We start from the raw sequence: 144,179 nt of genomic DNA on the forward strand, positions 1-144,179 counted from the left end.
GGCACACAACGGGAGATTCAATGGAACATTCCATCCAAAAAAGGTCAGGGGTAGTGTTACAAAGGAACGAGAAGGCAGCCCACTCCATTGGGTAACACCCACTCCCAACGCTGTGCTCCTCTGCTCCACAATTCCATCCCTCAAAGTTAGGGGTCCCTCAGCTCCTATGTAACAGCTTTAAAAAAAAGTTTTTAAATATTTTGTAAGATCTAGTGTGTGCATGGGGGTCCTGTTTCCCCATTTATAAAATTGAGTAGAGGATTGGCATAAACCATAGTATTATTAGTTTAAATTATAGACAATAGTACAAGTATTTAAATAAGAAAAGATTTATTATATCTAGGTGGTCTTAAACCTGACAAAAGTCATTTAAAGGACCATGGTAAATACAAACTTAGCTTTGTGTGTGTGTGTGTGTGTGTGTGTGTGACTTTGTTTTGACTTAACAGAATTATCAAAAATGAATATAATAAGTTGTTTATAAAAATTTGTGTTTTGAAGTTAGCTCTGGATTAACTTAAATAATTATCTAAATTTGGAGTGAAGTGAGAGATAGAGTTTTTAACTTAGGAATGGTGGCCTTTACTAGGGACATGAGAAATATATAGACATCTATCCCAAATAGAAAGTAGACATGTTAAATAAGCCTAGGGAAAATATTTTGTTCTTTACCATTAACCAAAAATGAAATAGAAAAATGAACAGCCCTTTATTTACTAATCTATGAAAAACTGTTATTATTGTTATCAAACTCAATGTTGACCCAAGTGTAGGGAGTTAGTATCTCAAATATTAATAGGTAAAAATAGGTCAACATCTAATTTGTAATTTTATATGGCATTGGGCTAGTAATGACATTTTGAGGAATTTATGTCAAAATAGTCCTTATGTATAAAGAAACGGGTTGTATGAATATGTTTAGTAATTTTATTTAATGTAGCAAGATTAGCTCCAATAATTATCTATAATTTACGACTTTACTAATTTCAAAAATACCAACTTGTGATGTAGGGGATTGCCTTGATTTTAGTTAAGGTAAAGAGTGAGCTTATTACATTATAAGTTATCTATTGAGATAAACTATTGGCTGTTGAGCTGACTTGTTTATGGCTGTCCACTTAATATTTTAGAGGGAACTATTTTTGGAGTTATTTTCAGTGACAACTATTGACAGGGTTCAAAATAAGGTCCTGTTGAAATGTTAGAGGCTTCCAAAATCTGTTTGTAACTTAGAAGTAAAATTTTTACCCAGGAAGTTTATTTCTCTTGGGGTAAGATTAGCATTTCAGTCTTTCCGTCTCATGTTTCCCTCTCCTCCATTGGGTCTCCATTTAAACCATGTGCAACATCCAAACATAGCTAGGACCATCCCTCGGAATATCTAGGCCTAACTGGATGATAAACTCATCTTTTGAAAATGGGTGGCCCCCTATAAATCCAACTAGTCGGTCATTGCCCACGCCTGTGTCTATCCCAATGGCGGGGGCTTGCCCCCGCACATGTGTCTGTGGCTCCCAGCGGTTCAGCCTGGGCTTTCCGTAAACGGTTGTCACGGTGATGGAACACCGTGGAGCCAGCAGGTGTGGGCCCTTCACAGCCATGGCCACTGTGCATGCTGGGCTGGCCTGGCGTTCCGCTGGTGTTCGCCCCGGAGGCCTCCGATCTGGGGAGAAGTCGCGATGTGGACGCCCCAGCGGCAAGCTGCAGGAAACCACAGTGTCACCGCGTGCCCACCGCCCAAAGTCGGGTCGCAGACCAGCAAATTGGCCTCCATCGCCTGGGCAAGTACCCGTTTCGAAGAGCCGCCGTCAAGGCCATGCCAGCATCGCGTCGCTCCCCGCCATCTCAGCCTGCATCCTGGCATTGGGCCCACCGCTGGTATCTCTCCATTCCAAATCTTGCCGCTGTGCCCGGGCACTCCGCTAGGCGTCGGCACCATGCCAGCTGCAGGGGTAGCAATGGGTTCTCGCCTCTGCAAATTGGGCCAGGTTAGCCTCTCTGAACGGCCCGGAGGGTAGAGCTACGTGATTCTGTCTCCCACAGCTCCCCCTTGTCGCATGTAGGCACTTTAAAAAAAAAAATCTTCAAACCCCCAAGTGGGCTTCAGTGGCAGACGCTGGTGCCAGCGGGCCTTAGGGTAGCGTGCATTTGTTAGGTTAGGCCCTCCAAGGGTTCCATAGCGAACAGAGCCAGAGCCTTGCTTTCACCCAGAGCAGCTGGGTTAAGCTCACTCTACTTGAATATCTGGTAAGGATGCAGTGAGAGGCTCAGCAGGCTTATCAGCCCAATTTAAATTGCCTGAATAGTTCTAGAACGTGATAATCAAAATTTCCCTTTCTTCTCTCACTCTCTACACATGAACCCGCAGTATATAAATCTAAAAATTCTTATCTAAACATTTCAAAATATATTAAAAAATCTGCATTAATTCCATAATAATCCATAAAAAGTGTCCTTATGAGGGAGGGCTACATTTTACCCATACACATTTTATTACCTTAAATTGATTTCTGTGGGACCTTTAATTCTCTAATTTCCTAATCTCTATGACTACTTATGGTCTTTAGAATTGCAATATAAAATTTTTCTTTTTCTAAAGACAAGAAATTCCCCAGATGTTATAACTTTAATGTCACCCACATCCCACATTCTAATTCTCTTACTTCTCACAGCCAATCCACAATACTCTGAAAAATTAAGCATGGTTGGCTACCAGAGGAAAAAGCCAAACCCACCAAATTTCTAAAATTCATGATGGAATGTCCCTGTCCCTGATCAGGCACCATCTGCTGCAACATGTGACTAAATTAGACAGGACCACTCCAGGTGAATTTGGGTTAACATGAATAATTTGGGTTACACAACTCAGAAAGTATCTTTTTCTTAGGGTCCAGTGACAGCTCTTGACCTAAGGGGCCCATTGGAAAGAGAGAGAGCCACTTGAATTCTTTATTCTTATACAGCGGGCACACAAATGGGTTTGATGGAACATCCCATCCAAAAAAGGTAAGGGGTAGTGGTACAAAGCAACAAGAAGGCAGCCTGCTCCCACAGCTGTGCTCCTCTGTTGAACACAGATGGGGTCCACCTGCTTCCTGGTCAGGGAAGCCAGTCTCCACATTTCCATCACTCAGCGCTAGGGGGCGCTCAGTTCCTATGTGGTAGTTCCCGACAATCAGCTACAAAATTATCCTTCAAGAAACTCAGTCTTGGGGCTGGTGCTGGGGCTGTGGCTCAGTGGCAGAGCACTTGCCTAGCACGTGTGAGGCTCTGGGTTCAATCCTTAATGCCACATACAAAAAAAAAAAAAAAGCAAATAAAATAAAAGCCTGCTTGTAGGAGACCAACCTTACACGTGACTGAGTTATACTCCCCAGCTGGGGGTTCTAGGGTCCGTGTCTCTGTGTCTCATGCATGGGTGTGTCTTGCTACAGCCCCATGGGTGAAGCTAGGCTCACTTGTTCCTTTGTAATATAACCCCTTGCCCTGTTTAGGATAGAATCTTCCATAGAAGTGCCCTGTGTGTGTGCCCTTCTCTTACTGTGCCCTTGGGTGTGGCCTACCCAGGTGTCAGTCAACCTGCTGACAGTGGACATCATGAAGATACTCAGCCCCTGAAACCTGACCCCTTGCCTCATTTAAATAACTTCTCAATAAAAGGGGTCAGCGCGTGCTCTCGCTCTCTTTCTGTAGACCCTTAAGATCAGAGGAGCCGACACAGTGACCCCAAAGAAAAAGGTATTTGTGTCTCTTGTGTGGTTATTTCGTGCAGCCCAGTTAGCCCAGTTTGACTGGAGTGACCTCTGAGCCTTTTAGTCATGAGAACAAAAACCTGGCACCTGCTGTCCATCTACAACTAAAGAAATTAATTAAAAAAAAAAAAACTCCATCTCCAGCTAAGGGTATCCCTAGCAATTATATGATATCCAAGTGTTGAAATCTATTTGCTTAATTTGATTTTCTTCCTCCTGGCAACCTGGCACCTGTAGGCTGAAGGACAAGTCACCCTGAATGATTCATTTTCCTTGTGCCCTGCCACTGTCACTGTTGCTATACAGTCAGGAGCCGCTCTCGACAGGAGCTACGTACACACCTTTCAGTCCTGAGTAAAGAGGTACGGAACTGGTATTGCACCCATTGCAATACAATTGGACCTTACCTCCACTTGGATAAGAGAGGTGCAGCTCCAGGAGTGGGTGTCACCCAATGGGGTTAGATTACACCCACTTGTTTGTTGGAACCCTACCCCTTGCCTCACTAAAATGGCTTCTCCCCCAAAATACCTGGGTTTGAGGTGTGCTCTTTTATTTTCTTGCTGGACTTGCCCCCCTGCCCCTTATGGGAGCTGCTGTTGAGAGGCTGCCACACCATGTGATCAGCATTTTTCCTTTCCTGATTGGTGAGGCTCTGTGTCACTTCCAAGTGATCTGGCCACATCAAAGTGGCCATAGAAGGTGGCCCCAATCTTGAAAGTCATAAAAATGTAGCAAAATGTGTCTTCTTGGGTAGGAATGCCTTCCTACAGCCCTATGGGTTGAGTTATGCTCACCTGTTCCTTTGTGATATCACCCCTTAGCCCTATTTGGGATAGAATCTTCCATGGAAACGCCCTTTGTGTGGGGAGCCATTCTGACACGTGATTGGGTGACTCCCGTTAAGGGCCTGAGGCACTCTGGCTGTGTCGGAGTTATCCCGACCCTTTCCTGATGAGAGAGCCCATCCGTGTGGGGGTGTGCGTAACCACTGACCCTGGAGACCCAATCACTGACCCTGACCTTGGAGTACAGCCCCCCCTCAACCTTCATTGGATGGAATTCTCCCCTGAATCTCTTGTTTCCCCCAAATAAAAGGCTGATCCCCGGCGTGTTCGCTCTCTCTCTCTCCTGCTAGCCCAGAGTAATCCTCGCTGCCCTGCTGAGCGGCTGGAGGCAGGGAAACAGGGAGACCGAGCCGTCTCGGACCTAGCATTAAAATAAGGTACTGTCTGTGTGTTTTATTTTGATCTCTTCTAACTAACTGAATGCCAGAACCTCATTAATGAAACCACTGCGCAGGCCGAGTGGTAGAATTGGCGCCCAAGAGGGGGGCATTCTGAATTAGTTAGATTGAGTGGGAGCGCGCGCTAAAAAGATTAAGGGAAAGAAATAAAGAGAAAGGAAGATAAGGAAATAGAAATAAAGAGAAAATAAAGGAAAGTAAGGAATAAAGAATAAAGAAAAGAAAGAGGTGACATTTGGGTCACAAAAGTAATAAAGAGGATAAGGAAAATAAGAAATAAGAGAAAGGAAAAAATGACATTTGAGTCACAAAAGTACCAGGAGATATTGAAGGAAAGAGACGTTAATTTACTTAAAATGGGAAATTCTACTTCTTCGGATAAGGAAATGTATCTAACTATTTTAGACAGTATAATTAATCAGAAAGGAAAACAGATAAAGAAAACTCAGTTATTGCAATTCTTAAAGATTGTAAGTAAATATTGGCCTTGGTTTTGTGACCAAGAGTCTCCAAATTTACTTACTTGGGAGAAATTAAGAAGAAAGTTACAAAGAGTTTGTCTTTCTACTGAAATACCTGGAGGCATAAAGAATATACAAAAAACTTGGACGGCCCTAGACCAGAGTCCGTGGCCGCCAGAAGAGCTTCTGAGAGGTATTCAAAGAGCCATTAGGTCTATTCAAATGGAAAATCAGCCTGAGGCTAAGTTAATTACCTTTCCCTTGAGAACAAAAGCACTAGGGACCAAGGTTAGAAATGTGAACTTAGACTCGCAGCCCCATGCGGAGGATTCAAACGGCGCGGATCAGCCCGCTTTCCCGCCGCCGCCGGCATTTCCTCCTGGCGGAAGCCCAGGAATTCCAGGGACGGTCGCACAGTGTGACGTCACTAGCGGCGCCAACCAAGATAGTCCGCGATTTTTACCGGAGCAGAGACATGGATCACAGACAGTTTTCTTAGGACCTTCAGAGACAGTTAAATTAGATCCTGAAACGGGACCGACACAAATCCCTACTGGGATTTTCGGGCCACTTCCTGAGAATACTGTAGGTTTAATTTTGGGGCGTAATAATTTAAAGGGAGCTATTGAAGTAATACCTGGCGTGATAGATTCAGAATTTAAAGGGCAATTATATGTTACTGTAAGATCCAATTATGCCCTAAGACTCACCCCAAAAAATATTTTTGCTCAATTAATATTATTGCCTTGTGTCTCAGAAAGGCACCTGCCGGCAGATTCAGTTTCTAAACCGCCAGACAGAGTATATTGGTCCCAGTTAGTGCGACAAGAACGCCCTTTATTAAAACTTAGAATTAATAATAAAAATTTCCTAGGAATAATTGACACAGGCGCTAATAGCTCCGTGTTGTCCAGCCGATTTTGGCCCAGGACATGGCCTCTACATACAGCCTCAGCTAATCTAGAAGGAATAGGAAAAATTTCACAGCCTGCTCAAAGTGCCAACTATCTCCGTTGGGAAGATTCTGATGGAAACAGTGGAATATTTAAGCCTTATGTGTTAGAGTCTTTACCAGCTAATCTATGGGGAAGAGATATACTAGCCAAAATGGGACTGCTACTAGTCACCCCAAATTCTATAAGGTCAGTTGAAGAAATTAATCAAAGGTATTTTCCTGGAGATGATAGGGAAAACTTTCAGGAAGAATATCTGTTTACAAGCCAGTCTACACGGCAAGGATTAGTAAATACTTCAGGACAAAATTTTTATTAGGGGCACTGAGTACTTCCCCGATCCTTAAAACAGCTGAAAAAATTACGTGGCTCACAGAAGAGCCTATTTGGATTTCTCAGTGGCCCATCTCAGGGGAAAAACTTAAAATAATTCATAGATTAGTTGAAGAACAACTTCAAGCTGGTCATATTGAACCAACACTTAGCCCTTGGAATACACCTATTTTTGTTATTAAGAAAAAGTCAGGAAATTGGAGATTATTACAGGATTTAAGGGCAATAAACCAGGCAATTCGGCCTATGAGATCATTACAGCCAGGACTTCCCTCCCCCACAGCCATTCCTTTAGATTACAGCTTGATGGTAATAGATTTAAAAGACTGTTTTTTCTCTATAAGGTTACATCCTGAAGATTGTGAAAAATTTGCTTTCACTGTCCCAGCAGTTAATTTTAAGGAATCTGTTAAAAGATACTGCTGGAAAGTCCTTCCTCAGGGAATGCGTAATAGCCCTACACTGTGTCAAAAATATGTTGATCAGGCAATAGATCCCATTAGAAATAGCTTCCCTGATGCATACATTATTCATTTTATGGATGATATATTATTGGCCCATGCTAATTCAGAAGTACTTTCAGAAATTTTTACTCAGAGACCTCACTTACAACTATGGGTTTAAGTATAGCTCCTCAAAAAATTCAAAAGGTATCTCCTTTTCAATATCTAGGTCAGATAATTCAAGGAAGTACAATCCGTCCTCAAAATCTTCAGATAAGAGTTAAGGAGTTACGTACCCTTAATAATTTTCAAAAACTATTAGGAGATATTAACTGGCTAAGACCATCCTTAAAGTTAACTACTTCTGAGTTAAGTCCTTTATTTCAGATATTACAAAGAAATCCTTCTCCAACCTCTCCACGTCAACTAACTTTGGAGGCCAAAGCAGCCTTAAGGAAAGTGGAAATTACAATTAAAAATGCACAGCTTACTAGAATAGATCCTAAAGAAATACTGTATTTATTAATATTTCCAACTGAGCATACCCCAACAGGAGCCATATGGCAAAAATTAGGAGTTATTGAATGGATTTACTTATCTCATTCCCCTCAAAAGACATTAATTCCCTTTCATGATTCTACAGCTCAATTAGTGATTAAGGGTAGAACTAAGATTTTACAATTAATTGGATCTGAGCCTGATATCATAATTATTCCATTTTCTGTTCAACAGACTAATTGGCTTTTTCAAACTTCTAGTTCATGGCAAATAGCTTTTGCAGATTTCCCTGGCCAGATAGATAGCCATTATCCTCGTGATAAGATTGTACAATTTGCATCATTAACATCACTTATTTTTCCAAAGATTGTACTTTCCCATCCAATAGAGGGAGCTTTATCGGTGTTCACAGATGGTTCCAGCTCTGGTAAGGCAGGTTTCTTCAGCCGTGTTCATACAGAGGTAATACAAACTTCTTATACTTCAGCTCAAAGGGCAGAACTTCAAGCCCTGATTTTGGCCTTAGATTATTTTTCAAATGAGCCTATTAATATCTATTCTGACAGCTTATATGCAGTCAGAGTTACCAAAAATATTAAAACCTCAGTTATTGGGTTTACTTCATCACAGGAGTTATTTGAATTATTTCATAATTTACAAAAGACAGTGCTAATGAGGAAGTACCCATATTTTATTGGACATATCCGAGCACATTCTAGCCTCCCTGGACCTTTGGTTGCAGGTAATGATAATATTGATAAATTAGTAGCTTTTTGTCAACAGATGTCTTCATATGACTGTGCCCTAGCTTCCCATTCCTTACATCATCAAAATGCTTCTAGCTTACGTAAAAAATTTAGTATTACCAGAGAACAGGCTCGTCAGATTGTAAGCCAATGCCCTAAGTGTGTTATTTACACTCCATCTCTGCCATCAGGGGTAAATCCCCGTGGTTTAAAACCAAATCAAATATGACAAATGGATGTAACTCATATTCCTCAATTTGGTAAGCAATGTTATGTACATGTCATAGTGGACACTTATTCTAGATTTATTTTTGCCACAGCACGTACTAAGGAAAATACTCAACATGTAATTTCTCATTGCTTAGCAGCTTTTTCTGTTTTAGGGTGTCCTATGCAGATTAAAACAGATAATGCTCCAGCTTATGTAAGCTCTGCTTTTCAACAATTTTGCCAAGAGTTTCAAATTAATCATAAAACAGGAATTCCTTATAACCCCCAAGGTCAAGCCATTGTAGAACGAGCTCATTTATCTATTAAACTTCAATTACAAAAATTAAAAAGGGGGAATAAGATAATGACTCCCCAAAATAGCCTTAATCATGCCTTATTTGTTTTAAATTTTTTAAACTGTGACACAGAAGGTCACACTGCTGCTGAGAGGCAAATGTCTCCCTCGGTGACAGGCCCATTAGGCAGAGTTCTGTGGAAAGATTTACAGACTGGTCAGTGGAAGGGCCCAGATCCGGTAATATCATGGGGCCGAGGGCATGCTTGTATTTTTCCAGAAGGTGCTTTTCGTCCTATCTGGGTGCCTGAACGTGCTATCAGACATGGAGGAGATAGAACCCAGACTCAAGCGACTGAGGATAGACACGGAGGAGCCACAACCCAGAAGGAGGAGATATCGGAAAAAGATGAAGAAAGACCAGATTGAACCAGCCGAGAAGCTGATTTCGTGGAAAGATGTGAAGAAATTGACAACCCAGGCTTCCCAAATACTTCGACGCCTAGGAAAGAACAGGACCCCAGTCTTGATGGTAGCGACAGTAATTGCCCTACTGGGCTGTCAGGTAAAAGGGAATCAAGTAGACACTTATTGGACATATTTCCCAGATCCACCCCTGGTACACCCAGCTGTGTGGACTGGAGAATCTATTCCAGTATTTACTAATGACTCATTCATGATGGGAGGATTTACAGATGCTCATATTACTCCCAGTCATGTGACTAGATTTAATTATTCTGGCTACAGTGCCCAATTACCTTTATGTTGGTCACATGATAAACATGCTGGCTGTCTAAAAGTATCATTTGAAGAAAAGACAGCGATTGGTAAACCTAGACTGACAAATAATTCTATTTATGGAGACTTAAAACCTAATACTAGATCAGTAATTAAGATGGGACTTTCCCATAACAAGCCAGTCATTTCTGCAAAACCTCCACCAGTACCCCACTGTCCAAATAGTTCTATAATTGAAATTGGCACCTTTCCTAAATGGATGGATTGTGTAAATACCTTTCCTGTACTACATAAGGTGTCTAAAGCTAGTGGGTATATTTTAGACTGGTCTCCAAAAATTGATAAGAGACAATTACGAAGAAATTCTGCTATGACACCTGCAGGATTTGTTAGTAATATTTTGACTTATAGTGAAGGAGGCATTCAAAAAGATATTTGGCGTTTAATTGCTGCCTCAGAGTATTTACATTTTACAGATAAACCTTTACCAAAATTTGTTGGCAAGAACTGTAAAGAGGGATCTTGCTATGGCTTAAGAGCCTGTGTCCAATCTCCTTATGTTTTAATTATTGGAAATGTAAAAATTAGATGGATAGGTGATAGATATTTTGTTACTTGTAATAAGTGCAACCTAACCAATTGTATTTCTAGGTATAATGGAGGAAAAGGAGTGCTGATACTTCATCAGCCCTCTTTTGTTTTATTACCTGCTAATATTTCAGAGCCATGGTATGCTGATGCTGGTTTACAAGTCCTGCAGCAAATTCATGCCCAGCTAACAAGACCTAAACGTGCTATTGGAGTCATAATTGTTGGTGTCTTAGCACTGGTCTCATTTATTGCCTCAACCGTCTCTGCATCTCTGACATTGTCTCAGAATATTCAGCATGCAAAATTTCTTAATAATTTAGCTCAAAATACTTCCAAGGCTCTGCGTAATCAAGTAAATATTGATGAAAGGATTGAAACTAAATTAAACGCCTTAGAGGCGACTGTTATTAACATTGGTAATGAACTTTCAGCCTTAAAATTTAAGGAAAGGCTTAAATGCCATGCTAATTATAAGTATGTATGTGTTACAGCTGCCAAGTACAATGCTTCTCTCTGGGATTGGGAGAAGGTTAAAACCCATTTATTAGGTATTTGGCAAAATAGTAATAATAGCTTGGATATTCTGGAACTTCATCACCATATCCAAGACATTCAAAATAATAGAGCTGATTTTTCAGATCCTTCTTCTTTGGCTAACCAAATATTGAAGAAGTTAAATGGATTCAACCCTGGAAATATTCTTAAACACTCCGCTTGGTACATTATTGGATTATTCTCTTTGCTGTTAATTCTCTTTTGTATTGTAACTATAGGATGGCGAGTCCTCCAATCAAGAATCCGGGGACTCCAGAGAGTGAACCGCCGCCTCATTGTTAAGAATAAAAAGGGGGAATATGTGGGGAGCCATTCTGACACGTGATTGGGTGACTCCCGTTAAGGGCCTGAGGCACTCTGGCTGTGTCGGAGTTATCCCGACCCTTTCCTGATGAGAGAGCCCATCCGTGTGGGGGTGTGCGTAACCACTGACCCTGGAGACCCAATCACTGACCCTGACCTTGGACTACAGCCCCCCCTCAACCTTCATTGGATGGAATTCTCCCCTGAATCTCTTGTTTCCCCCAAATAAAAGGCTGATCCCCGGCGTGTTCGCTCTCTCTCTCTCCTGCTAGCCCAGAGTAATCCTCGCTGCCCTGCTGAGCGGCTGGAGGCAGGGAAACAGGGAGACCGAGCCGTCTCGGACCTAGCATTAAAATAAGGTACTGTCTGTGTGTTTTATTTTGATCTCTTCTAACTAACTGAATGCCAGAACCTCATTAATGAAACCACTGCGCAGGCCGAGTGGTAGACCTTTGTGTGTCCCTTTCTCTTGTTCCACCTCCATATGTTTTGTGGGCTCCACATTGGTCCTTCCCACTGTCACTTAACCAGGACTTCTGGCTCTGCCTCCCAGCTACTAGCATATCCTTCTTTTTCACACAGGCTGACAACCGGAATTACAAGGACTGCACCCAACTGTTAGCAAATTCCTTCATAATTTTAATACATTCTCACTAAAAAAGACTCATCCTTTACAGGAAAATCGGGTTTCACAAGCTTCTACTCTGCTGCCCTAATCCTAACATGTTCTCAAAACCAAAAATCTGATTTTTAACCCTCAACAGGGTTTATGGCTATATTACTAAGGAAAATTGCAGAAATAGTGTAACATTTATAAGAGACACATATGCTTGCTTATGTTTTATTTTTAGAGGTTATAAGGATTCATTTTGCTTGTCAAGGAACAAAAGTCAGCAACCTGAGACAATTTTCTCACAATGTTCCCATGATGACCAAAAAAATCTTTATTTTCATTTCTGACTATGTAATTACAATAAATAAATAAATAAATATACTGGGATCTACATTAATGGTGCATCCATAGTTAAAGTATTCCAAATATTTTAAGAAGCACATGGTTTTATAAGGTTTACAAAATTATAGTTATACCTTTATTTTCAATGCATATTTTCCCAGTTATTTAAATAATATATAATCAGAAATTCATAAAATAATTAGCATATATGTCTATTTGTTTAATTAATGTCTATTTGCTTCAAATTCTTTTTCCACAACAGGAAGCACATAATTTATGCATATATATATATATATATATATATATATATGTATTTATTTGATGCTCTGCCATTTATAGTTATAAATATTTAAGATAAATGTAATTTACTACAAAATACAGATATAATTTTATAAACAAAGATCTTCTAATTTAAAAACTGTCTCTAGCTGCATCCCAAATTGAGATAATTATTTAAGTTAATCTAGAACTAATTTCAAAATACAAATTTTTATATACAATTTACTATATTTTCCATTTTTGGTAATTCTATTAAAGTCAAAATCAAGTCAAACAATTAATAAAGACTAAGTTTCTATTTGCCATAGTCCCTTTAAATGACTTTTGTCAAATCTCATTACCAGCTAAAAATGATAGATCCTTTCTTATTATTTAAATACTTGTACTATTGTCTATAACTTAAAACTAATGATATTATAACTTATATCAGTCTTTCATTCAATTTATTAGATAAAGAAAGGGGAAAAACAGGATCCTATATGCCCCTACTGGATCTAACAAATATTTCAAAATTTTTCTTAAACTGTAATATTAAAAGTCTTATTTCTGCTGAACATGATTTAGAAAGTTAAATCAGTCTTCAAAGGATAGAGTTTAAACCTGTCATAGTGAAAATTACTGAAAATCCTGGCACAAGAAGGTAAGTTTTCACTTGCAGAGTTTACAACCCTGCATCTTCACAAGGAGCTTGTCAGGTAAGTAAAACTTATGAGTAGACTTCTGTGGACCCATCTTTCAAGTCCACCCTTTAATGTGCATCACAGTGTAGACTGGAAAGTCCACCCATGAAACTAGACTAATTATAATGACTATAATGGTCATATATATATATATATATATATATATATATATATATATATATATCTGTTGATCCTATGGTAAACAGGCTGTCTGGGAGTATCTTTTGAGAAAAAGACAGCTTATGAGAAACCTAAGCCAGACAATCATGCTGGTCCTTAGAAATTAAGACTATATATCTGGATAACTGTCAAAATAGAGATTGTTGACATAGAATTCTCCTATATAGTCCAATTATTTATAGACCAGTCTTGACAAGGACAATTGTAGAAACTTTAACCCTCAGTGAGATGGCACCCAGAAGGATGTTTTGATGCTTAACTTCTGCCTCCAGAATTTTACATTACTGACAGACATAAGAGACTCCTTAAATGTGAAAATAAAGGGAAAGGATGATGAATATCCTGTAGCCTGAAGGAATACAACCTGTCTCACTGTATCACTAGTTATTGCCAGCTGACATTTCAGAGCTGTGGTATGCTGAAATCAACATCCAGGCCTCAAAACAGGTGCAGGCCAATTAACCAGATTGGGCAAGCTCTTGATCTCATAATCCTTGAAGTGACTACTTTAAATATTATTGTTTCTATAATTACAGCCTTTATGGCTATATTTCAAAACTTACAACACGTGGATTTTCTTAATAATTTGACTTAGGGGCTGAGGCTAGGGCTCAGCGGTAGCACACTTGCCTGGCATTTGTGAGGCACTGTGTTTGATTTTCAGCACCATATAACAATAAATAAATAAAATCAAGGTATTTTGTTCAACTGCTACAACAACAAAATTAAATGAATGTTAAAAAAATACTTTGACTTAAATTACTTCCAAAATCCTTCATAGTCAGATAAGTGCTTATAGAAGGACTGGAACAAAGTTGAACATTCTAGAAGCCACTATAACGAATAATGCAAATGAGCCCTCTGCTCTATGGTTTGAGGGAAGGCTTAAATGCTGTGCCAGTTAATTATGTCTGTGTTACTGTGGCCAAACACAATGCTCCCCAATCAAATTGGTAAAAGATTAAGAATCTTCTGATGAGTGCTTGACAGAGTAATAATAATAACATGGATCTTTTAGAGTTAATTAAATGATTTTAATCCTAAAAGGAATTCTGAAACATTCTATATGATATGTTATTGGAATAATATGTTTTCTATTAATTGCTTTTTTGTCTCAATAGTAGGTCATGATGATCTCAGACCAAGAATCTAGTGACTGGAAGATATAATTCCCCAACTGCCTTTTTATATTAAGAAAGGGGAAATATGTCAGAAGCCGCTCTGGGCAGGAGCTATGTACACAGCTATGTCTGAGTAAAGAGGTAGGGAATTGGTACAATTGGACCTTACCTCCGCTTGGATAAGAAAGGTGCAGCTCCAGGAGTGGGCATCACTCAAAAATCTCTGGTGTAAACAATAAAACCCACTTGTTGGTTGGAACCCTAGCCCTTACCTAATTCAAATGGCTTCTCCCCAATAAAACCTGGGTTCCAGGCATGCTCTTTCTCTTTCTTGCCTGACTTGCCCCCCTTTGGGGAGCTGCAGCTGAGGAGAGGTCACTGAACCCAGAGAAAAGGTACTTTCTGTGTCTCTGTCTTTATTTAGTTACTTGCAGTGACCCTGACTGGTTCAGTCGTGTGTCACTACAATACACGCACCTTAAATCCCAGGCCTCAAAGTTTCCACTTAGCCCTCTGAAGCCTACACATCTGGGTCAGTCAAACACTGGCTCCGAATGCTGCTCATTTAGCACAACACACCGGCACAGGAGGGAGGCACTCCGACATCTGGGCAGGTTTACCTTTGAGTAAGGTCACTTACCATGACAGAAACGTGGTGTCAACTGTGCCAGGAAAACCTAAAAAGAAAAAGCTGGGAACTCGCAGGAGGATACAAGTCCTCGCCTCAATACAAACGCACCACTTGGGGGTAAGTCAGGTCCCGGGCTGCGGAGAGCGCGGGCTCAGGCGCAGGTGAGGCTGGAAAGCGGGCGGGGTGGGCTGGGGGGTCGGTGGGGGCCGGGTTCGGCGGCCTTGGGGGCGGGGAGGGGCCGAGGGCCGCGGGTCACTGGGACGCTCACCCAGCAGCAGCGCGGGAGTGCGGGCGCGACCCCAGGCACAGCGCAGCCGGGAGGCCGCCGGGGCGTGGACCGAGCCGGTGCGACAGCCCCTCGGCCCTCCGCCCCCGGCCCCTCAGGACGAGCCCGCACTGCCTCCGGGCAGACCCTGCCGCCCCCAGCTCGCCGCCCAGCGCCCGAGACCCCGCGTCCTCCCGACATCATTCGCGACCCAGCGAAGGGACGTGGCGTGGCGCGGGGACCGTCGCCCGCGGAGGCAAGATGGCCGCGCCCGCTGCCTCCCACGGGGGCGCCCTGCGCGCCGGGGTTCGGGGAGTCGGTCCCCCGGGCGTTTCCGCCGCCGTGTGCGGCGTGGCCGGAAGGGGGAAAGGGAACGGCCCACTTCCTGGCACCGCAGCCCTCGTGCGGACGACGTCCCCAGGCTGGAGCGGGCCGCACACTGGGCGCGGGGCGAGCCCCTCCGGCTTCTCCGTGGACGCCAGCGCCGAGGAGGCTGGGTGTCCAGGCCGCGCGGGACGCGTCGGAGAAGGGCGGCGGCCGCTGCCGAGGGCGGACTCCTGGACCAACTGCACAGCAGCTCCAACCGGCCTGGGGCCCGGAGTGGGCGGGGCCGGGCGGTCCAGGAGGAGCGGGGAGGGACGCAGACCCTGACCGCGAGATGGAGGAAGGACCTCGTGCACGTGTGACAGCAGGGCAGCACAGAGAGCGGGCAGAGGGACCTGGCAATCCTTTCCAGAGCGGACTACCATTTTCTCTTCCCTCCATCGGTGTGGGATCCGCTTTTTCCCACATCCTAGCAGTTCCTATCACATCTCAAAAGCCTGGCGCGATGGTGCACACCTCTAATCCCAGCGACTCTGGAGGCTGAGGCCAGCCTCAGTAATTAGTGAGACCGCGTTTCAATAATAAAAAGGGCTGGAGATGTAGCTTTGTAATACAACTCCCCTGGGTTCACTCTGCAGCACCACCTCTCCCCCCCCCAAAAAAAAGAGGTATTAAAAAGAAGAAAAATACGTCCTACCTAAATTTTTCATTACTAGCAAAATGAAATTGGCCCCTTATTTTTAAAATGAACATGCCTCCCAGTCATGGTGGCGCCTGTAATTCCAGCAACTCAGGAGGCTGTGGCAGGAGGATCACAAGTTCCAGGTAAGCCTCAGCGATTTAGCAAGGACTTCAGCAACTTAGTGAGGCCCTATCTTAAAAAATAAAAAGCGCTGGGGATGTTGCTCAGTGGTAAAGCACCTCTGGGTTCATTCCCCAGTAGAAAAATAATCTCAAATGTCATGAATAGTTAAATGAATGCAAAGTAAATTTTAAATCCAAACTTAAACCTAAACAACTGAAAGAATTAATAAATGTTTGTTATATTTGAATATTGTTTGGGGAAGGTTTGTAATGCAGTAAAAACCGATACCAATAAAGGCAATTTATTAAATAATTGAGGTCTCTTTATGAGCAGTATGCAGACTTAGAATGTCCATGTAAACGACAAAAATGAGTGTATGATTGACTTAAAAATCAGAACAAGTTGCATAATACTGCAAATAATGTGAACAATTTTTTAAAATGTAGACACATGCAATTCACAATCTTCAGTGGATATAAAATTGAACATATAATTGTGGTTCTCAAGATTAGATTTGGATAATTTTTATAATTCTCAATAGGTTGAATATTACTACTTGACATTAGCTGATTGATTGATTGATTGATTGGGGATTGAACCAAGGGCATCTACTGATGAGTGTCAGCTCCAGACCTTTTTCATTTCATTTTGACAGGGTCTTGCAGAGTTGCCCAGGCTGGCCTTGATCTTGCAATTCCCCTGCCTCACCCTCCCAACTAGTTGGGATTACAGGCATGCACCACCATGCTTGACTAGCCTTGTCAGTTTTTGACTGTCTCCATTTTAGTTGAAAACTCATTTATGGAATTATCCATTGTGAAAGACAGAAGGAAAAAATTGGGACAAAAGGAAGTCTCAGAAGCCTGTAGGACAACAGCAAATTTCACAATATGTGAAATAGGATTCCCAGGGAAAAGGCTAAAAAGAGAGAGGAAAAAATTATTTGAATAATGACTCAAAACGTCCCAAGTATGATAAAATATACTTAGTCTTCAGATCCAAAATTTCAGACCTCTCATAAGATCCACATAGGGATACATCATAGTCAATTTACAAGAGACACCAGAGCCTACTCTTTCTGCCCCATGAGGTAGAAGAACGCATTGTCTACCAGACAGAAGAGGGGGTCCTCACTGGAACCTAACCATGCTGCCAGGTCTTCTGGCCTACAGAACCGTGAAAAAATAAAATGTCTTTGTTTAAATCTATCTAGTATTCTGTTATGGTAGCCCTAGCAAACTAAGGGCTATATTTTCACTCTTTTAAGTGTTGGAAATCACTTGGTGTTTGGTTTGCCACACCTATATTATTTGCTAAAATTTATGTTAATCACAAGTGTTAGTATTAAAAACACAACTTAAGGGGCTGGGGCTCAGTGGTAGAGTGCTCGCCTAGCATGTGCGAGGCCCTGGGTTCGATCCTCAGCACCACATATAAATAAAGCTATCGTGTGCAACTACAACTAAAAATAAATAAATAATAAAATGAAAACACAACTTAAGAACAATTTCAATGAAACTCAAATGTGAATAACGATAAGACTGCATAGTTGATTAATCAGATTAATAATGAAAGAGATCTTTAAAAAATATAATAGCTTTATTGATATAATTCATATGATAAAATTCACCCACTTACACTATACAATTCAGTGGAATTTTAGAACATTTCCATCATCCTGAAAATAAATTGTATACCCATTAGCAGTGTCTCCCCATTTCTTCCCACCAATCTCTCCACTAGCTCTTATGGTGGACATTTCGTATTAATGCAACCAAATAATATGTCGTCTTTGGTGACTGGTTATTCAGCATATTTGCAAGGATCATTCCACCAGGTGACCAGCACACTGGTTTCATTAAAGAGGTTCCTGGCATAGAAGTTAACTAGTGAGATCAAAATAAAACACACAGACTCAATTACCTTTTTCTATGACCAGGTCCCAGATGGCTCTCACCTCTCTGGCTCACACCTCAAACCACCCGGTAGGGCAGCAAGGCTTACTCAGGGCTAGCAGGAGAGAGAGAGAGAGCACGCCAGGGAGTGGCCTTTTATTGAGGAACAAAAAATTCAGGGGAGAATTCCATCCAAAGAAGGTCGAGGGAGGCAGCATTCCAAGGTCAGGGTCAGTGATTGGCCTCAGGGTCAGTGGTCAGGCACACCCCCACACGGACAGGCTCTCGCACCTGGAGAGGGTGGGGAAAGCTCCGACACAGTTTGGCCAGAGCGCCTCACACCCGATCCAGGAGGTGCCCAATCACGTGCGAGAATGGCTTCCCATAGATCATTTGTTTTAGGACATATCAGTTCATAATTCCTTTTTTATTGCCATCCAATGCTTGATTACTTGAATATACTAATCCATTCCTCAGCTAATGAACATTTAAATTGTTTTTGGTTTTTTGTCTTTTTTTTTTTTTTTTTTTTTTTGTACTTTGGGACAACCCAGGGTGCTCTATCACTGACCACCAAGCCCCCCCTTTTTTTTTTTTTTGAGATAAGGCCTCAGTATGTGGCCTCAAATTTAAGGAGTAGCAAGCATTGTTGAGTTCTCATTTCTCTTGAGTATATATCTAGGAGTAGAATTCTGGGCCATGTGACAATTCTGTGCTTAACCTTGGAGAAACTGCCAGATTATTTTCCAGTTGCCACGTCATTTCATGTTCCCACCAGCAAGTTGCTAGGGTCCCAACTTCACAACCCCAACAACTCTCCCACACCAAGTGGGCATCCTATAATCAGTTCTGACACTATTCTAAGTTAGTGCAAACTCCACAAGTGCAAGGGCTCAGTGCTGCAGGACCACCTTCACTTCAGATGCCGGTCACAAGTCTCAGGCTAACTGGACATCTAACCTACTGGCATTAAACTGAGAGGCCCCATGATACTCCTCATATGCAATAATTTACTAGAATGTTTACAAAAATCTGAGAAATTTTACTTAAGTTTAACGGTTTATTATAAAGGATACAAATGAACAGTCAGACAAAAAGATACAAAGAGTGGAAGGGCCCAGAGCTCAGAAGCCTCTGTACCCACAGAGCTGGAGTGTGAGAACCTTTCAGCACACAGGTCTTTTCACCAATTTGGACACTCTACAGTTTCATTATTCAGGAGTTCAATCTTCAGACCCCTCTGCCCAGGATTCTACCCTATAATCATTTGATCTTGATGGTGACCAGTTCCTCCCTCTATCACCTTATTAGGATGTACTAAGGTGTGCTTAGAAGGACCTCATGAATAACAAGACATCCCTGTCATTTATGAAACTCCAAGGCAAGGTTTTTAGCTCTCTGCAAGGAATCAGGGACAAAGACCAAAGATATTTCTTACAATAATAATCAGTGCCATAGAAAGCAGTTTTTCTAAATTATGGAACTGGGGCTGAGAGTATAGCTCAGTGGTACAGCACTTTCCCCTAGCATGCTTGAAGGCCCTGGGTTTGATATCCAGCATCAATGGAAAAAAAAAATATGGACTCATTGGCAAAGCAACTAGACATGGGGTATGAGGTAGCCTGCCTGGAAATGCACACCAGGCGTAATGTCTGACATACAGAGGTTAGACTCAAAAGCACTTAAATGTTGGACTTCACTGTTTTCAGGGTCTCCAATATTTTGCCAAAGGTGGTCTATATTTAACATGTTCAGAGAATTTTTATTTTCTATTTGATTTCCTGACAAATCATAAAGCAGGATGTGTTACTAAATCGTGTTGTATTTATTACCATAAAGATATTCTCCAGTGTAAACACTTGACACTAATTGAGGTCTTATTTCTGGGTAAAGGCTTTGCTATGGTCACTGTTATTTCTGCCAACTAATAAGCCAATAATTCATGAAGAGCCCTGAAAATAAAGTATTTCCAAAGATGACTTTCTTAGTCTCTACATTCACAGAATTTATCTAGTTATAGCCTTCCTAGATTATGAGCTAGAGATTTTGCACAGGGGATCTCCATACTGAGTATATCTGAGTTTATCTGTTTTCATTGATAGAAAATGAGAGGTAAAGGATCACCAAAGGCACTATCATATTTACTGAAACCAGGCATATCTCCTGGGAAGATCCTTCTGAGGGCACCCAGTTGGCTGTGCTGTGATTACATTCCAATCGGCCAGAGACACGGATGTTTAGTGAAGTCTGAGTTGCCACAGAAGACATTTCCACCCTGCACAGTGTTTTGGGGATGCATGAGTTCACTCCTAAGTGATGTGCTGTGACTCTCTATTAAAAGAATTTTCAACTTGAATGAATCGATCCGATTCTCTGGTGTGCATTTTCTTGTGTTTAACAAGGTTCGACAAGTGGGAGAAGGCTTTCTCACAATCACTGCATCCGTAGGGCCTCTCTCCAGTATGAGTTCTTCGGTGTACATTGAGCACCGACTTTGTAGTGAAGGCTTTCCCACATTCACTGCACTGATAGGGCTTCTCTCCTGTGTGAATTCGCTGATGGGTAATGAGGCCATATTTGTGTGAATAGGATTTCCCACACTCAGTACATACAAAGGGAGTCTTTCCTGTGTGACATCTCTCATGTTGTATGAGGCATATCTTCTGGCTGAAGGCTTTACCACATTCATTGCATTCGTAGGGTTTCTCTCCTGTATGAGTTCGCTGGTGTATAACAAGAGTGCGCTTGGTGGTGAAGGCTTTTCCACACTCACTGCATATGTAGGATTTTTCTCCTGTGTGAGTCCGCTGATGTATGATGAGAGTGCGTTTCACAGTGAAGCCTTTTCCACACTCACTGCATATGTAGGATTTTTCCCCTGTATGAGATCTCTGATGCACAATGAGATTGCTCTTCACAGTAAAGCCTTTTCCACATTCATTACAAACATAGGGTTTCTCTCCAGTGTGAGTTCGCTGATGCACAACTAGGTAGCGCCTCATGATGAAGCCTTTTCCACATTCACTGCATATATAGGGTTTCTCTCCTGTGTGAGTTCGCTGGTGGACGATGAGATTGCTCTTCACAGTGAAGCCTTTTCCACATTCACTGCATACAAAAGGTTTCTCTCCACTGTGAGTTCGCTGATGAGCAATTAGATAGCGCTTCATTGTAAAGCCCTTTCCACACTCACTGCACAGATAGGATTTCTCTCCTGTCTGGGACTGCTCGCTGACAGGGAGGCTGCTCTTCACAGCAGGACCCTTCCTGGACTCGCTGAGTACACAGGGAAGGTCTCCTACATGAGTCCTCTGATGCTTAGTGGTTAGGACACTTCTGGATGATTTCTCACCTTGACCACTCCCAGGTTTCTCTCCTGTATGAATGCTCCCATGATAAGGGAGCGGAGACTTTCTGGTGAAGGTTTTCTCACCTTCAGTGTATGCAAGGGGTTTCTCAATTTTTTGAGTCTTCTGATGTTTGAACGCTTGACATTTAATACTTGTGCATTTTGTACTTTCAGCGAGTTTCATTTCAGTAAATGTATGTTCATCTTTATCGTGTAGGTAGATTTTCTCACCTTCATTAAAACCAACAGGGTTATTTATTTCATGTCTTCTCTTCTGGTTAACTAAACCTAATCTTAATTTCAAAGTTGTATCATGATTTTGCAGTAGAATAAAATGTGTTTTGCTGAAATGAGTGATATTTTTAAATGCATTCTGATCACTGCATTGATGCATACTCTTCAGGAATCTTTGGTTTTGAGAGTACTCCTGCAGGTGGCCATCAACTTTCCCGATTTCTATGAAACAAGAGAATAAATTTTTCCATGAGAATGGTACGGAGTAAAAATGCCTGGAAGATGATCTGGTGGATGTTCTAGTTTGGATCTAGAAAGTTTCCCAGAAGCTTGTATGTTGAAAGCATGGTTCCCAATGCAGCAAGGTTCAGAGGTGAGGTTTTAGGCAGTGACTGGATCATGAGGGCTCTGAACTCATCAGTTAATTAATCCATTTGATCAGATGGATTAATTCAGCAATGGCAAAATGGACTACTAAGAAATGGGATCAAGTTGGAGGAAGTAGGCCATTCTCTGGAAGGGATTATTTTTGCTGGCCCCTGCCTCTCTTTCTGCTTCTGACTGTCATGAGATAAGCAGCTTGCCTCTGCCACACCCTTCCACTAGGATGTTTCTGCCTTTGAGTGAACCATGAGCTGCATCCTCTGAAACCATGAGCCAAGATAAGTCTTTCCTCTCCTAAGCTGGTCAAGTATTTTGGTCAGAGCGATGAAAAGCTCACAAACACATAAAGTGGGGTACAGCTCTTTATTGTCAACCGAATGATTCTAGTAGCAAAGAAAAAAATAAAGATACAAGATGAAATAAACAAGAACTATATCCAAAAAGAGACAACGGAGGCACATATTTAAAACTAAACACCTTAAAAATAAAAGTTCCCAAATAGGGAGGTAAATATGAGGAGAAGCTGTTTAGGTATCTTCAGATGCTTCACAGCAGTGACACCTCCCTCAATGAGCAGACCATGACTTTCACAGCCACTCCCCTACTGCTTCTCACTAACTGCTATGGTTTGAATGTGTGTCCCCAAGAACTTCATGTTGGAAACTTAAAAATCTCCAATGCAACAGTATTAAGAGGTGGGATCTTTCAGAGGTAACTAGGCTCCGAGGGCTTTCATGACTGGATTAATGGTGATGACATAAAAGGGCATGAGGCTGCAAGTCTGACCTCTTGCTGTCTCTCCTGCACACTCTTGCCCTTCTGCCTTCTGCCATGTGATGATGCAGCATGAAGGTCCTTGCCATACGCAAACCCCTTGATCTTGGACTTCTCAGCCCGCAGAACTATAAATAATATATCTCTATTCCTTATAAATTACCCGGTCTCAGGTATTTTTATAGCAGCACAAAAGGAACTAAGACACTCACCTGAACAGGGTCCATTCTTCGGGACTTCATCTTCTATCATCCACAGTTCTTCTCCTTGCTCCAAATTGGAGAGTGCATGTGGTTTGATATTTTGAAACCCTGTTTATAAGAAAAAAAATAGATGACTTATACACATTGAATAAGGGTACAGGACGTCAAGTGGGAAAATATTATATCTGAGAGACAAAACTTCTCATATGCAAAGTAAAAGTTTTTTGTTTTTTTGTTTTCCAGAACAGGAGTGGAAATGCCACTTTGGGGAACTAAATAGCACTTTAGAGAACTAAAAATCTAACACTTCAGAATACCACAATGAAGGCAAAGCTTTGAATGGTGACAGAGGACAGCATGTGACTTTCTAAGTGACACAGGGGACCTATCCTTACCTACTGAGACCAGATTATTATAATTTTCCAACATCACATCCTGGTACAGATTCTTCTGAGAAGGATCCAGGAGCTGCCACTCCTCCAAAGTGAAATTCACAACCACATCCTCCAATGTCACCAATTCCTGTAAAAACAGAGTTTTGTTTAAAGGTATGTAAATTCCAATCGTTGATTTAAAGAAATATGAGGGAAGTTTTCTAATTTTCACCATATAGCCTACTTCTTCAGACCTTTCTCAAATAAATTTTGGAAGGAGTAAAATTCGTACATTTTAGTACAATTTCCAAATAGTAAATATATGCAAATAACATCAGGAAAATTTAAACATGCCTCCATTACAACAGACTTCATGGTCAATAGGAGAATAGATCATGAACAGACTCCACCTTCTCAATTCATAAGAGTGCTTTTAAATAAATGTTAAAGAAAAAAATTATACAAGATTTGTCTAAAATATAAGAGATCATTAAAACTGATTAAGAAGATTTGGGTTAAAGAGAGCTTCCATGTCCATAGATCATCTCTGAAACCCCAGCAAGGAAATTTCCTAAGAGACTGCTCTGCTTTTTCCCAGAAATCAATACACATCATTTTGTTTTTCTGGTTGTGATGGCTCTTGGAAATGTTAGATGCGAGGTGATATCTACTGTAACCTGCAGGACCCACAGAGTCATTATTATGTTCGAAACAGTAAGTCATTTAGTGGAACAGTATATTCCTGACCCCAATTTGCCCTAATTTTGAAGTTAGGTTCAAAATTAATTTCTCCCCAGAACCCAATTATTCAATTTATAATTATTTCAGTTGAACAGATTTTTTTTTTTTTCAGGCTTCCAGAAGTCTATCAGAAAACAAAGGAAAAGTACAACAAAAATCAAAAAGTCACCTGAGGCTCAATCATTTTCCTCTATACCCAGGAAATGATGGATAACAGGATTCTAAGTTTTATATCTCTTCTACTACAGCCCTGGAGTCATTATGTTCAGAAACCTTGGCATCCAGTTTAAGGTTCCTTAGAAATGGTAACACTCCAGGAGTTCTTCCTTCTCCCTTCATTCTTGTCCTCCATTCTTCTTGATTCTGCGGAGCAAGGACCTGTGGGCAAAAGAGCAAACTGACTTTAATTGTATATTCTCCCTGGGTCCAGATGTTGTCCCTGTTGCCATGCATTTAGCTTAAGTAAAGGACATAAGTATTTCACACTTTGCCTTTACTTTGCACCTCAAAGGATTCACACCCTGGGGCAATACAACAAGGCTCTACTGTATTGAAAGACAAGCTTCTTTTGCAAATCAGAAGTTGATGACAACTAAGGGGAAGTAAAAAAACACAACAACACAAGGGGCAGAGCACAGTACCTCAGAGGCAGGTGAATTCTCAGGGAGATCAATTTTAGGAAAGAAGATACAAAAGGTTCTAAAGATCTGGACATTCTGTCTTTAAAAAGCAGGTGTGTGCATATACCACTTCACAAGACTTTGTACATTCCATAGGAACACACTCTTAGTTTCAAAGATCATCTGATTTCATATTGTGCAACAAAGGATTAACTTTACATAAGAGAGGCTTGGCCCTTAGTTCCTGTGAGGAAATACCTAAGCCCTTGGAATCCTTGGAATATCCTGCTTGATCAGACCTGATAAGGGTCTTTGCTAACCCAGGCAGCTCAGCCCTTGGGAGGGTGTCCTTGTCAACAAGGTGATTTATGGTAGGGGTCCTGGACCAAGTGCTATCAGCTAGACCTCTGCAAGGCTGGAGACTAAAGGCCAGCCATGCAGGCAGCCAATCAAGTCTATGTCCACAGAGGCCCCAGGAACTCTGAACATGAAGGCTTGGATGACTTTTCCTATTTGGCAATAAAGTTATAAAGATATAGATGAGGAAAACATGATAATCATCAAACCAAACACACCTAACAAGAGAACTCCAGAACACTGGAAGCAAAACCTGACAGAATTGACAAGCAAAACAGACAAACCAAAAATAAGACAGCACCTCACTCTGAATAATAAACAAAGCAAGTAGAAAGTCAGCAGGACACAGGAGACTGGAAAAGTATCAACTTCACTTACATTTCACATTCACTCATCAGCAGCAAGCCGTACATCCAACTTCAAGAATACATGCAGGGGAGGGGACTAGGAAAGGCAGCAGAACCAACTGGTCCTAACTCCCCAGCCTGGGATCTGTAGACCCAGCCAGGGTAACTCCACACCACGCACGACCACAAGACTGGGGACGTACGTAGAATAAGTCACACTCAGTGTGTATATTATGCCAAAATACTTTCTACTGTCACGCATAACTTAAAAAAAAAAAAAGTTCACATAACATTTTCCACAAAAGATCATATGCTAGGGTGTAAAGCAAGTACCAATAAATCCAATATATTTACCAACCATAACAGAATTGAATTAGGAATACTTCAGGAGAAAATTTAAGAAATATCCAAGCATTTAGAAATTAAAGAGTACACTCCTCTGGCCAGATCTCCCCCAAACCCCCAACCCCCAGCCCCCACACCCTACTGGGGACAAAATTCAGAGACGCTCTAACACTGAGCTACATCCCCAGTCCTTTTTTATTTATTTATTTATATTTTATTTTGAAAGAGTCTTGCTAAGTTGTCCAGGCTGGCCTTGAACATTCAATACTCCAGCTTCAACCTCCAGAGCAGCTGGGATTACAGGCACCACCACGTTACCTAACCCAAAGAGATCAGTTTTGAACAATCATGTGTCGTGACACACGACCAGTCAGGGTCACTCCAGGGCTGGGGATGTGGTTCAAGTGGTAGCACGCTCGCCTGGCATGCTTGTGGGCCGGGTTCGATCCTCAGCACCACATACAAACAAAGAAGTTGTGTCCGCCGAAAACCAAAAAAAATAAATAAATATTAAAATTCTCTTCTCTCTCTCTCTCTCTAAAATAAAAAGAAAAAGAAATAATCACGCAGAGACAGAGAAATGCCTTTTCTTTGGTTCTGGGACGGCTCCTCTGACCCAGCTCCCACAAAGGAGGCAAGGCAGGCAAGGAAGGGAGAAAGAAGCCTGGAACCCGGTTTTATTGGGGAGGCCATTCAAATGAGGCAAGGGGTAGGACTACAAGGAAGAGGTGAGTGCAGCCCAACCCCACCAGGTGACGCCTACTCCTGGAGCCACGCCTCGTTACCTGAGCTGAGGCAGAGCCCAAGTTACTGGGCCACAATAATTGTTCAGTTTCTCTTGCTCAGGACTTTAGGGCATGTTTCCAGAGCGGCTCCCAACAACCCTGTGTTAAAAAGAAAATCACATGGGACAATATTTAAACTGACTAGAAACAAATAAGAGCATTACCTAAATACTCCTAAAATAGTAAAGGAAATTCATAGCTTTAAATCAAAAGAAAAAGATCATATCAGCACTCTCAAATCACTACTCTAGAGAAACTATAGAAAGAGAAAGTGAAACCCAAAGCAGCAGACTGAAAAAAACTAATAAAGACAAAGGTGGAAATCAATGAACTAGAAAACAGAAAAGTAATTTAAAAAGTCAGTGAACCCAAATGTATTTACTTGAAAAAAAAATCAACAAAAATGAAAATATTAACTAGAGCAACCAAGAAAAAAGAAAGAAATTACCTAGGTCAGGAAAAAAAAAAAAACAAACCCAAATCTGTGAGAGTGCGGAGTACAGCTTAGTGGCACAGGCTTGCCTGCATACCTTGTGGGAAGCCATTCTCACAGGAGGTTTGAGTTACCTCCCTGGCTGGGTGAGAGGCACCTAGACACAACTGTGACAGAGCCTTCCCCACCCTGCCCCAGGTTCGAGGGCTTGTCCATGTGGAGGTGTGCCTGACCCCTGACCCAAAGACCAAATCACTGACCCTGACCTTGGAATGCTGCCCCCCTCGACCTTCATTGGATGGAATTTTCCCTTGAATTTTTTGTTCCCCAATAAAAGCTCACTCCCTGGCGTGCCCCCCCCCTTGTGTTAACCTCGCCACCACATTAGGTGGCTGGAGGCGGGAGCTAGGAGGAGCCATCTCTGAGCTGGGCAATAAAGGTAACGAGAATTACATCTCTTTAATTTTAAAACTCACTTCAAACCTCTATTATGAAGCTAGCGTGCTGGTCTCGTGGTTGAAGATACCTGGCTTTGGTCCCCACTACAACAAAAGCTAAAAGCAGAAATAAGCGGGTGACTGAGTGTGGTGATGCACTCCTGTGACCCCAACCACTCAGGAGCTAGGCAAGAGGACCCCCAGTTCTGAACCAGCCTCAGCAACTTTGCCAGAGTATGTCTCAAAATTAACATTAAAAAGGTTGGATCCTGGCAGCTGGCAGGGCTGGCGAGATGAGCCGGTTCCCGGGAGCTGGCTGCAGGAATAAACTGAGGAACGGGAAGCCAATGACACACAAACATGAGTTTCTCAGGTGGAGGGTGGGCCTACTCTGGGACCTTAAGGGTCAGCTCCATGCTGGACAGTGCTAGAAAGAGAGAGTGCATCCAGAACCCCTCTATTTATTAGGGAAAAGACATTAGATAGAATATCCCACCAAATAAGGCAGGGGATAGCATTTCAGAATCCCACTGGATAACACTCAAGCCCAGGGCTGAAGACTCCCTTGCGGAGCAAAGGTAAGGCCCACTCCCACTTGCTTTGCACAGCGTTGTGACTGCCGGGTTTCTGTTCTCGCGACTAAAAGGCTCAGGGGTCACTCTAGTCAAACTGGGCTGACTGGGCTGCACGAAATAACCACACAAGAGACACAAATACCTTTTTCTTTGGGGTCACTGTGTCGGCTCCTCTGATCTTAAGGGTCCACAGAAAGAGAGAGAGAGCGCGAGAGCACGAGCTGAGCCCTTTTATTGAGGAGAAGCTATTCAAATGAGGCCAGGGGTCAGGTTTCAGGGGGCTGAGTCTATCTTCATGATGTCCACTGTCAGCAGGTTGCCTGACACCTGGGTAGGCCACACCCAAGGGCACAGTAAGAGAAGGGGACACACACAAGGCACTTCCATGGAAGATTCTATCTTAAACAGGGCAAGAGGTTATATTACAAAGGAACAGGTGAGCATAGCTTCACCCATGGGGCTGTAGCAAGACACACCCAAGAAGGGTGCCACATTTCTGCAACTGAGAACCTCAGCACCCAGCTGGGGAATGTAACTCAGTCACGTGTAAGGTTGGCCTCCCACATGTGACGTGTGATGCCAGTTCAATACCTTCATTACTCAAGGCCGGGGATGGGGGGAGGGGGGTGTTTTACTCCTGCTCAGGATGGGCCCCGACAACTGGGGACATAGCTCAGTGGTAAAGTGCCCCCCAGTTACCCAAAAAAGAAAGATGACATCATCAAGAATTGAAAGGTTTACAAGATAATATCACAAACAATTTTATGCCATAAACAAAAAATAGATACATGAAACTACCCCCACATAAAAAATTATCTTTCTAGGCTGCAGGAAGCCATCTGTGAATTATTTGAGGGTCTTCTCTTGGTATGGAGATTTAGGTTTGGCACCGCGAACTATCATGGCTCTCCTGTGGCAATAGATTGCCCAGTGCACATGACCTTTATGTCCACTCTCCTAGGAAGACCCCTCACAGCAGCTCTGGAGATGGGTGTAACCGTTGGGAACTGACAGCCCTCCTTTAACCTTTTTTGGTGAAGGAAATTCTATGGAGAGTTTTTGATGTCTCCTAATATAAATAAAGCAAGCACAAGCTCCACTTGGCCAGTGGTCTAGAAGCTCAATCCATGTGATAGGCTTGCCAGTCCCGCCCCTGCTTTTGATATTATTTTCTGTGTCCTGTGGTTTTTTTGTTCTTCTACTTTTCCTAGCTTTTCTCAGCCACCCCATTCCACTAAGGGGAACCCCATTTCCACCAACTGTGTGGGATGCAGGCAAGACTAGGTATTGGGAACCACTCTGGACAGAAGTCCTGAGTAAAGGGTACTGAACAGTCATTACACCCACAATACACTGGGCTTCACCTCCATTCGGATAAGGAAGGTGTGGCTCCAAGAGTGGGTGTCACCCAACAGGGCTGAGCTACACTCACCTGTTGCTTTGTAATCCTACTCCTTTGGCCTTTTTGGGATAGAAGGAATATTCCATGGAACCTCCCCCTGTGCGTCCACTGTGTAAGAATAAAGAATTCCAGTGGTTCTGTCTCTTTCTACAGACCCCTATGGTCACAGAGCCATCCCAGATTTTGAAAGTGTACTTCTTCTGTTTCTGTGCTTTCTATGCCATTTTCTTAAGTTATTGGAATAGTCATATTTTGTGAACCCAGCATTAGGTCACCAGCTCTGATAGATGGCGATAACTAGGCATTTGTCTCTTGAATCAGCATTTGCCTAGAGATAAATAACAGGAAAAGAGTTTTAAAAAATTTGAATGGCTATATAGTAACTACAGAAGTTGAACTTGTAACTGAATTAGGAACACTTCAGGAATACTATGTGAAAACTCATCTCACGTAGAAAAGCCGAGGTCCAGTCGGCTTTACAAAGCCATTAAGAATCACTAAGCTTTAATTCGGATAACAAAACCAAAGGCAGTGGAGGAAAAGAACACTGCAGACCAATATCCCTCATGAACACAGGCGACAAACAACAACATACCAGCAAAATTGATTGTTATGGGCTGACTTCAAAACTCCTCATCGACTTAGCCCATTTTGTTTAGATACCCCACCTTATATGAAGTTGGCCCCCCTCCCACCTGGTGCCCACATCTGCCCCCTACGCCTCCTAACCACAAGTTCCTGTCTTGACAGCACCGCTGTATAAAAGACATACCACTTGTTCCTCCCTTCTGAAAATGTAATTTCTGAGGATGTGACTTTCTTTGATATAAAACCTGGTAATTTTCCACTTTTTTGAAATGTATGTTGTGATTACATTTGCGTCTTCTGTCCCCACTTTTTGCAGTTTTTAGTTTTATAAGCCTGTCCTTACTCTCAACTGGAGTTAAGATGTGGCAACAGATTTAGATCTGTGTTGCTGCCAGCAACACAGGTTTCATGTTCTGCTTTTACATTGACCTAATGAATTAGTCAGAATGTGTCAGAACATTATGAGGCACAATCTATCAAGAATTATAAACTACGGCTAAGAGGGACTGTGGGAATCCTGGGTGGTGTATTGCTGCAAGTCATCCATGGGTTGCGTGTGGGCCACCACACATGGAGCCTAGTAAACAGGAACATGTGGGTTTTGGGAAAGGCAGTGGACATGTGCTCTGGTTAACTGCCCTCACACATTATGAATTCCTATCCTGCTCTGCCATGTCCCAAACAGCACCTGAGATAGGTGTGACCTGCCAAGATGTCATTCAACCTATGGACTACAAAGACTCCGCCCTGGAAACCTTATCCCTGCCTTTGATGGACCCCCTTACATAAACCTCCAGAGCCCTTTTCCCTTTGTCTAGTTCCAGAGCCCATGTGGACCGGACCTATCAGGGGCTTGGCTTTCTTGTAAATATATTTCTGAGTATTTGTGCTTTGTTATTTGCTAATTATTTGAGATTTTAAGTTTTAGGGTGAATTGGATTCCCCTGGGCAGGAAGAACCCCCGCAAAGAGACGCTGGCCAGGGTCTTCCTGATACCACCGGCCAAGTACAACCACTCTGGGAAACGCTCCAGAGTTCCTCAAAAAGTCAGACGTACACCAACTGCACACTCCAGTCATCCGACTTCCAGAGATGAGCCGCAGCGAAAGAAAACTATCTGTGAACACAGAGACCCGATCAACAGTATTCACAGGAGTCGGGCTTCGGTAGCCAAAGGTGCTGACCCAGCGGGAATCCACCCACCGGCAGAAAGAGCGCGCAGGAAAAGGAACCGCTCATCCACACCCAAAGGGCGACAGCAAAACGCTGCGTGGAACAAACCAGACCAAGGGCCCTCTGAGTCAAGCAGGAGGCCCACACCTGTAACCGCAGCTGCTCAGCGGCCCAGGCCACCTGCGGGGGCGCAGGTCAGGGGTAGTGCTGGCCCCACCGGCCCCGGCCCTGGCTCCAGCCCCAGCCCCAGCAGCAAAGTCCAGGCTGCGGGCTGGGGAGGCAGGAAGGTCCGCGGTTGTGCCTGGGCTGAGAAGGGACTGCGGCTGGGGGCCCGTCGGTGGGGATGAGGCCAGGTTAAAATCCGACTGTGGCCAGGGCTGCACGACCCTGGACACGCCGTCAAACCCTGGAGTGGTGCGGGTGGTGAGCCCTATAGTACTTCAATTAAACCTCAGGAAAGCCTAAAAAGAAACTTCGACGGCTCAAAGGGAAAGACGAATGAAAAACCATCAACCGGGGGCAGGGGGATAGCTCCGGGGTCCAGCTTGGCGCTACAAATGACTGCAAAAGCCGGGTCGCGGCAGACGGGAGGAGCGTGGGCAGGACCGCCGGGAACCAGCTCCAGGGGCCTGGAACCGCCTGCTGCCTCAGAAGCCCACCACAACCCCCCCCCCCCGTACGAGGGCTAAATCCAGGGGCGCTTAACCACCGAGCCACACCCCGGCCCTTTACTTTTATTTGGGGCTGAGCTGCTGAGGCTGGCCTCCAGCTGGCCCCTGCCTCCTTCGGCCTCGCCTCCCCAGCAGCCGGACCAGGGTGGGGTGGGGTCCTAGACCCTGGTCCGGCGCGGCCCACCCCACACGGGGGTCCCCGCCCGCCTGCCTCCCGCCACTCCGGCGTCGCCGCTCACCTGCCCGACGCCTCCACACCCGGAAGTCCCTGCGCCGGCCGCGACGCCGGGAAGGGGCCGAGGGGATGGAGGCAGCTGCACAGTACCGAGCAGGCCACGCCCGCCGCGGCCTTCTGCCGAGAGGGACCCGGGACCCAAGATGGCAAACCCCTCCCGCCCCTCAAGGCCTGATCCTTCCGCTGGCCCGGGACGGTCTGCGACGCCGTGCTAACCGCGAACGTTCTCGGAGGCCAGTGCCAGTCCGAGGCCGACCGGGCGCCGGCGGCATCTTGCGCGTCCGGCCGGGGAGGAAGAAAGATGGCGGCTCCCTAGTGACGCCAAGGGAGCGGCCATCGTGGAGGACGGCGGGTCCGTACCCAGGGCACGCTAGCGCCCGCGACCCGGAAGAGATGCCGGGTCGGCGCGCGAGTCGCACAGAAGGGCGTGCGCAGCGGGCCAGGAGGGCATCCGGGGTTGTGACGCTGGCGTACGTGGAGCGCGAGGAACCCGGATTGGGTGCCAGGCGAAGCCGGAAATGGGCGGGGGCCTGTGAATCGCGGGCTCCTGCTCCGGGCGGTGCAGCTGCCTCCAGCGGGGAAGAGGCTGAGGGTCAGGAGCTGCAGATTGTCGGTCCTTCCGGAAGCAAGCCGAGGTGGCGGCGGGCTCTGGGCACGGGCAGTCAGGAGGCCGCGGTGCTAACGCCTTGCGTCGGCACCAAGGTTCTGCCTTGGTTTTTAAGCCCACTTAAACCTCCGGCGGGCGCCGGCCCTTCCTGTGATCCTAGCGGATCGCGAGGCGGAGGCTGGAGGAGCACAAGGTCAAATCCAGCCTCAGCAACTTAGGAGACTGGGGATGTGGCTGAGTGGAGGAGCAGTAAGGGATCGATTCCCAGTGCCCAGGGACAGAAATAAGGACACACAAAAAAAGCCTGTATTACAGTTGTCAGTATAAAATTTAACTGTATTTTCAGAATACCAGAAAAAAAAGGGCAACCTGCAGATAGTGTCATCTCGCCGGCAGCAATCAGGTTTGGTTTCTTTCTTTCTTTTTTATTTTTTTAAAATTGCGATTGGTTTAATAGGATGAGGATTTGTACTAGAGGTAGAGAATAATTGTTTACTTAGAAAAAAACTTTCGCGATTCTCAAGTTAACATCATGTGTAATCATTAATTATTTTATCATAAACATTTTGGCTTTAGAAAAATAGTTTTAGATGATTCATACAGAAGTTCACCACACAGTAAATATAAGATTCGTCTCATTTCCCTTCATAAGGTACACTGTCATGCATTTGAACATTTTGGGAGAATATATTGTTATTGATTCCTAGGTACAGTTATGGTGATTTGAGATTTTTTCATTTTGCTCAGATGTATTTTCTAACTTCTGTACAGGAATTTATTTTTTGTAACTGGGCCACTGTAACACTGAGCAACATCTCCAGCCCTTTTAAGTTTTATCCTGAAACAGGGTTTCACTAAGTTGTCAGGGCTGGCCATGAACTTGAAGTCCACCTGCCTCAGCCTCCTGAATTGTTGAGATTATAGGCATATGCCACCACATCTAGCTTGTTTGATTTCTTAGCGTTATTATGTTCCCTCCAGGAAAGTTTCTTTTAGAAATACAGTGTCCTGGGCTGGGGATATAGTTCAGATGGTAGAGTACTTGCCTCACATGCATATGGCCCTGAGTTTGATCCCCACCAACATTAAAAAAAAAAAAAATGCAGTATCCTAGAAAAATCAGAAACAACCCTGTAGAGTTCTAGACTTACAAGTATATCTCCTTTCCATACACTGAAGTCCTGGCTCCAATTCCATCTGCCCAGAAAAGTCTTCCCTGAAAACTTACTAAAATACGCCTTTGAGTACAATCAATGAATGCACCAGACTTTATATTTCTTCCTAGTTTTTATCAACTGAATTGTGGGGGTTTTTGTTTTCTGGTGGTGCTGGGGGATGGAACCCACGGCCTTGTGCACGTGAGGCAGGCACTCTACCAACTGTGCTGTATCCCCAGCCCCCAGATTAATTGCTTTGTGTGGATTCCGTCTCCTCATAATCCATCAAGGCCATCACTTCACCTGCTTGGTTCTTTGATGTGTTCCCAGTGTTGACAACAAGGCCTGCAGCATACAGAAGCCAACCACAATGAAACTCAAAGGAGGATCCACTCAGCGTGGAGTTGGGGACCAAATTCTACATGGCAGAGATGATTAGAGGACTCAGCATTTATAAGCTGGATTAAATAAACTTAATGATATCAAGGGAGATAACTGGAGAGAGAGAACAAGATCCTTGTTCCTAGGAAATCTAGAATTTCTTCAAGCAGACTTATTCAAATTGATGTTCTGGAAAAGAGGAAATAATGGAAGGAAATGTATCACTGGGAATGAATTAAAAGCAACAAAAGAGGCAAATATCAACTATGGTAGGCTATGCCTTTGAATTTTAAAAATTGGGTTGAAACAAAAAAAAATTATAGTCTCATATGGTTTCTAGTAGATGTCAAGGTGTTGACAGACATTTGCATCATGGAAATGTAAGTTAAGGCCATGATTATATTCCACCACACACCCAATAAGGCGAACTCAGTGACAGTTCCAAGTGCTAGAAAGGACATGGGACAATGGAGTGCTCACACTTCATTAGTGGGGATGTACACAGCCACTGTGGAAAGTAGCTTGACAGTTTCTTATAAACACACACTTATGAACCAACGGTTGTGTTCTTCAGTGTTTATCGCAGAGACCTAAAAACTTAATGTTCACACAAAATTAGATACGTAGCTATTCACAGCATCTGAATTCATGACAGCAAAACAGTGGAAACTCAAACGTCTGTCAACAGTGGAGAAACAACATGGTTCAGCCATACAAAATCCTAACACAACACACCCAACAACTTAGATGGATCTTAAAAGGCAATTTACTGAGTGAATGAAGGTTATATATGGTCTGATTCTAATTTAATAGCATTCGGGAAATGACAAAGTTATGGATGGAGGTTAAGTGATCGGTGGTTGCTATGGCTTTGGGTTGGGGGATGTGACATTTCCTAGTGTTGGCACAACAGTTTGGCATCCTAATTGTGGTGAACTTTTACATGTGGATATGTAAACAAAATTTTGTATATGTATACAAAATTCTTCAGAACTCTACATACCAAACCACACCATTTTAGCATATGCAAAAACTAGTAAGGTCCTGCCAGCTTGGTGGCACACGCCTGAAATCCCAGCAGCTCAAGAGGCTGAGGCAGGAAGAATTAGAGTTCAAAGCCAGCCTCAACAAATATGAAGCACTTATAGCAACTCAGTGAGACCCTGTCTCTAAATACAAAATAGGGCTGGGGATGTGGCTCAGTGATCAAGTGACCCTGAGTTCAATCACTGGTACGAAAAACAATAACTAGTAAAGTCCAAATAAGGTCTATAACTTATAGGCCTGGGATGTGGCTCAGTGATAAAATGCATGCTTAGTATGCACAAGGCCCTGAGTTTAATCTCTAGCACCAAAAAAACAAAAGCAATTATACTAATGTCATTTGAATTGGTTTTGTGTATTCTGGTTAAAATAATTGTCACTAAAGAGGCTGCATAAAGGCTACCCAGGAACATATATTTTGTAATTTCTTATGAATCTAAAATTCTTTCAAAACATTTTTTAGTAAAATCATATTTTGTAAATTACTTGATTCTACTTTAACCTTAAATATGAATTTACAGAATTAATATATTCCTTTTAAAATACATCAATAGAGCCTAAAATATGCTTGAGTTAATTATATGATACAAGATGAGCACGTAACACTCCTGAATTGTATATATGCATTAAAATTAGTGATTAAGACACCTCACTTTAAAATTATGGATAGTTGATTGTGGGAAGCCATTCTGACATGTGATTGGGTTGCTCCCATTAGGGGTCTGAGGTGCTCTGGCTGTGTCGAAGCTTTCCCGGCCCTTTCCTGATGAGAGAGCCCATCCGTGTGGGGGTGTGCCTGACCACTGACCCCGGGGACCCAATCACTGACCCTGACCTTGGAGTGCGGCCCCCCCCTCAACCTTCATTGGATGGAATTCTCCCCTGAATCTCTTGTTCCCCAATAAAGGGCTACTCCCAGGCGTGTTCTCTCTCTCTCTCTCTCCTGCTAGCCCTGAGTAATCCTTGCTGCCCTGCTGGGCGATTAGAGGAGGGAACCAGAGAGGGGAGCCGTCTCGGACCTAGCAATAGAAATAAGGTAACTGAGTCTGTGTGTTTTATTTTGATCTCATCTAGCTAACTTTATGCCTAGAACCTCATTAATGAAACCATTGTGCAGGCCGCGTGGTGGAGTTGATATTACTCAGGTTATCCTGTCTCAAAATGGACATCAAGTATGATGACTTTAGACTCGTGATAGCCCTCCAATAGACATCATTTTCATGAGACTTCTTTACTACATTGATTTTCTGAATTTGCTAAAGCATTCTCTATTGCAAGGCATGGTGGCACACGCCTGTAACCCCAGTGACTCCCAAGGCTAAGGCAGGATTACAATGTCAGTCTCAGCAACTTAGTATGACCCTGTCTCAAAAAAATAAAAAGGGCTGGGGATATAGCTAGTGGTAAAGTGCCCCTGGGTTAAATCCCCAGAATCCACTCCGCAAAAAGTCATTCTACATTTAATGTGTTCTTAAGTTTTATTTCTGTGTGCATTAATGACAGATATAAGAAGCAGAACATATTACTGAAATCTGCCCTATTCATTGCCATTTGAAATTCTTTCTTGTCCACAGTAAGATACCTGACAACTATTAAGGTTTTATTTCCAGGTAATGGCTTTTCTATGATCATTATGTTGCTACTATGAAGGAGTTCATTGATGGTCTCTTTTGATCACTAATGAGTTAAAGAGTTTTTATTTTCTCCTGGAAAGCCTTTCTAGTCTCCCTATTTATATTTATCTCATTATACACTTTTTTCAAGACTTTTCTGCCTTAAATGTTATCAGAGTATTTTTCTGTTTATTTTCACATACTATGTGAGGTAATTACTTAAGGCACTAGGACATTCTCTGTATTCAATAAACTTTCACCCCTGTGCAAATTCCACAATCTCCCAATGGTGAAAATCTATGAACAAGTTGCTCTATGCTAAATAATCATGTGTTAGAAGCACAGTAATGTTTAATGAGTTCAAAGTACTAACACAGTTTGCCCCTACATGAGTTTGCTTATATGCAATGAGTTGAGATTCTGTGCAAAGAATTGCTACTGTCATATTTTTGATGAAGCCTGACAGGACAGCAAGGTCCCCTAATAACTGAATGAGTAAAGTCTCTTCTCCCTTGTATGAATTCTTTGATATACACTAGGTGCATCATATAATGTAAAGACTGATTCATGTTGAGGGCATTCCCATACTGAGTTAATATGGTCCATCTCCTGTGTAAATTCCTTCATGGATGAGATGGAAGGTGTATAAAACTTATCCACCCTCATTCTACACAAAGAAGTCTGCCCTATGTGAAATCTTGGAATGTTACACAAAGACTTTTTCTACCTGAAGGCATTACCATGTTCATTATATTATTAGGGTTTGTTTCCATTATGTATTCGCTGATGTACGATGAGATTTCTCTTTGAAGAGAAGCCTTTCCCACATTCACTGCATACAAAGGGTTTCTCTCCAGTATGAGTTCGCTGGTGAACGACTAGGCGACTTTTCACAGTGAAGCCTTTACCACATTCATTACATGCATATGGTTTCTCTCCAGTATGAACTTGCTTGTGTAAACTGAGCTCGGTCTCCATGGAAAAGCCTTTTCCACATTCATTACATATGTAGGATTTCTCAGCTATATGAGTTTGGTGATGTACAACAAGATAGCGTTTCATGGTGAAGCCTTTTCCACATTCAGTGCATGTAAACGGTTTCTCACCAGTATGAGTCCGATGATGTACCACAAGATTGCTCTTGAAGGCAAAACCTTTTCCACATTGACTGCATATGTAGGGTTTCTCTCCAGTATGAGTTCGCTGATGTAACATCAGTCCACTATTCACAATGAACCCTTTCCCACATTCACTGCATTTGTAAGGTTTCTCTCCAGTATGAGTTCGCTGATGTACAATCAGTCGGCTCTTCAAGGGGAAGCCTTTCCCACATTCACTGCAGATGTAGGGTTTCTCTCCTGTATGAGTTCGCTGATGTATGATGAGCATGCTCTTCACAGTGAAGCCTTTTCCACATTCATTACATAGATAGGATTTCTCTACTGTATGGTTTCTCTGATGTACAATGAGATTACTCTTCCTGGGAAATCCTTTTCCGCATTCGTTACATACATAGGGTTTCTCCCCAGTATGAGTTCGCTGATGTTCAATCAGACGACTCTTCATGGTAAAGCCTTTCCCACACTCATTGCATATATATGGTTTCTCTCCTGTATGATTTCGCTGATGTATGATGACATAGTGCTTTGTGGTAAAGCCTTTCCCACATTCACTACAGATATAGGGTTTCTCTCCTGTATGAGTTCGCTGATGTATAATAAGCATGCTCTTCACAGTGAAGCCTTTTCCACACTCACTACACACATAGGACTTCTCTCCAGAATGGTTCCGCTGATGTACAATGAGATTACGCTTGCCCGGGAAGCCTTTTCCACATTCACTGCACACATAGGGTTTCTCTCCAGTATGAGTTCGCTGATGTTCAATCAATCGGCTCTTCATAGTAAAGACTTTTCCACATTCACCGCATATACAGGACTTCTCTCTTTTATGAATTCTCTGATGTTCATTGAGCCTGGACTTTCTGGAGAATACTCTGGCACACATATTGCATCCATAGGGTTTCTCTCCTGTATGTACCCTCTCGTGATCAGTGAGCTGAGACTTCTTGAAGAAGGCTTTCCCACATTCACTGCACACATGGGTTTTCTCTATTTCATGGATTCTCTGATGCTTAATGACTTGGGACTTATCACTAATGGCTTTTCCGCTTACAGGTAACTTAACTGCAGAATGGAATTCCTCATACGTCTCTTTCAGAAATGATTTCACATTTCCCTTAAATTTAGTAGAGTTCTTAACGCCATAGTTTTTATTTTGGTTGACTAAACTTAAATTTGACTTCAAATTCCTTATATATACCTCAGTCCTATAATGATTTTCTTTGAAAGGAAAATGACTTTTGCTTTGAAGTTCATATTTTTTTATAATCTTCAGCATTCTTTGATTTTCTGAGTGACCCTGAAGATGATCAACTTTGTCATTTTCTAGGAAACAAGAGAACAATGAATCCTTCATAACTTCTGTGGAAAACATCTTAGAAGAGTACTTGCCTCGCATGAGAGAAGCCCTAGGTTCAATACCCAGCACTGTAAGTTTAAAAGAAAAAATGCATGGAGGAGATACACTGAGGCAGACATAAATTATGACCTGGTTTGGACTAGAAGTGATACTGAATGCAAAACAGTCCTTTCTAGTTATGAGAGTCAACAGAAGCAGACCTTTAAGGTCTACATGTGTAGAAAGAACTTTATAACATGCAAGATGCCACCAGCATGAACAGGATGGTGAGATGGTGCTTTTTTAAATACCTTTATTTTATTTATTTTTGTGGTGCTGAGGACCAAACCCAGTGCCTCACACATGCTAGGCAAATGCTCCACCACTGAGCTACAAACCGACTCCAGCAAGATGGGTTTTTTGTGGAAGGAAGATGATTCCTTTCCTCAGAAACTGGAAAGCCACAGGCCAGCTGCCATAGAGGAAAGTAAAACAGGTAGGACTAAAGTACATATTAGGCAATATTAAGCAAGATATCAATTGAGAGTCTCATTTAGAGAACAAAGAAAGCTCAATCATGGTACAAAGACCAAATTTAAAGATTAGAAAAACAGCACATAAAACAGAAAAACTATTGAAGAACCCTCAGAATGGGGGAAAAGCAGCTAAGGAATCATCTAAATTCACAAGAAGCTCAAGTTATAGTGAGGACACGATATACATGGTGGGTCTGGATGTTCAGAAGAGGAACTGGTCATTCCCAATGGAACAGGAAAGCAGAAATCAGAAGACAGATGATGATTTCATGGATCTCTCTATGGAACGTGGTCTGGAAGGTGGAATTCCAAAGAACAGGTAGAGACACTGTGACAGGTATAAAAAGGGGTAAGAGAAAAAAGTAATTTAAAACGGCAGGGTGATAGAAGCCAAGGAAGAACAAAATTAGGCAAAACAAACAAAAAGCAAGATGAAATGGGCAAGTATCAGATCTCCAAAGACAACAAAAGGATAGACTTCCCTCTCAAGACCTAAAGAAACATTCTGAGATGGGGAAAGAGATCCATGCAAGCTGTGTTTCTGTATACTCAGATCCCATGTGTCTTTTTCTGACCAATTAGAATAAGATTCTGTGCTGAAACATCTTGCAGTTCTCACCTGGACAGACCCAAGTGTGCATTTCATCTTCTGTCCAAGGTTCTTCCCCTTGTTCCAACTTGGAAAGAGCATCTGGCTTGCTGACTGGATACCCTGTTTGTGGGAAGTGAGAAAAGACTTGCACACAGCTATAGGCTGAGATGTGTCAACATGGGAGAGGTTATGTTCAAGGATTAGACAGCTTTCCCAACTGCAAAGCAGAGGCTTTTCTCTCAGGAGAGAGCACATTAGACCCTCTTGTCTGGATCCAAGAGTCTACCAGGAAAAACCACTACAGAGGCTCTGGCTCATTAAGTAGCTATTAAAGGAAAAACCACAGACTTGAACCCTCTGCGCTACACAGGGCAGCCATCCTCACCCACTGACACCAGATTGCTGTAGTTCTCCAACATCACGTCCCGGTACAGGTCCTTCTGCCCAGGGCCCAGGAGCCGCCACTCCTCCCGAGTGAATGCCACAGCCACATCCTCCAGTGTCAGCAACTCCTGTAATGACAGAACCCTAATTAATCTGAGGGTTGTTATTTACTGATTCACAAAGAGTGAAAAGGAAGTTGTGCTGCTCATAATAATGTATATTGGCTGAATATATAAGCCTACTGTATTTTTAATACATAGTCATAGAATCAATCTCCAGATATTCTACAATACTGTGCAGTGAGCTATTCACCCAACTAAGTATTTCAGCATCTATTGACAATCAAAATATTAAATACTGCTGTGGATGTGGCTCACTGGGTAGAGTGTTTGCCTGACCTGCCCCAAACCCTGGGTTCAACCCCAATACCACAAAAAAGAAAGAAAGAAAAATTAAAGGCTGGTGACATCCAGACATATACTATAGATTTCTGTATGTGAGTCTTCCTGACTAACACCAGAGTAAAACATGGAAGAGATGCCAGAACTTCAGGACACTATATTAAGTGTTTAATTACAGAATGCAACAACAACAAAAAGAAATATACATCAAGTGTAAGAATTGTTATAGACTGATCAAATTTGAAAAAATTATTTTTTGAAAATATATGTATTAAATACATGTATACATAAGAATGCACCCCCACACACACACACACACCCCTATATATCCATATATCTGCTTACAGAAAGGTTAAATTAGACAAACTGAAAAAATAATGAACTGGAATGTGCATTTTAAAAAATAAATAATCAGCTGGTACAGTTGTACTCACCTATAATTCCAGGAACTTGGAGGCTGAGGCAGAAAGATCTCAAATTGAAGGCCAGCCTCAGCAACTTAGCAAGGTCCTAAACAACTTAGCAAGACCCCGTTTCAAAATTAAATTTTTTTTAAAAAAAGGGCTGGGGATGTGGTTCAGTGGTTAAGGGCCCTTGGGTTTTATCCTTGGTATCAAAATAAATAAATAAATAACCAAAAATGAAGCAGAAAGCCAAGCATGGTGGTGTGCACCTGTCATCTCAGCTACTTAGGAAGTCAAGATGGGAGGGCTTTATGAGCCCACAAGTTTAAGGCCAGCAGAGACACAAAAGGCAAATTTAATAAATATGGAGAACAGTGAGACATAAACCTACACATAATTCATACTGAAATAGAAAAAATATACAAAGATCTGAAGAGTAAGCAATTTTCAGAACTGATAAAACATGCCACAACCAGAGTTAGTTATATTAACCACAAAGCCAAGCCAGAAATCTGCATTCAGATAGAAACTACGTAACACTAATGCAAATGTAAAATTATGACAACACTAGAAAAACATTACTACAAAGAAAAGATAACATGTACTGACAGGTGACTTCTCCACAAATAGGGTGCAATCCAGAGAAGTGTACAGTAGCCTCTTCATGTGGCAAAGCAGCCTAGCCCTGACTGCCACTGGAGAAGGAACTGGGACTGCTTGTCCACTGAACTGCATTCTTCTGTCTCAACATGGCTTGCAATCATAGAGCAGTATGGGAAATTGAGATGGGGAAGCCTAGGGGAAAACCGAAGACATTTTATCCCAATGTCATTGCAGAGATTATTACACAGAAAAGAAAGCAGACTTGGTAGAGGCCACAAAAAGTTCTTTTAAAAAGATGAAATCTTGCAATGTTGTCCAAGCTGGCCTCAAATGATACTCTCTCTTACCTCGGCCTCCTAAGCAGCTGGGACTACAAGTCACTGTCCCTGGTTTAAGGCTACAATTTTTTTCCCCCAATACTGGGAATTGAGCCCAAGGCACTCTACCACTGAACTACATCCCAGCCCTTTTTACTTCTTTATTTTTTTTATTTTGAGTTAGGGTCTTCCTAAGTTGCCAATCATCCTACTTCAGCCTCCCAAGTCGCCAGCATTACAGGCGTGTGGCACCACACCCAAGGAGGATGCAAGTTCTTTATTTTTAAGCTGTAGGTGGACACAATACCTTTATTTTATTTATTTAACTTTCCTCTTTTTTTTTTAATGTGGTGCTGAGGCTCAAACCCAGTGTCTCACACATGCCAGGAAAGTGCTCTACCACTGAGCAACAACCCCAGTCTCTGGAAGTTCTTAACGCTGCTGTTCTTATCACATTCTGAATTATTTCACATGAAACAAATCCACTTAGAAAATACACAAGCCAAAAATCATATAAACAACCCCTATTAAGCTAAGAAAAAAAGATTTTTAATGTATAAATAAGAACAGGCATTTCATAAAAGAAAAAAGTCCAACTAACCAACAAATATACAAAAGACTTCAACTCTACATGTAACAAGGAAAATGAAAATGTAAAATAAGTAAAAAGAATATTAGGACACTCAGAAGATTGAAAATTATGTTTTTTCTTTGCTTCTTTCTTTCCTTTCTTTGTGTGTGTGTGTGTGTGTGTGTGTGTGTGTGTTACTAGGGATTGAACTTAGGGTTGCTCTCTACCACTAAACTATCACCAGCCCTTTTTATTTATTTTATTTTGAGATAAGGTCTTATCTAAGTTTCCCAGTCTGGCCTTGAATTTGTGACCTTGTGTGCCACCACACTCTACGAGCTATGAAACTTGGTAACATCATTAAGTATTACTTAAGGCATGAATGACACCACATATCACTTATTGTATAGTAGGCACTCATCTAAATGCTTTATTTACATTAACTCATATTTTGTAGTCTGAGTATAATCAAATATAATTTTATATGGTGAACATTCTTCATTTGATCGCAGCTGTTATTCCTTTACATCTTTAAATTATATCATTGTAGACCAATAGGTTATGTTCTTTTGAGTGTGATCCCATTGGTGCAAAAAATGTATAAATTTAATACATGTGCTTATGTACACAAACGTGTACATAAATATACACATATTTGTAAACATACATACATATGTAGACAAAACATATGTTTGGTGACAGTTAAGTAACTACCAAACATTTGCTAAACCAGTATGAGGAACTTAGGAAATTACAATGCAGTTAGGGAATTTTTTTTTTTTCTTTCAGATGAGGGTGGACTCACTACACCGTCCAGGCTGACATTGAACTCCTGTGCTCAATTGATTATTCCACCTCAGCCTTCTGAGTGACTGGGACTTCACCCCCTTGCCCAGCTGAAAAGAGAATTTACTTTCTGTTAATACATATGTCAGTGTTGAAATTTTGTTCTCTAAAATGTATAAGTTATTTCGTTACAAAAAATAAAAGTAGGTAAGAAATTTGGAAGTAGAGGGTTCTGTATGTTGAGATGACAATCACTGAAGAACCCAACAACTCAGGCATTTATCAAACAATATTTCTTAAAACTCCCAAATGCTAAATCTGTACTTAAACACCAGTTCAGCTACCTGTTCAGGACAGGTGAACCCTTTCCATTTCCAAGGCCCCTCTTTATTCCTGGATAAACTGAGTCCTCTGAGTGGCCCTCATAAATTGTGTCCCCAGTTAGCTTGGTCTATTCCCACAGGAGTCCCTGAGGAACCTTACCATAAACAATAGAAAACATACCCTTGTGTATATATAAAGAATACTGTTCAGTGTCCACCCATCACCTCTAGAAAGACCATCGAATTCTTCCTAATACCTGAATGCCATGAAACAGTGACATCAGGGATGATGCTGGGGCTCAGGGGCAGAGTGCTTGGCTAGACTGCAGGAGGCACTGGGTTTGATCCCCAGCACCACATTAAAAAAAAAAAAAAAAAAAAAAAAGAACATGCTCTGTCCATCCCCGACTAAAAAATAGAAAAAGAAAACCAGTGACACCACCCCCCCAGAACCGGTGTGCTTACTTCTGGCAATCACTGTTTCTTATAACTCAGCGCCATTCCCCTGTGGTGGTGGCTGTCAGTTAACGCCGCCACGACATCCTTTTGATCCACACACGTCATTCCACCAGTCACTCGGTGGGAATCATAAGACCATCAGAGTCCCACGATGCCACGATGTCGGAGTGTCTCCCGAGACACATTCTGATAAAATCTCAGGCATTTACAAATCTACGAGCAAATATAAGGCAGTCTGAATAAAACAAGAAAAGGTCACCTGAACGCTGCTCATTTTCTTCTGTGGGGTAAGAGGCTAACTTCCGCGTGGGCCCCGCTGTCCTGGCGAGCAGTCCCCGTCACAGGAAGGGTGTCGGGTCCGGGATGCCTCCTCCCTCGCGTCCTGCGGCAGGGCCTGCGGGGTGGAGAGCGACGCCTCAGCTCCCGGCCGAGTCCCGTTCTCCGGGGACTCAGCCCGCCTGCGGCTGCGTGGGACAACTCCGCGTTCCCGAGGAGGCGCCCACGGGGACCGGCCGCAGGGGCAGACGGCGGCCCAGTGCTGCACCCCGACCTCAACAGGAAAGCCAGGCGCACGCCGAGGAAGGACGGAGAAAGGCCCAGCCCACGGGGTCACTCACGCCCACAGGAACCTGACGGCGGACACTCGCGACCGCGACCCACAAGACGTCAAAAAACTCCACTCTGCAGCGCCCTGAGCCGCCCTGAGCCTTCCTCCGCTCCTCAGCCCGGCTCCCCGGCGTCCGGAGGTGGCCGCTCGGCGGGGCGCCAGGCTGAGCGCCGGACCCGCGCCCGCCCGCGTCCTCGGCCGCCTGCCCGGGCCAGACCTCCTGCCCGCAGGCGGAGCGCCCGAGCCCTGCCCCGGGCCTCCCGGCAGCCGCCGGCTCCGCCTTCCAATCTCCCACGTGCGGAGCCCGCCCGCCGGCGGCGCAGGGAACTCCCTTCTCACCCTCTCCAGGGCCCCACACCGACTGACCAGGGCCAGAACTTACTTCCCCGAACTTCCTGCGCTTCCGTTCCGCCTGGAAATGACCAGGACCAGCGGCCGCGGCGTTTCCATGGAGAACCGACCGCGGACCGCGAGCTTCCGGCTCTGCCCTGTGACGTCAGGGCCCGCGCCGCAGCCGCCTGGTTGCCCTGGGCCCCGCCATCTTTGGACACCTTCCGTACAGCTTCCGGGACCCTCTGGCGCCGCTGCGACCGTCTCCAGGCAGAGTGCTGAGGCCCTGGCGGGGAATGGAGAGTGTCAGAGGCTCGAGCTCACACAAGGCCAGCACGGCTATGGGCAGCTCTTCTCCACGACGACACGCAGCCCAAACCTGGAAGGTCTGGCCGGCGCTTTCCCGAAGGCGCCGCTTCCGCCCCCCGGGGCCAGGGCGGCCGGCGGGATCTTCAAACGGCTTTAGGGCGCCTCAGTCACCGTTTCTGACGCGAACGCTTCCGAGACCGTGCTGGCCCGGAGCTGGCGGTGCCGTTAGGGAGCGACCTGGGGGTCCCGCCGCAGGGGAGCGGCTCCGGGGAACCCCGTCGTGGGTCTCCGACTTCCCCGGCTCAGATGGGCCTCCTCGGTGGATCCACCCGACTCGCCTGTTCACACTGCCTGCCTGTCTTGACGCTGGCTTCACCGGGACTCCACCTAGGACAGGGCGAGGACTCTAGAAAACAGGGACGCGGGAGGTGGTTTAGAGGACACAGAAACGTATTTTCATTTGATACCAACTGGAATTACGTGTGCAGTCAGCAGCGGCACATGCCTCTAGTCCACCTGTTAGGCTAACCTCAGTGACCCAGTGAGACCTAGTACTGGGGGGCATGTTGCTCAGCTGGTAAAGCAACCTGGGTTCAATCCCCAGTAGTAGGAAACAGGGAGAGAGAGACGCCTGGGGAGTCAGCTCGGTGTAGAGGGCTTGGGGAGCATTCCTGAGGCCCCACGAAGAAAGTGGGGAGAAAGCAAACATGGACCCATTACAGCAAAGAACCAAGATTTCAGTCATGCACATACTCCGACTTCTGGTTTGGAAAAGCCCACCAAGGGTAACCAAATATGGATTACACAGATCAGAAAAATAAGCAGGACACTCGTTTCAGAAATCGCATGGAAGAGGCAAGTCAAGAGTATCAAATCGGCATGTTCATTTGAGCGCATCTGCGATATTTGTGACATCTGTGATATTCTACTTCTAAAATGTACTCGTTTTCTTCCTGCTGTAGTAAGTTAATTTTCCCACAGTTCTGACCTCACGTTTGGGGGACACTTTTTTCAATATCCAACCTCTGTCTGTGGACACATTCTTTTATGTTCCCAAGGGGAAAGATGAACGCAGCATCCTTTGGGAAGTGTGAATGCGGTGGGGACCGCGTGCAGGTCCCTAGGAGTAGCCCTCATCCGAGAGAGGAACTGACCTCCACGATCTACACGCTGAACCTATACAGATGCCCACATCTAAACCAGTCCCATTTCCATGTCCTTAAAACACTGGCCCCTCACCTTACCAGTGACAGCATCCACCCTTGGAGGGGGAAAGCCTTGGTGCTGGGCAGGGGGATCCTTTGGTCTCCTGGGTTGATTCCTTTTCGCTGGCTCCTGGAGGATTGTCAAAAACAAGACGACAAAACAAAAAAGCGCGTGTCTTTGGTAGTTCCACCATGCGGCCAGCGCAATGGTTTCATTAATGAGGTTCTTGGCATAAAAGTTAGCTAGCAGAGATCGAAATAAAACACACAGACTCAGTTACCTGATTTCTATTGCCAGGTCCCAGAGGGCTCCCCTCTCTGGTTCCCACCTCTAGCTGCCCAGCAGGGCAGCGAGGATTACTCTGGGCTAGCAGGAGAGAGAGAGCGAACACGCCTGGGAGTAGCCTTTTATTGGGGAACAAGAGATTCAGGGGAGAATTCCATCCAATGAAGGTTGAGGGGGGACCGCACTCCAAGGTCAGGGTCAGTGATTGGGCCCCCGGGGTCAGTGGTCACGCACACCCACACACGGACGGGTTCTCTCATCAGGAGAGGGCCGGGAAAGCTCCGACACAGCCAGAGCCCTCAGACCCAGACCGGGAGTCACCCAGTCACGTGTGAAAATGGCTCCCCACAGGTAGTTACCTTACCAGGGTGCCATTTGGAACGCTGTAGACGGTAAGAATGCCTCCGCCATCACGAGGGTGGACTCGGACCTTAAGTACCAAACCGAATTTGGAGCACCAGGTAAACGTGGCCTCAGACATAAGATGACCAGCATCCAACGTGGGAGCCTCAACCCACCCTCTCCAGGAGCCCGGGCCTCCGGGGGTCCCGCTGCAGGGGAGCACAGGCACTGCACGGAGACCCTGGGACGCCCCCCCTCCCCGCGTCACCGCCTCCCTCCGTGCCGGAGCCCCGCGTGCAGCGGACCGAGCCTCGACCACCAGCGCCCCCGACCGCGGGTCTCTCGTTCCTTAACCTCCCCGGGACCCCTGTCCAGTGACCACCAGGCCCAGCACCAACCCAGACTCCCATGACGCGCCCTTGCCGCCACGTCCAGGCCGACTGGACCCGTGTCCCTGTCTCTTCAGCGGCCACGCCGGTGTACACAGGTCCCCACAGGGCTGCCTGCACCCAGACGCTATGGGCAGGTGTCACTGAGAAGTGTCAGGACCTGGGGCCACACGCCCGACGCACACTTGGCGGATAGGAGCGGGTGTTGTGCTCCGAGTCGTCCGAGGACTGAAGGTTCTCCATTCAGCAAATAGAGTCTTCTGGGAGAGATTCCCAGCCTTTAGGGAGAGACTCAAGGGTACTCAGGAGGGCCTCCAGCTTGGAAGTGCCCCTGGAGGACCAGCAAGGTTTGCACAAGGCGCAATGGCTGACAGGAGTCACAGAGGCAGCTGTCAGAGTGGACCAAAGCTGCTGGCGTTTTGTGTGTCCGTCAGGGAATGGAGAGAATCATAGGTCAAATCTAGGGCACTCCAGTGCCAGTGAAGACCAGTGCCCAAGCACAACCGAAGAGAGGGATGAGGTTTCAGATGTAATTGGATTATTTCCTCAAAAACACAAAAATTGTAAATGGAGCACACGAAAGTATTAAACAGCTAATGCAGTTTTCCTTTGGGAAACAGCATGCTTAAATATCAGCTATGGCCAGGGTGAAGCTGTAAAGGATTTAAGTTGGCATTGCCTTCTAAAGACACAATCTGAAATTGTCTCATTAAATTCTATTTACCTGGGATGCCAGCCTCTGAAGTGAATTCACAGTCTGGTTCTCAAGGAGGCCTGGGCAGCCCATTTGGGGACTCTGGCTGTCAGTTCAGGTAGTAACACGCTGGACAGGCTGATTCACAGTGGTGAGCAGAGCCGCTCAAGTGTGGGCAGAGCATCCGTTTCTTACTCTTTACTGTTGAGCCCCTGTCCTGAATGCAGTGAATGTGTTTTGCACATTTTGCTCACCAGCTTAACTAGCGTCTACAGTAGTGCCTGATATGTGTGCCTCCCAAACTATTTGTAAAGGATGGACCCAAGAACGCAGTGAAGGATTCCACTGTGAGGCAACTTTATACCAAAAAGGACTCACTGTTTCTAACCTGGATATTGTCTTTATTGGATCAAAATTGAACTGAGCATGGGAGAGATGTCAAGGGCCCCCATTCCCCAGAGACTGGCAAGGAACAAAAATAAATCACCTCTCATTTAGCATGTCACAAAGGAGCCAGCATCTCTGAAATCATGGCAACTCTGAAGGCTGGGGCCTGTGGACCAATGAAAGGGTGCTTCTTCAAGATATCCAAAGAGATCTCTCTCCTTGACCCATCTCACACACCGCTGTCCTGTGTTTTGTGACTTTGTTCCTCTAATCCTTTAACTGGGTGCATTCTGTGACTTGAGTAAAGGTGGTGCTAGGATTGAACTCGGGGCCTTGTGCATGCAAAACGTGCTCTAACACTGAGCTACACTCCCAGCCCCGTTGTGGATTCTATGGTCTGCTCCTTTTACATTATGCCAGATGCAAGTCACTATTAAGATTTTTATTTTTTAAGTTTGTGATGATCCTTAGAATTTCTCCATTAGGCCCTTTCCTTCCACAACATTTTGATTAGTCCATGAAGTCATTCATGCACCCTCATCCATCTCCCAAGTCTACAATTCATTTCTATTTTGTTATGTACTGGGGAACTTACAATTATCTACAAAGTATAAAGGAATCTATGTAGACATAAAGATATGAACATTTTAAAAAAGTGTTCATACCTTGCTTCATGTGAGTACAACTGAATCATCTGTCCTCCACAACTCCGCCCCTTTTCAACCGGTGTTCACAACCGCTGACCACACATACTGGAGGGTAAAACTGCTATGTGCACAGGACCCACCTTAAAAGAAATGCTCATTTAAAACCAGCAAGTGCTGACAGACATGGTGGCACTCGGCTGTAATCCCAATGACCCAAGGCTGAGGCAGGAGGATTACAGATTCAAGGCCAGCTTTGTGAATTTAGCAAAAGCCCCTCTCAAAACAAAAAGGGATAGGGATGTGGCTCAGTAATAGAGCACCCTGGAGTTTGATCCCCAGTACTAACAAAAAATAGCCAGGGGTTTTGTTTCCTTCATCACCGCCATCACCTACTTTCTGCAACAGCACCAACAAAAGCAAATGGTTAGCATTTTTCTGTGTGGTGTGTTTATCAAAAATAACACAAACCACAGGGTAAGGACAATAACTGCATCCTGGGTTCAGAGTGAGGCTGGCTATTGTTTGAACTTCATTCCCCCTAGTGGTATTTAAATACATTGTTTCTTTTATAACCAAAAAAGTGTAAAGGTAATCATAATGATCCTGGGTAGAAAAACAAGACTTGCGCCGTAAAAAGGGAGATAAGTTGCATTATAAGTTTAACACAAATCACCTCCTTTTAATGAAGGAGCCACTGACAGTTTGACTAAGGTACAGTCCTAAAATGCACTGTGTGTTATCTCTTGAAAAATATTAGACTTCTGATGCAAATCTCTATTCTTCATCTCCACAGGTTTATTTGCTTCAAGTAGTCTCTGATACTTTACTGAAGATGTTTCAAGTGTTCACTTTTATTTCTCTGGTTTCCTCTGGTAACATGATACAGAATGTACCATGAGCAACCCTGCCACCTTCACTGCATTCAAAGGTCTTCCAACCATTTTTCTTTGCATGACACCTACAGAGATGTTTCTTTTGGGCAAGGACTTCTCCATGGTCATTATATTTCTACCAACTTTGAGCTCACTAATCTGTGACCATTGATAATAAGGTTTATCTTCCCATAAATGATTTATTCAGAAAGCATTCATACTATTTTTTTCCCAGCATACTGTCAGCTATATAATGAGCTATATTTCTCAAGGGTTTTCTATCTTCAGTGCATCATGATTTACTCCTGTGTGATTTTTGTGACATAAAACGTGATGTAATTGATCACTGAAAGTACTATCACATTCATTGCATTCATAAGATTTCTCTTCTGTGCAAGGTCTAGTCTCTGCTGAGGGTGAATGTCTGACATCTGGCTGTCCCACAATAGCTATGCTCCTATCTGCTTGGAACTCACTGTTGCCCAATGAAGTCTGAGTTGCCACAGAAGGAATCTGCATAGTCCCCATGCTAACAAGACTCTCCTCCTGCATGGGATCATTTGTATGTAATGAGCTGCAACTCTTTGAGAAATTATTTTCTAGCTTGACTGAATCAACCTGTTTCTCTCTTGCATGCAGAATTCCCTTATGATAAACAAGGCATGACAGGTGGGAGAACGCCTTCCCACAGTCAGAGCACCCATAGGGTCTCTCTCCCGTATGAGTCCTCCGGTGTCTATTGAGGCATGACTTATTTCTGAAAGCTTTCCCACAGTCGCCACACCTGTAAGGCTTTTCTCCTGTGTGGATTCTCTGATGATTAATGAGACCAGACTTGTGTGAGCAGGATTTCCCACACTCGGTACATACAAAGGGAGTCTTTCCTGTGTGGAATCTCTGATGTGAGATCAAGCATGTTTTCTGGCTGAAGCCTTTCCCACAGTCACTGCAGACATAGGGTTTCTCTCCAGTGTGAATACGCTGATGTATAAGGAGATTGCCCTTCTGGATGAAGCCTCTTCCACATTCGTTGCAAGTGTAAGGCTTCTCTCCAGTATGAGTTCGCTGGTGGACAGTGAGATTGCCTTTCTGAATGAAGCCTTTTCCACATTCACTGCATATATAGGATTTCTCTCCTGTATGGGTTTTCAGATGTGCATTGAGTTGTGATTTCCAGCGGAAAGCCTTGTCACACTCAGTACATTCGTAGGGCTTCTCTCCTGTGTGAGTTCTCTGATGTTCAATGAGTCTGAACTTTCTGGAGAACGCCTTCTCACACAGGCTACATGCATGAGGTTTTTCTCCTGTATGAACTCGCTGATGATTAATGAGACGAGACTTCTTGATGAATCCTTTTCCACAGTCACTACATACATAGGGTTTCTCTCCTGTGTGAATTTTGTGATGTGCAATAAACTGTAATTTCCAGCGGAATGCTTTGTCACACTCGGTGCATTCATACCGCCTCTCTCCTCTGTGAGTTTTCTGATGTTCAGTGAGCCGGGACTTTCTGGAGAAGGCTTTCCCACACACACTGCACCCATGAGGCTTCTCTCCTGTATGCACTCTCTGGTGGTCTATGAGACGAGACTTCTTGAGGAAGGCCTTCCCACATTCGATGCATACATGGGGCTTCTCTGCCTTTTGGGATCTCTGATGTGAATTTGTATTCACAGAATTTCCATATTCAGGAAATTTAATTTCAGTAGGAAATTGTTCATGCCTGGCATGGAGGAATGATTTTCCAACTCCATTAGCCTTGACAGGATTCTCTACTTCACAGCTTCTGTTATGGTTGACTAAACTTAAATTTGATTTTAATCTTTTCCTGTGAAAGTCAAATATATCATGATTTTGCCTTAAAGGAAAGTTATTTGTTCTATGATGAATGATGTTTCTGGATGCACTGTATTTATGGCACTGTTCCAATTTCTTCTGACATCTTTGATTTCGAAACTGTATCTGTAGATGATCATCAGCTTTCTTGATTTCTAGGGAAGAGGAGAACATGAATTATTATGATATATAATGATTTATTAATCATTCTATGAGCACGGAACAGAATAAAACCACTCCACAAACAGCTTTGTATAGATTGGTTCTTTGTTGACAGCATTATTATGTAAAGTTAAAGAAACTCCAAGTGGATATGTTCATTGTCACTTGGACAGGGATAAAACACAACAGTTTAAACAAAACAAGATAAAAATAGTCAGAGAATAAGCAAGGTTACATCATTCAAAATGAATAAATGTGACAAAAAGGCAAGCTAAAATAAAATTAAGCCACTGTGACACTGGATCACAGAAGTTAGAGGAATATTTGTTTCAAACTAATGAGGGGCAAATTCACATACCCACAAATCCTCATTAAATTATGACTGTGTGTTAAGCATTGTGCTAGTGATGTTGATACAGTAATATATTCCTTATATTCTCTGAGTATATATTCTAGTTAGGGAAAATTAAACAAGGAAGCAGTGAAACATAGAAAGCAGGTACAAATTATAAAAATTGGAGATGGAAGTGGAGAAAATCAAGATACAATCTGCAGAAAGAAAAGACAAGGCTCACTCATGATTTCAACATGGGAGATTAGTAAACTTAAGGAATTAAGGATTATTCCTACTGGAGTAGCACTGTTTTCATGAAAAGGGGAATAACACTGAGTTTTGAATATGGGGGAAATCAAATATGCACTTTAGAGAACACATCATCCTTGAGAAGGTTTTAGATAGTCAAATACAGAAAAAAAATCTGATTGCATATATAAATCAAGAAAGGTCATGGTTGGAAATTAGGTGGGAATCATCATTATGTAAATATTAAGGAAAGAGGACTGGGCGAGATCAGGTTTGGAAAAAACATGTGGATGAAAACAAGATGAAGGCACAGGGCCAAGTTTACAATTGCTGTGATATTTAGAGTTTGGGTTTTGGAAAGCTCACTGAGAGGTTCCAAACACTGACTCTTCTGGAAAATAAGTAGAGGTATACTGGAACTGTTAGACCTAAGTGAGAATGTCATAAACTCAACACTCAACTTCTAGAAAACTGGGAAGACTCTTGGGGAGTCATTTTATTTTTCTAATACTTCATTCATAGACTATCATCAAACCAAATTTCCCAAAGCATCAATTTTACATTTAAAAGCAAACTTCTGCAGTAAACATGTCAGCTTTTTAGATGGCTTTGACACAATCTCTTGTATCAACTGAAAGAGAAAGAACAGTGATGCCCATGGAACTCGGATCACATGGTCAAGTGGCACGCTGCTGAACTAGGCAGGGAATGGTCACCTTTTCTGATCACACTCTGTGCTTGTACTGATGGAATCAAACTGTTCTTACTTCATGTCTCTGATGTAATGATCCCCAAACTCATATTTCTTTCTTGGGGGGTGGGGGGGAGTGGTTACTGGGGATTGAATCCAAGGTTCTCTAAATCCCCAGTCTTTTTAAATTTTGATTTAAAGACAGGGTTTTGCTAAGTTGCTGAGACTCCCTTCAACTTGCAGTCCCCCGCATCAGCCTCTTGAGCTGCCGCCATGGCCAGCCCAAACCCCTTCCTGGCACTCTCAGCACTGCCTTTCAAACTTCTATGTAAATGGCTTAGTGGCCATAATTGAAGGGGTCCTAAAGGATCACAGCTGGGACCCCAGACCAAGGCTTCTGTCAGTTTTGCCTTCTATTTTTTCTAGGAAATACTGGATGTACTTTATTGTTACACTGCTGCCACCCAGTTTAAAAGTAAGACTCCAGGACTAGGGGTGTAGCTCAGTGGTAGAGCACATGCTTAGCATGCATGAGGCCCTAAGTTCAATCCTCAGCACCAAAAAAAGGAAGGCTATAAATCTGAAACTAACTTATACCCAGGTTCACACTCACTTAACTCCCCTACAAACACCTTCTGACCTTCATGGGGCCGGTTCAGGCCAATCTTTTAACAATTCCTCACAAGGCCTTGTACATTTCCAATTTCACACCTTCATTCTTTTAAATTTTAATAGTGTCAGTAAAATACCAGTGACATAGAAAAATTGTATATATACAAGGCACACAATCTGATGTTTGGATGCACGTACATGGTGTAAAATGATCGCCAGGATCCACCTAATTGACATATCTACTGACCTTCACTCCTTGCCCTTCATCATACCCTTTATTCAAACCCTAGATACATCTCCTACATATCATGCTCTCATTCCCCATTCTAGGTGAACACAAGATGTCTTCCATAAATTTCTAAAGCATTCCCTATCTTTTTTTAAAAATAATAAATTTTATTTTATTTTTTACACAAACAGATCACAACTTTTCATTTCTCTGGTTGTACATGGCATTCCCTATCTTTATTGCTTATTTTGAGAGTTAATTTCACACAGCCCTGTACTGCAGAAGAAGATGCCTCCAGTTCAAAAGCTGAACTTCTATGTATTTATTACAACTAGGTCTCTCCTCTATTAAAATCTGATTCCTGGAATGCACTGTTATTTCTCAGTAACTTCCATCTCTTCTAGCACACAGTAGGGCTGTGATTTAACAACTAGGCTCAAGAGAGCCAACTTACAGCACCATATATAGACAAGCCAAGACTATCACCCCAAATCTACCAAATAGACTCAGAACGGGAAGATAAGGCAAGAGCATCACAAGTTTAAGAACAGCCTGGGAAACTTGGCAAGACCCCATCCCATGGGTTGGGGATGTGGCTCAAGCGGTAGCGCGCTCGTCTGGCATGCGTGCGGCCCGGGTTCGATCCTCAGCACCACATACAAACAACGATGTTGTGTCCGCCGAGAACTAAAAAATAAATATTAAAAAATTCTCTCTCTCTCCATCACTCTCTCTTTAAAAAAAAAAAAAAAAAAAAAAGACCCCATCCCAAAATAAAACTAAAAGGGTTGTAGATGTAGCTCAGGGAGTTCAATCTCCAGTACTATGAAAAACAGACAGAAAGAATGAAGATACACACCACAGGAAACCGTTCAGTTAATAAAAACTCACCTTTCTGATTGTGAGTTGTCCAAGTTCTTCATCTGTACTCCCTTTACAGAAGACATTACTCACGCCATATTTCTCTCACCTAATCTCTCGTGACTTGGGACATCCAACCAGAGAGTATTTCATGAATATGAACAAGCACATCTAATTATAAAGTCCAAAGCAGAACTAATTTCTCAAACATACACCTACCCTGGGCCCCTGAACTTGTGACCATGTCTATGTGAAAGGTAATTCTCCTAAATGATCCACTCAAGGGCCCTTCCTATCCGAAAGAGCAGCTCTAGTCCCCCTCACACACTATTCTATTATGGTATTTTACTATTCTTCCCAGCAATTTTCATAACTAGGTATTTTTTTTATTTACTATTTTTAGTTGTAGATGAAAACAATACCTTTCTTTTATATATTTATTTTTATGTGGTGCTGAGGATAGAACCCAGGGCCTTGCACATGCTGGGCAAGCGCTCTGCCACTGCGCCACAATCCCAGCCCACAAGGTATTTTTTATTAACTTTGCCTTCTTTCAGAATCTAATCCCAAGAAAAATTCTTGTTGTTATTGTTGTTTACAGCTATCAAGATCAATATGTAATAAACTATCAAAACTATTAATGTGAAGGCTGGGGTTGTGGCTCAGTGGTAGAGTGCTTGCCTAGCATGTGTGAGGCACTGGGTTTGATACTCAGTACCACATAAAAATAAATACATAAAAGATTAAATAAAAAGAAGAATGCTTAAAAAAACTACTTAAAGTAATCAAAAAGTATTTAAAGCAATGAAATAAAGATTTATATGTATAAAGCACTTTGGGGAAATTATTTTAAAGGTAGATGACCTTGAGTTTAGGAGAAGAAAGAGGAAAAAAGTTTTATAAGCAAGATGATGCCAATCATGGAGATCCATTGAGAACATCATTTGAGAGAAGAGAAATTTCCATCTCATGTGAATGACCAGGATGATTAACTGGGACTTAATTCCATTGGATAAACGGTAAGAAAAGGAAAGCTTTCAGGGAAAAATCCCAAACAATGAGCAGAATGCAGAATTAACAACCGCACAAGGAAGTTAAAGCACAGCAGCCATAAGGCTCAATGATGAGGTTTGGACTCAGGGAAAATAAAAGGGAGCCGAAGAGGTAGGAGAGTTTCAAGGCCCCTCCACAGTGGCCAGCACCGACTCAAGGAGCTGCAGTGGAATGGTAAATACACAGTATCAGCACTTGGCTTAGAAGAACAGAGGGACATACTGACACGACAATCTCCACAGAAAACAGAGGTCAATGGAATGATGGAAACTTTTACAGGGTCAAGAACAGAGCGAAATGTGGGAAACAAAACCTTTGCTGGACCTCAGAATGGGCAAAGAGAAGCTTAAGAGGCAGACAGGTGCAGAGGGCAGAGAACCCCAGATGGGGTGGATAATAGGAAGGGAAAACAACATCCTCCACAGGGGCAAAAGGGCTCTAGGACGACAGCTTTGAAACCAAAGACCTCTCCTTGAGAAAGGCATGGAAGGTAGGATTTCAAAGTAACAGAGATAGAAGAAACAGGTAGTGGTATGCTGGTGGGGAAAGAATGGCAAGAGCTGAGAATCCTAAAAACAAGACTAGGGAGAAACAGTGATCAAATCCAAGAAGAGACAAAGAGGAGCTTTGAAAGACATGGCTCTGTGTGGGGAGCAGGGTTTGTGAAGGCTGTTCACACATCCTCAGGCCCTCTCACATCTGCGACTCCTCTGACAAGTAGACTAGGACTTCCTGGTCCACCCTCCTTGCAAGTTTCACTCACTCACCTGAACAAATCTGACCTTGGATTTCATCTTCCACTGTCCACGGTTCTCCTCGTAACAACTTGGAGAGGGCATCGGGCTTGTTGGCTTGGCACCCTGTTCATGGGAAATGACAGTCTTAGGTTCATCAAACTGGGCTGTGATCTGTCAACAACAATGTTCTATTTTAGGAACTCTGTAGTTTACATCTGCAAAGCAAAGGCTTTGCTCTCTTAAGGGAGCATAATACACCCTCTTATCTGGGGCCTGAGAGGCCACCCTTGAGACACCACAGGACCTCCAAGGCTTTCAGACACTGAGAAAGAAAAGGCCACAGACTGGCACCCTCTGAGCTGCACAGGGCAGCCATCCTCACCCACGGACACCAGGTTCCTGCAGTTCTCCAACATCACGTCCCGGTACAGGTCCTTCTGAGTAGGGCCCAGGAGGTGCCACTCCTCCCAGGTGAACTTCACGGCCACGTCCTCCAGTGTCAGCAACTCCTGGGGGGGGAAAAAATCCTACTTAATATGAAGTCTTTCTTTTCCATAGATACAGAGGAAATGTGAAGGATATTATGCTGCTCATTTTCACCATTTAACCTGTATCTATATACCTAGGTGTTGAGATTTTTTTTTTTAATTTTGTATTTATTTTTTATTTATATAGGACCGTGGAATGCATTACAATTCTTATTACACACATAGAGCACAATTTTTCATATCTCTGGATCTCTGGTTGTATACACAGTATATTTACATCAATTCCTGTCTTCATACCTGTACTTTGGAAAATAATGATCATCACATTCCACCATCATTAATAAGCCCATGCCCCCTCCCTTCCCCTCCAATCCCTCTGCCCTATCTAGAGTTCATCTATTCCTGTAATTTTTTAAAAACAATATATTGTGCAGGGCCAAGTGGTATATGCTTATCCCAGCTACTAAGGAGGCTCAGGTAACATGGGCAATTTAGAGAGAACCCTGTCTCAAAATAAAATAAAAAGGGCTAGCTCAGAGGGAGAATGTTCCTGGGTTCAGTCCCCAGGATATTCCCACCCCCACACACACCTATAGAGGCACACATAAGTACAGGCAGTACACACCAATACCCACTTGTTAAAACTGCACGAGGGGATTAGGAAAGAAGGTGTGAAAAGAAATCCTTTTTTTTTCCCTTTAACTATATGTAATCTAATGATTGGAGAAACTGTTTTTTAATCTTTTGGTATACTCATGCACAATTGTACAATTAACTTTTTAAATAATATAATAAAGGAAGCAGTAGGTAAGGACTGACTTTAAATGAAAAGAAGTATGCACTGTCTGGGCTAGGGGGAAGTTTTAAGACAACAATACCTTCAACTCCCTAATGTCAAAGATGCACTCAAACCCAGTTTAATCACCAGTTCATACAGAAAAAAAGCCAAACAATCTTTCCATTTTCCTAGTTCATTTACATTTTATTCCTAGATTGACCCTAACATCCATTAAGGCTGGGCCCATGGGTCATCTTGCTATGGGCTGCATGAGCAACTGTGTCCTGACTTCTCTTGGCCTCTACCTAAATATACTTTGAAGAACTGTGCTTGACATTTATGAGAAAGCTGCAGTTAACGACATCCTCTATGAGGCAGTGGTGTGGCTCAGTAGTAGAGCATGCACACCGCACCCACAGGCCCCGAGTTTGATTTCCAGCACTATCAGGGGGAAAAAAAAAATTATCACATTATTTCTGGAAGGCCTAAGTGCTATGAAATAGTGACACCTTTCACAAACTAGTCTGCTTTCTCCTCAGTCAGTGCACATGACCATGAGGAGTCTCTCTCTGGTTGTGATGACTGTCGGATATTCAACAGAAGGTAATAGCTCATGTAAGTAACAGAATCCTCCAGTCACAAACTATGCTTTAGTATTAGTCATTCAATATGAATTCTACTGTACTGTTTTTATTCAAAACACTTCTGACACAAAGTATCAGAACTATTGGATATCCAACAATTTAATTCAATTCTGACACCAACTTCTTGAATTAGTGAAGGCCCACCATTTAAGATCGCAAGCATGGAGTCCCCAGTTATCCACAGTTATCCACACTTCTGTCCGACTTGGCTATTAAGCTGGGGGTTCCCACAACCCACACACAGGTTCAATGACAACTCAGAACTGAGGAAAGCAACTTACTTACTACTACCAGTTTATTATAAAGGGTATAACCAAGGAGCAACCAGATGGAAGAGATGCACAGGGTAAGGCATGTGACGTGGGAACTGGGGACGTCTAAGTCTTCCCTGGGTGCACCACAATATGTTCACAACCCAGACTCTAATACTGTCGTTCAGAGGTTTTTATGCAGGTTTAATTATATAGGCATGATTGATTATATCACTGGCCATGGGAGACTGGACTCAATCTCCAGCCCCACTCCTCTCCCTGGAGAATGGGGGTAAGGAAAGCTCAAAGTTCCAAGCTTCTGAACAAGTTTCAGTCTTTCTGGTGACCAGCCTCCATCCTGAAGCTAGGTTCTATTAAAAGTCTCTTTACTAGAACAAAAAAGGGTTCTATCATCCTTATCCCACTCAGAAAGTTCCAAGGCTTTTCAGAGCTGAACACCAGGACCTGGGGACAAAGACCATATATCTTTTTAGAGACCACAGTATGAACCACAAATGATCCTAGGTCTAAAGTCCTCCAGAAATGAATCATGGAATGAAGAGAAAAATAAAGCAAACCCAAAGTCACCTGGGGATTGATCATGTTCTTCTGCTATTGGGAGATGGCCAATAACCTGGGGACTGTCCCTTCAGTTCCTTCTTGAACTGCTCCAAAATTTCTGGTTAGAAATCTTGAGTCTCCAGTCAATGGTGTCTCCACAAACGGTGGTACCAGGTCCAGGAATGTCCTCACTTCCTGTGATGTGTCTTGCTCCAGGAGCTACCTGTGTGCTGAGGAGTGAACACAGTTTGAGCATACATCCCCTCACATATGCACTTCACGCCCACCTCTAGCCTTTATTGGGGTCCCAGAACCTGAGGGCAATAACACTATTTTAAATGTACGGGCAACGTTTCTTTCTCCTATGAAACGGAAGTATGACTGAATGGTGAAGTGGGAAAGGCGAACCAGCAAAATACCAAAAGACTACTCAGGTCTGTTTTTAGAAAGAAGACATATAGAAGGTGAAGATCTGGACATTAATTGCTTTAAAAACATGTGCACTCATGTACCTGTGTAAAAGTCTATAGACACCTTGTGTGTATGCACACTCCGTTTAAAGACAAATGTAGTAAGTAAAACATAGCCATTATCTTAATTATTTATCACTAACCACTTTATTACATTTAATCATTATTGCCAATTCCAGCACTGACCAAAGGGTTGTGGATTGACTGTCTTTCCTAAAAACATACTGTCATGAGCCGTCGGTGGGCTGTGTGTGGACTATGTTGCACACAGTAGCTCCTGAGGGGATCAGTCTGGCACTGGGAACTCCCTGGGGCACTCCCCACAGAGACTGACCACCTGATGCAGGTGAACTTCCCCCTTAAGCTCCACCTAAGATCCCCTAAGAGATAGATGTGACCTGCCAAGATGTCAAATCAACCTGACTGCAAGACATCACAAAACAAGACTCTGCCCTTGAAACCTCACCCCTGCCTTTGATAGACCCCCGCCTTAAATAAACCACTGTGAGCCATTTTGTCTTTGTCTAGTTTAAGAACTCATGTGGACTAGATCTATCAGGGGCTTCTCTTTTGTAACATATTTCTGAGTGTTTGTTTTATTATTTGTTAATTACTAGAGATATTAAGATTTAAAATGGTTTAATTATTTGAGATATTAAGACTTAGGGTGGCTATATAGGGTGGCTTGGATTCCTCTGGGAAGAAGAACCCTCCAGTGAGACCCTGACCATCTTCCCCCCGAAAACATGCCATGTGGCAAAGCTAGAATTCGCACTCAGCTGCCCCACTCTAAGAACATGGCTTTAGTTGCCACTGTATTCCCTTGGCCACATACCCTCCTAAGACTTTTCCCTTTTCTACTACCTGAGGGAGTTTGAACTGCACAAGGTCACATGGTGAGTGGCACACAGCCAGACATATGATTTCAACTTCCAGAATCAGCTCTCTTAAGAGTGACACATGCAACTACCTTCTTCCACAAAAAGGGAAAGTTCATGTCGCACACCTGTCCTGATAGCAGCAGGGAATCAGCAGCCTAGAGGATTTCTAAGGGCCAAATTCTAGAGCTCCAGTGAGAAGCTCACATGACGAAAGCATTAACTTGAGGGAGTCACCTTGAATTCCCCTTCTACCCCACTGGCTAGAAACATGGTGACAAGTTCCCTGTGGCTCTCCTGAATCCTCCAAACCCACAAGGCCTGTGCTTACACATCCTCCAACCCATGACTGTACATTCTCCTCTCCCATATTAGTGCCAAAAGTCCACCTACAAGGCAGCAGAACTTCCAGACTTGCCTTGTTGGAACACCACCAACGGAAATGTGCAGAGCCCAATAATGTAGTCCTGAGTAGGAGGTAGTGGGTACAATACTTCAGAGGCACCAGGTATGCACTTTACATGGTAAGGCTTCCTTTCTCACATCTCCACAGCCTTTATCCAAAGAAGATTCCACCTCATTTTCAATCTTTAAAACCTTTCTGTGGAATATAATCATTTCTGTTACCTCTAGAGGCTGGATCATTTCACTGAACGGGGAGTATTGTTCTTGAAAGTGCATGTGTATGTATACACGTAGAGCCACCCAGAAAACCTCACAAACTCCAGAACATCACTCACAAACAGGCTGTAGTCACCACTATGTGAAAAAAAAAAAAAAACAACACAGGAAAATCAACAGAAAAACTTTATTATATGTAAAACAAAACTATTACTTACAGACACATACACATTTAGTAAAACATGCATGATGTGCAACAAGTCCAAAAGAGCAGTCACCTTTGAGGAGGGAGGAGACACAGACTAGAGGTATCACTGAAGGCGTACTTGCAGAAGATTGTTTAAAAAAAAAAAAAAAAAAAACCACCACCACCACCACAACAAATAATCACATACATCACTAAGCAAAAATGGCAGAGTAGCCTATTCCTCCACAGAAATTTCAGAAACTCAAGTAAAAACAAAATTAAAAACACTTTCTCAAAATAAGATATATCTGGTGAATTTTGCCTCAATAACAACAAAAATTTTCCAACACATCCTACATATACCCAGTGAAACAATATAAGTACTTTCTCTAAAGCCAAGAGCAAGGGAAGGAGGAGCAGTATCACCATTTTTATCTAGAGCTATTTTGGAAATACTATCTAATTAATTATGTAAAGATTCTACTAATAATAATTAATATCTTTAAAAGGAAGCAAATTATAGGACATTGCTCAATATGATAAGCAAGAATCAGAGTTTCACAAATTTAACTGAATATATATCAACACAAGTTTTCAGTCAGATGGAATATTACAGAGTTTGTATCTAAAAAAAAATGATAATATTCCAAAACGCACATTTCTTTGTCAATATTAAAGGATGAAACAATTTGGGGAACAGCTTAACAATCTGTATTGAATACTTTCAAGTCACATGCCTATAATCCCAGCTGCTCAGGAGGCTGAGACAGGAGGACTGCAAGTTCAAGGATAGCCTGAGCAAGCAAGCAAGGCCCTATCTCAAGCATAAAAATATATAAATAAATAAAAAGGGATGGACTCAGTCGAACACCACTGAGTTCAATCCCCAGTACCACACACACAAATTACTTAGGTCTATTAAGAGAGAAGCGGTTGAATGAGTAAAGATATACACCCAATGAAACACTAAGCAACTGTTAAAAATACTAACAACCTCGGGCTGAGGGTGTAGCTCAGTGGAAGAGCACCTGTTTCACATGCATAAGGTTCTGGGTTTGATCCCCAGCTTACAAACAAAACAACTTTAAAAACCCCAGGAGTCTACATGTAGTAAAAAATGTACAGCATAAGCACATGAAAAGTTGCTCAACAGCATGATGTCTTTCAGAGAAAATCATGAGATACCACGTCACACCACCAGAATGACCCTAATTATAACCTGAAAATAACCTGTTGGTGAGTATGAAGGTACAGGAACCCTAATATACTGCTGGTGGGAATAGTAAATGGTGCAGCAGCGATTTTTCCTCAACTGCTTAAACATATTCACTATGTAACCTATCAACTCTATTCCTAGGTTTACATACAAGGGAAATAAACACATATTCACGCACAAGTTTGCCCACAAATGTTTATAAAAGCATCATTCATAAGAGAACAGAGGAGACAAAAAAAACCATCCACCAGTTGGGGAAGAATTAAACAAGATGTATCATATCTATATGAGAGAATATTATTCAGGCATAAAAACAGATGAAGTACAACAGTATGCTACATCATGGATGAATCTTAAAAGCAGTATGTTATATTTAAAAGCCAGTCACAAAAGACCACATAATGTATGATTTCATTCAAATGAAATATCCAGAATAGGTAAATACATAGAGACAAGAAGTAATTAGTAGGTGCTTAAAGGTCGGGTGGGGGTGCAGGAATAGGGGAATAGGAGGTATAGGGAGTTGTAGCAAAAAGTTTTGCGGTTTGTTTTCGAGGTGATAAAAATGTTCTAAAGTTGGGACTGAAATAGTAGTACAGTGGTAGAGTGCTTACCTAGCATGCACAAGGCCCTAGGTAAATTACCAGCACTGCAAAAAAAAAAAAAAAGTTCTAAAATAGACTTGGTGATGATTGCACATAGGAAACACCACTCAATTTCACATTATAAGTGGGTGAATTAAGTATGTGAATAGTAAAGCAGATATAGAAAAAGGCTACCCGTAGAACTTAATCACTGTACACCCACTGAAATATTTATAGAGAAAAATATGAATGTCAGCAACTTACTTTGAAATGTGTCCCCTGCCCCCCAATATTTAAAAAGATGTGTTAATGAGGAGAAAGGCAATATATCGATAGATACATGATAAAGAAAGCAAGAAAACAAAATCTAGATGAAATTTTTATATTTGAAATTTTTCAGGTGTTAGGAGCTGGCAAAGCTTATACTAAGAAGAATTCAGTTAGGTAACCGGAAACAAAAACATATTTTTAAACTAACTGTTTTTCTGTGTAATAGTAAACTAAAAGACATCAAAAAGGTCAAAAAAATATCATTTACAATTGAGAAAAATTAATAAGATCAGAGGGAGCAACACGCTTGGGTTAACACAGAATCAAAACCTGTTTTCGTTTTTTTCCCACGTGATATAAGGGGTCTAAACCCACAACCTCTCACACCCTAGGCAAGTGTTCTACCACTGAGCTACATCCCCAGCCCTTTTTATTTATTTTATTTTATTTTATTTTATTTTAGATAGGATCTCACTAAGTTGCCCAGGCTGGTCTTGAACTTGTCATCCTTTTACCCCAGGCTCTCCAATAGCTGGGAGTAGCTGGGATTACAGGCATGTGCCATGGCATCAGTCTCATTACCACACCTTGAAAGTGGTAACTGAACTTTCAAAATATTAGTATTCTATCTAAGCATATGCATATACTTAGTGAATCCAGTCACAACGGCACAGGTTTGCCTCTTGGTGCATACGATCACAAAATTCTCTTTTATTTTTTGAGACAGTGCTCATCATTTTGCCCAGGTTGTCTCAAACTGGTGGGCAGAAGCAATACTCCCCCTTCAGCCTCCTGAGCACCTGGACGACAGGTGTGTATCACCAAGTCTGGATCTATCACTGAACTTTAGAAAACTACTTTTATACAAAAAAAAAAAAAAAACAATTATAAAAGCTACTTTTAAAGCAAAAACTTATGCTTATTATATGAATGCTCATGAAATGAAATCAATGATAAGAAAAATCATACCATCCGGCACAGTGGTGCACACCTGTGATCCCAGCGGATGGGGAGGCTGAGGCAGGAGAATTGCAAGTTCAAGGCCAGTCTCAACAATCTCGCGAGGCCCTGCAATAATTAATTAATTAATTTAAAAGGGCGGATGTGGCTCCGGGGTTAGGCGGCCCTGGGTTCAATCCCCGTGGAGTGTGCGTATGCAGAAGAAAAAGAGATTCAACCAATACCAACATTGCAGTAGTTTGTCCTGATCGTAAAAATCAAACATAGAAAATGAAGTCTGGATGTGAAATACGTGTCACCAATGCCACCAACGCCACCCTGGGGGCGCGCTCCGGGGTGGGCAACTCCTTCAGCTCGGGTTCGCCCCGATCCCCCCGCCGCTCTCCGGCTCCGGGACCAGCAGAAGCGAGATGCGCGAAGCCGGGGAACTGCAGCCGTGTGCTGGGGCTCGGGCCTGGGAGGGGACGCGGCGTCTACCCCGAGACAGCCCGGGGACCCTGTCCCCTCGGTGAAACCCCGGGTTAGTCCGACAGGGGACCTGCGCCGACACGGGACCCACCCCGACCAACCTCTCGCGGCCCCACTTCTGTCACCGCGCTCCGCGGCGAGCTGCAGACATCCAGCCAGGGCAGACCCACTCGCTGACGGCCGGCTCCCTCAGGACCGACTCAAACGCGTTCGTCGCACGCTTCCAGGCTGCCCTCCCTAACAGCGCCGCCTACACGACACCTAGGGACAATGCGCCCGGGAACCCTGTTCTACAGAAGAACCGGACTCACCAGAGTCTCCCCGGAACCCAGCCGACCTCCAAGAAATTGCACTTCCGCCAATTTTCCCCAAACGGGACCCAGCCAGCCTCCGCGCCCGGCCTACGGCGGCCTACGAGGCAAGGTTTAAGGATGTTTTGCCCAGCGCCGACACCAGGACTTCCGGCTCGTCGGTAGGGGCGGAAATAGGTTGGCGCTCACACCGCCGCGGATGCCGGGGGCGGCCATCTTGCAGTATTGGACATACAGGCGGTATCGCGGCCGTTTTGCCCAATTAGCTGGCACAGTTCGGATCTGTTGAAGGACTCCCATTTCTTGGCACCTTCGACCTCCTCCCGGCCAGATTCCCTTGGCTTTCAAATGCTCGCGTTTACACTAGGCACACACATAGTAAGCTACGGCCACCTCCACAACACCAGACTCTACACAGGGAGATCGCTGGAAACGGAACAGTGGGCGCAGCCATCTTCCTAGTTACGTGTCCGTACAGATGAAAGGCTTCCTCCGCGAGGAAAAAAGAGCAAGCTGACCAGCAGGTGAACACCGCAGAACGATTCTGGCTGCGTGGGAAGGGCAGGAACACAATTTTTAAGGCAGAAGAGGGTCTGAAGAGGCAACGGCGGTACGAAGATCGCGGCCTCGCAAACAAAGGGAAGTGAGAATTACCGCTCAAGAGGAGCACCCTTTCCCTTTGAGGGCGGGGCGCGGTTCCCGTTCCGGAAAGGCGGAGCAGTAGCGAGCCAATGGGGAGAGGGGACGGCACGAGAGGGCGGGGCCTCTCCTCAGGGCGGCGGTTCCGGGTCCAGGAGGAGCCAACGTCACCTGGGGCAGATGCTCTTTTTACCGACGTGTGGAAGGAATGCCTTTCTCCACACATTTGACATTACATAACTCAATGTGATCTCCTGTAGCCGAAGAAGCCAGAGTAAAGCCCATCAGTTCTCAATAGAAGCCCGAGGACCTAGTGTGTATTTTTCTGTGTTTTAGTTCCATCTCCCCTCGTCACCAGTAATATTCCAGGAAGGGATTACTTCCTTCCCCTGGGCCCTGCCCAAGTGAGGAGGACTCCCACACAGCCCACTCCCAAGCACAGGGGTGAAGAATGAGAAGTAAATCTTCAGTTTTGTCCCCAGATTCAAATGCTTATGCAATCTGGAAACCCCTTAAACTGTTTTCCAACTCTTTAGGGCCTTAAAAAACAAACGACTGATACGACCTCCTTGGTATGGTCTGTAGAATCTTGAAGACTTTTCTATTGATATGTAACCCAAAAACATCTCAACAGGATTTTTTTTATAATCCTAGACAGAGCAGTTCTAAAATCTTCAAAGGTGACAAACACTGCCAAGAATATTTTAACAATTCTAACAGAGAAATATGATAAGAATTTTTCTGTACTTGGTAGAAAGCAACATTTACCAGAAAGTTAAAGTGTGATTTTGGTATAGGGATAGATACATATTCTAAAATGTAACAACGCAGGAAATTATCCATGCATGTGAAAATTGGGTATATATATAACTGACATAGCATTCAAGTAGCTGGAATTGCAGGTGTGCACCACTGTACCTGAATAACACCTTTTCCCCATTTATTGTTAACCACTTATAAATAAGTATATTTGCTTTCATACATACAGTTCACTGTACAGATGATGCTCTGTATACATGGGGCAGGAAAATGTATTCAGTTGAAGTTTTCAAATCTATCTCACACAGCTGTCCTATAGACAATAAAATTGCTCAAGTGTGTTCAGCAAAGGAAAGTGTCTTCCTTAATCATGGGGCTAGAGGCCTTGGCTGATTCTAGGGCTGAATAACACCTTTTTAAAGTTTCATATATTTGCCTTTTTTTCCCTACCTGTACTTGAATACCTAGTAATTATATCAAAAGTAATATGCTCAAAAAGGCATGCCTGATTTCCTTCCTTTCTGAACCTCATAATATTTCTCATCCTGTTAGAAGGCATTACCCTCTCACGCATCTGCTCAAGCCACCTGTGTAGGAATACCCTTTGATTCTGTTTTGTACCTCTTCCCACCTCAGGACCTTAGTGAGCCTTGCCATTCATCGCACCTTTCATGGAAGTCCTGATTTCATCCACTTTTCATCATTCCTGTGCTTCTTCAAACCACTGTCACATCTGCAGCTTCATAGCTTTTCCTTTTCTTTATGGTTTATCTTGTTTCCCTTTCTACCCCTAGGACAGGACATCAGTAAAAATGAGGAGCAGGTTTGTGCTTCCAAGCACCACCATCATGCCTAGTCTATGGCAGTAGCCATTTCATGAGGATGTTCTGAATGAATGACTGTGTCCCTTGTCAGTTTGGACCCAGCCTCTGTGGTGAAATGCCACAGGGGCTTCCTTGTGGGTTACTGTTGCCAAGGTCCTATGTAGGCAGCAGCCAAACCTACATTTACTAATTGCAAATTTCTAATCTTGTTTTACACTTGTGGCTGTTCTCTTTGGGGTATTTTTTCCTATGTTACTGGGTATTTGTCCACATCCAAGAGATAAGGAGTTAGTCTTTAATGAGTAGAGTTTTCATTTGGGGAAGGTGAAAAGTTCTGGAGATGGAGGTGGTGACAATTGCAGAATATTGTGAATGTACTAATCGACACAAGTCTGTACACTTAAAAATGGTTGTGGAAAATTTTATCTTATGTGTATTTAACCATAAGAGAATATTTTTTGTAAGTTTAAAAAAAAAGAACATTTGGACTTAGAATTTCTTTCATATAATATAATTTGGTTTCCACTAATGTACAGCAGGGTTTTTTTTATTTTTTTCATTTATTTTAATTAGTTATACATGACAATAGAATGCAAATTTTTGCACTTTGACATATCATACGTATATGGGATATAATTTCTCATTTTTCAGAGTGTACATGTTTCAGAATCATATTGGTCATGCAGTCACATATATACATACAGTAATAATGTCTGTTTCATTCTACTATCTTTCCTATCCCCACATCCCTTACCCTCCTCTTCCATCACTTCCCTCTACCTAATCTAAAATAACTCTATTCTTAAAAATTCGGCTTTTGGTTTTGTGGGATTGGATTATTTCACTTAGCATGATATTCTTCAACTCCATCCATTTGCTGGTGAATGCCATAATTTCACTCCTCTTTAAAGCTTACAAATATTCCCTTGAGTATATATGCCACATTTTCTTTATCCATTCGTTTATTGAGAATCACCTTGGTTGGTTCCGTAGTTTAGGTATTGTGAATTGAGCTGCTATAAACATTGACGTGGCTGCATTGCTGTAGTATGTTGATTTTAAGTCCTTGGTATAAACGGAGGAGTGGGATATGTAAAGAAAATAATAAAGTAGACAGAGACAAGGTGCAGAGTCAGGAAAGGAAGTGGCTGCTTGTCCAAGTGGCCACTTTTATTTATATAAATAGGTTACATTAGGTCATTAGTACCATAACTACATTATTGTTTAGAGTATCAGTAAGGTTCTAATTCTGCAGTCACATTTCAGAATTACACTATGTAATGTCAGGAGCTTTGTGCTGCTCTTAAGAAAGACCATTGTCTCAAGTTACTGCTAAGTCTTGGCAGATCCAGGAGCACTGAAGCTTGGTGACACGTTGTAGTTATCTAGCAAGCAAATTCCTTTATTCCCAGGAGTTATATGACTAAAATCAAGGTTGAAACTCATAAAACTCTTAACACAGAGCTTCCTAGTGAAGAGCATTACTGCAGCAGCCATGCATACTGTGTCTTCATGGAAGTTTCTCAGCAGCCAGGCATTCCAGGTCTTTCCACAGAAACCTTCTAGCAGCCAGGCAGTCTGAGCCTTTGCACAAAAACTTCAGAGCCACCAAGCAGGCCACAATCAGAGTTTATCAGAGACCCCAATCCCAAATACAGAACCCCTACAGGGATAGCTGTGTCAAATGATGCTTCCATTCCCAGTTTTCTGAGGAATCTCCTAACTGCTTTCCATAGTGGTTGCACCAATTTGCAGCCCCATGAGTGTGCCTTTTTCCCCACATCTTCATCAGCATTGATTGTGTCCTGTATTCTTGATGATTGCCATTCTGACAGGAGTGAGAGGAAATATTAGTGTAGTTTTGATTTGCATTTCTCTAATTGCTAGAGATGTTGAACGCTTTTTCATATATTTGTTGATCGATTGTATTTCTTCTCTTGTGAAGTGTCTCTTCAGGTACTTGGCCCATTTGTTGATTGGGTTATTTGTTTTTTTGGTGTTTAACTTTTTGAGTTCTTTATATACCCTAGAGATTAGTGCTCTATCTGATGTGTGAGGGGTAAAGATTTGCTCCCAAGATGTAGGCTCTCTATTCATCTCACAGATTGTTTATTTTGCTGAGAAACTTTTTAGTTTTGAGTCCATCCCATTTATTGATTCTTTATTTTAATTCTTGCACCACAGGAGTCTTATTAAGGAAGTTGGGGCCTAATCCCACATGATGGAGATTAGGGCCTACTTTTTCTTCTATTAGACGCAGGGTATCTGGTTGTATTCCTAAGTCCTTGATCCATTTTGAGTTGAGTTTTGTGCATGGTGAGAGACAGGGGTTTAATTTCATTTTGTTGCATATGGATTTCCATTTTACCCAGCACCATTTGTTGAAGAGGCTATTCTTTCTCCAATGCATGTACTTGGCACCCTTGTCTAATATAAAATAATTGTAATTTTGTGGGCTAGTCTCTGTGTCCTCTATTCTGTACCATTGGCCTACCAATGGTGGGCCATTGGTAGGCCAATGGTACAGTCTCTTTGGTGCCAATACCATGCTGGTTTTGTTACTATTGCTCTGTAGTATAGTTTAAGGTCTGGTATAGTGATGCCCGTGACCATCTTTGAAGGGCTAATTTCCTTCCCCTGCAATTCCCCTCCCCTTAGTTCACTTGAAGGCTGCTCACAATTTGTCGTCAGGGTAACTCTGTCTACTTACTTACCCATTGCTTCCCTACCTCTCCAGTTCTGTTGTTTGTTTGTTTGTTTTGCAGTGCTGGGAACTAAACCCACGGCCTCATCTCTACCAGGCAAGCGCTCTATCACTGAGCCACATTGCCAGCTCTTGTACTTGATTCACATGTTCAAAGATGAATTCATCCTCAAAGCCTAGGCTTGCTGTTCATTTCTGGAGATTCCTGAAGTAGCTTGTTTGCTTTTTAGGTTTAATAAGCATTCTAATCTCCTGTGTGTCACCAAACACCAGAGCAGTTTGTCTGATGATCTCCTTCTTCCTGTATGTGAAACCAAAATTCCCTCTCCTCACAAGTAATACTTCCACCACCATAAAGATCATTCATGTATGTTGAAGATTTAGGGCCTCTGCATTTTAACAGACATTCTCAAGTCAGAGTCTTCTTTCTGTTTAATCTGCCCTCTAATTCTGTATTTTGCCTGCACCCAGGACAGTCATCCTGAACAACTCTTCTTCTTCAGCCTCAGTTTCAGAAACTGGGCCAGCTTTCTTCCTGGACTCTATTTTTACTCCCTGGGTGTAGTGAGCCGTTTCTGCGGACTGCGGTCGCCATTACAAGATGGCGCTGGCTCGACTGTGGTTTGTGACAAACAACTCCTTAATTGGGAGAGTTGGTGCGTGGTTTTTTAACACCCTATGAGAAAGCTCCACGTGGCAGCTTCGCATTGGGGCTTGAGGTGCTTTATTAAGGCCGGGAGAGGCATCCGAGAGAGTAGAAGGAGAGAGAGTAGAAGGAGGGAAGAAAAGATAACAAGGACCTGAATAAACGGCTGGAAGAAGATTCCCGGGGTTGCGTCTTCCTTGCGGGCAAGGGGGTCGCGACAAATGGTGCCGAGACCCGGGAAAATCAGAACTTTCAGTCGTCAGGAGTGGTGCACCGATCGTCCCGTGAGTGGACCCCTCGTCCGTGAGTGGACCCCTCGTCCGTGAGCAGACCCCTCGTCCCTGAGTGGACCCCTCGTCCGTGAGTGGACCCCTCGTCCGTGAGCGGACCCCTCGTCCCTGAGTGGACCCCTCGTCCGTGAGTGGACCCCTCGTCCGTGAGCGGACCCCTCGTCCCTGAGCGGACCCCTCGTCCCTGAGCGGACCCCTCGTCCCTGAGCGGACCCCTCGTCCCTGAGCGGAGCGGACTCCTCGTCCCCGAGAGCGGGACCCCGTAGGCCTCATATTTTATTGCAGCTGCAATGTGTACTTTCACTTTTGTTTTCTGTGTTCTTTTTGTCGTCTGTGTCTTTTGTTTTCTGTGTTTTTCTTGTTGTTGTGTCAGGGGTGCCGCATCTTCAAGTCCGCTTTTCTCGGCCCTAGATGGTCTGTTACGTTCCAGGGGCCTGAAGGTGAAGCATCGTACCTTACAGAAATTTTTGCAGAAGATAGGTATTGCTGCACCGTGGTTTGCAGCTTCGGGCAGCCTTACCATACCTAGTTGGGATGAATTGGGCAGGGATCTTGACTTTGCTTCTGAGCAGGGCATATTGGAGGGCGGGGTGATGCCCCTTTGGAGAATAGTCCGTGGTTGCCTCACAGGTGATGGATATCATGACGCACTTATTGAAGGACAGGAAGTTCTAGAACAATTACATGAGGAGAGATCAGAGACGGCAGGAAATGAGGTATCTCGGGAGGATGGAAGCATGCGGAGCGTGAAACAGGGGAGGAGACGCTTGTATCCAGATCTCGGTGCGCTGCGCGCGCCCCCATGTGAAAGTGGGTCGGAGGAAGAGGAGAATGAGGAGGAGGAGCTTGGAAGGCTGTCTCGCCAGCTAGGGAGTTTAGCTGTAGGAGAAGGGAGCAAAGATAAACAGGGGCTCAAGAAATGTGATCCTCCGGATCCACCGCCGTATGGTGGGGGTGTTTCAGGGAGAGCTTTCCATGCTCAAACATGGAGGGCTGTTAACGCTGAGATGGGTCTTGCTTATCCAGTTTTTCAGGACGATAATAGGGGAAGGTTCCATGAGCCTTTAGATTTCAAAATTGTGAAGACCCTGGCGGAGTCTGTGCGCACTTATGGGGTGGACGCCGCCTTTACACTAACTCAGGTGGAGAGTCTGTCTAGATACTGTATGACTCCCTCTGATTGGGCTAGTCTTGTTCGGGCTTGTGTTTCCCCAGGTAAATATTTGGACTGGAGAGCATTTGTGCTAGAGGGCGCAATAGAACAAGCCGCCCAAAACCATGCAGCAGGACATCCGCATTGGGATAAGGACATGCTTTTGGGGCAAGGCAGATTTGCTAATCAACAGACAGGATTCCCTCCTGAGGTATATGATCAAATTAATAACATCTGCATTCGGGCATGGAAGTCACTCCCAAATAGAGGAGAGGTATCTGGTAATTTGACCAAGATTACACAAGGCCCTACAGAACCTTTTTCAGATTTTGTAGCAAGGATGGTGGATGCTGCTGGAAAGATTTTTGGGGATCCTGATAGAGCCATGCCCCTTATTAAGCAATTGGTCTTTGAGCAATGCACCAAGGAATGTAAAGCAGCAATCGCTCCTTATAAGAACAGGGGCATAGAAGCATGGATGAAGGTGTGCAGAGAGATTGGAGGACCTTTAACTAATGCAGGTCTTGCAGCTGCTGTCCTTCGGATTGCAAAAGAGGGCGGTCCTGCCGCTGGAACATGCTTCCAATGTGGTCAATCCGGTCATGTCAGACGTGAGTGTCCCAAAAATGTCAATTTTACTGGACCTCCTTACGGTGGCCCTTCCACTGGCCTTCGTCCACCGGGATTGTGTCCAAAGTGCAAAAGGGGAAGGCATTGGGCAAGAGAGTGTAGATCAATAAGGGACATCCATGGACAACCTATTTCAGCTGGGCCAAAAAACGGCCGACGGGGCCCTCGACCCCAGGGCCCGCAAATATATGGGGCGATGGAGAATGTCACACCCGAACCCGAGACATGGCCATCTTTACGCCATCCAATGAGACGCGGAGAGCCACTACAGGTGCCGCGGGATTAGACCTCTGTTCCACCTCTAGACTCGTGTTAACACCTAAGATGGGAGTCCAATTGGTGGAAGCTGAGTTCAAAGGGCCTCTACCACCTGGCACTGTAGGTTTGCTAATTGGACGTGCATCCTCTATTTTACAAGGTCTTCATGTTTTCCCTGGAGTCATAGGTCCTGATACTGTAGGGATAGTAAAGGTTATGGTGGAAGCTCCAAAGGGCATTGTGTCCATCTCTCCAGGAGATCGGATTGCTCAAGTACTGGTTTTGCCTAATCTACATGATCACTTCCCTGCAGACTCAAGGTCACGGACAGGGAATGAGATTGGTACCACCGGAGGGAATTGTGCTTATTTGTCGCTGGATATGAGCAATCGCCCTACTTTGGAATTAAGCATAGAGGGTAAATCTATTGTGGGCTTACTCGATACAGGTGCAGACCGTAGCGTCATTGCTCTTAAGGACTGGGCTAAGGGATGGCCAGTGCAGACTTCTGATCAATCTTTGAGAGGACTTGGATATGCCCAAGCTCCTCAGATTAGCTGCAGACATCTATTCTGGAAGGACCCAGAAGGACATAGTGGTAGTTTTCAGCCTTATGTGCTTGATTTACCTATCTCTTTATGGGGCCGTGACCTGATGAAGGACATGGGGTTCACTCTTGGTAATGACTATTCCCCAGTGTCCCAACAAATTATGCAAAATATGGGGTATAGGCCAGGTCTAGGACTAGGAAAACATTTGCAGGGACGCAAACATCCTATACAAGATCATCAAAAGCTTGATAGATTTGGTCTGGGTTTTTCCTAGGGGCCGCTGAGGCTCAAATACCCATAACATGGCTCACCGAGGAGCCTGTTTGGGTGCCTCAGTGGCCTCTTCCCTCGGTTAAACTGGCAGCAGCCCATGCTCTAGTTAAAGAACAACTTGACTTGGGTCACATCCAACCCTCTACTTCTCCATGGAATACTCCCATATTTGTCATTAAGAAAAAATCAGGAAAGTGGCGCCTACTGCATGATCTATGAGCAGTTAATGCTCAAATGCAACTTATGGGGCCCATTCAAAGAGGACTGCCTCTGCTCTCCTCTGTTCCTCAAGGCTGGCACATTGTTGTTATTGACATTAAAGACTGTTTCTTTTCTATTCCCCTGCATCCTAAAGATTCGCAGCGTTTTGCCTTCACCCTTCCCTCGTGTAACCACGAGGAACCAGATCAAAGGTTTGAGTGGATAGTGTTGCCGCAGGGGATGGCTAATAGTCCCACGATGTGTCAGATGTATGTGGGGAAGACACTCGCACCTCTCAGACAAAAGTATTCCTCCATCAAAATCATGCATTATATGGATGATGTATTATTGGCTGCTAAATCAGAGCAGACAGTTCACGAGGCCTATGAAGACCTAGTGAGGTTGTTAGCTCAATATGGACTGCATATTGCACCTGAGAAGGTTCAAACAGGAGATTCTATTAAATATTTGGGAGCAACAATTGGGCGTGACAAACTACGACCACAAAAAATTACCATACGAACTCAAGATCTCCAAACTCTAAATGATTTTCAGAAATTGCTGGGAGATATTAATTGGATACGAGGATATTTACAGATTTCTAATGTTATGCTGCAGCCTTTGTATGCTATTCTTAAGGGTGATCCAGATCTTACTTCCCCTCGTGGCCTCACTAAAGAGGCTAGAGCAGCCCTTATGACAGTAGAAGAGGCTATACAACATGCTACTTTATGCAGGCTCCAGAGTGATAAACCTTTCCAGTTATGTGTGCTTGCCACTAGGCGGCAGCCTACTGGAGTACTATGGCAAGAGGGACCTTTACTATGGATACACCCACATGTGTCCCCAGGAAAGTCCTTAGAATATTATCCTGATGCTGTTGCATCATTAGCACTTAAAGGGATTCAACAAAGCATTCAATTTTTTGGACAGTCACCTTCTTCTCTTATTATACCCTATACTAAAGCTCAACTTAGCGTCTTGTGTGCTACTTTAGATAACTGGGCTATTCTGTGTTGCTCATTTCAAGGGGATATTGATAATCATTACCCTTCTCATCCGTTACTCCATTTTATTAAAGAACATCCTATCATTTTCCCTAAAGTAACTTCATCCAGTCCGATTCCGGGGGCTGTTAACATTTTTACTGATGGTTCCAAGTCTGGAATGGGAGCTTATGTAATTAATGATTCTCCCCCTGTTCAGCATCAATTTGCTCCTGGAAATCCACAATGGGTAGAACTGCAAATTGTTATTGAAGTCTTTAAACAGTGTCCTTTTCCCTTTAATCTCATTTCGGACTCCATCTATGTGGTGCAAGCACTAAAAATCTTGGAGGTTGTGGGAGCTATTAGTGATACCCGTAATGTATCTGCTTACTTTAATCAGCTTCAACAGCTTATCTGTAGCCGCACTGCTCCTTTTTATCCAGTGCATATCCGAGCTCATTCCTCTCTCCCTGGTCCGTTATCGCAGGGTAATGCCTGTGCGGACTCAGCCACTAGAGGTAAGTTGATCTGTTTGGCTTCCTCCTTAGAGGAGGCTAAATTGTTTCACCAAAATTTCCATGTTAACGCTTTAACGCTGCGCAGGCGTTTTTCCATTTCAAGAGCAGATGCTCGGCAGATTATATTACACTGTCCCCATTGTGTCACATTTCTTCATCCCCCTACTTATGGAGTGAACCCACGGGGATTGAAGCCATTGGTTGTCTGGCAGATGGATGTGACACACATACCCGACTTTGGTAACCTCAAGTATGTCCATGTTTCTGTTGATACGTACTCCGGAATTATTCATGCTTCTGCTTTATCAGGAGAAAAGGCACGTAATGTCATTACTCATTGCCTGGAGGCCTGGGCGGCGTGGGGTGCGCCCACATCCCTTAAGACTGATAATGGACCTGCTTATACTGGCAGACAATTCACATCTTTTTGTTCTGCTATGGGAGTGCAGCTTACTCATGGTCTGCCTTACAATCCTCAAGGACAAGGCATTGTTGAACGTGCTCATCGCACCTTAAAGGAAACTTTACAAAAACAAAAGGGGGGAATAGGAGCTGAACATACTCCTAAAGAACGCCTGTCCTTAGCCCTGTTTACCATCAACTTTTTGAATTTGGACATTCATGGTCGCTCTGCGGCCGATAGACATGTGTCCCCTCAGCCTTCTGTGATTGGCTATGTTAAGTGGAAAGATGCTCTTACGGGCCAATGGAACGGCCCTGACCCCGTGCTGACATGGGCACGAGGATCTGTATGTGTTTTTCCCCAGGATCGCATGGAACCATTTTGGGTTCCTGAACGTCTGACAAGAAGAGTCTTGACGCCAGCTACCCAGCAACAAGAAACACCACAGCAATCCCGCGATGAGAATCTTCATCCTGCTGAGTGCTCTGGCACTGGTGCTGGTGCCGATGACACAGACGACACCAATGTAGTGATGGGCAGTGGCACGGGCTTGGCCAGTGCCGATGCCGGTTCATGCTTCAAGGCCCGCAACGCTCACAATAAATAGTAAATCTTTGACATGGTCGTTGCACCCCAAATTTTACGAACATTGCACTGGGAACGACATGTCTTTCCTCGCTATTCTCTTGGTGTTGGAAAGCCCTTGCACTCTGCCGGCTTTACTGCCATTGCACGCAGAAGGGTTTCCACACTAGTGCTTTTCTATCACCTTAAGATTCTCTTAGTGTTGGAAAGCCCTTGCACTCTGCCGGCTTTACTGCCATTGCACGCAGATGGGTTTCCACACTAGTGCTTTTCTTTCGCTTTACGACCCGTGCCTTTCTTTTAGGGTGTTACCAACTTGTTTGTCGTTGTATTTTTATAGCCACAGTTCAGCCTCAGAGACCTAATAATGACTGGCTGAGTAGATACCATTAAACGCCTTGGCAACAACGAGCTGATCTTGTAGTACCCAGAGACGGGCAACTTTCACGCTTGCACTGCGACCTAAGACAGGGGAATGGGGCCTCCCCAAAGACGGGTAAGCAATGTAAGGGCAGTGAACGACCTAAGACAGGGGCTACTTGATTCCCTTTGACGTGCAACAAACAATAGGAATCAACTGCTGGCAGTGGATTCCCCCCGGCCCCCAGGGCTTGGATCCAGCCCTGAAGTTTGTGCACGTCAAGGAGGCCAGCTCACAAGGCCTTGTAAGATCTGTGGTGTCTGTTTTCATGTTCAGCCAATACCGGTCATGTGGGAACGTCCTGACCAGCTTGGGTCTGATAAGGTTCCTGGTTGTAGGCTTGGTATGAATAATAGCACTTCACCTCTACTCTCGCCTGTTTTGTTTTTAGAAAACGAAAGGGGGAACTGTAGTGAGCCGTTTCTGCGGACTGCGGTCGCCATTACAAGATGGCGCTGGCTCGACTGTGGTTTGTGACAAACAACTCCTTAATTGGGAGAGTTGGTGCGTGGTTTTTTAACACCCTATGAGAAAGCTCCACGTGGCAGCTTCGCATTGGGGCTTGAGGTGCTTTATTAAGGCCGGGAGAGGCATCCGAGAGAGTAGAAGGAGAGAGAGTAGAAGGAGGGAAGAAAAGATAACAAGGACCTGAATAAACGGCTGGAAGAAGATTCCCGGGGTTGCGTCTTCCTTGCGGGCAAGGGGGTCGCGACACCTGGGCATTTTATTTGGTTCTGTAATTCTACCCCACACCCTGGTGCCTGGTCACCTTTGGGTTGTCACCCTATTCACTGTGCCCTGTTATTTCTGAATGTTAACTTCTGTTGTTTGAAAAGGTTTCTGAGCATTCCTCTCCAACTTCCCACCTCAAAGTAGACCATGGCCGTTTAGGCTTGCATTGTCCCAGGTGCACTGTAGATTGGTGATACCAGTTTCCTTGAGCTCCCTTTGAAGTTATGGCTGCACTCCTCTGTGTGGGTTACCACCACAGTGGGATTTTATGAGAAAACCTGAGTTGTGAGTGTTGGTGGGAAAAGCCGCATTCCACATGTAAATAGAGATTGAGAAGAAAAGAACCTGGCCAAATAGAATAAGACCTAGAGGGGCCATGATAGGAGGAGCCAGATGTCCCAGAAACAAGTGGTAGACTTTCATAAGGGGGAGAAAAGGGATAAGTTTCACTAAGTGCAGCAGATCGTGTCTGTGCCCTTCACGGTGCTGTAGCTGGCATCCAGGTGCCACTTCTTTTCTCTGTGAGAACTCTGGCTTAGGAGTCAGGACTGCTCCATGCACACGTAGCTCTCTCCTTCCTGACCTCCTCTCCACTTGGTGTCTAGGCCACTTTACGTCAGTGATGGTCAAGGCTTATCATGTGCATTTTGTTTTGCTTGCTGCTATGAGGTCTCTTTTCCACACAGAGAGAAGAGTCTGTCCTAGTCTTCCTTACTTAGTGTAGATCACATGGTACTTCACTGAATCATTTGGATACATTCTCACATCCTTCTTGAATGCAGGTTCTGTTTTGTTTCATTATTTTATGGTTTTATTTTCTATTAATCATTTCTATAGACTATGTGGAAGCATTTTTCAGCCTACAGGTTCTGTTTCTTGAGATTCTGCTTCTGATTGGCTGGTTGGGGGAAGTGACCTGAGTACATGAAGTTGGAAAGACTTGCCGGGGAATTCTGGGTTGACACTGTGCTTGAAGAATTACCACTCTTATCATGCTCTGAGTCAGAGGTCAATGTAATGGAGGCTAGAGGGTTATAATTTTTTTAAAAAAATTTGAGCATTTGACTACAAGGTATTTTTGTTTTATGCAGGACTGTGGAAAGTGAATTGGGGGCTGGGGATGTGGCTCAAGCGGTAGCACGCTCGACTGGCATGCGTGCAGCCCGGGTTCGATCCTCAGCACCACATACCAACAAAGATGTTGTGTCCGCTGAGAACTAAAAAAATAAATATTAAAAATTCTCTCTCTCTCTCTCTCTCTCTCTCTCTCTCTCTCTCTCTCTCTCTCTCTCTTCAAAAAAAAAAAAAGAAAGTGAATTGGTAAATAGACAAGGGATTGTTTTACCAAGTGTTACAGAGCAATTAAAGAATAGTTTTGTAAGCATAATAAAATAACTTCTGCAAGAATATCTGGATTTTGAGCAAATGGTGGAAGGCCTTGTTGTGTGTCAGTAATAACATAAAAAGAAGGCTTTGGGGTAAGACACATGGTGATGTGGGAGATGCGTGTTAGACTGGCCTGTAAGAATCTATGAGAGAGGAAATGTGTGATTAATCTGGATTTCATGCTAATAATCATCTTACAATGGATGCGTTTGGGTTTTTCCATTTTTGCTAGTTCTCAAGAGTATTGTTGATAGCTGGGTAGTAGTACCATTGTCACATTGGGAAGGTATAGCTTGGGATTCTAGGATAAATGGAAGATAAGCAAATGAATATTTTGTTCCTGGATAGGGAATGATTTCTCAGGCCCTCCTTTTTAAATTTTTTTGGGGGTACCAGAGATTGAACTTAGAGGCACTCATTCACTAAGCCACATCCCCAGCCCTATTTTGTATTTTATTTAGAGGCAGGGTCTCACAGAGTTACTTAGTGCGTCATCATTGCTAAGGCTGGCTTTGAACTTATGATCCTCCTGCCTCGGCCTCCCAAGCTGCTAGGATTACAGGTGTGCATCACCATGTCTGGCTCCGTTCCTCTTAATTGATTGGTGATGGAGATAATGCAGGTACAGAGATTAAGGAAGAATGTGGTATTTAGTGAAAGAAGGAAATTTGGGTTGACTTATCAATATTATACTGGCAAATTCAGGACATGTGCTGTCCCCATCCAGTGTAGACAACTGAACCAAAGTCACTCATGTGAATTTGGAACTACACAAAAAGACCATGCAGACAAGGAATACATTTTTCTATGAGCTTCAGGACAGATTCCCCAGCTCCTGGCCTCAGGCTCCCATAAGGAGGGCAAGAGAAAGTCATGAGAAGCTGATGAGTGAGGCGGGGTGCACATTCTGGAGCTGGCTTTTATTGGGGGATGCTGTTTCTTAGAACAGCAATTCTATCCAATAAAGGGCAAGGGGTAGGATTACAAAGAACAGGTGAGTGTACTCAGCCCCACTGGGTCACGATGTCTCCTGGAGCCGCGCCTCATTATCCAAGCAGGGGTAAAGCCCAAGTTATTGCAGGCACAATAATTGTTCAGTGTCGCTTGCTCAGGGCTTAAGAGCGTGTATTTCCAGAGTGGCTCCTGACAGCGTGGTGATCTGTGCCTGTGCTGTCCAACGTGTTGGGCACTAGTCTCAAATGGCAATTTAAATTTAAATTGGGAAAAATTACAAATTCAGTTCTATAGTCACATTGAGGTGCTTAATAGCCTCACACCTTTGGAAAGCACAGGTTTAAAACATTTCATCATGCAGAAGGGTCTGGTGATGTACCATGGACCCAGTTACAATATTAAGCTGATTGGAGAAGTTGGTAATTCCACCAGCCAGTATATTGTAACTCTATTTATTTATTTAATTTTTGGTACTTAAGAGTGAATTCAGGGGCTTTTAACCACTGGGCCACATCCCCAGCCTTTTTGTTTTTTTTGTATTTTATTTAGAAATAGGGTCTCACTTAGGGCTTTGCTAAGTTGCTGAGGCCACATTTGAACTTGTGATCCTCCTGCCTCAGCCTCCCAAGCCACTGGGATTACAGGATGCACCACCATGCTTGGCAGTTGTAACTCCATCCTGGGACAAGGGCAGTTGGCCCATGGACCTATCTTGCAATTCCAGAGATATATATATGTATCTGGACATCATGAATCTTGTGAGATTGTATCATGCCTATAAAGGAAAACAAACTCAGTTTTCCTTTATTTTCAGAACACTTTTCACACCAAACACTAAATATGGGGGGGTTTCCACACAAGCCAGTTCTCCAACTCTTCAGACACCAACAATATATCCTCCAATTTAATTATAATATCAACAACTTGGAAATTAGTGCAGACTCTACATATTAGTGCAGAACCCATAATATTGGTCCCAGTATTTGATATTAACTGCAAGTAACAGGTCCCCACTTCTTACCAACTCAATTGGGGGTTACCACAAACTCCTCCCTGGATTTGATACTTTCCTATGATAGCTTCCAAAACTCAAAGAAATACACCTAAAGATTTACTATAAAGGATACGATAAAGGATACAGATGAACAGCCAGATGAAGTGATAATAGGAAAAGATCTAGAAGGGTTCCAAGATCAGGATCTTCTGTCACCATGAAGTTGGGATGCAGCATCATCCTGACATGTGGCTCCATTCACCAACTTTGGACTCTATCTGACCCAGACTTTTAGGGGTGTGTGGGTGGGTGGGTGGGTGTGGGTGTTTGTGTTGCTAGGGGTTTAACCCAGGGCTTTGTGCATGCCAGGCAAGAACTCTTATCAACTGAGCTATATCTCTATCCCTAGGGGGTTTTATAGAGGCTTCATCACATATGCATGGTTGATTATTAACTCAGTCTGCAGCCTCTTTAACTTCTTGTCAGGGGATGGCCAGTGGGCTGAAATTGCTAGCATTTAGCCCTCATCCTGAAGGAATTCAAGAGATGCCTATAAGATCAAAGTACACTCCTACCACATATGAAAGTACAAGGGGTTTTGGAGCTATGTATTAAGGTACAGGTTAAAAAACAGATAATAAGACAAAAGATGTTCCTAGCATCCTTTTCACGTTAAGAAATTATGAGAGATTTAGGAGCTTTTGCCAGAAACCAGAAAGGAAGAACAAATATTCATTTTTCCTTTTTTGTTACTGGGGATTGAACCTAGGGATGTGTTACCACTAGGCTACTGAAGAAAGACAAGAAGAATCAAGTAGCAAAGCAGTTATTGTATTGTATAGTACCACAATAATCTTTGAGTGAGATGCTGTGAGTCCTGCATTCTGATTCTAAACCTTTGTTAGTAAAACCCACATTATTTGTTGACTTGATCATCATGGATATGGTACAGTGTCTCTAGACGAGCTTGTCATATCCTCTACATATCCCACTTCTTTCTCTGTGCCTTCTTCCTACATGATCCATCTAGTCCCGTGCATTACCAAACATGTAAAGAATACCTATACCTAGTCATGACTGAGAATCATTACCTTAAGTCTAAAACTCTTTGCCCACAGACTTGGGTATAACTAGGTTCTCGCCCACATACTGCGCAGGCGATGGAATTTGGATCTCCTCTGTGTGAAGTGGGCTGGCTGCGAAATTAAGCTAAGAAAAAGAAGCGGTGAAGAAACCACACTACTCGGAAAGTAATTCTGAAAAGCAAGGGCTGGACGGCTCCACTAACATAGAGGTCAGCTTTCACACTAGGGGGGTGGGGGTGCGGGGGAGGGAGGGAGAGAGAGAGAGAGAGAGAAAGCACCCATGCTTGCTTTATTTATACAAGAGAACTTCAAAGGTTTTCTTTTTTTTTTTTTAAAGAGAGAGTGAGAGAGGGAGAGAATTTTTAATATTTTATTTTTTAGTTCTCGGCGGACACAACATCCCCGTTGGTATGTGGTGCTGAGGATCGAACCCGGGCCGCACGCATGCCAGGCGAGCGCGCTACCGCTTGAGCCACATCCCCAGCCCCTTCAAAGGTTTTCTACAGAATGTTCTTCACCAAATAAGGCTGGAGGTGGGCTGTCCAGGCCCAATGGGTCACGCCCAACTCCAGAGCTACAAGAGCAGCCTTCTTAGCCCAGGAAAGACTGAAGTCACATGCATGGTGTAATCCATTAAGTGGGAGGGGGCCACAAAATAGCATGCAATGCCAGACCAAAATCTCCTTGGCTCAAGGACAAAGCTGAAGCTCAGGAGTGGCTTCCCACACTGGGTTGTGGATATCCACTGTTAATATGTATGATTTCTCTCACACCTGGTCTGCCTCAAAGTGGAGCAACTGGTTCCACCAAATGCCACACTGACGGCTCCCATCTTACTAAATGGCACCTACCAGGTCACTAAGCTTGATTCTTTTTCCATTTCCCTCACATTTTCAGCAGTGATTCTTCTCTTGTGCACGTCCACACATTTTGGCTCCTCTAAACTATGACCTTTGTTTTTATATATCTCTGTATCTCTGTGGTAATTAGTCATACTGAAGCAACCTGGATTCCACCATAGCCTCCTATTGACTCTTATGACTTCTTTCCAGTTCATTGTGCATAGAAAACTCATGTGCTTTCTTGGAACTATCAATTCAGAACACATTATTTTCTTGCAGAAAGAAAGAAAGGAAAGAAGGAAGGAAGGAAGGAAGGAAGGAAGAAGTTCAGTGGCTTATTGCCCTTGTCCTAAGCTTAAATCAAATTTCTAACAAAGTCTTCCTCAAAGACGGATCTGGTCGTATTTCCACTTTCCTTGCCAAACCCATCTATGTTTACTCAAGCTAGGGCACTCCAGGTACATTGGCCTCTCCCATGTTTCTTGATCCTGCCTAGTTTTTTCTGCCTCTGGGTTTTCACACAAGCTGCTCCCTCTTGGAATGTATTTTTTTTCAATTCTTTACATAATGTAATCCATTTCTATCCTATGATGTCAGTCTAACTTTTCTTATGGATGAATTTATCTAAATATTGACCCACCAGTACTTGGTCACTTTCTTCATACTAATTTTAACACTCTGATTTTTTATTACTTTGCTTGCCAGTTGATTTTGTCTCTTTTTTTACTAGAAAAGAAAACTTCATGGAGAGAAAGAATTTATTAGTCATTTTAGTGTCTCAGATGCTAGTCATTCAGTATTTGTTGGATAAGCAACAAACTATCTTCTTTTGAACTTTTCCTCTTGCGGTGTGTTCAGCTTGTCCTTCTGCCCTCATTTTGCAAAGTCTTACCTACATATATTAATTATGAACCATCCATTATTGTTTCTAAAGCAACTGTTTTTCTTGTTGCTGTTTTATAACATTGTTCTTTCTCACACAGCACACAAGGTACATTTCTTTTTAATTGGGATATAATAAAATCAAAACAGAATCACAGCATTTTTTACCCCTTCCCCGAAATTATTATGGATATTTTTATTAGTTTTCTAGAAGGAATATGGGATATTGACCATATTCAGTAGAACTCAAAAAGTAAAAACAAACTTTAAAATCAGGAGAGACTTCTGCATGTGATTGAAATTCATTTTGATTTATACAAAAGCCTTGTTCTTTTAATAAGAAGTCAAGATAAGTTTGGGTCCCATTGTAAACTTTTTAAATCTTATTTAAGATTTGTTGTTCAGAATAGAAAATAATGCAAGAACAGATTCTGGTGAGTTCGATGGATATGAGAAAATTCTTCCTGGAATTAAATACCATGGATATGTTAAACCCAGTACCACTAAATCACAGCTGAGTGACCACCCCAAAATGTACAGAGGAAAGAAACCACAAGGATGCAGCATGAGTGAGAAAGCTTTTTCTAAGAAAGCATAGCTCATAATAGATCAGAGAGATAAAAAGAGGAGGGAAATGCCACAGATGCAAAGAATGTGCAAAAACATTCATAAGGAAGATTTGACTTACTGAACACCAGAGAATTCACATAGGAGAGAAATCCCACAAATGTAAGGTATAGAAAAAAGCTTCCTCCAGAAAGTCACAGTTCATGGTACATCAGAGAACTCATACAGGACAGAAACGCTATGGGGAGAGCAAATGTGAAAAGCCTTCAGCCTGAAGGGCCAGCTCAACAGATATCAGTGGTTTCATGCTGGAGAGAATCTCTACAGGTGCAGTGTGTGTGGAAAAATCTCCCAGAAGGTTTTCCTCCTTGCTCACCAGAGACTACACACAGGAGAGGAGTATTGGGAATGCAGTGAGTGTGGAAGAACTTGCTTTTTAAAGTCACCTCTGACCATCCATCAGAGAATCCGTAGAGAAACTTTATGAATGCAGTGAGTGTGAAAAATCCTCTAGAAGCAAGTCAGTGCTCACTTAGCATCAGAGAACTCATACTGGAGAGGGACCCCATGTGGCAGAGGCTTTGTCTGGATATTAGTCCTCATAACACCTTAGAAAACACACAAGAAAGAAAGCCACAAATTCACTGACAGTGGAGAATTCTTCTTTGGTGGGAGGTTCCACTTCTTTGTATGTGAGTGAACTCACACAGAGACAAAGCCCCGTGAACACAGTGCTTGTGGAAATCCATTTTTACCCGCCCAGCCCTCTTTATATACATCACCGAGCTGACAGTGGGTAGAAACAGGGATTGTAAATACTGTTTCCAAGAAATCAGGCATCAATAGATAATCAGGAATTTGCATGAAGACTAAGCCTTCAGTTGTAAATTATGCTTTAAATGTTCCAGATGTTGTGAAGGAAAAAATCCTCTGATACAGAAATGCAGAGCCCTTAGCAGAAATCCTCCAATCACGAAATGTCAGAGATCCCAGATGGGGCAGAATTAATGCAATGCAGTGGTTATGGAGAATGCTTCTGTGAGAAGCTACTTCTTAAGCATCAGTGTGATCATCCTGGGTGGAAATGCAGCTCCTGTGGGAAAGCCCTTGCCTGAGGGTGATATCTTGATTAATATAAAATTATTCTCACAGGAGTCCTTAGGAAATATTGATATCAAAGAATTCTCACAGGATTTCTTAGGAAAAATGTGATGGTGGTTTTATTGATAATTATACCTTATTAAGTATCAGAAACATATCTCTAGATAAGACAGAAATAACGTGGATAAAAACTATTTTTAGTATAACATAAGAGAACTTATACACGGGAAAAACCCACGGAAGCAGGAATTTATGTACATTCACCAGACTAACTCATTTGTCACCTTTTATCCTTGGGAGACTTGGAAAGACTTAAATTACAATAAATAAAATCACAAACACAAAAATTGTATTATGTAATAAAAACCTATGGATATGATGAATGTGGAAGTACAATTGTATTACTGTCTTATGGCTGCTGTAACAAACTTCCCCAGGTAATGTAACAGCTTTGCAGAACAGAATCCAACAACTGAAGGAATACAAACAATCAGTCAACCACTGTAAAAGAGTCTAGCATCTTAATCAAATCTTAACTAGCAGGACAATACAACCCATATCAAGAAAAGTCAATGTGAAGGGACTTAGAAGTGGCACAGGTGGTAGAATTACAGAAAAGATGTTTAAAACAACTATTACAAATATTACTATTCCTCAAGGAATTTACTTGGAATTTATTGTGGTTTCTTCCACCTGAATGATGAGAAGCTGAAACTCAGTTGAGACACTGAATTCTCTCTTCCCAGGCTGTTCAACTGGACAGAGAAGGGGCCAGGGAAAGGAGATTGACAACAATGAGGAGGAGGTACCCGAGGATGATAACAGAGCTTATTCAATTTGGGGAGCATAGTTCATCATATGTCTAGTCCTTTAAACTTTCTGGGAACGGAGTCTCTGGAAGGCTCTGAGGTTTCTGGGAAGTCCACTTGGGATCTGGTTAAAGGCTGTTGCATCTTGACTGTTGAGCCTCTTCAGAGGTTTCTGTAACATACAGTTCATCCGTTGTGGTCCTCTTTCTCCATGAGGATGGATTCTATTTAGGTGTTTGTAGTAGTTTAAGAGGGAACCAGCCATAACCCCACCCAAAATGCCACAGGTTTCTGTAGGCAGGATGTGGGGAATTGTCCTTGGGTGAGTCAACTTATAAAAAGTAAATGTCAGTGTTTTTCTTTTAATCTTTCACTCACACACAAAATTCCTTAACATAAAATTAAACATCAGAAGCATCTGGATTGTTAAATACAATAGATTTTACAGTGACTGGAGTTGAAAAAAAGTGACATGGGATGGACCTGGGGTTGTGGCTCAGAGGTAGAGCACTAGCCTAGCATATGTGAGGCACTGGGTTTGATCCTCAGCACCACATAATTATAAAATAAAGTATAAAAAAAGGGTATGGAAGATATTTAAAGCACCTATAGAAAACTCAGTCTTTATGAGTTGGAGAATGGGGAGAAAGACCTGGATTATAATGTGTTTTAATCTGCTTTTTGTTACAGCAACCAAATTACCTGACAAGAAGAACACAGAGGAGAGAAAGTTTATTTGGGGTTCACAGTTTCAGAGGTCTCAGTCCATAGATGGCCAACTCCATAGCTCTGGGTCCAAGATGATGCAGAGTATCATGGCAGAAGGGCATGGCACAGGGAAGTAGCCCAAGACTTGGAAATCCAGAAGTAGGGAGAACTCTGCTCACCAGGAACAAAATGTAAACCCCAAAGGCACAGCTCCAGTGACCAATCTCTGCCAGCCATGCTCCACCTAGATACAATTACCACCCAGTTAATCTATCAGTGGGTTAATTCATTGATTAAATGAAGGATCTCATAGACCTATTTCATCACTTTTCAAAGTTCTTGAATTGTCTAACACATAAGATTTTGGGTACACCTTATGTCTCAACCATAACACAATCTGAGAAAAATGCTGTGTGACATGGCCTGTCTTTACTAAATTTCTCAAATACATGTAGATCAGTAGCCCAAATATAATATTTGTGTCATGATATTTTAGACATGGTCAATGTGATAACTGATGTGCACACACACAACAGGATACTTTTAAGTTGGAAATCAGGACATGTCATCCTCCCTCCTACTGACCCTGCAAATAGCATCCTATTACTGTTAGCACAGATGCAAATTCTTTTTAGGATCCTCCTATAAATGATCATGATGATTGCATACACATTCTGTTTACTTATATTGAAAGGGTTTTGTATAGCATATATATAGAAACTAAACAGATAAAAAGTCTACAACTTGGTAAATTTTACACCATTCAGGACCTGGTTCAAGAGTACGAGGGAACTTTGCAGGGTGGCATGTGTGAGTGTAACACAGTCTCTTTATCTGCTACATTCAGGTCATTTTGAGTAGTGTTGCTACATATGTGTTCATGAACATTTTCCTTTTTTTTTCTTTTTCTCTATTTGAAAGTGTTTACTTCCAAGTATTTTAGACTCAGAATTTCCAAAATGATACATTTCTTGCACATTTTTTCAAATTTTCCTAAACATAAAGTCACATTTACTCTATCATATTTCTAAAATCTACATACATAGTAACCCCAAATATAGGTATATATTTATCCCTAAGTACTTAAGTGCATATTTCCTTAAAACAAGGGCATTTTTTGCATGACCAGAATATAGTTATCAAAATCAGAACATCGATATTGATACAGTGCTATTATCCAACCTAAGGAGCTCACTCAAATTTAACTGTTTACTGTTTTCTAGAGCAAAGAAAAAAGAAAAGGTAACCTTTCTTTGTACCTCTTCTCTATCTAGCTTAAGCTTGTTTGGGTACACTGGCTTTTATGCAAAAGTTAGAAATCACTAACTATGGTCCAAGTATTTCAAGAAAGAAATTATGGATGCAATAAATGTGCAAGATTTGCAACCCTCTCGTGGCCATGCCTCAGAGAGCTCAAGCATGCAAGAAATCCGACAAATGCTGCAATTTTAGGCAAGCTGTTCCCAGTGAGCTAACATTCATTACTCATCAGCAAATTCACACCAGAGTGAGACTGATGTGGATGCCACCCCGAGTCCTTTGAGAGTTTTCACTCCTCCTTGAGCCAAGGAGATTTAGGTTTGGCATTGCAATCTGCTGTAGCTCTTCCCACTCAATGGATTGCATAATGCACTGACCTCTGTCTTCACTGGGCTAGGGAGTTGGACATAACCCGTTGGAAACTGGAGAGCCCACCTCCTACCTTATTTGGCAAAAGAAAATTCCATGGAAAAACCATGTTTGCTTGGTTTTTGATGCTTCCTCCATATAATAAAGCAAACACAGGCTCTCACTCTCTCTCTTCCAGTGTGGAAGTTTGACCCCAAAGGTTGAAGAGCCATCCCATCCCTGCTTTCTAAAATTACATTCTGTGTCATGTGGTTTTTTTCACCACATTCTTTTTCTTAGTTTTATTTTGCAGCTAGCTTACTCCATGCAGGGAAACCCCAAATTTTATTGCCTGCATGGGACGTGGGTGAGAGTCAATGTCAGAAAGCCTTATTTCAGGGCTGGGGTTGTGGTTCAGTGGTAGAGCACTTGCCTAGCACATGTGAGGCACTGGGTTCATTCCTCAGCACCACATAAAAATACACAAAAGTATTGCATCCATCTGCAATTAAAAAAAACATTTAAAAAAAGAAAAAAACTAAACCTTACTACAAAACCTACAGCAAACGTGGGAAAATTTTTCTTTGGCCATCAAAATTCATTTTATTTTAGAAAATTTGTTCAGGAGAGAGACCATTCAATTACAAAATATGTGTTAAAGCCTTTATATTCAGGACACAGCTCATTGCACATCAGAGAATTCACATGAGAGACTGTGTGGTTGCAACCAATGTCAGAAAGGTTTCAGGACCAGGTCTGTGCTTATTGATATTCAGAAAAGGACTCATAGACATGTAGGTATTCAGACCATGAAAATGTACAGGAAAGTGTTCCTCTGGTGAGTAAATCCCCGGCGGGTAGCAGGCACTCTGATTTCCACCCTTGGAATCCCCAGCAGTTTCCATCCTTGAAGCAAGTAAGGTAACTATACAGGTGCAGGATCTAGTTACTCTGGTAATATCCTTGGAGGAAAGGGCTGTATCCTAATCAGCCTGGACTTTGATCTCTCTTATCTAGCACATTGATTAAAGGAATACTAAATAATTTAGCCACACTTTCTTTCCCTTTCCTGCCGCTTCATCTTGTCTCTGTGCCTCCTTTGATTTTCTTTTTTTCACTTTGATTTTCTTTACATAGAAAGGATATCTTACAGATGCAATACATGCAGGAAAGCTTTTCCACGAAAGTCAACCCTTATTTCTCATCAGAGAACTAATTCAGGAGAGAGACCCTTGAGATCCAAAGTGTGTCATGAAGATTTCATGCTTAGGATACAGTTGTCCTGTAAGCCAACTTTCATTTCACATCAGCCAGCCCATACAGATGAGAAACCCTTTAGGTATACTATTTTTGATAAAGCCATCATGGCTCAGTCTCTCACTGTGCATCAGAGAATTCCTACAGCAGAGAGACCATGTAAAGCTGTGACCATAAGAAAGCATTTGCTACATTGCTAACTCTAGCCACCAGAGAACTCATACAGGAAAGCAACCTCATGGATGCAAAGAAGACCAGAAAGTCTTCACTCAGAAGTCAGCTCTTCTTAGGCACCAGAAATCACAGCTTAAAAGAGAAAATCCTCCAAGCAGTTACTGGGAATATAAGAAAGTTTTCTGATTAGTCACATCTGCTCAGAGAGCTCGTGTGTAAGAGAAGGGCCACAGATGTTATGGTAGTAGACCAAATTAACTTTATAAGTGCTATGAAATTTGTAGCCCTTTCTCCTGAAGATGTCCCTTAAAATAGCATAGGACTCTCACCAAGGAAAAACGTTATGAATTCAATACAGTCAGAGGCTGCGATGAAGGAGGCAACACTGGATGTTATGAAATCAAAAAAATCTCTGTTTCAGACTAATTATTGTGTATGAGGGTATTCATATCCTTCAGAAAATGAACCTGAAGATGCAGGGAATATATAAAAGCCAAGGAAACTCACATCTCATTGTAAATAAAAAATAAAAACTTTATGACTGTTATGATAGGAATTTCCCTGAGGACATCTTGTATAGCTGTGGTGAATGTGATAATGTCTTCCTGATTAATGCATGCCTTCTGTATTTCATCAGATGCGTACAGAAGGAATCCTACGGATGCAGTAAATGGTAAGCATTAATGTAGATGTCAAAAGCCACTTATAATATTAGCTAATTCATAGTTGATAAGTCCTTTTGAAAGAAGGAATGTGAGAGTTTTTGAAAGAGACATATACGTCAGGTACTTGAGAAGAGAAACCAATAGATACTGTTAAACATCTGCCCTTAGCCAACCACCATTACACACCAAGTAAGGAACGCCCTCAATTTCAGTGATTGCCTAAATGCTTTATTTATAGCTTTGGAGTCCTTAATTCCTCGTCACTCATAGAGCAGAGACACTGTTCTCAGACAAGACAGTGACACCCAGATCTAGTGGAGGTGTGAGATTCTTAAGGAATCATGGTTAACCTACTTCAGCAAACTCTTACATTTACCTAAGTGGCATGATTAGTCACAGAGAATGCTTTTTGTGGGGGATTAGATAGCAACAAGCATGATAAGCTCTTAAAATCAGAAACATTTTATGAATGCAATGACAGTTGCAAAATGATCAGTAGTGAACTGCATTTTATGTACTACATGGATTCATTTCTTCACATCTTATTCCATCATATGTTAAGTACATCTTACAGTTGATGGAATGTCATAGTTTAATTGCCAGAGTTTTTTGTTTCATGGCATTTTAAATTTTAGTAATTAAGTAAAGTTGGGAATATATGTAAATATGTATATAAAGAAGTAATTTTATAAGGGATTACATAATTATTTTAGAAATTATTTAAACATTTTACTACTCAAATACAATTCCTACCCAACTTTTTTTGAATGCACAATAAAGCAAAACAAAATAAGGATCATTTGAATATAACAAAGGTTTGTAGGTGTTATATTGTGGGGTTATATTACCAGTCCAGTAGCTACCTCCTCAGTCTTTTTTTTGTACTTTAAATAACATATACTTAAAATATTTAACTTTAATATTTTATAAAATTTAGTTTTAAGCATTAAATACTGAATAGTATAATCCAATATAAATAGAAATGGTTCATTTTCTTATGAATAAAAATCTGACATTTTTTGTGTGGTGCTCGGGATTGAACCTAGGGCCTTATACATGTTAGGCAAGCATTCTACCACTGAGCTACATCCCCAGCCCTCTACCACGCGACCTGCGCGATGGTTTCATTAATGAGGTTCTAGGCATAAAGTTAGTTAGAAGAGATCGAAGTAAAACACACAGACTCAGTTACCTTATTTCTATTGCTAGGTCCGAGACGGCTCCCCTCTCTGGTTCGCTCCTCTAGCCGCCCAGCAGGGCAGCAAGGATTACTCAGGGCTAGCAGGAGAGAGAGAGAGAGAGAACACGCCGGGGAGTAGCCTTTTATTGGGGAACAAGAGATTCAGGGGAGAATTCCATCCAATGAAGGTTGAGGGGGGGGCTGCACTCCAAGGTCAGGGTCAGTGATTGGGTCCCCGGGGTCAGTGGTCAGGCACACCCCCACACGGATGGGCTCTCTCATCAGGAAAGGGTTGGGAAAGCTTCGACAGAGCCAAAGCGCCTCAGGCCCTTAACGGGAGTCACCCAATCACGTGTCAGAATGGCTTCCCACACAGCCCCATATAGTATGTAATTTGACTAAAAAGTCTAAAGCAGATTCTTTAGATTGGCTGGGGTTGTGGCTCAGTGGTAGCACGTATGAGGCACTGGGTTCAATTTTCAGCACCACATAAAAACAAACAAACAAATAAATAAATAATGTCCATCAATAACTAATAAAAAATTTTTAAAGTCTAAAGAATTGTGTAAGTGTGATCTCTTACTGTTACTGCCATTTGTAGTATTTCTGCTTGTTGTGATGATACATCACAAATAGATCTTACATTTTTCTAGAACTTTATGATTATGAAACACCCAAATATGACAAAAAATATTTACATAAAATACTTTAAAACAAGCCCCACATGAAATTGAGGGAGGAAGAATACTTCTGGTAACATGAAGTGAGTTTTCAGGTATGTATTTCAAATGCTGTGTCACATGGGACTTTAGGTTTGCTGTGATCACCTACTGATGAGTCCCATGAATGTGTTTCTTGGCCTTTCCTTAAGCTCCTGTTATGCCTAGCATTTAACTAATATTAAAAACTCTGAGGAAATTGGAACTCTTGGAAATGGCTAGAAAGTTCAGTCTCTGGAAAGCATGAATGTGAAATGAAGTCATATCTGTGGAAAAGTCCCATGTTCCCCCAGAAGGTTAAACATAGAACTATCACATGTCCTAGGACTTCCAGTTCTACAATTATAACCAAGAGAACTGAAACAGGCACTCTAGCAAATACATGTACATGAATGTTCACAGAAGCACTATTTACAAGATCCAAGGGTCATTTGGATTAAACAGCTCAAATGCCCATCAAGGGACGAATGGATAAACAAAATGTAACACCTATATGTATCTATATATAAAGGAATGCCCATTAGCTATACAAATAGCAGGAGGATTGATGGGTAGTGACTAAAAAGTCAGCCTTTTCACCACTGTGACCAAAAGACCTGATAAGAGCAATGTAGAAGTGGGAAAGTTTTGGGGGGTCACAGTTTCAATGGTCTCAGTCCATAGATGACAAGACTCCATTGCTCTGGGCTCAAGGTGAGGCAGAACATCAAGGGTGCCTAGAAGGAAAGCAGCTCAGGACTTGGCAATCAGGATGCAGAGAGAATTCTACTCACCAGAACAAAATATAAACCCCAAAGGCACACCTCCTGTGACCCGCTCTCTCCAGCCATACCCCACCTGCTTACAGTTACCACCCAGGTAATCCATTCAAGTGGATTAATGCACTGATTAGGTTAAGGATCTCCTAACCAAGCCATTGCACCTCTGAACTTTCTTGTGTTGTCTTACACGTGATCTTTTGGAGGAGACCTCATATCGAAACCATGACAGATGGATTTGAATACATTAACCGAAGGAAGTATATTTTCATTATATAAAATACTTAAAATTGATAAATCCATTGGTATAAAGCAAATTGTTGGTAACAAGGGCCTTGTGGGTGGTGGTGGAAGGGAGAATTGGGATTGACAGTTTAATGTACATGGAGTCTACATTTAGGATGATGAATGTATTTTGGAATTAGAGGTGGTGATCGCATAACATTGTTAATGTCCTAGATTCCATTGGATTGTACACTTTAAAATGGTCAATTTTATATCATGTGAATCTTTACATCAATAAAAATATAAGCCAGGTTTGGTGATGATCAGGCCTATGATCCCAGCAACTTGGGATGTTTAGGCAGGTGGATATCAAGTTCAAGGACAGGGCTGGAGATGTGGCTCAAGCGGTAGCGCGCTCGCCTGGCATGCGTGCGGCCCGGGTTCGATCCTCAGCACCACATACCAACAAAGATGTTGTGTCCGCCGAGAACTAAAAAATAAATATTAAAAATTCTCTCTCACTCTCCGTCTGATAGAAGAAAAAGTTGGCTCCGATCTACAGATTGTGGGGACGGGCTCAAAATTCCTTAACAGGACACCCATAGCACAAGAGTTAATAACAAGAATCAACAAATGGGACTTACTTAAACTGAAAAGTTTTTTCTCAGCAAGAGAAACAATAAGAGAGGTAAATAGGGAGCCCACATCATGGGAACAAATTTTTACTCCTCACACTTCAGATAGAGCCCTAATATCCAGAGTATACAAAGAACTCAAAAAATTAGACAATAAGAAAGCAAACAACCCAATCAACAAATGGGCCAAGGACATGAACAAACACTTCACAGAGGAGGACATACAATCAATCAACAAGTACATGAAAAAATGCTCACCATCTCTAGCAGTCAAGGAAATGCAAATCAAAACCACCCTAAGATACCACCTCACCCCAGTAAGATTGGCAGCCATGACGAAGTCAAACAACAACGAGTGCTGGCGAGGATGTGGGGAAAAGGGTACTCTTGTACACTGCTGGTGGGACTGCAAACGGGTGCGGCCAATTTGGAAAGCAGTATGGAGATTCCTGGGAAAGCTGGGAATGGAACCACCATTTGACCCAGCTATTGCCCTTCTCGGACTATTTCCTGAAAACCTTAAAAGAGCACACTACAGGGATACTGCCACATCGATGTTCATAGCAGCACAATTCACAATTGCTAGACTGTGGAATCAACCCAGATGCCCTTCAATAGATGAATGGATAAAAAAAATGTGGCATTTATACACCATGGAGTATTACACAGCACTAAAAAATGACAAAATCATGGAATTTGCAGGGAAATGGATGGCACTAGAGCAGATTATGCTTAGTGAAGCTAGCCAATCCCTAAAAAACAAATACCAAATGTCTTCTTTGATATAATGAGAGCAACTAAGAACAGAATAGGGAGGAAGAGCAGGAAGAAAAATTTAACATTAAACAGAGACATGAGGCGGGAGGGAAAGGGAGAAAAAAAAGGGAAATCACATGGAAATGGAGGGAGACCCTCATTGTTATACAAAATTATATATAAGAGGTTATGAGGGGAATGGGATAACAAACATTGAGGGAAATGAATTACAGTAGATGGGGTAGAGAGAGAAGATGGGAGGGGAGGGGAGGGGGGGATAGTAGAGGATAGGAAAGGTAGCAGAATACAACAGTCACTAATATGGCAGTATGTAAAAATGTGATGTGTAACCGATGTGATTCTGCAATCTGTATTTGGGGTAAAAATGGGAGTTCATAACCCACTTGATTCTAATGTATGAAATATGATCTGTCAAGAGCTTTGTAATGTTGTGAACATCCAATAAAAAAAAGTGATTGCCAAAAAAAAATAAATAAATAAATAAAAAATAAAAATTCTCTCTCTCTCTCTCTCTCTCTCTCTCTCTCTCTCTCTCTCACTCTCTCTCCTCTCTCACTCTCTCTTTAAAAAAAAAAGTTCAAGGACAGCCCCAATAACTTATCAAGACCCTGTGTCAAAACAAAACAAAATTTAAAAAGACTGCAGAGGTAGCTACTGGTGTGGTAAAGAGTCCCTGATTTCAATCCCCCTATATGAATGAATGAATAAATAAATATAATTTTAAAATCTGGTACAGAAATCTAGCAGACTATTATAGATTCAAACTACTTGGTTAAATTTCCTGTAAAAGTTTTATTGAGTATCCCAATTATAAATCAATATTTTTATTGCCTCAGTATTTGAAATAATTTGAATTACTTATTCACAAAATTGTCATAAGGGAATTTGAAATACATACACCTCTTTATTAAAAGCTCTTTAAAATAACAAAAAAACAAGAAGAGGTAGATTGGTTATTGAATGAGAAGTTTCAATATCACAAAGATATTTGCTGCAATCAATGAATTGTTGAAGTTCAACCTGCAGAAAAACATTCCCGAACACACAAGAACTGAGAGAATATAATTCCCATGAACTTCTTGAAAAGATTGATGAAACATGAATTTTACGCAGAAGAGATAAACAGATAAACGATGGCAGAAAGAACTGAGTGTAAGCCTCAAATTAATTTAACCACAGAAAGAAGCCTTTGGGCAGTTACAGGAGTTTTAGTTATGGAGCCTATATAAGCAAAATGATGACAATGTAGAAATTATAAAATTACATAAATTTGAGAGAAATGGGGAAAGAAAGTAAAAGGTAGTATAAGAACACTGAGCTCATTATCAGTCTAGCAAGGGAGGCGAGCATCTAACCCCTTACTAAAAAACAGAAGAAGGCCGGGGGGGTGGCTCAGCCCGACAGCACGTGCTTAGCAAAATAATGGAAAAAGTAAATGAAAGGTATGAAAAGAAACATCAAGAAAAACCTAATCCTGAGTAGGAGAAGGACAGAAGTGGGCCTCTGTGGACTGTCATTACTGGAGCAGTCGGGTAATGTACTTCCAGGAAAGGCTACGAAGCCACTTTTGCTCTCGGTGCTGCCTGAGCCCCAGGACAAATTTAGGGATGGCTTAAGGGCTCTGGGGCCAGGAATTCCCAGAGCTTCTGTGACATGACAACAGCACTGAAGATCTAGACACCCACCTCCCAGGCAGCAGTGTCCTTAAGAGTGCAATTCTGCAAAGACAGCTCAACACTGACCCAGAGGGCAGCAGGACCAGGCATGAGGGTCCACTTTGCAGACCCTGCACAGCACTGGAAACAGCTCATTTGCCATCTTCACTCCTTACCCACAAGTGTTTACTGCAGTGGCCTCAGAAAAGTTTTCCAGTTTGTTTTAATTGACTCACTTCTTGATGACCCCCAGGACCTGCTGACTTGTCCTGGGAGTAGCATTTACAGCTTCTTTGCAGATGCACCACGGTCCCTTTGCAGACAGTGCCGGGCCCTGCAGGTGACAGGGGGGAGATGAACTCAGAATCTCAGCACCTATAACTGCTTTGGCCCGCGAGGCCCGTTTTCACTGGTGGCCACAGGCCTGCTGTCAGCCCCAGCCGTAGACAGTGACCCTGGGGAGTGTTTCTCTGTGGCCTAGACTCCAATCAAGTTTAGGGGACAATGTTCAAGAGGACACTTTGAGGGTAGGCGAGGACCTAGATGGGACAGAGTTTCTCCTTGGGGCCCCAGGACAGCTTCACCTATGCTTTGGACTTCTGGGCTGACAGAATCAGGGAGAGTGTGATGCACAGCAGAGAGAAGTCCGCTGGCGAGGGGCCTGCTGCTGAGGCTGTGGCCAGCCTGGGTCTCAGGATGGCCACGCGCTGCCTCCCCTTCAGGCAGCAGATGCCCATCAGCAGTGATTACTGAAGATGGACTCTGGTGTCTGGAGTTTAGGTTGAATGTTCAGACTTCAGCTGGGGCCCCTGTTCTCTGCACACAACTGAGCACACACACACTGCAGGCTCTTACCTTCAAAGATTCAGATGTGGCTATACTTGAGAAATAGGATGGGTCAGTGTGAGGTTGTAACAGTGCACCCCTTTTTCTTCACCACTGAGAGGTGCGGAAAAGTCCCTGCACGCTAAGGGCTTGAGAGCCCAGGAGCCAGGAATGGAAATACAGTGTCACCCAGACTGTTAAATCAGGTGCCACTGCCTGCACACGGGTGGCCTCTAGCAAACAGCAGTCATCACAGTATCTTCTGCATGATTCCAGAGCCACGACTTTGGAACAAGACAGACCTGCGGTTGGCAGCAGCTGCCACCAAATTTCACCTCATCTCTGTGTGCCTCTTGACTTTCCTCTTCTGTTTTGCATTGTTTTGAAGGTTCTATGGAATGGATCTTAATTATCAGCCCCTTGTGGGTGGGTGTGAGACAGAGACAGATGGAGACAATCTTGGCTGTAGAGTTTTATTGAGCTATAATTGACAACCTGTGAACTGCCTCAAGTTTAACGTGTACAGTTTAAGAATTTTTGAGATCATTGCCATCATCAAAATAGTTGAACACATCCACTGTGCCTTTAAGTTCCCACATCTCCTTGGTAAGCCCTCCTTTCACCCTTTCCCACCCAGCTGCTTTCCATTCCTCGAGGTGAGTTTGCATTTTTCAGATGTTTCCACAAACTGATGGGACATTTTCTGTTCTTGTAACACATGGTCAGAATACTCCTTGACACTGAACATTCAGTGTTAACTTACATGACATTGCGCTACCAGCCCCCAAGCCCAACATGTGGAAAGCCGTTAAGAGATTGCAGCTACGTGGTTTTCTCTGAATGTACTCTGAGCTGCTTATGGAAATGGGTCAGAAACACAGGAGGTGGCAGCTCAGTGGTGAGGTCGTGCTTGTTCACCACATTTCTGTCCTGATCATGCTCACCTCTCTGTATGGCCAGGGTGTTTTCTCTGGGATCAAGTCTCTCTCAGTTTGCCCCCCGGCACACATACCTCTTTTTTGTCTTCAAGTCAATACCCTGTGAGATATAGGGATTTTTCTAGCACTTCTGCCTTCAGGATCTTTCTCCCAATATTACTGGCACCAAGTAGCAGTTCAGCCTGTGTCTAGCTCACAAATGTTTGACCCAAATTTTACAAACCTTCCATTTTTATTTTCATATGTAGTTCTGACTGATGCTGGTCTTCATGACAACTGTACTATTAAAGGACTTTTTTTTTTTGGTCATGATTATCTCTGCTATCAGGTTTTTTGTTTTGTTTTTGTCTTTTTGGTACAGAGGATTGAACCAGGCCATGCTTAACCACTGAGCGACATCCTCCATCCATTTTATTTTCTATTTAGAGACAGGGTCTCACTAAGTTGCTTCGGGCCTTGCTAAGTTGCTGAGGCTGGCTTTGAACTTGTGATGCTTCGGCCTCAGCCTCCCAAGCTCCTGGGACCACAGGTGTGTTCCACATGCCTGGCTCAGGTGTGTGTTTGTTTGTTTTCTTCCATAAAGAGAAAATGATGCAGCACTAAGCTGGAAGGAAAGCAAACTCGTCAGACATCTTGAATGGCAGAAGCTTTTTATTTTCTGTAGCAAAATAGAGAGGTTAAGTGAGGTGCCCCCGCCAGGCTCAGATGACTAAATTGAGCTCCCTCCTTTACCACCAGCCTGACAGCTGACTTCTTTGTCTTGTCACTATCATCTGTGAAATGAGAACGACACCTGCTGTGTTCAGTTCGATGGGTTACCTGGGTATTCAATAATCACTACTTACAACCCGTGGAGCAATGCCTGCCAAAAGCTGAGGACACTTTCAGTCTGTGTCTTGCTTTCTGGTATCACAAAGCAGAGGAGATAGTGAATGTGGTTTTGTGGTTGTGTGTGTGAGCCTGAGTCAAGCCGGGAGTTTGGATGCAATGTCTCAAGTCCTGGGTTCCAAGATTTGGCTCACACGGAAAGCCTGGTGACTCTGCCCTAACGTGATCTGTGACCCGCCTGTGCTCTCCCTCTCCTGGTCTGGATTTCTGATGCGGCAGCAGCCTTGGCGCTGGGGAGAAGGATGGTGGTCCCGTTGCCTCGGGTAGTGGGAGGGGTTTGGTTTGTTTTTCAGGATCTCGGTGACACTGCCTTTACTTCCCTCTGCTCTTCACCGAGCCCACCCTGTCGTCCTGCAGGAAAGTCTCACCTTGACAGACAGCAGGTGAGTCTGGCTTTATTTTTGGCTGAAGGAGAAAAAGGAAAACAAATAGATCACAAACTGCAAAGGTGGGGGCGGCACCAACCTGATCTGCAGGTAGGTCTACCTTGTCCCCTGGGTGTTCTCTGCCCCAGATCCTTGACCTCTGTTCTTCAGGCCCACATGCTTTCTTCACTTCTTGGCACACACTTTTTCTTCAGTCAGTGCAATGGACTGGATGTTTGGGTTCCATTAAAAGAAAATCATGTTGAAATCCTAGCCCCCAGAGCTATGGTGTTAGGAGGTGGAGCCTCTGGGAGGCGATGGGGTTGGGAGGAGAGCTCTTGTGAAGAGATTAATGGCCTCACCAAGAGACCCCCTGGCCTCATCCTCCTTCTGCCCTGTGGAGACACAGTCACACTGGGCCGTCGGCAGCCCACCAGAACCCAGCCCTGAGGGCCTTCTGACCTTAGACGTCCAGCCTCCAGATGGTGAGAAATATTATTCATTGTTTATCAGCTGCCCAGTCTCTGGGCTTAGATGGGCCCTAAGACAGGGTGTGGAGTCTCTCGATATTCAAACATCACCTGTGTTGCCGTGAGATCTCTCTCTCAAGTGAGTTGTTTTGTTCCCTGGTACGCTGTATGCACCTTAGGATCAGGTCAGCAGACAAGATGGTATTAAATTCATTTCCACGGTTATTCTAAGCTGTGTGTGTGTGTGCTTAGACAAATCACTGGGCATAAGGTAAATGTAACACATATTTGGGGTTACAGCTGATTGAAAGTGTGCCCAGATGTCATGTTTATTAGATTCCAAAACAGCTATTATAAGTATATTCATTTATTAGTTCCAAAACAGCTATGATAAGTATATTCAGAGAAAAATCTAAAAAAATTGGGGATTGAAAAATGAGTGTGATAGAAAACGCTCTGTAATACTGCATTCAGTTGCGTTCAGAAGATTTTGGTTACCAGACACCTGGGCTCAAACCCTGCATACCTCTCCCTTGAGGTATGCAGCTGGCATTGCTGTTTGGTCTCTGGGGCTTCTGGCTTGAAGTCACAGGCCAGCCCCTGAGTCCTCCCTTGTTTGTGCATGGTCTTCTTCTTGCTCGGCTTCCCTCCCATGTCCAGCTGCCGGGCTGGCTTCCAGCTCTGTCTGACCGCTCAATCCTACCAGCCTTTAGCTTTCTGCCACTGGAACTGCACACCTGGGCAGGCAGCCTATTGGACAAGCAGTGAACTCGGACCTCTCATGACTAGAATCCTCTCTGATCTCCACCTGCTGGTCCCTATGAAAAATACAAATTTTATTGAAAATTTATTTGTATCCTTTAAGGTTCTCTAACTGAACCTATTATCAATAAGCAACTTTTATGTTGCTTCCTATAGTGGAAAGTAAACATGATTATATTTTTGAAAGATGATTGGAAGACACTAACTTGTTTAAAAGGTACTACTATGAATTATAAAGATACTTTGAGACCTTTGAGGGATTGAAGTTTCTCCTAATTTGTCCATTTTACATATACCATTAAAATGCATCAACTAGTCTACTACTGGGAAATTACAAATGATCAAAATAGTGTCTCATTTTCATGTATTGTTAGGTCTTACCTCAAACACTATCATGGGAAAAGTCCTTTAAAAAATCACTTTCTAAGAGAGATCAAAGAAACTCCACCAACTTAATACAGACAAAAACAGATTCAGGGAGATTTTAGAAAGACCCAAATACATGTATTGTGATGTTTCAAAACTTATGCCAGGTGTCTGACCTCACCTAAAAAGATACTGTGCTATTACTTAGCTAAGCTTTCAAAGGGAAGGCCACCCTAAAAACATTTTCTAAAAGATCTATCTTTACCAAATCTCAACAATACATACTAAGCTCAAACCTGGTTGTTTGTTTAAAACACAGACAATTCCCCAAAACAAGCTAGGATCCAACAGATAAACACAATACCTAAAAAATAATAATAGTGAGCCTTCCAAAATTCCAACTAATTTTATGGAGAGACTCAAGGAGACAATACATACCACCCTAAATTTATAGAGGACCACCCATTTTCAAAGGATGAGTTTATCATCCAATCAGCCCTGGACATTTGAAGGAAATTAGAGAAGTTGGCATCGTCCTGACCAATCATTAGATGTCACCCCACAGTTGAAATACAGATCAAATAAAAGAAAGAAAAAAACATACAGACAGAAAAGACTAAAACACTAGTCTTAGCCCCAGGAAGAGTAAACATCAGGGTGGAAATGCTACATCTCTTCTAAGTTATAAACAAGCTTTGGGAGCCTCTACAACATTAAAACAGGGTCCTACTTCGAGCCCCTGTCATCTGTTTATCACTGAAAGAAATAACCCTAAAAATTGTCACCCTTAATATACTAGATGACAGCCCTAAACAAATCATCTCAACAGCCAATAGCTTATCTTAACAAGGAGCTTAACACGTAAGCCCACTGTCAACTTGAACTAAAAATAAGGTAATGCCCTACAACACAGATTGATATTTTTAATATTCGTAAAGCCATAAATTCCACATAATTATGAAAGCTAATCTTACTACATTAACTAAAGTTATTAAGGACGTTTATGCAACTGTTTCTGTTGGGAGCTGCTCTGGAAATATATGCCCTTTAGTCCTGAGCAAGAGATACTGAACAATTACTGTACTCTGCAATAACTTGGGCTTCACCTCCACTCAGATATGAGGCATGGCTCCAGGAGTAGATGTCACCTGGTGGGTTGTTACACTCACCTGTTCCTGTGGAATCCTACTCCTTTGCCCTTTCTGAGATAGAATGTTCCATAGTCCCTCTCCTTGTGTCCCTATATAAGAATAAAGAATTCCAGTGGTTCTCTCTCTCTCTCTCTCTCTCTCTCTCTCTCTCTCTCTCCACAGACCCCTAAGGTCAGAGAGCCATCCTGGACTTGGAAAATGTACTTCTGTGTGTTTGCATATGCTTTCTTCACTGTTACCTCAAGTTACTGGAATCGTCAGATTTATGAACCCAGCATAGATTGCCAGCTAGGATAGATGGCGATATGTTTCTTCATACATAAAGATTGTCTTGACATGAGTCCCTTAAGATGTCATTGTTAAGTCAATGTCATATAAAACTCTAAATTCTCCTAAATAATTCATTAGATTTAGTAATAATAGTGACCATGTTCATGGACTGGTGAGTACAGGACTCTTCATTTTTCCATTTCATTTTTTTTATTATGGTGGGAAAAAAATCTTTCCACTGCTCTAATCCTTCATGGTATTGGCACTAGCTGGTACATTGACCAGTCTTCAGTCTTCTGTCAACCAGGCACTTCAGGATAGAGGGGAATGTGGTTAGACCAGTGAATGTCAGAGTCTGAACCCACGTCTGTGGGGGGCCATCGCACTGAGTGACCAGCATTTTCCTTCCCTGAATCAGTTGTGGCTCTGTCAGCCACTTCCCGTGATCTGGCCACATTCAGAGTGGCCCCAGAGGGCTGCCCCGATCCTGGAAGTTGCAGAATGTGTCTTTATATGTAGGTGTGCCTTCCTGCAGCCTCATGGATCCAGCTACGCTCACCTGTTCCTTTGTGATATTACCCCTTTGCCCTGTTTGGGATGGAATGTTCCATGGAAACTCTCTTTGGGTGTCCCCTTCTCTTACTCTGCCTTTGGGTGTGGCCTACCCAGGTGTCAGTCAACCTGCAGACAGTGGACATCATGAAGATAGACTCAGCCCCCTGAAACCTGACCCCTGGCCTCATTGGAATGGCTTCTCCTCAATCAAAGGTCAACATGTGCTTGGTCTCTTTCTCTATGTGTGGACCCTTAAGGTCAGAAGCGCCATCACAGGACCCCAAAGAAGAAGGTATCTCTCTCTGTCTCTTGTGTGGTTGTTTTGTGCAGCCCAGTTCCCCTGGAGTGACCCTGAGTGTTTTAGCCGTGAGGAATGCGACACACTGCCACACTTCATTTGCTATCAAACAAGTCATCACATCAGGGCTGTGTACAATACCACAACAGTGCACAAGCCATTCTGTGTGTCCACTGGTGGTAGTTTGGGCAGAAGCTTGGTGTGCAGAGAAATACAAAATCCATGACCAGAGTGAAGATTCCTTTCCAGGATAATAAGGCACTGTGCCTTCCATGTTGGCAGTGGTCCAGGAGGAGCGCCCCTCTGTGAGGCCAATGGCTGGTCACCCTGGAGGATGGGGCCAGGTAAGGACTCAGCATTGATCTCTGCTGCCAGCCACATGGGCTCTCAGCACTGGCTGTGGCCAAACTGTACATTGTGAGCAGAAGTCCCTTTTGCTGATCCCAAGACCATCCCTGCCACCAAAACCATAGTGGGAGTCAGGAAGCAGGAGGGAGTGAGTGCACCCTCTGATCTCATGGTGTTTTTACTGTGTTGGAATGGGGTCGGGGTGATACATAGGGAAGACACTGTTCCTGGTGTAGAATAGCTTAGCCTATATAACTCTTGTCAACGATGCTTGCTTTTGAACCGGACTTGAGATTTACATCCCGATACCAAAGTTTGGGTCTGGTCCCTAATGCCACTCCAATAGTGAGAACAAGTTTCAAAATAAAGGAAGAAAAAAAATTTTATGGCTTTGCTAGCAAAAGAGGAACATAGCCTCTGTCCCAAAGGCTGTGATTCTGTCAGGAGGAAGCATGAGCCTTTACAGAGGGAATACAGAGGCTGCACTCCAGCTGTGCCCTGTCAGGAGCCATGATTCATCTGAACCTTGAGAGACAGCTGTTTCTTAGAACTCCCAGTGCCAGCCCCAAAGTCTGCATCCCTTCATTCCTCTGTCCATGAGCTGGAGGACACAGAACTTGGCCTAGGAGGGGAGGAAGGGTGATCTTGCTTCCCCCATGGTTAGGGAAGTGGAGAGGGAGAGAGGAAGGGGGAAAGGTCCATTCTAAAATGGGCCACCAGTGATAGAGCAGCAAGGGTCATATGTAAAGCATGAAGTCCACACAAAGTTCAAGGCATAATATGCCTACTGTGCGTAGATAATCCACAGCGATCTCTGAGACTGTGGCAGACTGTGGCCACAGAGAGCTAGGCTGCGAGCTTACAGCATCCCACGTGTTTTCTCCCCCACTCGAATCTGGGCTGGGACTTGCACTGACCTTGACCACTGCAGCGTGGCAGAAGGAAGGCCACACCCCTTCCAAGTCCAGGTCATAAAAAGATGGAGCCTTCCACCTCGCTCACGCATTCTGGGGGAACCAGCAGCTGGGTGGGGAGAAAACTCCAGCAGTTCTGTGGAGAGGAGCCGCCCTGCTGGCAGAAGCCCCTCCACCGTGGGCGTATGTCACCTGGAAGTGACTCAAGCCTTCAGATGATGCACATCCACAACAGAGGATGCAACCCTATGAGGGGTCCCCAAGCCCGAAACGCCCAACAAAGCCACTTCCAAACTTTGGCCCACAAACATTGTGAAAGAGAAGAACAGTTTCCTGTTACTTTAAGCTGCTAAGTTTAGGAGATGATGTTCTATGCAGCAATAGATCACTAATACATGGATCAACCAGTACAATATTGGACCACATGTGACATGGCATTAGGCCAAACATTATGAAGGGCAAAGCACTTTGTCAGCTCTGGGAGTCTCGCAAAACTTCCATGATAAATTCCTTGACCTTATTTTCCAAATTTACACCTTTATGGCAACTTCAGGTGAAGAGAACACATTGGTCAAAAGTAACCACTTGGCAACTATTGACCTAAAATGTAAGGCAGAAAGTTAGCCTTAGGATTGGAGGGCATGGCTAGGGAGACACTGGCATCTGTGTGTGTGAGTCATGAGTTGTCCCTCCTCTGTGACAATACCCCGTGTGCTTTATGTGTCCATGCACAAAGCTGGTCCTGGTTTAGCTGTGCTGGTCGACTGGTTGGTGCGAGATTCCTGAGGGAATGGTGGGGGGGGGGTGGAAAGGGTGGAAGGAGACTTCTTTTTAATTATTATCAATTCTGTATACGGCTCCTGAAAATCTCTCCTTTCTGAAGAACAAAGTATCAACAGCTTAGCTTGCAGACACCTGCCACCTTGAGACCATGGCTAGCTCCCAGAGACCCTTGCACAAATGTGTCAGGGACAACCTGGTTCTCAAGATTTATTTTGCTAGCTGGATTTCTGTGGTCCTTCCTGCAGTGTCCGAATGGCCACTAATATGAAGAAGACTGTTTGCTCTGGGGTGCAAACAGTAAGGACATATCTGTCTATCCAAGAGCTGACATTAGTTCTTAATGTTCTGTATAGTATTGGTTCTTATTCTGTTTTTCACTAAAGAGAGTATTTATTCAACTGCTAAGAATCAGGAGAATCTGGTTCCATGTCAAAATTAGCAGAAAATCCTTAAAGTGAACAAATTCATGCTCTGAATGGGTGCAACATCCTAACTGGTATTTGAAAAACTACCAAAAGGGAACAACACACCTTCCCAGGTGACTCTGATGGAATGCCCCTGACCAACATCAACATTGTCACGTGGAAGCGGCCACCCAGACTGAGCATGGAGCTGGGGAGACCTGAGCCTGGAACCAGAGGGGAAGCTCAACACCAGATGATGAGTGGCTTGCACAGATATTTTTTTTTTTAAATCTAGAAGAAGCAGCAGCTCTTAGGGTGTGGTGGACACAGGAGCTATCTCCAGACGCTCCAGGGTCTGGAATGTGCATTCTGAAATAAAGGGGGCTTTTCCTGGATTTGAAAGGCAACTTTCCTCACTCACAAGTACTCAGCCATCCCCTGGGTTACCTCCCTTGAGATTGAATTGCTGGGAATGCCCCAAGATCTCCTTCCCGTGCCCCGTGCTTGAGCGGCCACAAGGTGACCTGGGAACCCTGCAGAGCAGGCACACCAGCCTGCTGCCACGTTTAGTCCCTGGCTTCTGCTGCTACATCCAGAGAAGGTGCATCTATGTGAATGGGGTGCCCTGTCTCAAGCTGCCTGAATCCACGGTTGAAGCTTTCCTGGTAGAACGGAAAAGGAAAATGAGGTGGACCAGTTGTGGTGTGTGTGTGTGTGTGTGTGTGTGTGTGTGTGTGTGTGTGTGTATGTGTGAACTTTTAAAAGATAGAAAATAACAGACCAGGTGTGGTGGCACCCAACTGTAATCCCAGACACTAGGGAGGCTGAGGCAGGAGGATCACAAGTTCAAGCCAGCCTCTGCAACATAACTTGACCCTGGCTCCAAATAAAATATTAAATGAAAAGGGCTGGATTAAGCACCCCTGGGTTCAATCCCCTGTACCACCACCACCCCCGGATTATTAAATAAATAATGCATACACATATATTCATAGATATACAATAACCAAGATGAAGATGAGCATGAAGATTAGTACACTTTGCAAAATACACAAATGCCCAAGAGAAGAAATGATGAGCATCAGCATCTCAGGACCCAGTGGTGTCCATGCTTCTTCCAGTCATTGTCCCCTCCTTTCCTCACTGTCACCAGGACCTGACTGAAATGGTACATGAACATCCCTCTCCTCTGTGGTTTGACTCTGTAGTTACAAACCCCAAATGCATATTTTAATTTTATGATTTAAATTTTATAGATCTACTCATTTGGTTTCTGCTCTATTTTCTATTTATACCTAAGAATCACTTACATAGATGTAGTTTTTTATAAAAGACATTTCTGATCAGTAATTTGCTGTAGGAATACACTATAATTTACTTATTCTATCACTGATGAGCTGCTTACAGTTTGGAGTTACTATAAACAGTGGTGTAATAAACATTTGGGAACGTGATGCTGTTCAACATGAACGTGTACATATAATTGAGAATATTTACTCACGTGGAATTGCTGGTCATAGGAGAGTTTAAAAAAACTCTTAATAGAAACATCAAGTATACGCAAAAGTAAAGAAATAGTATGATAATTTACCAACCTTTATAACTGTTTGTCAATCTTATTTCATTTACTTTCCCTTTCCTTTCTTCTAATCTGGAATGTTTTGAAGTAAATGTTATATATTCTATCATGAGTTACTTCAGTCTGTTTCTCTAGCAGATAAGGACTTTAAAAACAAGAGCCACAAGGCCACTGTCACAGCCAAGCCCATCTGGCTTCCAGATACACAGACACCAATAAAGTCTTCCTGAGATGTCGCCCTGGGCTTTAGAATGCTGGAAAGAGAGACGGGTCAATCCACACAACCACATAGTGTCTTTTCATTTACTCCACAGAGTCACCACATCCATGCAAAGGGGTATGTGTGGGAGAAAAATATTCACAAAAAATACCAGGTAAAGGACTCTTACCTGAAATACTCAAAGAACTTTTAAATCTCAACATTAAGAACAGAGACAGCTGGGCACAGTAGCGCACATCCTGTGACAGTGAGCCAGAGTGGTTTACTTAAGCAGACACTCAAAATGGGAAGCGCTCCTGAAAATGCAGAGCCAGATGGGCATTTATCCATGTCCTCTGCAGGAGGACAGAGGTTCACCAGACCTGGTCTCACTCAGGTTGTAAGGGCTGGAGAAGGTTTAGTTAAATTAATTAATTACTCAAATTTTTGTGGTAATGAGGATGGGACCCAAAAGTGATCCAACACTGAATTACATCCTTTGCCTTTTTATTTTTTATTTTGGAATAGGGTCTGGATCCTCTAGCCTCAGCCTCCGGAGTAGATGAGACTGCATTAGTTCAATAAATATTGATCCATTCAATCAACATGACAGTTGTTATTTTATACATAGAGGATGAAGATCCATCAGTGAGAGACCGACCAAAATCTCTGCCTTTGGGTATATTTTACATTCTCATTGTTTGAGAGAAACCTTGTCCAGTTCTGTATACAATTATGCTTTTTCATTACTATTTGACAGTTTTGATAAAACAACTACATCCCTTGAAAATTACAGTTTACCAAAACTGAAAGAGAAGGGAGGGAAAAATGAATCGTTACTATTAAAGAAATTGAACCTGTTACTAAAAATCGTCCCAGGAAGAAAACCCAAGGCTTACTGGATTCACTAGTGAGTTTTTCTAAACATTTAAGAATGTAACACCAGGAAATAGAAGCATAGAAATTACTTCCCTCCCCCTTTTAGGAGACCGTTGTAAGTTTGATGTAAATGTGGCCAGAACATCAGAGGAAAGTGAAGTAACAGAGATAACAGAGCCACCCTGGCATACACAGAGCCCACACCAATGCAGTGGGACAGACTATAAGTACACAAAGCCAACCATGATGGAGCATGCTTTATTCCAGGAGGACAAGGGAGGGGAACATAATCAATCTAATTTATGATCAAGTAAAAGGATAAAAAATATAATCTTAATATATGTAGAAAACACATTTCCTAAAATCCAATGACCACTGGTGTTTTTTTAAAAAAGGGAAAATTTTAGCAAACTAGGCACAGGAGGAAACTTATATAGTTTCATATTTTAAAAAGAGGTACAAAAAGCCTGCAGCAAACATTTTACTTAATGATGAAGTATACAGTTTTACTTGTAGTATCTACTCTGATCTAAGCCTTATAAATTCATTACTCTTCTCCCTTAGACTCTTTCTCCACCTCCTCTTAGCCCAGGGTACAAGCGCAGGTCAAGTACCAAAAATGTCACCCAGAGTACCAAAACCCCATTGTCTGTTTCTTTCCCCAAATCAGGGGACACAGAAGGACTTTTTCAGGGTAAGTGAGAACATGGCTGGAGGGAAGAGGAATCTGGAGCTGGGACCAGGGTGGGCTACCCCAGACCCCTCCTCACTTTGGCTGTAACTCAACCTCTGTAGGGAGACAGGAAGAGTAGGTGGCTGTGTCACTGGGCTGGGCCGAGTCCTCGGTCAGGGCCCTCTCCAGAATGGCCGGCAAGGAGTGGATCAGCCTCTTCCGGAAGTCCTGGCCCACGAAGACGTAGAGCATCGGGTTGAGGCAGCTGTTGAAGAAGGCCAGTGACATGACCAGGTTGATCAGGACCCAGGGAATTTGGTACTTACCATGGAACAAAATCTCCTCGATCCAGACCCCGCTGAGGAGGCCCACCAACTGGTAGGGGAACCAGCAGATGAAGAAGGAGGCCACCACGGCAGTGAAGACCCGCAGGGGGCGGCTGGAACGGATCAGGCCCTTCCTGCGGATCTTGGCAGCAATGAGCCCGTAGCAGACAGTGATGATGGACATGGGCATGATGAAGCCTATGATGAAGTGAGTGATGTTTGTCAATTTCACCGTGATGATGCCCACATGCAGCGTCTTGACACCCCAGGAATCCAAAAGGAACAAGCAGTACACGTTCCCTGTCGTATCCTTGAACGTAGTAATAAAGATGAAAACCGGCAACGTAAGAACGAGGGCCAGAATCCAGGATGCGACCATCACCTTCTTGGCCAAACTTACGGTGCGGTGGTTCTGGGCCCAGACTGGGTACAGGACACAGATGCAGCGATCCAAAGCGATGAGAGTGATCAGGAAGATGCTCCCTAACATGTTTATGCTCACCATAACGTGAACCAACTTGCAGAGGAACCAGCCGAAAGGCCATATTCCCCCCATGGCCATGGAGATGATGCGGATCGGCAGGATGGCCGTGAAGGAGAAGTCGGCCAAGGCCAGGTTCAGGTAACAGATGGTGGTGACCGTGTGCGTCATGCGGAAGCCGGCCACCCAGATGACCAGCCCGTTGCCCAGCACACCGAGGACAAAGGTGACGGCGAGCACCACCAGCGGGATTATCTCCAGAACCCTGTAGCCAAGGGACTCATAGGACGACTCTTCAGATCCGTTCTGAGGAGAGGAGAAGTTGGCGTCCATCTTGCCCACACCTGAAACACGTCAACAGTGGCCGTTTCTCAGGTGTGCGTCCATCTCTCAGCATCCCTGTTCAGTGCCTGCCTCACCCACCTCTGTGGCGCCTACTCCAGAGAGGACCCGTTCTACCAAGCCTCGTGGCCAGCAGTACCAAAAGATACTGGCACTCTCCTGCAAGTTCTTTTGGGAAAGGATGGTTCTTCCTATTCCCACAATCGTTGGTCCACATCCTGCCTCCCAGGAGATTACTTTACCAAGAAGACTGCAAGCCCTGAGCACCAGCAGAAGAACTAAACCGAGAGGGAACAGGCCACCCAACTGCTGGAGCAGGCGCTGAGCCCAGCCAGGAAAGCAGTCAGGAGGTGGCAACCTGCTTCCACCCACGACTCAGTGCAACAATGCTAGCATTTCAGTGCCCAGTTCATGCAGTCCCCAGGTCCCCTGACAGCCCTTGACTGATGGTGCAGCCACCATTTCAGTTAATTTAATGGTTTCAGCTACTGTTTCAGCAGTGGAGAGCAAAGGGCCTGTGGATTCTGTGCTCTCCCCAGTAGAAGCCTGAAGGGCGACTTGGTGCTGTGTGGTCATGGGTTACAGCCTGTGAATTCTGTGCTGGAGGAAGACAGTGAGGAAGGCAGCTCTGAACCCACTGTCCCTGCCTGAGCTCAAGGGCTTCTCTGATTGAGATGCAGAGAATCTGCACGTGTCCCCTGCAGGCATCCTGCTGAGGGCATCTCACAATGGGGCCAGATGAGCCACTTCCCCGGAGCTCTCCTCTGATACAAGGAACTGATTCCTGACCCCTCCCCAGGGAGTCCTGGCACCCCGCCTGACAGACATGGCCCACACCAGACTCCTAAGTGTCCCAACTGCTGCTCTCCCAGTGCTTTCTATTTGAGCTTCAGATTCACTGATTAAAACTCCTAATACAGAACTTATCTTTGACTTCTTTTTCCTTTGCCCTCAAATCTGGTCCAAACCTACTGATTCTGAATGTCCTGCCCACACAGCAGAATCGTCCCCATCACCACTATGCTGGCCCATGGTCTTTGTATTGTCACCAACCTTGCAATGACTTGGTCCTGAACCTGCTGCCTACCCCCTCTCCACACCCAATCCATTTTCTAGACAGAAGCCAAATGACATGTGTGTTTGTGTGTGTGTGTGTGTGTGTGTGTGTGTGTATGTGTGATGCTGGGGATTGAACTCAGCTGGACAAGCACTCTACCACTGAGCTACATCCACAGTCCCTTTTTATTTTGAGACAGGCTCTCAGTATAGGCTGGCCTCTAACTTTCCATCCTCCTGCCTCAGTCTTCCAAGAAGTGGATATTCCAGGTGTGCTCCATGGCACCTGGCCCAAATGATCTTTCAAAAGGACAAATAAGATCACGACATTGAAGCCAGGCGTGGTGGTATGAATCTGTAGTCCTAGTCACTTAGGAGGCTGAGGCAGGAGAGGCACCAGGGCCCAGGAGTCCAGGCCAGACTGGGCCTCCTGAGGGAGGCCCTGCCTCAAAACACAAAATTTTACAACTCATGACTTTACTGTGCTCAGAGCCTCCAGCCATGTCCACTCAGATCTTACACACTGTGTTCCTGTCTCACGGAGCTCTTTGGAGACCTTGAATGTGCAAGCTCACTGCCCCCTCGGGGACCTGTGTGCTTTGTCCCCTGCAGCTCCTGGCATCCTTCCTTGTGACATGCCCTTGCCCGGCTCATCCTGCATATTCTCGTGTCATCCTAAATTTTACATCCTCACCCACCAGGTTGTAAGCCACCCCCACCCAGGCACGGCCTGCCTCACCAGATGCTTTTCTAGTTCATTTATTCATTAATTTTTTTCCGTCCTAGAAGCCCCCTGCACTAGGTGGCCAGCTGCACAGGACGGTCCAGCTCGCTCAAGGCTGTGTCTGGAGTCACACTGCCCAATACAAACATGACAAATAGGAGCCACAGGGCTACAGTTTTCTAGGAACCAGGGAAAAACAAGCTTTAAAATTCAGGGGCAATGTTTTATTTAACCCAATATATCCAAAAGAATATCACTGGAACATTTAACCCAAATAAAAAGCATTGAGCTGCGTGTGGGGAGCATACCTGTGATCCCAGCGACTCGTGGGTTGAGGCAGGAGGACCCTGAGTTGGAGGACACCTTAGTGAGACCCTGTCTCAAAAAGTAAAAAAGAATAAATAAATTAAACGGAAGCAATTTTTTAACATTCTGTCTTTGAATATCGCGAGCACGTTTTGCCCTCTGCACACTCCAGGCGAGAGCTTGGAGCCCTCTGCTGCAGGAGGGTCTGATACTGCTCTGCTCTTGGTTGAGGAGCTACCTGTCATGAACAGGCCTTCAGACAATAATTCTGAAAGTGTTAAACCCCAACTTACTATGAGCTGGGGTCCTCTCCCTGCGGTCTGGCTTCCTGTGGAGTGACTCAGGTCTCTGAGCTCTGGCAGGGACTTTATTGAGGTGGGAGGGGCACAGGGTGTCAAGGCCCATCATGTGACAGAAGCCCAGGGTGCCTCACCGTTTCCTGGAGAGACGGATCTGCCCTCCATGGGCTCTTGTAACATGTCTGCAGCTACCTCACCTCTAACCTGCCGTCCCCAGATATCAGGCATCCTGGAAACCAGCCTCTTGCGAGTCAGGAAAGTGACAAGGACCAAGGTGGGAAGGATGGGAGACAAGCCGTGGAGGACGGGGAGTCTGGGAAGCACAGCTCACTCCTCTGCTTACGCAACGCCTCGGCTGCCAGATGTTGGGTTCTCTACACCGAATGATCCTCTAGTCCTCTGTGGACATAGCAGAGTGTCCTGCAATTCCGTTCTGTGCCTACCCCTCCCAGATGCAGGGGCAGGGAGCAGCATGCCACCTCTCCATGGGAGGAAGGTCAAAGAACTTTGTGTCACTTGTGAAGCATTGCACGGTGGCACTGGGGGACACCGTCATCCAGGTGGGAGCCTGCAGGGGGAGCCGAGCACGTTGGCTGCTGGGGTCCCCACAGGAAGCATCAGAGATGCAGTGGCTCAAACTATGGAAAGGGCGTTCCCCCAGTGCTGGAGCTCTGCAGTCCCAGATCCAGGTCCACAGGGCTGCCTCCTCCCAGGGCCTCTCTGTGGCTTGTGGATGGCCCCCTCCCTGCAGCCTCCACCTGGCCTGGGCTCTGTGCACGTCTTCGTCCTAATGTCCTCCTCTTAGGAGGACGCCTGGAAAAGAGGTTAGGCCAACCCTGATGGCCTCGTTTTAGCTCCTGAAAGGCCCCACCCCAAGTAGCCACGTTCTGAGCTGCTTCAGTGTGAGAACCAGGGAGGGGGCTCTAGACAATGGACCTATCGGAAAGAGCACCCCAGACATGCTGGAGAGGGGCTCATACAAACAGAGGAGGAAGATCACTGCCTGCAGTTCAGGAGCGAGCTCCAAGCAGGGGACAGGTGCTGGGGCTGTTGGTTGTGGAGGGAGAACGTGAAGCCCGCCCAGAGGGGTCCACACACAGAGAATGCAAAATCGGAGACAAGAGCGTTCTTCTGATGACTAGGATGTTTGTGTTTGCCACGCAGGATTTCATGGTGAGTGATTCGCATCAGTTATACTAGCTGTTCAATTAAAACAAAAGGCCTCTGTAAATAGTGGGACTCTCGACTCAGAGGTGAAGAGACAGACTCAGGATGGTTCATCCAGGGGTCAAATGAGCCAAGAATGGATTTTACATTTTTTATTAATGGAAGAAGACCAAAAAAGAACATTTCATGACAGTGAGAACTAACATAGAAGGGTGGGATGGGGTGTGGCTTGGTGGTAGAGTGCTTGCCTGGCATGCACGAGGTCCTGGGTGCCATCGTCAGCACTGGGAGCAGGGAAAAACACCAAATCCAATTGCAGTGTCCTGAGGTCATGTGTGTGTGTGGGCCCGGCTGTCCTCCTGCAGTCCAGCAGGGCTGAGCAGCTGCCCAAGGACTCTGTTCCCTACCAAATGTGGACTCTTCACTATCCGGCCCTTAATGAAAAATGCTTGGCCCCTGGCTAAATGGCAGGTCAGCCACACAACCAGTGGCCCCTGGGCCTGGGTTCCAGCCCAGGAGGCACCACCCCAGGCTCACAGCCATGTCAGGCAGCCCTGGTTCAGCGGGTGGACGGCGTGTTCATCATGCCCAGAGATGCCCCCTGGCTGGACCCCAGAGCCACTTCCTTGGGCTTGGCCTAGATTAGGCAATGGGGCCACCTGGGTGGAAACAGCTTTGAGACTTTCCTTCTTACTTCACCCCAACTAGGCTGTGCTGCTCAAGCTCGTCTGTGCGTTTTGCAGATCCTGGTGGGCTACGCGCAGAGTGTTTGGGAGCCAGGAACAGGACCTGCCTCTGGGCACCAGGAAGAGCCACCAGCCTTGAGGAGATGTCGAGCTGTACTGGCCAGTACTCCTGCAGTGTCCTCCTCTCTGCGCCCCTTTTGGCCCTTCTCCACCAGGCACAGTGGTGTCCCCCGCCATACTCCTCACTTGACTTCTCCCCCAAGTGTGCCTTCCTCGTGACTCTCAGATATATTCTGTCCTGACCCTTCCTCCCTTGGGAGTCTTCTGGAATATATCTGTTATGTGTGACCACAAATAAATTCTTACAAAATGCAAATGTAAAGATATCTCATTCTGATTTCAAAACTTCAGTGATGCTCTGTGTCTTCCTCACTGCCCTGGCTTGGGGATGCTGCAATGGGATGCAGGAGCTCTGCTAGCCACCTCGTAGCCCAAGGTGTCAATCAGGAAGAAAGCCACAATATTTAGATGAAAATGTGGACAGATTCAAATAAATATGGATTGTGATTATATTGTCCAGACAGAACCTAATCTATTCCTACTCAGTCCTGTTCAGTCTTTCCATATTTCTTTACATCACTCAGAACCTTAGGTGACACATAACGTTTCAGGAGCCCTGGCACCTTGCGGATGTGGACAGTGGTGGCTGAGGCTGATGCTCAGGCCTGGCCTACTGTCCCAGCCTCCTGGCCTCCCTTCCCCTCTCTGCTCCGGGTTCCTGTCCCATCTGCATCTCTACCTCTTGCTGCTCTTCACCAATCTTTCTCACCCCGGGACTTGCCCCTTTCTTTATCATGATTTCTTGGGAGAAGGGGCCTGGCTGCCCAGATCCCCTGACCCTTGATGGGGGGAAGTTTGAGCCTCTGCAGCCCACAGGGGATCCAAGCTGAGGAAAACGCCCAGGAGGCAGAGTTTCCAAAAGCCCCGGGGCACTCCCGAGATGTGGGTGAAACAGTGCCCCATGGGCATGTTCTTGGGTCCTCCTGAACCACCAGGAGTCCTGGTTTCCCCTTTCTGTTGCACAACTTGTTTCAGTTCCTGCCCCTTCCCCCTGCCCCTGGGAACATTTTCTGCTGACTCTCGGGGCCTGAGTCACTCCCCTGGAAATAAGGACTCAAAGCTCCCAGAGCAAGGACCATGGCTGAGGGCTACACACAGGTGAGAGGCCCATGAAGCTGGGCTGTGGAGCTTGGAAAGGGTGTTCTGAGCAGAGAGTGGGGTACAGAAGACCCCGGGGTAAGTCGTAGAGAAAGTCAGGACGAAGACGTGGGCACAGCAGACACGCACCCCTTTCAGGATGCTCTGCTGTGAAGGATGGCCAGGGAATGGGCCGCAAACTAAAACCTGGGCTGAAGTCAGAGAGGGACTATGTAAAGATGAGCAGCTCTGCAGCCCCCTGGGTGCCGAGGAACAATCAGGAGTTGAGAGAAAACAGGGATGCTGCAGGAGGAAGGGGATCAGGGAGGGAAAGGGGCAGGTAGCTCTGGAGCCTGAGGACAGGCTGGGTCTTGGGCTGGGATCCCGTGTTCTGCTCACAGAGCTGAAGCCAGAGAACAGCGGCTCTGAGCAGCCAGGGCAGTGGCTCTGCTGGGACAGGAGGCTCAGAGCTGTGAGGGGAAGAACTGAAGGTGCCATTATAGGTCATGACATGTGAACGTGAGTGGAGGAGAAACCGGGGAGCCTTGGGGAGCAGGGATGTGCCCCCTGGAGAACTGCACACCGAGGTCACACCCTGCTGCAAGCCCCAGTGTCCTCCTCCATCCCCATGTCCACATGGAGCTTGGGGAGATCTGGTGAAGCTGTGGCACAGTGACAGGCAGCACCGGGGCTCGTGTCCACGGGAAACCAGTGTTTCTCCTGTGAACTGCGGCGGAGTGTGAGTTCCCACGCTGTCTTCTCTGCCTTTCCCCATCATATCATTGCAGAACCTTCTTCATCCATTGCACAAAACTTCAAGGGTTGCCTTAGAGATGCCTGAGAACCAGCAGTCCTCCAACTGTCTCTGCAGTTGCTGGGAGGTGGGGGAGGCATCTCCAAGTCGTTTCTGAAAGGAAAGAGCGTTGGGGTTCTGTAGAAATGTGAACCCCTGGTGCAGTTTCAAACAACCAGCAGGCACTTTATAAAGCAAGAAGAAGCAAGTGGCATTGAATATACAATTTTATTAAATAATCATATAACCATACAGCCAAATTACTTAAATATGTAATCAATGTAAAAGTTTATTACTATTATTATTTTGGTACCAGGGATTGAACCCAGAGGTGCTTCACCACTGAGCCACATTCCCAGCCCTTTCTGTGTTTTTATTTAGAGACAGGGTCTCACTATGGTGCTGAGGCTGGCCTTGAACTTGAGATTCTCCCACCTCAGCCTCCTGAGCCTCTGGGATAACAGGTGTGTGCCACTGCACCTGGCTATAGAAGTTATAAACGAGATATCACACATTACCTTCTTCATCTTAAGTCTTCCAACTCTAATGGGTATTTTACTTTATGGCCCATCTCAAATAGGACTGGCTGTGTCACAGTGCTTAAAGCCCATGTGAGGACCCCTGCCATGTGAGATGGCCTGTGTGTAGAGGTGGCACACCCCAGCGGGTCAGAAAGACCCTGGCTACTGGAAGACTCCAAGCAATGAGCTTAAATGCCCTAAATCTGCACAAGGCATATCATACTTGAGAGAGAGAGAGAGAGAGAGAGAGAGAGAGAGATGAGAACCCACAAACCCGCCACCCTAGCCTTACTCTGTGTGTATGCGTCTGTCATCTGTCACTGAGCCTATTGGTACTGACTCATCCACCCCTTGAGGAAGCCTGCTGCACAGATCAGAAGAGACCAAGGCCTGGGGCCTGAGCCTGGCTTGTTCTCTGCCATCGAATCTCGTGAGATGGCTGCGTTTGGACCGTCCTTTCTATCTTGCTCTTCTGCATCCCTGAGAGTCAGAGCCCATCCAGTGGGCAGAGAAGAGCATCCCATCCACCTAACCGGGTAGCCCCAGAGGCCAGGGGAGACAGCGTCCTCTGCCCAGGCTCCTGCTGACACAGAGGCCACCTGATGTAACCCTGGCCAACATGTTACCAGTTGTCACTCTGATTTGTTCCCCCTCATTCAAAACTCTGGAGTATTCATTAAGATGTGCCTGCCACATGCAGACCTGATTGAAGACCTAGCCTCACTTTTTCCCACAGTTTACTTTATTTTCAACTAAAACACATTTTCCATTGGTTACTTTTATGTTCACCTAGTTTAGAACACAGAAATTGTGGGCGAGTTGCAAGGTCACAACCCCAGTGGTGGGACTTGCCTAGATCAATAGATGTCTTATGCTTGATTTTTTCCCAATGTTGAGTGAATAGGTTGACTTCTAGTCCCCTTGACACGTTTCTTTTCTCTACATTAAACCACTAAACAAATGTTACAAATTTTTTTCTAACCATAATAGTTCTAGTTAATCTTCTTGATCATTTTTCTCTTTAATGATGTTAATAGGAATAAATATAACAATTATAAAAACAAAATGCTGCATCTTCTATATCTGAGATATCCTATTTTATGATGTTTTGGTTATTGTCAGATTTTTCAATCTTCTATTTTCAATCTGTGGCCTGAGGCTAACTTGTACTCTCCTGACTTTCAACCTTCTAATTTCTAAATACATGCACAAAAATTCTATTTTAACTATGTTACTGTGGTAGTAGGAGCAAATGTGACTCCATTTTGTTTTATGACTTCATGCTGTAAAACAACCATGCCAAGTAGAAGAGTGAGGACTGGGGCAAGATTTCTTTTCCTTTTGCTATAGAAACCTTTAAGAACACGGAACTACCTAATGGGGTACTGTTTCTGTAACCAGGGTAACAGGCCTCTGTTTCTGTAACTGGGGTGACTGGGCTAACTGGGATTGGTTAGGCTTCACTCCGCTTGACTGCATTGTCCCGCTTCTGTAACCCGGCTGGCTTGCATTGGCTAGACCCCCTGAACATCCCTTTTGTGGTTTTCAGGCTTAAAAGGAGTGCCCTTGCAACTGTTTGGTGCTGATAAGGGGAAGAGCTTTATGTTCTGGTTAGCCGCCACCGGTGTGCATCAATAAAGGCTTGATTCGACTGCTTTAAAGTACAATAAAATTCATCATCTTTAGTCATAGTCTCCCACACAAAGGAGAGACCATGGAGATACACAAAACCAAAATAAATTTATAGGAGTAAATAGTAACTCAGCAGTCAAACAGAGCCAGAAGTAACATGAGCATTATGAAAAAGCAAGGAAGAAAAGGAGTACAAACAATGTATGACAGCCTAAATCTACAGGAGAACCTAGAGGCATCAGAAAAATGGTCAAATAAAGGAATACCTTACGCAGATGGAATGGAATCTTAAAGAGGTCATGAGACAGCAAATTCAAACAATGAAAGAACACATTGAAAATGAATTACATAAACCGATTCAAGAAGCAAATAAGCAACTTTACCAGGAGATAGAGATTATTAAAAAAAATCACACAATAATCCTAGAAATGAAGGAAACTATAAACCAAATTAAAAACTCAAACGAGAGTATCACTAGCAGAGTGGAACAAGTAGAAGTCAGAATGTCAGACAATGAAGACAAAATATATCATCTCGAAAAGAGTCTAGCCAATTCAGAAAGGCTGGTAAGAAACCATGAGCAAAACATCCAAGAGATATGGGATAACATAAAAAAAAACAAACTTAAGAGTCATCGGGATAGAGGAAGGTATGGAGGTCCAAACCAAGGGAATGAGCAATCTGTTGAATGAAATAATTTTAGAAAACTTTCCTGACATAAAAAAGAAAATGGATGTACAAATTCTAGATTCATACAGCCACTGAGCATACAAAATCACAGTAGACCAGCTCTAAGACACGTTGTTATGAAGATATCCAATATACAGAACAAAGAGAGAATATTAAAAGCTACAAGAGAAAGGAGGCAGATTACATTCAGGGGTAAAGCAATTAGTTTAACAGCTGATTTTTCATCACAGACGCTGAAAGCAAGAGGATCCTGGAACAACGTACTTCAAACACTGAAAGACAATGGATGCCAACCAAGAATTTTGTATCCAGCAAAATTAAGCTTCAGGTATGACAACGAAATAAAAATCTTTCACGATAAACAAAAGTTAAAAGAATTTGCAGCCAGAAAACCAGCACTGCAAAGCATCTTGGGCAAAACACTATACGAGGAAGAAATGAAAAACAACAACAAAAACCAACAGTGGGAAGTACCTCAATAAAGCGAGATTGGGGGAAAAAAAGCTAATCATAGAGGGAGAAACAAACCAAATTTTTAAAAAATAGATACATAATCAAACATGACTGAAAGTACAAACCATATATAAATAGTAACCCTATACGTTAATGGCTTAAACTCACCAATAAAGCAACATAGGCTGGTAACCTGAATTAAAAAAACACATCCAACAATATGCTGCCTTCAGAAGACACATCTGATTGGAAAAGACATACACAGGCTGAAGGTGAAAGGTTAGGGAAAATCATACCACGCACACACACGGTCCTCGTAAGCAAGCAGGAGTGGCCATCCTCATATCGAATAAAATTGACTTCAAGACTAAGTTAATCAAAAGGGATAAGGAAGGACACTATACACTGTTAAAGGGAACCATTCACCAACAAGACATAACAATTATCAATATTTATGCACCAAATAATGATGCTGCAATGTTCATAAAACAAATTCTCCTAAAGTTCAAGAGTCAAATAGACCACCATACAATAATTATGGGTGACTTCAGCACACCTCTCTCACCATTGGACAGATCTTCCAAACAAAAGTTGAATAAAGAAACTATAGAACTCAATAACACAAATAATAACCTAGACTTAACCGACATATATAGAATATATCAACCATCATCAAACGGATATACTTTTTTCTCAGCAGCACATGGATCCTTCTCAAAAATAGACCATATATTATGCCATAGGGCAACCCTTAGAAAATATAAAGGTGTGGAGATAATACCATGCATCTTATCTGATCATAATGGAAAGAAACTGGAAATCAATGATAAAAGAAGGAAAGAAAAATCCTGCATCACTTGGAAAATGAACAATCTGTTACAGAATGATCAATGGGTTACAGAAGACATAAAGGAGGAAATCAAATAATTCTTAGAGATAAATGAAAATACAGACACAACATATCGGAATCTATGGGACACAATGAAAGCAGTTTTAAGAGGGAAATTCATTGCCTGGAGTTCATTCCTCAAAAAAAGAAAAAAAATAACAAATACATGATCTCACACTTCAACTCAAAACCTTAGAAAAGGAAGAGCAAAACAACAGCAAAAGTAGCAGAAGGCAAGAAATAATTAAAATCAGAGCGGAAATCAATGAAATTGAAACAAAAGAAACTATTGAAAAAATTGACAACAACTAAAAGTTGGTTCTTCGAAAAAATAAATAAGATCGACAGACCCTTACCCTTGCTAACAAAGAGAAGAAGAGAGAGAACTCAAAATACTAGCATATGGAATGAAAAAGGCAATATCACAACAGACACAACAGAAATACAGAAGATAATTAGAAATTATTTTGAAACCCTATAGTCCAATAAAATAGAAGATGAAGACATCGATAAATTTCTTAAGTCATATGATTTGCCCAGATTGAGTCAGGAAGATACACACAACTTAAACAGACCAATATCAATGGAGGAAATAGAAGAAGCCATCAAAAGACGACCAACCAAAAAAAGCTCAGGACCGGATGGGTATACAGTGGAGTTTTACAAAACCTTTAAAGAAGAACTAATACCAATACTTTTCAAGTTATTTTAGGAAATAGAAAAAGAGGAAGCTCTTCCAAATTCATTCTATGAGGCCAACATCACCCTGATTCCGAAACCAAAGAAACCTCAAAGAAAGAAAACTACAGACCAATATCTCTAATGAACCTAGATGCAAAAATCCTCAATAAAATTCTGGTGAATCGGATACAAAAACATATCAAAAAAATTGTGCACCATGATCAAGTAGGATTCATCCCTGGGATGCAAAGCTGATTCAATATACGGAAATCAATAAATGTTATTCACCACATCAATAGACTTAGAGATAAGAACCATATGATCATCTTGATAGACGCAGAAAAAGCATTCGACAAAGTACAGCATCCCTTTATGCTCAAAACACTAGAAAAACTAGGGATAACAGGAACTTACCTCAACATTGTAAAAGCTATCTATGCTAAGCCTCAGGCTAGCATCATTCTAAACGGAGAAAAATCCCTCTAAAATCTGGAACAAGACAGGGATGCCCTCTCTCACCACTTCTCTTCAACATAGTTCTTGAAACACTGGCCAGAGCAGTTAGACAGATGAAAGAAATTAAAGGCATAAAAATAGAAAAGAAGAACTTAAATTGGCACTATTTGCGGATGACGTGATCCTATACCTAGCAGATCCAAAAGGTTCTACAAAGAAACTACTAGAGCTAGTAAATGAATTCAGCAAAGTGGCAGGATATAAAATCAACATGCATAAATCAAAGGCATTCCTGTATATCAGTGACAAATCTTCTGAAATGGAAATGAGGACAACCACCCCATTCACAATATCCTCAAAAAAAAATACTTGGGAATCAACCTAACAAAAGAGGTGAAAGATTTATACAATGAAAACTACAGAACCCTAAAGAGAGAAATAGAAGAAGATCTTAGAAGATGGAAAAATATACCCTGTTCATGGATAGGCAGAACTAACATCATCAAAATGGCGATATTACCAAAAGTTCTCTATAGGTTTAATGCAATGTCAATCAAAATCCCAATGGCATTTCTTGTAGAAATAGATAAAGCAATCATGAAATTCATCTGGAAAAATAAAAGACCCAGAATAGCAAAACCAATTATAAGCAGGAAGAGTGAAACAGGCGATATAGCGAAACCAGACTTCAAACTATACTACAGAGCAATAGTAACAAAAACAGCATGGTCTGGTACCAAAACAGGCGGGTGGACCAATGGTACAGAATAGAGGACACAGAGACCAATCCACAAAATTACAACTACCTTATATTTGACAAAGGTGCTAAAAGCATGCAATGGAGAAAGGATAGCATCTTAAACAAATGGTGCTGGGAAAACTGGAAATACATATGCAACAAAATGAAACCGAATCCCTTTCTCTCGCCATGCACAAAAGTTAACCCAAAATGGATCAAGGAGCTTGATATCAAACCAGAGACTCTGTGTCTGATAGAAGAAAAAGTTGGCTCTAATCTACATCTCGTGGGGACGGGCTCCAAATTCCTTAATAGGACACCTATAGCACAAGAGTTAATAACAAGAATCAACAAATGGGACTTACTCAAACTAAAAAGTTTTTTCTCAGCAAGAGAAACAATAAGAGAGGTAAATAGGGAGCCTACATCCTGGGAACAAATTTTTACTCCTCACACTTCAGATAGAGCCCTAGTATCCAGAGTATACAAAGAACTCAAAAAATTAAATAAGAAAACAAATAACCCAATCAACAAATGGGCCAAGGACCTGAACAGACACTTCTCAGAGAAGGATATACAATTAATCAACAAATACACGAAAAAAATGCTCACCATCTCTAGCAGTCAGAGAAATGCAAATTAAAACTACCCTAAGATACCATCTCACTTCAGTAAGACAGCCATTAAGAAGTCAAACAACACGTGCTGGCGAGGATGTGGGGAAAAGGGTACACTTGTATATTGCTGGTGAGACTGCAAATTGGTGCAGCCAATTTGGAAAGCAGTATGGAGATTCCTTGGAAAGCTGGGAATGGAACTGTGATAGTAGCAGCAAATGTGACTCCATTTTGTTTTATGACTTCATCCTGTAAAACAACCATGCCAAGTAGAAGAGTCATGACTGGGGCAAGATGTTCTATTCCTTTTGCTATAGAAACCTTTAAGAACACAAAACTACCTAATGGGGCATTGTTTCTGTAACTAGGGTGACTGGGCTAACTGGGATTGGTTAGGCTTCCCTCCACTTGACTGCACTGTCCCGCTTCTGTAACCTGGATTGCTTGCATTGGCTAGATCCCCCGAACATCCCTTTTGCAGTTTTCAGGCTTAAAAGCAGTGCCCTTGCAATTGTTTGGTGCTGATCAGGGGAAGAGCTTTATGTTCTGGTCAGCTGCCACCAGTGAACTTCAATAAAGGCTTGATTTGATTATACGTAAGTGGTCTGGAAGTCAGTTTATGAAACCCTGGGATGAAGCTTTAACTATAACAGAACCACTATTTGACCCAGCTATTCCCCTTCTCATACTATTCCCCAAAGACCTTAAAAGAGTGTACTATAGGGATACAGCTACATCGATGTTCATAGCAGCACAATTCACAATAGCTAAACTGTGGAACCAATCTAGATGCCCTTCAACAGATGAATGGATAAAAAAAAATGTGGCATTTATACACAATGGAGTATTACTCAGCACTAAAAAATAACAAAATCATGGCATTTCAATGGAAATGGATGGAATTAGAGCAGATTATGCTAAGTGAAGCTAGCCAATCCCTAAAAAACAAATGCCAATGTCTTCTTTGATATAAGGAAGGCAACTAAGAACAGAGCAGGGAGGAAGAGCATTAAAGATGATTACCATTAAACAGGGATGAGAGGTGGGAGGGAAAGGGAGAGAAAAGGGAAATTGCATGGAAATGGAAGGAGACCCTCACTGTTATACAAAATTACATATAAGAGGTGGTGAGGGAAAAGGGAAAAAAACAAGGAGAGAAATGAATTACAGTAGATGGGGTAGAGACAGAAGATGGGAGGGGAGGGGAGGGGAGGGGAGATAGTAGGGGATAGGAAAGGCAGCAAAATACAACAGACACTAGTATGGCAGTATGTATAAACATGGATGTATAACCAATGTGATTCTGCAATCTGTATACGGGGTGAAAATGGGAGTCCATAACCCACTTGAATCAAATGTATGAAATATGATATGTCAAGAGCTTTGTAATGTTTTGAACAACCAATAAAAAAAGAAAGAAATTTAAAAAATAAAAAAATAAAGGTTTGATTTGATTATACATGAGTGGTCTGGAAGTCAGTTTATGAAACCCTGGGATGAAGCTTTAACTATAACATTACAGAATGTCAAAGCCTATGCAGATAAAAGAGGGCATTCATAATATTTAAAGTAAAATAAAAATGGATCAAAATACTTTTAAATCATGTGATTTAATAAAATTTAATTTAAATTGGATGATTAATATCTTCATTCTTAACATTTTTGCAGCTAATTCAATAATCTATATAATATTGTAATTATAAGGTAATTAAAATATATCTTTATTTGCTTCTAACATATTTTCTTCAAAAAGAAACCCATGACTTATGTTATTATATACACTCACCTGATGCCCTGCCTTTTACAGTTGGGGATGTTCACAGTCAAAGTAATTCATTATATAAATACCTATTTTCAAGGGATTCTTATTAAATGATAAATTTAACATGCAATCATCAAGTAATCTTAACTTCTAGTGTTCAAGTTTTCATAAGGTGGTAAGCATATATAATTTTATCAACAAAGGTGTCCAAAAAAATTTGGCTACATTTCCATTGAAATATTCTTCCTATCAAGGTATAATAACTTACATGGATTCTCAGACTTACAGGAATTGCTCAAAAATATAACCAAGAGGAAGAATTCTGGAAGGAGAGAAAGAAATGCTTCCACAGAGAACAAAAGTTGGAGAGTCCTAAAAGAAAGAAAGAAAACATTTCTGAGTAAAAAGGTCTTTATATATTCAAGACTTTAATGATTGCAAGGTTTCTCTGGATAGAGAAATCTTTATGATTGTACAAAAGATCTAGATGTAGGAAGTTAAAGTAATTGGAGAACAGGTTTATGTGTAGCTAAACTGGTTATAAATATATAGAAAAAATCAATTTAAAAATATTTCAAGATTTGCCCTAAGAACAGATATTATTATGCTAATATAAACCAAGATTGTTGCCCATACATTGAGATGACAAAAACTTACTCAAACAGCAGTCTACTCTCATTCCAATAAAATAACTCCTTATGCCTAGTAATTCTTACTATTTGAAAAAAGGACTAATTTTTAATAAATTAAGATTCATGCATTTTTTATTAGACGGTAAATGTTTTCAAATACCAATAATACCTTATTGGTATTTTCTGAAGAAAATGTTTTCAAATACCTTAAGTTCCAATTTTAAAGCTTCTTTTTGAAAAATTATATTTAATTGATGGAAAATATCAAAAATTATAACAATTATTAATAATTCTTATGTATTAATTATATTTCTATTTCCTAAATTTGGATATCAATTGATTTCCCAATTTAAACCCTAAAAGCCAGGAGGGCTTGGAATAATATATACTAAGCCTGAAAGAAAATGGGTGCCAACAAAGATTACTATTTACAGATTTCCCTTCAGAATTAAAGATGAATTAAAAACCTTCAATGATAAGCAAAAAATAAAAGAATACATAACCATAAAGCCTCCACTACCAAACACTCAATATTTCTTGATGAAGAAATAAATTAAAGTGAAAATCAGCATAGGGATGAATTATTCTAGAATAGTCTAAATTAGACTAAGTATGAATTAAACACTTCCCAAATCTTATACTTGAATTTATCTTTTGAGGATTAATTTTAAAACATCCCATAATTTTTATTTTGAAAATACAGTATTTATTTCATATACTATGTTCATTGTTCTTCAACTTGCTTTTTCCATTTAACATCATGTGAAAGCAAATTTAAGGAAACCATGAAGATGATTCAGTGATGAAGCAAGGCTCTTCCCATCCAGAGGTATAGACACCAACATTGTTCCAACTTGTACAAATCACCTCAGTAGATGCTCCATACACTAGGACACTGTGCATCAGGATGACCTGAGAGGATTTATACATCCTCCAGTCTCTCACATTTGTAGAGAACTGAGTGCCCAATATCACATTAAAGTATTCTTTCATTCCTGCCACAACTTCACGAACAGCCTACTCCTTAGTAATAATCTGTTTCCTGAAGATTTCTAGTAACTTGCATAATCCTCTAGAATAGAATCCATTCTTTTTGAAAGGAAGAGCTGTTTTGTTTTGTTTTGAATGAAGCCCCAATCATCAACAAGCCATGTTTTAAAGTTTCAGGAGTTTTAAACTTCGATTCTGTTCATCTATGTTTTCTCACTTTGAACAGTAGATTCTACCTGGGCCCTGTTCTGATGAGGCTGAGATCTCTCCCTTGATTCTGCCACCATCTCCATTTCCATGTTTTCAGTTTGTTCTTTTTGTTTTCACTTCAGCTTCTTTCTAATGCCACCCAGATGTCTTCTCTCCTGGAGCAGCCCCTCTCGCCTTCCCCTCTGATACGGCACCTGAATGGCTTTTTGGAGTTCTCACTGTTTCTGCAGATTGGTGTCCATGAACTTGAGTGCTCTGCTCTCTGGAATTCATTCACAGCAGTTTTTATTTCAACCACTGTGATGTATAAAGTATGTCACTTGGTTGTCCTTTACGGCAACCTTCACACACTTTGCTTCATAAAGGAGAGGCCCGTGAAAGCACAGCACTCACACACCTTCCTGGAATTTCAACTTCAGGTCCTGTTTGGGTGTCATTTGTGATTCACCACCTCCACCTGCTCCTGTCACCCCCAACTACTGACCCGTCACAAGCCATCCACAGGCTGAGTGTGGACTATGTTACACATTGTAGCCTAGTAAGCGAAAAAGTCTGGCATTGGGAACTTCCCATGGCACGCCCCCAGGGATTGACTGTCTGATGCAGGTAAACTTCCCTCTCAAGTTCTGCCAAAGATCCCACACAGCACCTGAGATCAACCTCCTGACAACTAGACATCACAAAGCAAGACTCTGCCCTTGAACCTCATCCCTGCCTTTGAAGTACCCCCTTAAATAAGGCAACAGAGTCATTCTTTATCTAATTCCAGGGGCTTTGCTTTTGTAAATGTATTTCTGACTATTTGTGTTTTGTTCCTAATTATTTGAGACTTTAAGTTTTAGGGTGGCTTCCACCCCCCTGGGAAGGAAGAAGAACAACCCAATGAGGCACTGGCCATCATCCCCGTTACACCCCAACTCTCTACCATATTGAATTTTCTCTCAGGCATGCTGTCAGGCACAGCCAGCTCTACATCCTTGGCCCCATTTGCCAGTACAGACAGACCTCAGCACTGCAACTCCATAGCCACTGCTCCTGCCCCATCCCATAATTGTAAGCGATCTCTGCATTTCCATCATTGTGTTAGTTAGATTTTCCTTACTGTGACCAAAATACCTGACAAGAACAACTCAGGGGAGGAAAAGGTAATTTTGGGCTCACAGTTTCAGAGGTTTAGTACTTGGTCTGTTCTCACCCGTGTCCCACACAGGTGATGGAATTTGGGTTCCTCTGCATGAAATGAGCTGGCCATGTAAAAAACATAAAAGAAGGGGGTTGGGTTGTGGCTCAGTGGTAGATACTCACCTAGCATGCAAGAGCACTGGGTTCGATCCTCAACACCACATAAATGTAAAATAAAGATATTGTGTCCACCTAAAACTTAAGAGTAAAAAAAAAAAACTAAAAGAAGAAAACTGTGAAAAAAAACACAGTACTTGGGAAGTAATTTTCAAAACTGAAGACGGGATACTCCTTAATCTTAAGGATCAAACTTCCACACTGGAAACAAAGAGAGCAATGGAGCCCACGTTTGCTTTATTTATATGGGGGAACATCCAATGTTTTTTATGAAATGTTCTTTGCCAAATACGGTTAGGGGTGGGCCGTCTAGTTCCCAATGGGTTACGCCCAACTCCAGAGCTACAAGAGCTGTCCCACTAGTAGAGATATCACGCCCTGGGCGTCTACATACGAGAATGCCAGTATTGTTCCCAATGGGAGACCTAAGTCCCCCAAGGCTTGGTACCAAGTAAAAGACACTCAAGTAGCTTTATGGGTGGCACCCCAGTCTGCTGACCATTGCTTTGGCCATGAGGTGAGGCAGAACATCACGGTGGAAGGGTCTGGTGGAGAGAAGCTGCTGAAGCATGGTTTCCAGAATGCAGAGATTGGGGAAGAGACCCCAGGGAAGATGAACCATTCCAGGGCATGCCTCTAGGGACTGATCTCCTCTATCCATATCTCACCTACCTATAGTTAGCCACAGAGAAAGGAAATGCTATAATCCATCCACATACAAACCATTCTGGTAAACTGACTGTCTCCCTTTGGAGAGGAATAAATAAGGACACAGGAAGCACTGTGGATAGCTCTCTTCCCCAAACAGTGTGAATGGTCCTTTAATAAAGGACGCAGAAAATGCTGACCTATGAAAAGGGAGTTAAGTGCTTGGCAATTACGTTGAATAAGCAGATTCACAAAGCACAGATACACACAACAGATTACTAAAAAACATGGCACAGCGTCACATACTTCAAAGGAAGGAATGTCACAAAGTGCAAAAACTAGTTCCACAAGATAAGTCTAGTATCTCAGTAACAATTACTAGCCCACATCTTTCCTTCTGAGATCTATCTATGGCTAATGGAGCTAGCCAAGGCCAGCCTTTGGCTTTATCACGAGGGAAATTACCTGGTATGGAGGAAGGGGATTCTCTTCCTTGTTCTGATGTGCTTACTTGCTGTGGAAGCCTGGTCCTTGACCCTGACACCAATCCAACAATGAGGAAACGGTTTTCAGAAAAAGGAAGGTTGGGAAAAGAATAAACATCTAAGTTTCAAAGCCACAAGGGATATAGTCAAAGCATCATGTGTAGCCGTTATGTGGCCACCAGCCTACTGACATGCTGGAGTTCCAATGGCATCACCTCAGACCTCTTCTGCTGAGCGCCATGTCTTCCATACCCAGCAGCAAGCCTCTTCACCACGTGGCGCACTGCACAATCCATGATTTTTCTGCCGTGCTTTAGGCTGCTGCTGTACACTCCCTCTGACCCCTACCCTCTACCAGTTTGTTTCTCACCTTGTTCACTGGTTCTTTGGAAAGTTTGAAAATCGATACACACCTACAAGACTACACAAGAAAAATGGACGGCTATCTGACAAATTAGCTGGGCCAATTTCTGGTAACATCCTCCAAATTCAAAACACTTCATCAAAAGTGACTCAACAATGCTGGGCTATTTATCTTTAAAAAGAAAGCCCACACTTATATGACCACATTCACAGTAAGCAACACCGGGCAGGTCGCCAAGCCACCTTCTTTGCACAGATCGTGGCTGGCAGCGCCCACTGCACACCGCGTTCTCCCTCTTATCCTCACAGGGACCAGCCCACCCTGTGCCCTCCCAGGCTCTGTGCCTACAGACCTCTTACCCTCATAGGAACCAGCCCACCCAGCGCCCTCCCAGGCTCTGTGCCTACAGACCTCTTACCCCAACAGGGACCAGCCCCACCCAGCACCCTCCCAGGCTTTGTGCCTACAGACCTCTTACCCCAACAGGGACCAGCCCACCCAGCGCCCTCCCAGGCTCTGTGCCTACAGACCTCTTACCCCAACAGGGACCAGCCCCACCCAGTGCCCTCCCAGGCTTTGTGCCTACAGACCTCTTACCCCAACAGGGACCAGCCCCACCCAGTGCCCTCCCAGGCTTTGTGCCTACAGACCTCTTACCCCAACAGGGACCAGCCCCACCCAGTGCCCTCCCAGGCTTTGTGCCTACAGACCTCTCACCCCAACAGGGACCAGCCCACCCAGAGCCCTCCCAGGCTCTGTGCCTTCAGACCTCTTACCCCAACAGGGACCAGCCCACCCTGTGCCCTCCCAGGCTCTGTGCCTACAGACCTCTCACCCCAACAGGGACCAGCCCCACCCAGCACCCTCCCAGGCTTTGTGCCTACAGACCTCTTACCCCAGGGGACCAGGCTTTGTGCCTACAGACCAGGCTCTGTGCCTACTGACCTCTTACCCCACGGGGATCAGCCCACCCAGGCACCCTCCCAGGCTTTGTGCCTACAGACCTCTTACCCCAACAGGGACCAGCCCCACCCAGTGCCCTCCCAGGCTCTGTGCCTACAGACCTCTTACCCCAACAGGGACCAGCCCACCCAGCACCCTCCCAGGCTCTGTGCCTACAGACCTCTCACCCCAACAGGGACCAGCCCACCCAGCGCCCTCCCAGGCTTTGTGCCTACAGACCTCTCACCCCAACAGGGACCAGCCCCACCCAGCACCCTCCCAGGCTCTGTGCCTACAGACCTCTCACCCCAACAGGGACCAGCCCACCCAGCACCCTCCCAGGCTCTGTGCCTACAGACCTCTCACCCCAACAGGGACCAGCCCCACCCAGCACCCTCCCAGGCTTTGTGCCTACAGACCTCTTACCCCAACAGGGACCAGCACCACCCAGCACCCTCCCAGGCTTTGTGCCTACAGACCTCTCACCCCAACAGGGACCAGCTCACCCTGTGCCCTCACAGGCTCTGTGCCCACAGACCTCTTACCCCAACAGGGACCAGCCCCACCCAGTGCCCTCCCAGGCTCTGTGCCTACAGACCTCTTACCCCAACAGGGACCAGCCCCACCCAGTGCCCTCCCAGGCTCTGTGCCTACAGACCTCTTACCCCAACAGGGACCAGCCCCACCCAGCGCCCTCCCAGGCTCTGTGCCTACAGACCTCTTACCCCAACAGGGACCAGCCCCACCCAGTGCCCTCCCAGGCTCTGTGCCTACAGACCTCTTACCCTCATAGGGACCAGCCCACCCTGTGCCCTCCCAGGCTCTGTGCCTACAGACCTCTTACCCTCATAGGGACCAGCCCCACCCAGTGCCCTCCCAGGCTTTGTGCCTACAGACCTCTTACCCTCATAGGGACCAGCCCCACCCAGTGCCCTCCCAGGCTTTGTGCCTACAGACCTCTTACCCTCATAGGGACCAGCCCCACCCAGCGCCCTCCCAGGCTCTGTGCCTACAGACCTCTTACCCTCATAGGGACCAGCCCCACCCAGTGCCCTCCCAGGCTTTGTGCCTACAGAACAGGCTCTGTGCCTACTGACCTCTTACCCCACGGGGATCAGCCCACCCAGGCACCCTTCCAGGCTCTGTGCCTACAGACCTCTTACCCCAGGGGACCGACCAGGCTCTGGACTCCCGGCGCCCACTTTCCCCAATGTGTTCCAGCGTCCTCGGTCAGCGGTTGGCTCTGCTGGGAAGGCCTGTCCTTCGGCCCACCCACCCCACCTGGCCTCGCCCTCCTGCCCCTTCACAGGACTGCGAGCCTCCAGGGGGAAGCCGCTTTCCCATTCTGCGCCTGTGACAGGGGCACCTCGCGGTTAGGCGGGACGACTTGAAAACACGTGTAACTCCTTCTCGGCCTGCAGGCGGATTCCGTGGCCTGGGCGGAAGTCTCACTCTCCTGTGACGTCACTGCAAGATGGCCGCTCCCGGCTTCCGGTCCCCACGTGGGCGCGGCCATGTTGCCTAGCGCTGACTCTCCAGGGCCCAGGACCCGCCGTGGGTACATGGAGCTCCTCCTAGGGCGCTTCTGGGTCTGCAGAACAGCCTGAGGGCCGGTCACTAGGCCCAGGAGTGGAAGTGGTGTAGGGAGGTCTGGTTTCCCTGGACGTCCATTCCGGGGGAAACTGTACTCTCCCTGGAGATTACCCTACACTTCTGCGCACCCATTTAAGACTCTGTGGCCTGGGATGGGGTTTGCGGGAGGCTGTAGTTTAAGGAGGTTCCAGGCTATGGGGGCGCCCAGGCCTGTGTCGGAGAGAAGGGCACCTCTGTGTTCGACCTAGGCTGACCTCGCTGTGGTCCTTGCTGCGGACCGATTGGGGCCAGTGCTCAGGGTTCCTGGCTGATGGGTGGACGGAGCATGCGCACAGGCAGGCAGGGAGCCCTTGGGGGACCGCTGGGGGACGGGTGGGGGCCCCGAGACGGGATTCAGAAAATTTAGAAGCATACCAAAATGGTCCCCTGTGTGCCCACCACCAAGCTCCATGAGTTGTTAAAATCGTGCTGCAGGCGAGTGTGTTTGCACGCTTGCATTTTTATTTTCACACCTTGAAATCACATTAGGCCTAGATTTTGATGTCATTCCTGCCACTTGTCTGGTGACTTTGGGTAAGGTACTCATGTTCTATAAATACGTTTTCCTTTGAATAAATTGATATCCACCTTACAGGTGTGTTTCGGAGGTGGAGTAGCCAAAGTCCTTGGCAACCTGCTGATTACGGTAGTGTCAAAAGATAATTTCAGCTGGGCTCGGTGGTGCACACCTGTAAATTCTGGTGGTTGGGAGCCTGAAGCAAGAGGATAGCAAGTTCAAAGCCAGCCTCAACAACTTAGTCAGACCCTAAGCAACTAGGTGAGACTGTTATCTAAAAAATAAAAAGGACTGGGGATGTGGCTCAGTGGTCAAGCACAATTGACTTTTTTATTTGCAACTTGCCCTATGGTAGAAAACAGAATGAGTGTTCTACTGGGTGGGACAGAACGCCTCACCTGCACCCTCTCAGGCCTAGGAAGCTGGGTTCTCCTGCGTGGAGTGGGCTGGGACTGAAAAATACAGTGAAAAACCACAGACACAGGAAATAGTTTTAAACAGTAGGGGCAGGCCGCCTCTTCCACCTTAAGGGTAGAGCTTCCATGCTGGAAAGAGAGCAAGCCCCTGTCAGCTTTATTTATATGGGGGACTTCAAAGGCTTTCTACAGAATGTTGTTAGCCAATTAAGGTAGGAGGTGGGCTATCCAGTTCCCAATGGGTCATACCCAACTGCCCAACTCCGGAGCTAGCAGAGCAGCCTTCCTAGCCCAGCAAAGACTCAAGTCACACAGATTATGTAATCCATTTAGTGGGAGGGGCCATAAAATAACCTGCAAAGCCAGACCAAAATCTCCTTGGCTCAAGGCAAGGTGAAGATCTTCAGGAGTGGCTTCCCACAAGTAAACAGTTGTTTTTTGTAAGAGGGGAACAAAGAAACAATGGTAAAAAGATTGGTCAACATCATTATTATGAGTTAGTTTCTTCTTAAAAGTAAAGCAGAGGAAACCTTCTTTATTACACCAACTCAGGTAGACTATGCTGTTTCTAACCCATTCCCGTGAATCTCCTGTTTTCAGGAAAAAACTGGTCTGTTTGGTGTCGAGTTCCCCAGCAACAAAAATACGCAAACCCACTAAATTTCTAAAAGTCACCTTGGAGTCCACCCAGGGACGCCATTTGTTGCAATCATTGTGACTAAAACACTCAGGGTCACTCCAGGGGAACTGGGCTGCACGAAATAATGCCACCCAAGAGACAAAGATACCTTTTCCTTGGGGGGTCCTGTGATGCCTCCGCAGAAAGAGAGAGCAAGTGCATGCTGACCTCTTGTATTGAGTAGAAGCCATTGAAATGAGGCAAGCGGTCCGGTTTCAAGGGGCTGAGTCTAGCTTTAAGCTATATTAGTATGTTACCAAGGAATCCTAGCATCTGTGCTCTGTTTCCAGTGTTAAATTAATTCTTTACAACCAGAATTATTTCTTTAACAATCAGCATTGGTTAGAATACCTATTATATATAATTGGGAGTTTGTGTGAAAATAAAGTCTCATTGAGAAAGGTATGTGTTTGAGACTTCATAGCAGAGTTTTAAAACACAGACTGTTCACAGTGGTGGACAGCTTTATTTTTGCTTTATTGATTTATTTTTATACGCAAAAAAGTTGGCTTAATTGAAATATAATGTACATGCACAAGATTTACTAATTTTTCATACCAATTGTATGACTTTCAAAAATGTGTATGGTGTAACTACCAATTGAATCAACATACAGATTGATTTCCATCAATATCAATTTCCATCAATATCAAGTTTTCTTGTGACTCTTTGTATTTGACTCTGTTGTCTTGCAACCTCCTGTGTGTTTTCTGTAGTTATGTGTATTCTGACAATTTAAAGTAGGCAATCTTTGGTGTCTGGCTTCTTTCATTTAGATTGACATTTTGCATGTATTATTAGTTAATTTTTCTACTGAGTAATATTCAGTGGTACAGATCTGCCACGATCTGTTGAGTCATTCCTTAGTTGTTAAACATTTTGAATTTTTTGTACATTTTGAAATTATGAATAAAGTACAATATATGCAAGTCAAAGTGGCTGTACCTTTCTGTATTTTCACCAACTGTGTTTAAAAGTTCTTTTTGTTCTGCATCCCTGTCAATATTTCTGTGTGCTTATTTATTTATGCAGTGCTGGGAATTGAACCCAGGGCTTTGTGAATGCTAAGCAAGTGCTCTACCACACTCTTGGCCCTTGTTTTGTTTTGTTTAGTTGTAGCCATTCTAGCCAGTGTGTAGCCATATTTTCTTTTTATGTTTTTGAGACATTTTAGTTTTCAATAGATTAATGACTGATAAATCAAGAAGAGAGGGTTTGGGAGTTCCTTCTTGTGCTGTGGCTGAACAGTCTCCAGGCATCAAGTTGTAGCTCTGGCACACAGAGGTTCACCTTGTTTTTCCCCTTCTGTCACTGTGTATCAGGAAATAGCTGTTCTAGATTTTTTTCACACTTAGTTGGTCAAAACAAGAAGAATCCTGATAATCCTGCCTACCCTCGGAGGTTTTACCAGTTCTGAAGGTTTGCATCTTAATCCTTGTGCAGAGGTCATCAGCCACATCCTCTTAACTTGCTGTTTGACCTATGCTCTCTTGGTTTTTCTCTAAAATGGGATACTCTGTATCTTATAGAGTTGTGAACATTATGTAGCACAATAATATGATTAAACCATCCCTGGGACACTTAGGAACTTGCTCTTACATCTTCACCAAACAGCTCATTGTTTGAATCCACGGATGCTGGCTTCCTGGAATGAGGTCACTCCTATAATGGAAACCAGGTGGATATCAAGTTCTGAAACTCACCATTCTGGAGGATACTTTTGATAAGACAGAATTATCAGAGCTTCAGGGTAAACATACTGACAATGCTGGCCATTTCATGAAAGCTGTTGAAAATTACCAAGTCCCAGGTCAGCTGTTTCCCACAACCAGAAACGTTTAAAATCTCCTTTTATCTATGAAAAGAATAATGGTGCTTACATAAGGGCGGTTGTGTAGATCATGTGTTGATATATGGAAATGTTGGGAATGACACATGACATACAGTAAGTGCGCTGTTTGCTCTTGAGCTTCATGATTTAATAGGTACCACAATCCGTTTCTAAAATGCAGTTCTGAGCAGAATATACTTTTAAAATTTTTCTGCTGTTTTTGGAATACATCCCCAGTAACAAAAGATTTATTTTCAGGCAGAATCTGGTTTTATAAACTTCAGCATCTCAGCTCTGAGCCTGACTTATTTTCTAAGTTAAATAATCTGATTTTTATCCCTTGACAGGTCTCTTTAGGAATCCTCTTTCTTTTCTCTATGGTTGTGTTACTGAAGAAGAATTATGAAAATAATGTTGGTGAGAGATGTTATGCATACACTTGTTTATATTTTACTTTTATTTTTGGAGATTATGAGGATGGATTGATCATCACAAGAATAAAGAAGCTGGAAATCTGAGATGTTTTACTTAAAATGCTCTCATGATGACCAAAGATCCTTATTCTTTTGATTTCTAAATGTGTAAATATAAGAAATGAATAAATATATGCACAATAATTTTGTTTTAGCTGCATTACATAATGTCACATAGATATAAGAGTGCAATCCTAGTGTTGAAAGTAAAATAAAAGTGGATCCAAATACTTTTAAAAACCATGTGGTTTAATAAGAATATTTTAAATTGTATAATCATATAATAATAAGCTATAGCTTTATTCTTGATACATATTTCTCCAGTTGCTTAAGTAATCTATAATATTTAATTTGTAGGATAATTAACATATATGTCTATTTGTTTCTAACCATTTTTCTTTAAAAGGAAACCATAATTTATATTTTTATATAAATATTTATCTGATCGTCTACCTTATATAGTTAAAGATATACAAGATAAATGTAATTAGCCATAAAATACTTATTTCAAGAGATACTTATTAAATTATAAGGTTGAGATACAACCATCAAATAACCTTTAATTCCTAATTATTGTTCAGATTTTTATAAAATAATAAACAGATATAATCTTATATAGAGGGTGTCCAAAGGCTTTGAATACATTTCCATTGAGATATCTCTTCTCATCAAGGTATAATAATTTGTTTAGATTCTAAGATTTACAGGAATTACTCCAAAGCATAACCAAAAAAAAAAAATTCTAGAAGGAGAGGAGGAAATGCTTCTACAGAAAGGAAATGAAAACTGGAGAGCCCTAGAGAAAGAAAAACCATCTCTGAGTACAAAAGCTCCTTATGTATTTGACCTTTAATGATGGAAAGATTTTCCTAAATAGAGAAAACTTTACATGATTATCTAGATAGGTAATATAGAAAGTCAAAGTAATTGATAAGCAATTTATGTATAACTACATTGGCTGTAAAAATATAAAATGATCAGTTTTAGGATTTCAGACTTTTCCCTGATGTGTTTATGCTGATATGAACCAAGGATAGACAGCAGAATACATCAGACACTAGAATGGCAATATGTAAATCAATGGAAGTGTAACTGATGTGATACAGCAATCTGTATACGGGGTAAAAATGGGAGTTCATGACCCACTTGAATCAAACTGTGAAATATGATATATTAAGAACTATGTAATGTTTTGAACGACCAACAATAAAAAAAAATGAACCAAGGTTTTTGTCATTACTTTGAGATGACAAGAACTTGTTGAAACATTAGTTTATTCTTAATCCAATAAGTCATTGCTTATGCCTAGTGATTTTTGCTGTTTAAACAAGGGCTGATTTTTAGTGGATTAAAATTAATATATCCTCGATTAAATAATGAATGTCTTCAAATACCACCTAGAGTTCCAGTTTGGGAACTTCTCTTTCAGGACTAAATTAAATTGATTCCAAAAGCATCAATAATTATGATGATTATTACTAATTCTTACACATTAATTCTACTGGCTTACTAAATATATGAGCCTTTGAGGTATGAGATTTAAGAGAATATTTTACCAAAACTGGTGTTCTCCAATCTAAGGTTGTATGTTAATTCTAAACTATGAAAAATACAAACTTTATTGAAAATTTATTCTCTAACTTGACCTATTATCAATAAGCAACTTTTATGTTACTTCCTATAGTGGGAAGTAAACATGATTATATTTTTGAAAGATGATTGGAAGACACTAACTTGTTTAAAGGGTACTACTATGAAATATAAAGATACGTTGAGACCTTCTCTCAGGAAGGGATTAAAGTTTCTCCTAATTTGTCCATTTTACATATAACATTAAAATGCATCAACTAGTCTACATACTGGGAAATTACAAATGATCAAAAAAGTGTCTCATTTTCATGTATTGTTAGGTCTTACCTTGAACACTATCATGAGAAAAGTCCTTAAAAAATCACTTTCTAAGAGAGATCAAAGAAACTCCACCAACTTAATACAGACAAAAACAGATTCAGGGAAATTTTAGGAAGATCCAAATACATGAATTGTAATGTTTCAAAACTTATGCCAGGTGTCTGACCTCACCTAAAAAGATACTGTGCTATTACTTAGCTAAGCTACCCTTAATATACTAAACAGACGGCTCTAAACAAATCATCTCAACAGCCAATAGCTTATCTTAACAAGGAGCTTAACATGTAAGCCCACTGTCAACTTGAACTAAAAATAAGGTAATGCCCTACAACACAGATTGATATTTTTAATATTAGTAAAGCCATAAATTCCACATAATTATGAAATCTAATCTTACTACATTAACTAAGGTATTAAGGACGTTTATGCAACTGTTTCTGTTGGGAGCTGCTCTGGAAATATATGCCCTTTAGTCCTGAGCAAGAGATACTGAACAATTATCGTACTCTGCAGTAACTTGGGCTTCACCTCCACTCAGATAGTGAGGCATGGCTCCAGGAGTAGATGTCACCTGGTGGGTTGTTACACTCACCTGTTCCTGTGGAATCCTACTCCTTTGCCCTTTCTGAGATAGAATGTTCCATAGTCCCTCTCCTTGTGTCCCTATATAAGAATAAAGAATTCCAGTGGTTCTCTCTCTCTCTCTCTCTCTCTCTCTCTCTCTCTCTCCACAGACCCCTAAGGTCAGAGAGCCATCCTGGACTTGGAAAATGTACTTCTGTGTGTTTGCATATGCTTTCTTCACTGTTACCTCAAGTTACTGGAATCGTCAGATTTATGAACCCAGCATAGATTGCCAGCTAGGATAGATGGCGATATGTTTCTTCATACATAAAGATTGTCTTGACATGAGTCCCTTAAGATGTCATTGTTAAGTCAATGTCATATAAAACTCTAAATTCTCCTAAATAATTCATTAGATTTAGTAATAATAGTGACCATGTTCATGGACTGGTGAGTACAGGACTCTTCATTTTTCCATTTCATTTTTTTTATTATGGTGGGAAAAAAATCTTTCCACTGCTCTAATCCTTCATGGTATTGGCACTAGCTGGTACATTGACGAGTCTTCAGAAGGCCACCGTTCTGTCAACCAGCCACTTCAGGATGGAGGGGAATGTGGTTAGACCAGTGAATGTCAGAGTCTGAACCCACGTCTGTGGGGGGCCATCGCACTGAGTGACCAGCATTTTCCTTCCCTGAATCAGTTGTGGCTCTGTCAGCCACTTCCAGTGATCTGGCCACATTCAGAGTGGCCCCAGAGGGCTTCCCCGATCCTGGAAGTTGCAGAATGTGTCTTTATATGTAGGTGTGCCTTCCTGCAGCCTCATGGATCGAGCTACTCTCACCTGTTCCTTTGTGATATTACCCCTTTGCCCTGTTTGGGATAGAATGTTCCATGGAAACACCCTTTGTGTGTCCCCTTCTTTTACTCTGCCCTTGGGTGTGGCCTTCCTAGAGGTCAGTCAACCTGCAGACAGTGACATCATGAAGATAGACTCAGCCCCCTGAAACCTGACCCCTGGCCTCATTTGAATGGCTTCTCAGCATGTGCTTGGTCTCTCTCTTTCTCTGGACCCTTAAGGTCAGAAGCGCCATCACAGGACCCCAAAGAAGAAGGTATCTCTCTCTGTCTCTTGTGTGGTTGTTTTGTGCAGCCCAGTTCCCCTGGAGTGACCCTGAGTGTTTTAGCCGTGAGGAATGCGACACACTGCCACACTTCATTTGCTATCAAACAAGTCATCACATCAGGGCTGTGTACAATACCACAACAGTGCACAAGCCATTCTGTGTGTCCACTGGTGGTAGTTTGGGCAGAAGCTTTGTGTGCAGAGAAATACAAAAATCCATGAGCAGAGTGAAGATTCCTTTCCAGGAGAATAAGGCACTGTGCCTTCCATGTTGGCAGTGGTCCAGGAGGAGCACCCCTCTGTGAGGCCAATGGCTGGTCACCCTGGAGGATGGGGCCAGGTAAGGACTCAGCGTTGATCTCTGCTGCCAGCCACATGGGCTCTCAGCACTGGCTGTGGCCAAACTGTACTTTGTAAGCAGAAGTCCCTTTTGCTGATCCCAAGACCATCCCTGCCACCAAAACCATAGTGGGAGTCAGGAAGCAAGAGGGAGTGAGTGCACCCTCTGATTTCATGGTGTTTTTACTGTGTTGGAATGGAGTCGGGTGATACATAAGGAAGACACTGTTCCTGGTGTAGAATAGCTTAGCCTATATAACTCTTGTCAACGATGCTTGCTTTTGAACCGGACTTGAGATTTACATCCCGATACCAAAGTTTGGGTCTGGTCCCTAATGCCACTCCAATAGTGAGAACAAGTTTCAAAATAAAGGAAGAAAAAAAATTTTATTGCTTTGCTAGCAAAAGAGGAACATAGCCTCTGTCCCAAAGGCTGTGATTCTGTCAGGAGGAACCATGAGCCTTTACAGAGGGAATACAGAGGCTGCACTCCAGCTGTGCCCTGTCAGGAGCCGTGATTCATCTGAACCTTGAGAGACAGCTGTTTCTTAGAACTCCCAGTGCCAGCCCCAAAGTCTGCATCCCTTCATTCCTCTGTCCATGAGCTGGAGGACACAGAACTTGGCCTAGGAGGGGAGGAAGGGTGATCTTGCTTCCCCCATGGTTAGGGAAGTGGAGAGGGAGAAGAGGAAGGGGGAAAGGTCCATTCTAAAATGGGCCACCAGTGATAGAGCAGCAAGGGTCATATGTAAAGCATGAAGTCCACACAAAGTTCAAGGCATAATATGCCTACTGTGAGTAGATAATCCACAGCAATCTCTGAGACTGTGGCAGACTGTTGCCACAGAGAGCTAGGCTGTGAGCTTACAGCATCCCACGTGTTTTCTCCCCCACTCGAATCTGGGCTGGGACTTGCACGGACCTTGACCACTGCAGCGTGGCAGAAGGAAGGCCACACCCCTTCCAAGTCCAGGTCATAAAAAGACGGAGCCTTCCACCTCGCTCACTCATTCTGGGGGAACCAGCAGCTGGGTTGGGAGAAAACTCCAGCAGTTCTGTGGAGAGGAGCCGCCCTGCTGGCAGAAGCCCCTCCACCGTGGGCGTATGTCACCTGGAAGTGACTCAAGCCTTCAGATGATGCACATCCACAACAGAGGATGCAACCCTATGAGGGGTCCCCAAGCCCGAAACGCCCAACAAAGCCACTTCCAAACTTTGGCCCACAAACATTGTAAAAGAGAAGAACAGTTTCCTGTTACTTTAAGCTGCTAAGATTAGGAGATGATTTTCTATGCAGCAATAGATCACTAATACATGGATCAATCAGTACAATATTGGACCACATGTGACATGGCATTAGGCCAAACATTATGAAGGGCAAAGCACTTTGTCAGCTCTGTGAGTCTCGAAAAACTTCCATGATAAATTCCTTGACCTTATTTTCCAAATTTACACCTTGGCAACTATTGACCTAAAAGGTAAGGCAGAAAGTTAGCCTTAGGATTGGAGGGCATGGCTAGGGAGACACTGGCGTCTGTGTGTGTGAGTCATGGGTTGTCCCTCCTCTGTGACAATACCCCGTGTGCTTTATGTGTCCATGCACAAAGCTGGTCCTGGTTTAGCTGTGCTGGTCAACTGGTTGGTGTGCGATTCCTGTGGGAATGGGGGGGTGGAAAGGGTGGAAGGAGACGTCTTAATAATTATTATTGATTCTGTATACAGTTTCTGAAAATCTCTTCTCTCTGAAGAACAAAGTATCAACAGCTTAACTTGCAGACACCTGCCACCTTGAGACCATGGCTAGCTCCCAGAGACCCTTGCACAAGGTGTTAGGGACAACCTGGTTATCAAGATTTATTTTGCTAGCTGGACTTCTGCCTAGGTCCTTCCTCCAGGGTCTGCATGGCCACTAGTATGGAGAAGAATGTTTGCTCTGGGGTGCAAACGGTAAGGACATATCTGTCTATCCAAGAGCTGACATTAGTTCTTAGTGTTCTTTATAGTATTGGTTCTTATTCTGTTCTTCACTAAAGAGAGCATTTATTCAACTGCTAAGAATCAGGAGAATCTGGTTCCATGTCAAAATTAGCAGAAAATCCTTAAAGTGAACAAATTCAGGCTCTGAACGGGCGCAGCATCCTAACTGTTATTTGAAAAACTACCAAAAGGGAACAACACACCTTCCCAGGTGACTCTGATGGAACGCCCCTGACCAACATCAACATTGTCACGTGGAAGCGGCTACCCAGACTGAGCATGGAGCTGGGGAGACCTGAGCCTGGAACCAGAGGGGAAGCACAACCCCAGATGTTGAGTGGCTTACACAGATTTTTTTTTTTAATCTAGAAGAAGCAGCAGCTCTTAGGGTGCGGTGGACACAGGAGCTATCTCCAGACGCTCCAGGGTCTGGAATGTGCATTCTGAAATAAAGGGGGCTTTTCCTGGATTTGAAAGGCAACTTTCCTCACTCACAAGTACTCAGCCATCCCCTGGGTTACCTCCTGGGAAGTGGAATTGCTGGGGATGCCCCAAGATCTCCTTCCCGTGCCCCGTGCCTGAGCGGCCACAAGGTGGCGCTCCGACCCCGCCAGTGGGTTTGCACTGGCGCCTGACCTGGGAACCCTGCAGAGCAGGCA

General features: G+C 43.5%; 5 protein-coding genes across 26 annotated transcripts in view; 1 reads left to right on the plus strand and 4 right to left on the minus strand.

Moving 5' to 3' along the window:
- Positions 1–18,025: 18,025 nt before the first annotated feature.
- ZNF614 (zinc finger protein 614) lies at positions 18,026–32,493 on the minus strand. The gene is made up of 5 exons (XM_081275176.1): positions 32,291–32,493; positions 24,592–24,696; positions 23,599–23,725; positions 23,213–23,311; positions 18,026–22,064 (listed from the first exon to the last, which is right to left on the minus strand). The coding sequence occupies exons 2-5, from the start codon at positions 24,655–24,657 to the stop codon at positions 20,569–20,571; spliced, it is 1,788 nt and encodes a 595-aa protein (XP_081131302.1). The 5' UTR covers positions 24,658–24,696; positions 32,291–32,493; the 3' UTR covers positions 18,026–20,568.
- Positions 32,494–36,515: 4,022 nt separating this feature from the next.
- On the minus strand, positions 36,516–47,600 carry LOC308638109 (uncharacterized protein). 14 transcript variants are annotated; one of them, XM_081275140.1, is made up of 8 exons: positions 45,184–45,345; positions 44,931–45,110; positions 42,475–42,660; positions 41,896–41,971; positions 41,062–41,188; positions 40,704–40,796; positions 40,270–40,412; positions 36,516–39,535 (listed from the first exon to the last, which is right to left on the minus strand). In XM_081275140.1, exon 8 carries the CDS (start codon positions 39,486–39,488, stop codon positions 37,845–37,847), a length of 1,644 nt encoding a protein of 547 aa, XP_081131266.1. In that variant the 5' UTR covers positions 39,489–39,535; positions 40,270–40,412; positions 40,704–40,796; positions 41,062–41,188; positions 41,896–41,971; positions 42,475–42,660; positions 44,931–45,110; positions 45,184–45,345; the 3' UTR covers positions 36,516–37,844. The 14 variants fall into 14 exon arrangements, 13 of the variants coding, with proteins under 13 accessions (XP_081131266.1, XP_081131269.1, XP_081131270.1 ...); XM_081275143.1 differs by lacking the exons at positions 40,270–40,412; positions 41,896–41,971; positions 45,184–45,345 and adding exons at positions 45,914–46,147; positions 46,241–47,598 and having other exon boundaries at positions 44,931–45,137; XM_081275144.1 differs by lacking the exons at positions 40,270–40,412; positions 41,896–41,971 and adding an exon at positions 45,554–45,907 and having other exon boundaries at positions 45,184–45,318.
- A 3,378-nt stretch (positions 47,601–50,978) lies between these two features.
- ZNF613 (zinc finger protein 613) lies at positions 50,979–68,043 on the minus strand. 9 transcript variants are annotated; one of them, XM_081273816.1, is made up of 7 exons: positions 66,444–68,043; positions 65,674–65,772; positions 62,454–62,585; positions 60,506–60,708; positions 58,139–58,265; positions 57,787–57,879; positions 50,979–52,983 (listed from the first exon to the last, which is right to left on the minus strand). In XM_081273816.1, exons 4-7 carry the CDS (start codon positions 60,518–60,520, stop codon positions 51,260–51,262), a joined length of 1,959 nt encoding a protein of 652 aa, XP_081129942.1. In that variant the 5' UTR covers positions 60,521–60,708; positions 62,454–62,585; positions 65,674–65,772; positions 66,444–68,043; the 3' UTR covers positions 50,979–51,259. The 9 variants fall into 9 exon arrangements, with proteins under 9 accessions (XP_081129942.1, XP_081129943.1, XP_081129945.1 ...); XM_081273817.1 differs by lacking the exon at positions 66,444–68,043 and adding an exon at positions 66,234–66,437; XM_081273819.1 differs by lacking the exon at positions 65,674–65,772.
- A 42,717-nt stretch (positions 68,044–110,760) lies between these two features.
- LOC308637804 (N-formyl peptide receptor 2-like) lies at positions 110,761–114,042 on the minus strand (the record flags this gene model as incomplete). Its single annotated transcript, XM_081274638.1, has 2 exons — positions 113,905–114,042; positions 110,761–111,818 (listed from the first exon to the last, which is right to left on the minus strand). The coding sequence occupies exon 2, from the start codon at positions 111,805–111,807 to the stop codon at positions 110,761–110,763; it is 1,047 nt and encodes a 348-aa protein (XP_081130764.1). The 5' UTR covers positions 111,808–111,818; positions 113,905–114,042.
- A 3,190-nt stretch (positions 114,043–117,232) lies between these two features.
- The window catches only part of FPR1 (formyl peptide receptor 1), a gene marked incomplete at its 3' end in the record, with an annotated part of 45,639 nt that continues 18,692 nt past the window's right edge, over positions 117,233–144,179 (plus strand). The window contains exon 1 of the mRNA XM_081274818.1: positions 117,233–117,272. The remainder of the gene's footprint in view (positions 117,273–144,179) is intronic.

The sequence above is a fragment of the Spermophilus citellus genome (genome assembly GCF_964194105.1).
Source record: "Spermophilus citellus genome assembly, chromosome: 18".
Classification (NCBI taxonomy): Eukaryota; Metazoa; Chordata; class Mammalia; order Rodentia; family Sciuridae; genus Spermophilus; species Spermophilus citellus.

Bases quoted from the DNA above. Each gene is read 5' to 3' on its own strand.
- ZNF614 (XM_081275176.1), bottom strand. From the start codon at position 24,657: ATGAAGGGAGAAGGAAGAACTCCTGGAGTGTTACCATTTCTAAGGAAC. The intron at 23,312-23,598 runs GTAAGGATAGGT...TCTTATAAACAG, and splicing joins TAATAATCTGGTCTCAGTAG to GGTTTCAAAATATCAAACCA. The intron at 22,065-23,212 runs GTGAGTGTCTTA...CTTGTTTCATAG, and splicing joins GAAGAATGGACCCTGTTCAG to AAATCGGGAAAGTTGATGGC.
- LOC308638109 (XM_081275143.1), bottom strand. From the start codon at position 42,600: ATGCAGTTCAGTGGACAAGCAGTCCCAGTTCCTTCTCCAGTGGCAGTC. The intron at 41,189-42,474 runs GTCAGTACATGT...CTGTCATTACAG, and splicing joins TATTTGTGGAGAAGTCACCT to GAGTTGCTGACACTGGAGGA. The intron at 40,797-41,061 runs GTGAGGATGGCT...TCCCACAAACAG, and splicing joins CAGCAATCTGGTGTCAGTGG to GGTATCCAGTCAGCAAGCCA.
- ZNF613 (XM_081273823.1), bottom strand. The intron at 57,880-58,138 runs GTGAGGATGGCT...TCCCATGAACAG, and splicing joins CAGGAACCTGGTGTCCGTGG to GGTGCCAAGCCAACAAGCCC. The intron at 52,984-57,786 runs GTGAGTGAGTGA...CCTCTTCCCTAG, and splicing joins CCAAGGTCAGATTTGTTCAG to AAATCAAGAAAGCTGATGAT.